At 34.7% G+C, this 144,179-nt stretch overlaps 9 protein-coding genes, 1 long non-coding RNA gene and 2 pseudogenes across 11 annotated transcripts; 8 read left to right on the top strand and 4 right to left on the bottom strand.

The window, feature by feature from the left end:
- The first annotated feature begins 4,103 nt into the window (after window positions 1-4,103).
- On the top strand, window positions 4,104-9,170 carry LOC145585223 (pentatricopeptide repeat-containing protein At3g09040, mitochondrial pseudogene; annotated as a pseudogene).
- Window positions 9,171-10,114: 944 nt separating this feature from the next.
- LOC145585224 (serine carboxypeptidase-like 42) lies at window positions 10,115-14,516 on the top strand. Its single transcript, XM_081641942.1, has 10 exons — window positions 10,115-10,633; window positions 10,959-11,066; window positions 11,170-11,262; window positions 11,340-11,432; window positions 11,645-11,730; window positions 11,861-12,142; window positions 12,239-12,372; window positions 12,500-12,592; window positions 12,684-12,801; window positions 13,722-14,516. Exons 1-10 carry the CDS (start codon window positions 10,390-10,392, stop codon window positions 13,887-13,889), a joined length of 1,419 nt encoding a protein of 472 aa, XP_081498068.1. The 5' UTR covers window positions 10,115-10,389; the 3' UTR covers window positions 13,890-14,516.
- Window positions 14,517-29,613: 15,097 nt separating this feature from the next.
- On the top strand, window positions 29,614-35,952 carry LOC145585225 (protein trichome berefringence-like 7). Its single transcript, XM_081641943.1, has 4 exons — window positions 29,614-30,826; window positions 32,773-32,931; window positions 33,929-34,240; window positions 35,506-35,952. Exons 1-3 carry the CDS (start codon window positions 29,928-29,930, stop codon window positions 34,236-34,238), a joined length of 1,368 nt encoding a protein of 455 aa, XP_081498069.1. The 5' UTR covers window positions 29,614-29,927; the 3' UTR covers window positions 34,239-34,240; window positions 35,506-35,952.
- A 9,980-nt stretch (window positions 35,953-45,932) lies between these two features.
- On the bottom strand, window positions 45,933-47,827 carry LOC145584212 (protein neprosin-like). The gene is made up of 2 exons (XM_081641108.1): window positions 47,810-47,827; window positions 45,933-46,319 (listed from the first exon to the last, which is right to left on the bottom strand). Exons 1-2 carry the CDS (start codon window positions 47,825-47,827, stop codon window positions 45,933-45,935), a joined length of 405 nt encoding a protein of 134 aa, XP_081497234.1.
- Window positions 47,828-49,995: 2,168 nt separating this feature from the next.
- Window positions 49,996-53,496, bottom strand: LOC145585226 (uncharacterized). 2 transcript variants are annotated; one of them, XR_014100608.1, is made up of 4 exons: window positions 53,344-53,496; window positions 53,175-53,228; window positions 50,295-50,438; window positions 49,996-50,150 (listed from the first exon to the last, which is right to left on the bottom strand). It is a non-coding gene; the product is annotated as an uncharacterized LOC145585226 (long non-coding RNA). The 2 variants fall into 2 exon arrangements; XR_014100607.1 differs by having other exon boundaries at window positions 49,996-50,438.
- A 5,447-nt stretch (window positions 53,497-58,943) lies between these two features.
- On the top strand, window positions 58,944-61,944 carry LOC145586447 (alcohol dehydrogenase 1-like). The gene is made up of 10 exons (XM_081643287.1): window positions 58,944-58,992; window positions 59,584-59,720; window positions 59,822-59,868; window positions 60,366-60,691; window positions 60,786-60,868; window positions 60,966-61,041; window positions 61,135-61,196; window positions 61,291-61,386; window positions 61,531-61,692; window positions 61,777-61,944. Exons 1-10 carry the CDS (start codon window positions 58,956-58,958, stop codon window positions 61,891-61,893), a joined length of 1,143 nt encoding a protein of 380 aa, XP_081499413.1. The 5' UTR covers window positions 58,944-58,955; the 3' UTR covers window positions 61,894-61,944.
- Window positions 61,945-62,897: 953 nt separating this feature from the next.
- LOC145586446 (putative transcription elongation factor SPT5 homolog 1) lies at window positions 62,898-73,947 on the bottom strand. The gene is made up of 22 exons (XM_081643286.1): window positions 73,492-73,947; window positions 70,562-70,797; window positions 70,288-70,434; window positions 70,046-70,204; window positions 69,888-69,971; window positions 69,613-69,683; window positions 69,156-69,510; window positions 68,910-69,065; window positions 68,678-68,775; window positions 68,502-68,550; window positions 68,274-68,426; window positions 67,985-68,131; window positions 67,054-67,138; window positions 66,726-66,887; window positions 66,582-66,630; window positions 66,408-66,502; window positions 66,225-66,303; window positions 65,506-65,560; window positions 65,308-65,422; window positions 65,070-65,210; window positions 63,507-63,607; window positions 62,898-63,247 (listed from the first exon to the last, which is right to left on the bottom strand). The coding sequence occupies exons 1-22, from the start codon at window positions 73,820-73,822 to the stop codon at window positions 63,002-63,004; spliced, it is 3,114 nt and encodes a 1,037-aa protein (XP_081499412.1). The 5' UTR covers window positions 73,823-73,947; the 3' UTR covers window positions 62,898-63,001.
- A 4,620-nt stretch (window positions 73,948-78,567) lies between these two features.
- Window positions 78,568-82,906, top strand: LOC145586448 (psbP domain-containing protein 4, chloroplastic-like). The gene is made up of 5 exons (XM_081643288.1): window positions 78,568-79,122; window positions 81,521-81,624; window positions 81,771-81,882; window positions 82,114-82,341; window positions 82,434-82,906. The coding sequence occupies exons 1-5, from the start codon at window positions 78,798-78,800 to the stop codon at window positions 82,496-82,498; spliced, it is 834 nt and encodes a 277-aa protein (XP_081499414.1). The 5' UTR covers window positions 78,568-78,797; the 3' UTR covers window positions 82,499-82,906.
- On the bottom strand, window positions 82,842-84,463 carry LOC145584213 (pentatricopeptide repeat-containing protein At3g21470 pseudogene; annotated as a pseudogene).
- A 28,674-nt stretch (window positions 84,464-113,137) lies between these two features.
- LOC145585227 (bidirectional sugar transporter SWEET1-like) lies at window positions 113,138-116,438 on the top strand. The gene is made up of 6 exons (XM_081641944.1): window positions 113,138-113,305; window positions 113,421-113,457; window positions 113,823-113,918; window positions 114,273-114,552; window positions 115,105-115,224; window positions 115,899-116,438. The coding sequence occupies exons 1-6, from the start codon at window positions 113,269-113,271 to the stop codon at window positions 116,109-116,111; spliced, it is 783 nt and encodes a 260-aa protein (XP_081498070.1). The 5' UTR covers window positions 113,138-113,268; the 3' UTR covers window positions 116,112-116,438.
- A 10,264-nt stretch (window positions 116,439-126,702) lies between these two features.
- LOC145584214 (uncharacterized) lies at window positions 126,703-127,833 on the top strand. The gene has a single exon (XM_081641110.1). It carries the CDS (start codon window positions 126,703-126,705, stop codon window positions 127,831-127,833), a length of 1,131 nt encoding a protein of 376 aa, XP_081497236.1.
- A 100-nt stretch (window positions 127,834-127,933) lies between these two features.
- LOC145584215 (uncharacterized) lies at window positions 127,934-128,956 on the top strand. The gene is made up of 3 exons (XM_081641111.1): window positions 127,934-128,176; window positions 128,430-128,663; window positions 128,888-128,956. The coding sequence occupies exons 1-3, from the start codon at window positions 127,934-127,936 to the stop codon at window positions 128,954-128,956; spliced, it is 546 nt and encodes a 181-aa protein (XP_081497237.1).
- Window positions 128,957-144,179: the final 15,223 nt, after the last annotated feature.

Genomic DNA, 144,179 nt, shown 5'->3' on the forward strand with positions numbered 1-144,179 from the left:
CTTCATATCCTTCCTCACTCCTTCCAACCAAGTCATCTTTGGTCTCCCTCTTCCTCGTTTAATCCCTCCATGGTCCCACTCTTCCACTCTTCGCACCGGTGCACCCTCGGGTCTCCGTCTTACATGTCCAAACCAACGCAGACGATTTTCCCTTAATTTATCTACAATGCCCGCCACACCTACTTTCTTGCGAATAACCTCATTTCTGATTCTATCTCTTAAAGTGTTTCCACACATCCACCTTAACATGCGCATTTCCGTAACCTCCATCTTTTTAATATGCTCTTTCTTAGAAGCCCAACATTCTGTACCATAGAGCAACACTGGTCTTATGGCAGTCCTGTAGAATTTTCCCTTCAACTTTAAGGGAATGCTGCGGTCGCATAACACTCCCGTGGCCGCTCTCCATTTAAGCCACCCTGACTTAATCCTGTGGGTCACGTCTTGATCAATGTCACCATTCTTCTGGATGATCGACCCTAGGTACTTAAAACATTCACTCATGGTCAAATCCTTTCCATCCAAACTCACCACTTCATTGCTTGTCCCCCTCTGAGTGCCAAAACGACAAACCAAATATTCAGTCTTACTCCGACTTAGCTTAAACCCTCTAGATTCCAACCTTTGCCTCCATTGCTCCAACTTGACATTAACCCCATCCTTAGTCTCATCCACCAAAACGATATCATCTGCGAACAACATACACCATGGAACCTCATCTTGAATTGGTCTAGTTACTTCATCTAGAACCGTTGCAAAAAGAAAAGGGCTTAATGCAGACCCTTGATGCAATCCGATTGTAATAGGGAAATCTTTTGTCAACCCTCCGCATGTCCTCACATTTGTTGACACATCCCGATACATATCCTTAACTAGGTCTACATACCTTCGTGGGATACCTTTCTTCAACATTGCCCACCAAAGTATCTCTCTTGGCACCTTGTCATATGCCTTCTCTAAATCAATAAAGACCATATGAAGATCTTTCTTCTTTACCCTATAAAACTCCATCATTTGTCTTATCAAATGGATTGCCTCCATAGTAGATCTCCCAGGCATAAAACCAAATTGGTTATCTGAAATGCTTGTGCATGCCCTCAACCTTTGTTCAATCACCCTTTCCCACAACTTCATAGTATGGCTCATAAGCTTAATTCCTCGATAGTTAGAACAATCTTGAGCGTCTCCTTTGTTTTTATAAACCGGGACCAAGGTGCTCTTCCTCCAATCTTGTGGGATCCTTGTAGCCGTCCATATCTTGTTGAAAAGGTTTGTTAACCAATCAATACCAATCTTACCCAAACACCTCCACACCTCTATCGGTACCCCATCAGGGCCAACCGCCTTCTTAGGTTTCATCTTCCTCAGTGCAATCTCCACCTCTACTCTCCTAATCCTTCGCACATACTCCATGTTGATTTCTTCATCACTCATAGAGGTATCTCCTATCCCAACTCCATTACTTCCATTAAATAATTCATCGAAGTACCCCTTCCACCTGTCCTTGATGCCCTCCTCTTGCACTAGGACCATTTGGTTCTTATCTTTGACACACTTCACCATGCCAATATCCTTCCTTGCCTCTTGTCTTCTCTTTGCCATCTTATAAATGATCCTTTCTCCCTCCTTGGAATCAAGCTTTTCATAAACCTCCTGATATGCCTTTTCTTTTGCTTGGCGAACAGCTGCCTTTGCCTTACTCTTAGCCTCCTTATACGCTGCAAAGGTTTCATCACTCCTACATTTTCCTAAGGCTTGATAGCATTCCCTTTTTTGCTTAATTACTGCTTTCACCTCTTCATTCCACCACGAAGTATCTCTCTGTACCGAAGTTCTTCCCCTTACTTCCCCTAAGACCTCTTTGGCCACTCTTAGGAAACAGTTCTTCATTCGTAACCAAGTCATGTCCGGATCCACCTCTCCATCCCAATCCGCTTCTTCAATTACCTTTTCTGTAAAAACCTTAGCTTTTGCATCCCTTAGGGTCCACCATCTTATCCTTGGTTCTTCTTGTCTAACTTTTTTCTTCGCCTTCTCTTTCAGACGAATAGTCATTACCAATAGCCGGTGTTGGGTGACCACACTCTCCCCTGGGATAACCTTACAGTTTATGCAACTTTGTCTATCTATGCTCCTTGTGAGCAGGAAGTCTATTTGAGTTGCATTTGCTCCATTCCGAAAAGTTATCAAGTGTGAATCCCTCTTCTTAAACCAAGTATTAGCCAAAATTAAATCATATGATTGGGCAAAATCCATAATAGCTTCACCACCGGCGTCCCTCTGCCCATACCCAAAGCCTCCATGGACACTCTCATAGCCATCTCGGCTCGCCCCAACGTGCCCATTTAGATCCCCTCCAATATATAACTTCTCTGAGTGGTGGACACCCTGCACCACCTCGTCTAGGTCCTCCCAAAATTGTCGTTTCTCTTCTGCATCTAAACCCACTTGGGGAGCATAAGCACTGATAACATTCACAATCTCCTTGCCACATAGCAACTTCAGCCTTATCAACCTATCGTTCTTCCGATAGACCTCGATCACCTCTTTTGCCAACCTCTCATCGAGAACCACACCAACTCCGTTCCTAGCTCCACCATTCCTTGTTCTGTGGCTCGTTTCTTGCCCAACATACCATACCTTATACCCCAAAACCAAGCCTCGAGCTCCTTCTCCTGTCCATCTTGTCTCTTGGAGGCACATGATGTTCACGCGTCGTCTTTTCATTACTTCTACCAATTCTGCTGATTTTCCCGTAAGAGACCCCACATTCCAAGAACCAATCCGCAAACTAAATTCTTTTCTCCCACGCTCCCTCCTGATCCCAACTCCAAGCCCTTGATTATTTGACACCACAATTGGGCAATATGGCGCGTCGCTTCTGGGCGACGACCTAGCAACCCTTACATACTTATCACTGCACCCGGGTCTGGGAAGTGCAGCGCGTCGCTCAGTAGGGAACGCCCCAATGGCACGCCCTTGCTCATTTGACACCACACTCGGGCAATGTGGCGCGTCGCTTCTGGGCGACGACCTAGCAACCCTTGCATACTTATCACTACACCCGGGTCTAGGAAGTGCAGCGCGTCGCTGAGTAGGGAACGCCCCCACGAAAATATCTGTTTGGCTCATGTCATGGGATGTGACGAAGTTTTATACTGGCTGTCACTGGCCTACCGTAACCCTCCTCCTTTATCCAGGCTTGGGACTGGCAGCGGGAAACCCACTGGCCTGCGATGACTAAACGATTTGTATAAATTGGTTCAAAACCTTGTAATAGAATCTCAGTGGTCGAGACATCTTTTTATTTTAAACGTTTTAAAATAATGGTTACACTTACACTTTTTACATTCACACTTTTTACACTCACATTAAAAAGTACAATAAAAGAACTTTTATTTAGTGACTTTTTTGTCTCACGAGAATTTCAACTAATCAAGGAAGTTTCACTCTCTCCCTAATGCTAATTAAATGATTTGTCATAACTCATAATAATACTATGAGTCCATAGATTACATTTTCACTTTCATGAATTCACAATCTTCCTTTCATTTGCTTTTACATACTAAACAAACACTTAATTTATTGTTTGACATAGTTTATTTGAAACGCATAATATCCGAATATCTTACATAATAAGGTATAAGGTTTGATTTAATTCAACGTTTTTGTTGTTTTTTTTTTTTTTTTTTTTTTTTTTTTTTTAATATAAACTAAGGAAGCGTGGGCCATTTTATAATAATCATACTTTTGCTTATTTGATCTGAATTTATATTTTATGATATGATATGATTTTATTTGATTGTCTGATTTGATCAAACTTTGACTTTACCTACTAAGTATTTTTTTTCTTCTAATCCAAATTTTTTTTTTCAACTTAAATTTGATCTAAAATATGATCAATTAATAAAGTGACTCAACAAGACTTAACACATCCTCAAAAATTGGAAAATATTGAGAGTTGAGACCATCCTTTTGGTATACAACTTTTTACAGAATTTTTTTCGTGATCAGAGGTCACGTGCGGCATGCGCTGCACCGGAAACTGAGAGCTGTACTCTGCTTGTCAATAAGTTCTTAAATCCCTTAAAACAAGCAATTATCAAAACTCTAATTTTGTTTCAGAAATGTTTTTACTATGATCAAAGCACTGAATTTTGGCTTCTTTTTCAACGAAAATGTACAAGAAAAACTCCCAATTTATTCGTTACTTCTGCAATTTCACACCAAATTTTCCAACCCCACATCAGATTACACATGAGGTTTATGACCATCTTCTGAAACTATGCTTGGAACAATGTGGGAAAATCAAGGCACGCCAAGTGTTCGACGAAATGCCTCAAAGAATATCCCAAGCTTTTAATGCTTGTAAAGTTATCCATGCTAGTACCTTGAAATTGGGTTTTGGGTTAAATGGGCAGTTGGGGAATGCAATTCTGGATTTGTATGCTAAATGTGGTAATGCAGGGTATGCCAACAGGGTTTTTGAGAGGTTGGAGATGAGAGATGTGCAGGGGTGGAATTCAATCATGTCACTGTATTTGAGAAGTGGGTTGTTAGATAGAGTTGTGGAGTTATTTGGGTCAATGAGGAATTCGGGTGTCGTGCCGAATCCGTTTACTTATGCTGTTGTGCTGTCTGGTTGTGCCAGGATGATGCTGATTGAATTTGGGAAGCAAGTACATTGTGATGTTATTAAGATGGGTTATATGTGTCATACCTTTTGTGAAGGTTCTTTGATTGATATGTATGTTAAATGCAATTCTTTAGGTGATGCTAGGCGAATGTTTGATCACTTGTGCAGTCCGAGTTTGGTTTCGTGGACTGCGATGATTACAGCGTATGTTCAGATGGGATTACTTGATGAGGCATTAAAAGTGTTTGAGTGTATGCAAAGTTTAGGTTGTGTTCCTGATCATGTGGTATTTGTGACTGTGATTAGTGCATTTGTTAATAATGGGAGGCTGGATAAGGCAAGGGATTTGCTTACCCAGATGCCTTTCCCAAACACTATAGCTTGGAATGTTATGATTTCTGGTTATGCAAAAAGTGGAAATGAGGCAGAAGCTATAAATCTCTTCCTGAACATGAGGAAAGCCGGTGTGCCATCTTCTCGTTCCACTTTAGGAAGTGTTCTAAGTGCCATTGCTAGCTTGAAGTGTCTTAATGTTGGCCTACCAGTTCATGCTCAGGCAATTAAGCAAGGGCTTGATCATAATGTTTTCGTGGGAAGCTCTCTGTTGAATATGTATGCCAAATGCCATAAGCCAGAGTCTGCAAGGCAAGTCTTTGATTACTTGGACCAGAGAAACATTGTGCTGTGGAATGCAATGCTTGGGGGCTACGTACAGAACGGGTTTGCTGATGAGGTGGTTGAATTGTTCCTGGATATGAAGGATGGTGGTTTGCAGGCTGATGCATTTACTTATACCGGCATTTTGAGTGCATGTGGTTACTTGAAGTGGCTGGATTTTGGAAGCCAATTGCATGCTGTGATAATTAAGACCAACTTTGAGTCAAACTTATTTGTAAGCAATGCATTGGTTGATATGTATGCTAAATCAGGCAGTTTAGTGGAAGCAAGGCAGCTTTTTGAGACTATAGAAGGCAGGGATAACGTTTCTTGGAATGCAATCATTGTTGGGTATGTCCAGGTGGAAGAGGAGAATGAGGCTTTTGGCCTGTTTCGAAGAATGATGTCTGATGGTATGGCTGATGAAGTTGCTATGGCCAGTCTACTCAGTGCTTGTGCTAATTTAAAAAATCTTGCCCGCGGAAAAGAGTTACATTCTTTATCAGTGAAACATGGCTTAGCTACTAGCCTTTATGCAGGAAGCTCACTTATTGATATGTATGTCAAGTGTGGGGTGACTGAGACTGCATGCGAGGTATTTTATAGGATGCATAATTGGAGTGTACTATGAATGCTTTGATTGCTGGATTTTCTCAGGACAATCTGGAGGAGGCAGTAAAAATCTATAAGCTTATGCTGGCTGAAGGACTATGTCCATCTGAAATCACTTTTGCTAATCTTTTAGATGCATGTCACGGTCCTTGCGGATCTAATCTAGGGAGGCAAATCCACTGCCTCTTGCTAAAGAAAGGGACCTTGTATGATGATGGGTTCTTGGGTATTTCTCTATTGGGCATGTACATGGATTCCCATAGCAATGCAGATGCCGGTAAACTATTCTTGGAATTTCCAGAGCGAAAGAGTGCAGTACTATGGACATCTATGATCTCTGGTTTAAGTCAAATTGATTGCCACAAGGAGGCTTTGGACCTTTATAGAGGAATGCGTAGCCAAAATGTTTTGCCTGATCAAGCAACATTTGCTAGCATTCTCAAAGTATGCTCCTTTTTAACTTCATATAAGGATGGTACTGAGATCCACTCCTTCGCTTTTCGCTCTGGCTTCAATTCAGACGTGTTAGTGGGCTGTGCTCTTATAGACATGTATGCCAAATGCGGAGATGTGGGAAGTTCTGTAAAGGTTTTTGAGGAGGTTGCCTGTAAACGGGATATTATTCTATGGAATTCAATCATTGTAGGATTAGCTAAAAATGGTTATGTAGAAGATGTACTAAAGATATTTGGTGAATTATTGCAGTCACATGTATATCCTGATGAGGTGACGTTCCTTGGTGTCCTTAGTGCTTGTAGTCATGGGGGCAAACTAAGTGAAGGTCGTCATATCTATAATCTGATGGTTAACCAGTGTGGTATTCAGCTAAGACACGATCACTGTGCCTGTATGATTGACCTATTTGGCCGATGGGGTTTTCTTGAGGAGGCAGAGAGCTTTATTGAAGAGCTGGAGTTTGAACCTGATGCTAAGATTTGGGCATCATTTTTAAATGCTTGCAAGTTACACGGAGATGATGCAAGGGGTAGGAAAGCAGCAGAAAAACTGATTAATCTGGACCCTCATAATTCTTCAGCATACATTTTGCTTTCAAGCATACATGCTTCCTCAGGTAATTGGAGTGAGGTTGACTCTTTGAGAAGGAAAATGAAAGAAATGGGTGTCTCAAAATTTCCTGGATCTAGCTGGATTGATAGTATGGAGGAGAAAGTTGTTCATAGCTCGCAATGACCATACTTCACTTGCAGTTGGGACAATTTAAAATTATTGGAAAACTTAGGTAGTTTGCCTCACCATCTTTCTTCTGTCATCCCAATGTAAAATCTCTTGCAGAGCATCCCATAATCTGCTGTACTTCAGATTCAAAGCAGACCAAGCAGTACTTTGACAATTAATGATGACAAAACCGATCGCAGAGGAAGCTAAAACCATTTTGAAAGCACTGTTGTACATATCCACCTTCAAATTTAGAGAAGGTAGTAGACTATTAAAGGTGAAGTACAACAACAATAGCAACCCTGTGCAGCTTCCTATTTTGGCAGGATGTGGGGAGATATACATGTGCACAACATTATCAGTCAAGATTAGATGATAGCTCCTCAATGCAAAATATCTATAGAAGGAGAAATTAAATAGACATGGTATATAAATAGTCGCAAGAATTATAAGACCTCTAGGAAAATATAATATTGTAGTTGTGACGATGGAATGTAATAGTTTTTTTTTTTTTGGCAGGGTCACGGGGTTAGAACTACGATGGTGTTAAGCTTTCAAAGTGAACAACTCAGTAGCAGGAGAGACTGTAAGTGAATCACTATCATATTATCTAGCTTAAGCATCAAAAGTCTTTATTTTCAAGGGGGAGTGGCCGAGTGGGGGACAATTGGAATTCTGCTACAATATTTGTAAATGTTGTGCTGTAATTCCTCCATATTTCCTGATGTAATGTTGCAGTGTTTTCCTTCCATTACGACTTACGAGGCTATGTTTTTCCATAATCCTTTTACAAATTAAGAATCTTCTGCAGTTGTGCATATAATTTACTGATGTGTAGGTCTAAGACGTGAAACCTGGTTTCTGAATCGTATATCACCTCAGACCTGCTGCTGCATATTAACTACCGGCTTATAGTAACTGTCTATCTGTCAGTTATTGCATCAACATTAGCTAAATAAAGTTTGGGTTTGTTCAGCCCTACTTGCTAGAAATAAACTAGATTGCCTTTTGCATCAACATAGAGCTGTCAAATTGGGTCTATGGTCAGTGTGAGAAACGTGAGAAGCTCAGACAGATTGGTAATACTTTTTGCAGATACATTGGCAATTTGGCAGTACACTATGAATACATCAAAAATACACTACAGATACCTGAAAATTCCAGTGTAGGTAGAAAGGCTTTTAAGGGTTAAGTCTTCTAACCCTCTTTTAGAAAGGACAAATTATCATCACCAGTACCAAAACTTATGCAAAAGAGAAAAACATAATTACATTAATTTTGATTCCTAATGAATTGTCATGACACACTACATACATTATACAATCAAATATATACTCTGTTTGTCTGGTTTATTAGTTGAGTAATGCGTTGTAATTTTCTCTCCTCAAGTCCTTGTTGAACCCACCAAGCCATCAAAACCACAAATGCTCTCTTTAAAGTTTCAGCTATCTCCCAAAAGATTGCATATTCTAAACAGCTCTGAAATTAGAGATACTCAGCCTCTGTTCTTTGGTTTACTATTTCTTGAAGTTCAATGTATGTGTGTGTGTGTGTGTGTTTTCCGTCACATTTCAATCTCCTTGTCTATTATTACATAGGTGTGTTGTCGTGTTGATGGTGAACATAAATTAATTTGCTTGCTGCAAATCTACTCAGGCCAGTTCTTGTCAAGCCTTACAGATGGTGAGATAAATTGATCAACTCGGGAGCAGGAGGTATATAGTCGCCTTATGTGAAGCTTGAGAAGAGACTGATAAAGCAAGCCAGATGTATGGGAAAGATAATTTTGTCGTGCAAATTCATAGAGATTGTGAGCATGTCTCTTGATCTAGCATCTCCTTGATGTTCCAGCAAGTAGCTACTGACTTGAGAGGGGGACGGGGGGAGTATGACAATACTGGGGACGTGCAATTAATTGCTTAAAGACATGAGATGATGATTATATCCTAAGTTTCAAACCTTCAGCTAACAAACATGCTATATTATGCATGCTCAGAAAGTAATGACAACTAGTCAGTTTATGCAAAATCACTGAGCACTATTCCTGCCAGGCTGCTTCCCTTTGTATTCATCTTGAATCTGGTTTCTGCATACTTCCATTCTATGTTGCTAGGAGGTATGTTTCCAATTGCCCAACTGGACTATTTTGTGGTATTGTTCCATTATTTGGTTAAAAAAAGAATTAAGTGTCTTAACTATTTTTTAATATCAAATATCCAACAAGTGTACTTGAGGTAAAATAAAGTGTTAATAGTAACAAAGCTTTCATTTGCAGTTAGAATCATTTTATGTGGTAGTCTAGATATGATTACTCTCCCGGTTTTTTAAGTGCATCACTTTGATTATCAAGGAGTTTTAGGAGAGGGAGTTGAATGGATTAAAAAATTGTGTAATTGGGATTTGTTGGAAATAAAAATTAATTAAAAAAAAAAAGAGATTGTGGGAGTAATAGCTTATTAAAAGTAAGGAATGTAAGATTAGATAATAATAATAGAAGTGGGGGACCATGTGAGGAGAGAGATACAATAAAAATAAGAAAATATGTCCAAAAAAAATGTGCTGAATTTAAATAAGGGCCGAAAATGGAAAGTGATGCATTTAAAAAAATTTGGAGGGAGTGTATTGTTAACTCAAATATGTGAGCTGAAGCTGAACATTCCAAATTGTCATTGTAAATGAGGGATAGTGTTTGGTGGTCTTGTACCTTCTGAAAAAACAAAATGTTCTCCTAATTATCCTAAATCCCAATCTTTTGGGGATTGTGCAGTCATATGTAATCCTATAAATTTGCAGAGCCAGAAGGTAATGCATGTGCGGGCTCTTTGTTCAAAAAAAATTGGATGATTTAATTGTGCAAGTGGAGCTCATATATTTACGTACTCCGTATGAAAATATGGTCTCTATTTGGCTGATAGTGATTCTGTCAGTGCTGATCTTATATTCTTTCCCATACCAGTTCTTTTTTAGTCTGAGGTTTAAGCTTATCTTTCAATTTGGTGATTGAATATTTTGGGCGGAAAATAGGGAGGACATGTCATTACAAATTATTTCCTTAATTTCCGGGCCCATGTCGATTTTTTATTCAAAGATATTTGTTGTTATGCAGTCTAAAAGTTATTCAATTGGACACTCTTTTCCCCACCTCCCTGAAAGCTAGTAGCTTTAATTTTTTTTTTTTAAAGGATAGCCAACTAAAAGGATACAAACACACCTTTAATATTGGTAATTAATAAACCCACCATTCACATGCTGCTATGCAAATAATATAAATTTAGTAAGGGAATATTTTGAAAAAGTATAGACTGGAAATGACTAGCAGGGCTTGCATCCATTGGTGGCTGATGCTGATAATTTTTGTAGGGATTGGTTGTTTGAATGGGTATCCTCTCAAGGATCTTGTGATAGGATTGCCTGGCCAACCAAAAGTTGGATTCAGACAGTTTGCTGGCTACATTGATTTGGATGTTAAGACTGGAAAGAGCTTGTTTTACTACTTTGTTGAAGCTGAGAAGGATCCTGACCATAAGCCTCTCACTCTTTGGCTCAATGGAGGTTAGCTTCTTGCTCTTCTGTCTGCTTCATATCCTGATGTTCCATTGTACATTTTTTTTTCTTTGTATTTGAATGTATTCTGCTAAGATGCCCTGATATTTCTATGTCGGCTGGAGTATCTACAAAGCTTTTGGAATTTCATACCTAAAACGAGAGACCAAATAAGCTGCTTGATTACAGCTTTTAATAGTAAATTCCTATGTGCTCCATAATAATAACAGTGTAGATAACTGCTGACTATTATTATTAAGAACTGGTTGTCATAGCCCTTCACCCCCCCCCCCATCGTGCTGTGTTTTGTTTTCACCTGCATTTTGGTTTGCAGGCCCTGGTTGCTCGTCACTTGGTGGTGGTGCATTTACGGAATTGGGACCGTTCTTTCCTACAGGTGATGGTAGGGGTCTTCGAAGAAATCCAAAATCTTGGAATAAAGGTTGTACCTGTTAACCATTCATTTAGAAGCTTTCTTATCTCCTGCCTACGTTTGTAACCCACTTTAATGGTACTTTTGTCACCCTATTCTGTGTCGATTACAGCGTCAAATCTCCTATTTGTGGAGTCTCCTGCTGGAGTAGGCTGGTCATATTCAAATACAACGTCTGATTACAATGCCGGGGATACCTCAACAGGTGTGGTACATTATTTTAGGCCAATCTTTGTTCTAGTTACTATCTCAATAAAAGCTTCATCCTAATTTTATCAACAGCGAAAGACATGCACATTTTTATGATGAAATGGTATGAGAAGTTTCCAGCTCTGAAATCGAGGGATTTCTTTCTTACTGGAGAAAGCTATGCAGGTAATGATCTCTTTTCGCATTGTATGATTATCAACATCTCAATGGTTGTTTCCTTTGGCCCTTCCTACTTTCTCTCTTGCTGTACCCATGTTTTTTAGCAAAATTATATATTTCTTTCTTTTTCAAGTACTTGTAGAAAAATTTGAGGTACTAATGATGGTGTTCTAATATATTTTTGTGTGCTGCTTGTTATTATGGAGGATAATTTACAGGGCATTACATACCACAGTTAGCCATTGCTTTACTGGATCATAATGCCCATTCTACTGCTTTCAAGTTCAACATAAAAGGAGTTGCTGTAAGTCATTTTGTGTAATTTCACCAATCTTATCTCTTTTCTTATCCCAACCAAAAAAGAAAGTAAAAGGGAAACCTTTCCATTAACAGTTGTAGTGACCCCTCTCTCTTTCTGTCTTTTTGTCGATTAGATTGGAAATCCATTGCTCAGACTTGATCGAGATACTCGGGCAACATATGAGTTCCTATGGTCACATGGGATGATCTCTGATGAAATAGGTCTTACCATAATAAAGGAATGTGATTTCAGTGATTATAGTTTTGGTAGTCCTGATCATAATGTTTCTGGTAAATGCTATGATGCAATAGCGGAAGCTCAGCTCAGCGTTAGTAGCTACATTGATAACTATAATGTCATTGTAGATGTTTGCTACCCATCGATAGTGGAGCAAGAATTCCGGTTGAGAAAAGCAGTATGCTTCATCTTCATTCCTTAGTGAAATAGTGATTGCTTGTTCCTAATTGAAATAGTTCTGATTCCTGAATTGTGTCTGTCTGCTGATGTGCAGGCCACTAAAATAAGCTTGGGTATTGATGTTTGCATTAATTACGAATCTGGATTCTATTTCAATCTTCCAGAGGTCCAAAGTGCTCTCCATGCAAATCGAACAAAATTGCCCTACAGCTGGTCCATGTGTAGCGAGTATGTCAACTTATAGGAAGTTTTTGTTGGCATTATTGATTCAGGAGATCCTTCTTATGTTTCCTGGGAGATCTCAATATTTGGCTATGGGCTGACATCACTGATAATTGCATCTTTTCTGTGACAGAGTTTTGAACTATACCAAGACTGACGTCAAGATGAATATGCTTCCTTTGCTTAAAGGAATTATCCAAAAAGGTGTTCCGGTTTGGGTTTACAGGTAGAAGCTTGATATAAGATAAATTGATTTTACTCAAGTAATGGAGATATACAATCCTGAATTCTTTTATGCTCAATTTTCCATTACTCAGTGGAGATCAAGATTCTGTAGTTCCACTTCTGGGATCCCGCCAGATGATTCGTGAACTTGCTCATGAACTAAACTTTACAGTCACTGCTCCTTATGGAGCTTGGTTTCACAAAGGGCAGGTAATTCTCTTCCAACTTCTTATGTGGTTATGTCAGATGAGGATAACCAGCCATTATATATGATATGTAGATTATGTACAGCATGCTTGTCTAAAGGATGCAAATTCTTTGTGGTATATGTAGATAATTAGTGAAGTTGGAATAACAATAGACCTGGCAAATAGGTCATTCAGGTCGGGTTCGGGTCAGGTCAATTCAGGCCGGGTCAGGTTTGGGTCAGCAAATGTTCGGGTTGGGTTCGGGTTGATTCGGGTTTCGGGTCAGCACTTCGGGTCAAGTTCGGGTCGTGTCAATTCGGGTCGGGTCAATTTTCAAGATCAACTTTCGGGTCGGGTCGATTTCGGATCGAGTCAATTCGGGTCGGGTCTTTTCGGGTCAAGTTTGTGTCGGGTCACCAAAATAAATTCACTTAAAAAAATAGTTGGAAAAATAAAGTAAATTCGTTAAAAAAAAAAAAAAAATCATGAGTACCTATTACGTAGGAAATAATGAAGCCCTAAACTAAGTAATTCACTACTTCACCCTATTCACTTAGGATTTGGGTCAATTCGGGTTGGGTCACTACGGGTCGGGTCGATTCGGGTCAATCAATTTGGGTTAAATCGGGTCAGGTAACTTCGGGTTTCGGGTCATTTCAGGTCAAGTCAAGTTTGGGTTTCGGGTCAATTTCGGGTCGGGTCATGTTCGGGTCAACTCTATTTCAGGTCGGATTCGGGTTAGTTCTGGTCATTTTCGGGTCAATGATTTTGGGTCAACTTTCGGGTTACGGGTCGGGTCATTCGGGTCGGGTCGGGTCAGAATTGCCAGGTCTAAACAACTCTGCAACAACCAAATAGTAGTATGTTTATTATTAGTATGTTTGGTACAGTTGAAGAAATGCGTTTGTATGATACATTTACATCTGATCTATCTGGTAACAGGTAGGAGGATGGTCAACTGAGTATGGAAATTTGTTGACCTTTGCCACAGTAAGGGGTGCTGCACATATGGTGCCCTATTCACAGCCAGCCAGGGGTTTACTCCTCTTTAGTTCTTTTGTTCGTGGACTAAGATTGCCTAATGCAACACGCCAGGCCATTGATGACTAGCAATATTTAGCAATGGCGTGAATTAGAATTGGTATGGCATCTCCAATTCTCCATTTGCTATGCTGCAGGAAACCATCAGTTATGAAAGGCAGATTCAAGTGCTATTTCTCAGGCAATAACTAATTATTTCTTAGGCAATTTTTTTTTTTTTGGTGCGAATTCTTAGGCAAATGTACACATAGTATAGCAAGACTGTGATGCACGGGGGATTCCAAAGGGAGGTTAGTTATGTATATGCTCATACATAACAAGTGGTTTTTTTTTTTTTTTAATTTTATTATTTAACTGAAACTTGTTATAGTACCACTGAAACTATTAATAATATGACCTACACGGTATATTTTACCATTGATGATATTAATGACTTTTAACGGTACTAATTATCACAACTCTACTACTTATATATCTAAATAAATTAACTTTTAGTTTAATAGCCCACCATGCTTCGCAATAATAATTATTTAAATAGAGGGTTTAGACCAATACCTGAACTTAGTCGACAATGGAACCTCCGGCGTTCTAAGTTTCCGGCTTTACCAAGGTAGCTAACCCCAACCTTGTCTTCCTTAGATCAGGCTCAGCACAGATCTATTTCGTTTCCTACCTTAGACCATAATTTATAATTAAATTAAACAATCCTTACTGTGTTTATGATGGAACTTTAAACAAAAAGATAACTCATTTGATATATAAGGTTTCAGGGGATAACGTTCCCTTCTTGAACGAAACTTTTATTTAATTTGAAAAGATTACAACACTCATATATTACAACACACACACAAACTGAAAGCTTAAGAGAGATGGAGAACCAATCTTTCTCTTAAGGTGAGTATTTTTCTTCTAGAGGACTCTCTAAACCTTTCAAAGTAATTCTCTAGCTAACTCTTCCAACTCTGCCTTCACTTCTTGGCCTAAGTCCCTTTATATAGGGAAGCAAACTTACATAGGATCCTTATCCTGACTCAGCAAGCAATTTTACACCATTGCTTTTTACAAAGATACAGAAACAATTAATAAAACGTGGCTACAGTAAAGATGCCTTGAATTATTGTTGGTGTGGGCTCATGCATTCATAATTTCATCCATCATCATTTCTTGTAGGCCTCCCTCACTATCTTTACTGTCTTCGTAAATAGGATTCTCTCTACAAAGGTCTGCGACACATTTGGCTGCATACTCTTCATCCCAACTCATGAATGCTTCAAACAGATACTCATAGCCTTCAAATGACAGAAACTTTCCTCTTTCGATGTCTTCTAAATATTTGTAGATCGACTCGGTGTTGTTTATGCCATCTACTAAATATTCTTTCATCTCGTTAGGCGCCACAATTGTTGTATTACCAACATGAAACATGACAAGAGGAATTTCTTTCCCTTTTATAAAATCGTTAAGATATTGTGAAATGTAGAAAAATCCCAATGCTCTTGCTTTAGTTGGATTTCTAACAGTCTTCTGACGAATTAGTATGGGATCTTTGCAATACCTCACTCTCCCAAATACTATTAAGTAATGTGGGGGACTAACTTTTCCTTCTTTAACTTCGATATTAGCACATTGTACCTTTACGCTTAACCGAAATTCGTCTTTTTTGTCATCACAATATTTTCGAACCTTGTTGAATGCGTACTGTTAGAACTTTGTAAGTTTTGGAAAGAAAGAGTCATTAGGAGTAGGGAATTCATAGAAATCATGTACCATTCCATAATCCCAAGCCGTGTAATGTATACTAATGAATGGAGCATTTTTATTAAGAGGATATGGGTAGATTCGCAATGATGCAACTTTAGAGTTTTTGGGAAACTCTACTCTTTCTCCCCATAGATCTCGAAGATCAAAGAATTTACTGGACCTTGTAGCCACCAACTCGTACCATGTCCTAAAATCGTTATCTCTTATTTTGTTTAATATTGTATTTCGTACATCAGGAATGAGCTGAAATAACATAATTGTTATTTCGAACATCAATAACCTTTGGACTGCCCGATGACAACCCTTAATTAAACCATCTCGCGAACGTTGTTTTGCTGATATGATCAAGCCTTGCATTAAGGCCCAACTGGAGGGTGAAACCCGCTCCATTTCCTTTTCGGTCTCATCAATGAGAGTTTTCCTCTCTACATCCATCTTTTGAAGTTGGTATGCAGGAGGTTTTTGTGTAGTCTTGAGCTTCTTGGACTACATTAGCTAATTCTCTGGTCAAGCTGTCTGCCAAAGAATTCTTTGTTCCCTGTATATGTTCAACAGTAAAAGAGAATTGGTTAAGCCATAATTGCCAACGCAGGAGTCTCCCTTGCGCTTGCATATTAGACAAATTCTTTTTAACAAAACCGAGTATGCCTTTGCAATCTGTTCTTATTAAGAACTGTTTAGAGGCTAAGAAGATTAAAAACTTCTCGATCCCTCTAATAACTGCAAGGATTTCCTTTTGCATTGTAGGATAGTTTAACTCAGCTTTGTTAAAACTTCCACTGCTATATCTGCAGAGTTTTTCTCCTTCTTTTATTTTTAACACAGCACTCCAGTGCTCATTACTAGCATCTGTTTCAAGGATTAAATCATCTTCACTAGTAGGTAGTGTTAGTACAGGAAGATCTTTACACATAGCTTTTAAATCTTGAACAATTTTGGAATCACTTTCTTTCCAGTTCCAAGTTATTTCTTTCTTGAGTTTTTGTTGTAATGGCTTTCTTAATAAAGCAAGATTTTCTAAAAAATCAGAAGCATAGGTTAAACATCCTAGAAACCTTTCTAGCTATTTTCTATCTTCAATTTTATCGGGAAATTTTTCAATCTTTTCTAGAATATGTTTTTGTAGTATTATTTGTCCTGCTTTAATTTCTAATCCTAGAAACTCAATTTCTTGTTTAGCATAAACACATTTATCTTTTCCAAGGATTATACCATGCTCTGCACATTTTTGAGTTACTGCTTTAAGATCATTTTTATGTTGTTCTAAATCTTTTGAAAATATTAGAATATCATCTATATAGACCAAACAACAATGATTAAGTTCTCTAAAAATGTTATCCATTCTTCTCTGAAATATCTGTGGAGCATTTTTTAATCCAAGAGGCATTACTAGCCATTCATAATGCCCTTGAGGGGCACTAAATGCAGTTAATGGAATGCTTTCTTCTTCCATTTTAATTTGCCAGTAGCCACTTTTACAATCCATTTTAGAAAACCATGTGGCTCCTTGTATTCTATTAAATAACACAGTTTTATTAGGAATATAATAGCCATCAAAAACAGTATTATCATTTAGTTGTTTATAATTAATAACCATTCTAGCTTTACCTCTTTTTTCTTCTGCATGATTTCTTACCATGAATGCTGGACTATTATGAGGACTTTTGCTATTCCTAATTAGCTTTTTATTAAGCAATTCTTTTATTTGTTCATCAAACTCCTGAATATCTTGGTAGGTATAAACCATTTGTCTCACTCTAATAATCTTATTGGGATTTGTTAGAGTTATCTTAGCAAATGCTTTATCCTTTTCCCAATGTTCTAAAGGATTTGTTGAATATAATTTTTCGCATAGTTTTTCTTGTTTCTTATTTATCTGACATATTAATGATGAATCACACTCAGAAATTCTAGTGCAACCTCTCGTTGTGTAGGAGTAACCCTATCACCACACTAGCTGCGCGTAAATTCCATTGTTTGATGAGTATATGCCTTTGTTATTTTCTGTATGGGAACAGAATGACCATTAATAGTAAAGATTATTTGATCATTAGTTTGAGTGCATGGAGAGTATAACCTTTGAAAATTATTTCCTATTATCATATCATGACTAGGCTGATCAGTTGCCCATAAAATAGGAATAACACATTGGACTCCTCCAATTTTTATTTTTAAATCTTCAATTATCTCCGTATGCATCATGACACTATTATTAGCAATTCTAACTTGCATATGATTTTTAGCCTTTTTCCATAAGAATTCTGGAAATAATGATCTTTTTCCAAAACATGTAGAACAACCACTATCAATGTATGCACATAATTTATATTTATTATAATCTTCAATGCATATATCAATTGGTATATAAATACTATTAGGATTAGTACTGGATATTTCATTATAAGCTTCCATTTAAATATTAACTTCATCCTCATATACTGGTTCACTCACAGTTTTGGTCTTATACCCAATTACCTTTCTTTTATCAATAGGATTATTTGGATCTTCATTTAACTCAAAATTAGAACATGATCCCATATCAATGCTATGTCTTGCTGGTTGTTTTAAAGCTTTTTTACTTTCATATTTTTCATTTAGTTTCTTTAGTAAAACTAATATTTCTTCTTCATCCTCTTATGGCTTTTCTTCACCTTGTTTTTTCATTCTTATTATTGTTGAATTTTGTCTACTTAGGCTTGGTGTTCTAAGACTCAGATTTCTCTGTATTTTAGGTTTTGTATTCATTCCAATATGAAGTAATCCTGATTCATCAATTAACATCTTACTTGATCAATTACTAACTGCAGGGTTCATAAAGAATTCCTCCCAAGTTTTTTCAATTTCAATTTCATTAGGATTTACCTTTATAGGTGTAATTTTCTTCTTAGGACCTCCTCCTTGCTCATATTTCTGAGCATCGACTATTTGTTTCTTAAAATATGAGTCTATAGTGTTTACCAACTTATAAACCACCTTCCATCTTAGTTGTATGGATCTTGTTCCTTTATGCATTTTCACTCCTTCTGTTAATAACTTAATAGCTAAAAACTTTGACGTAAAGGAATCCTCTAAGCTCACATAATATCTAGGTTCACATATATAGCTTACCGTTCCTTGACTTAAGTTACATGTGATACCACTAATTATTTGATCATAAAATTCTTTATGTCTAATATCACAAATAAAACTCAAGCATTTAACATCTTTGCCAAAATCTTGCAAAGGAGTTATATATACTTGTACTGCACCAATACAAATATAGCTATAATTTCCTTTTTCTTTATTTTTTTAATACTTTTCCAGTTTATGATATTAATTTCGGCTGCCTTTTGTTCACAATCTTCGATTACTATGCTTCCTTCCATTTCCTCACATACATATTTAGTTCTAGTTTTAAAGAAAGAAGTTTTAAATATTTTATCTTTAGTAATCTGGGGAAAATTCCAGCTTTCTTTGTTTACTTGATCTAGGTCATTATCTTCAAATGAATACTCAGCTCTTTTTAGTTGACCTATTTTCATTTTGCTTTTATCTTCCTCATTGTCATCTGATTCTGAATTTTCTAATTCTTCTCCTTCCATCATGTTATTCATTTCTTCTTAATTTTCATCTTCAAACTCATCACTAACTTCAGGTTCTTCGTTATATTCATTTTCTTCTTCTATGATTTCTACTATTCCTTTATTATTAATTAAAGCCAATTCTAAAGCCTCGTCTTCTGGTATTTCTATGTAATCCCAACTTCCTAAGGCTTCCATTAGTTTATGATTAGCTTTCTTGCATTCATTAGCATAATGTCCTAATTCTCCACAAGACCAACACTTGCACGTTTTCTTTTTCTCAGGACAATATGTTGCCTTTCTGAAAAACCTACTTGGCTTTCTATATTTATGTTTATAATACTTCTTCTTATAGGTTTCTCCTCTTGATCGGTCAAATTTATTTTTCTTATACCTCTTTCTTTTATTATAGTTTTTTCTCTCACATCCATAGTTATTTGGGAAATCCCAACAAGTGAGAAATTAAATTGTCTCTTCATTTGTTGAGCTCCTGCAACCTCTCTACACTTCTTTTCAATCCACTTTCTAAGGAAAGCAATTCTGTTTCCTACGGCATCCCTAGCTAAAAATCTCTATCTCCATTCTTGATATTTTTTACTAATTTCTTCATTAAGAGGACTGGGTAATTTGTCATAGAAGATTCCAAGATTTGTTTCATTTTCACCAATTTTATAATAATATGTTTCAAATTCCATAATATAATCATCAACATATCTCACATATCTCATATTACAGATGGACAAGTTACTTAACTTTCTTTGATATTCCATTCGTTTTTCATTAGGATCGGCTCTAGGACCAATGAACTCTAACTCAATATATTGACATAACTGCCTAAACATTCTAGTAGGTGATTCAATAGCTCTTAATGCAACCTTTACTTCTTCATCTATTCCATCGTACCAATCTTCTACACAGCCGTAGAGACTATGTTCAATATAATTTAAGAAATTTTCTGAAGTCCATTCAGTATTTAAATTAAGTACACTACTCATACTCTTTTTCCATTGATCTAAAACATCTTGTCTATCTCTTACACCATCTAATTTAAGTTTATAACCAGTTTGACTTATGGGTTCAAGAGTCACTTCTTCATGTTTAGGTATATGAGTAGGCATAACCTTGACACTAAACCGGGTAGTCTTCCCTAGTATGTATCTTGGACGTGTGCAACTTCCTTCTCCTTGATACCTAGGTCTTTGGATAACATTGTTTACATTAATATTTTCATTAATAATTTCTTCTCCAACATCATTATTATTTATTACTCTTTTTCTTAGTTTGTTTTCGATCTTTTGTTTAACAACTTCTATGGGTAGAAAGTCAAGATCATTTAACTTTATTAATCCCATTTGTTGATATAAATCTTCATCTAAAGTAGCATAATTATTTTCCTCTATTTCATTATCAGAAGCAATCCCTTTTTTTGAAATTAAATTCATGATTTCTTTAAGCTTATTAGGGTCTTCTTCTTTGTCGAATAGGACTTGTAATTCATTTAGCGTTTTCTCCCGAAGATGAGGGCTCATGTTTAGTTTCTTTATTCTTTTCTTGGTTACTAGTAGGCCTCTTAGGGAGTGTTACGGTAAACTTTTAGATTTTAAAAAGGATATTTATATTTATATGGGATGATTTTCTCTTTATTAGGTGATACTTCTTTTCCAAATTGATGCCTAACTTCGTTTGTTAAAGCAAGTTGAACTTGTTTAACCTGTTCGTTTAGGTCGCTTACTTTTTTATTAATATCAGTTGTGGTTATTGATATCTTATTTTCTATATTAATACAACGAGCATGTATGTTATCAACTTCCGATCTTAATTCGCCAATTTGATCTACTATGTAATTAAGGACTGGGCCAAAATTACTAGTATTTTCAGGAATATGATAATAATGCTTAAAATCAGGTTTCTTACACTCAGTAGAGGGTCTAGTATTCTCCAGTTTTACTTAATTATTAACAACTTAATTTAGCTTTTAACCGTATGGCTCTGATACCAGATCGTCGCTGGTACTAGATAATAAAGAGAATTTATAAAGATAAGAGAATTTATTGGCTTTAAAAACTATTTACTTAAAATCTACTACTGAGGCAGATCGTCGCTGCTACTAGATAATAAAGAGAATTTATAAAGAGAAGAGAATTTATTGGCTTTAAAAACTATTTGCTTAAAATCTACTACTGACTACTGAATTTATATCTCTGGATAGTAATTTTCTATTACTAGAATTATTAAGAATATCACTGAAGATTGAAGTTTTTAAATAGCTTAATATTACTGGATAACTAATTTGTGCAACTAAGGCTTAAATATATATCACTGTGGCCTGTAGTGATATTAGTTTGATTCGCAGTTGGACTCGTTATATATTTTCTTATACATAACAGTTATGCATTAGTACTTCCTCGTGATGCACGGATCTGTCAAATGGTTGCTGTCTTTTATTTTTGAAATGTCCTCAAGGCGTCTCCAAGACATGAACATCACTAATTAAATAATTAATGTCTTATATTATAAATTTATATGGAGTATAAATACATCAAACTAATATAATTCACAAAAATTAGCAAACTCTAACCCTAAATTGACAAAACCTGACCCTAAAATTGGAAATTTGTCCTAATGCACACAACAATATCATATGATAGATTTAAGGCACATTTTTTAAAAGTCGATCATGGTATACCATTTGCAATGATCAGAAGTTTTTTCTAAAAAATAAAAGGTAAGAAATTGCTTGAATTACACACTACAAACTACTACAAACTGATCACATAAATTGCTTGAATTGAACCATCAAATAAAGATGAGAGAGATAAGAGTTTAGAGATGAGAGACAATGAGAGAGAAAGAGACCTTCGAGTTTGCTCCCATGAAGCAGATGAGTTTGAATAATCAACAGCTCACTTGGTTCAAGAATAAAGCTGCTAAGGATCAAAGGCAGAAGAAGGCACGCCAAGAGTCCTTTAGCATTGTCTCTTAGAAGTGTTGGAAGTTCTTGAGTAAAACACAAAAAAAGGTAAAATGGAGGGTCTCACTTTGATAATTTACCAAAGCTTTGCGCCATTTATTCTTTGGAATAGCTTTGTACTACTTGTTTGAGAAGTGGTAAGCAGGTTATGGCCATATTTTCTTGACGGTTTATTGTTCTTGGAATATTGTCTCTATTACAATATTTAAGGGATATTCGTATGAGTTATTTTCGTTGTTTATTTGGGAGTTATGCTCATCAATAACTTGTTATTATGCCCTTTAATTATCACTTTAATAGGTCCTCTTAGTTGTTGGTCGTTTTCCCTTTGACATTTTTGTCATATTCTTCCATCTATTGCTATATATATTTTGTATTACCAACTTCAAATAAACACACACTCAAAAAAGCAGAAATATTCTATTCTTCTCTCTAAAAATACTCCGGTTTAGGGCAAGTATTCTGAATTTCAGTCGAATTTTGTGAGTTCACACAAATTCTGCCATTGTGCTTATACTGGAGAGCGACCACTTGATATCTATTGTACTAGGGTAGCGCGGAATCATCTTTTAGGTCAGTGGTTCACCACGACATGACAATTGTCAATTTGACACAACATTGAGATAAGTATTTATTGTATTATATTTACTTATTTACTAACTGTAGACACCCATTTGTGTCTCCCCAAAACCAAACCCAGTGATGAGTACCTTTCACGTAGAATCATTATCGAATGAAGCGAAAGTGTGGAAAGTCTAGTGTTGCGGAAAGTTTTAATTTCTTTTTTCTTCTCTCTGTTTTTGAAAACTTATTTTAAGAAAACAGCCAATATAGTTTGGTTGGTCCATGATATGGGTCCAATAGTAGTGTAGTTGGATGGGGCTTTGCAAGACCTTTCCAACGATATATTATAAGCCCAATTCCGATGAATATTGAGGAAGTTATGGCCAATTTACTAAACTGGGCCCGGTTTGAGCCTTATATGCGGCCCAATGATCTAGAGGAGGGCCTAATATGATTTATCATTCCTAATGCAATTAGGAATGGTTTTAGTCTTCTAGATTCTTCTAGAAGGTTCTTTTCATTCCTAATTCAATTAGCATTGATAAATTGATTTTTGTTGACTTTTCAGAGTTTTAATTAAAATCAAAAATCATTTTCAAGGAAAAGATACGATTTTATCCTCCAGTACGGCAAACTTATCTGATTTTCGAATACGCGTTAAAAACAGGCCTGGCGCCTGACTCCAGGCATTGGCGCCTGGAATCAGGCTTGGCGCCTGGTGCTAGCCATTGGCGCCTGGCGCCAATAAGCTGGTGCTGGCACCAGCTATGTTTTGCGTGCGCCAACCTCGTTTTGCGTGCGCCAAGTGCTCTGTTTTGATATTTTATCTTTTTGGCTGATTTCTCTATAAATAACGTATTAAAAACTCCGTTTTCATTCACCAATTCTCACGAATTCTCATCTACAATCAGTTTTCATTCGCAATCTTTCATCATCAATTCTCTCTTAATCTCTTTCTCTTTATCTAAACCTTGCTTTTCAAATACAAAATTCCGCATTTGCAAGATCTAGAAACACCTAGCCATATTCGAAGTCGCCTTCGCTCTAGATGTGAAAGGTTTAATTTCTGAGGGTTTGGTCCCAAATCTCTCTTTCAATTATTTAATTTAATTGTTTTGTTTATTATTTTCCTTGAAGTTACTAACGTGTGTATTTTGTTATTAGAAAGAGGTACGAGGCATCAAAGTAAGTATTTTAATTGATTAATTGATATTATGATGTAGAAATCATGTTTAAATTGTTATTATGATATTCCTAGTATCATGTCTAGGGTAAATTTAATATTAAATATGATTGTTATGATGCTTCCTATGTTCTTCCTAATATTTATGATTGTTAGTATCATGTTAGGGTTAAAGATTTGATTTTTATTGCTTAGTGACATACTAGGATTTGTTATTAATCTTGTTAGTATCATGCCTAGGATCTTGCTATTATTATGCTTTAATATTAACATGAACATGATTATGATTATTATTGTTATAATTTATGATGATTATGAATATTATTATTATTATTTTGATGATGATTATTTTATTTATGATGATATTATTATTTTTATGATTATAATTATTATTCATGATATTGATTATTTATTATGTTGCTTGATACATATTATATTTATTTTTATTGCTTGATCACGCCTTTATTGCATGCTTAAAGGGAATTTGGTACTTGTAATCACGCTTAATAAGATAATTAATAATCTTATTTAGGGTTAATATGATTATAATTCAAGTGATCGCCAATAATAGTTTATTTGTGCATTAAATTCAACCAACATAGATTAAACAGGTTTAGGGTTAAACCTAATGATTGCATGTTAATCAGAAAGCGCACATGAATACGATAAGAATAAAGTAGAGGCCTATTATTAGGGCAGGTTCAATCTCTTTTAGGCTGGATTTGTACCTTCATCCCCGAACCCTTATTTGGTTCTAGACCTTATGGAGTTGACGATCTGTTGGATCGTTAAGGGGTGTAACCTTCACCTCGTGAACGGTTTACAAGTTCCTAAAACTTGTTGGCGACTCTTTTGCTCTATCTTCTTCCCTTTTGGATGCACCGTACTTTAGTGTATGATCACAGTGGGGTTCAAGCTAGTGGGATTAAAGCTTGAAATTGTTCCCTACACTAACAATCTAAAAGACGATTAATTGACTTCCTTTTTTTTTAATATTGGTATGTCAAATTTAGATAATGTTGCAATTCGGTTTTAGTCCGACTATTTTCTTTTATTAATTATAGATTTATGGATTATGTTGTTCTTGTAGTTACATGATTTGTTAAGCAACTAGGTTAGAACCCGTGCGATACACAATTTATGTAAAACCTAACATTAATTTGTACATTTTAAAAATTAATCGCTATTATACATGACTATAAATAAGAACTAATTATATTTTTTAATTTTAAATTTTTTTATTATAATCAAAATTATGATATAGTATTCGTTCAACGTTGTCTAATTCATAGTTCAATGTGGGAGGTCATTTAATAGTGTGCTATTTAAAATTGTTTCAATTTCCTACAATAAATTGATAGATTTTAGTTATAATGTAGACGCTTTAGGCAGACTTTTTTTTATTGAGAAAGCGACACGTGGGCAATGTTGATGTCAGCAACTTATGTTTTAGTAATAGTTAATAGATAGATTATGGATTGTGATAGTATTGCTCATATGAGTTATTTTCATGGTATATATGATTATTTATATAATTTACAATGACTAATGCAAATATGTTTATAATTTTACAAATGCAAAATATATGACTATATTTTACTAATGCAAAATATATGATTTTTTTTTTATACAAATGTTTATAATTTTAGACAAGCTTTTGAATTTTTATTTTTTTTTGAAATAATTTTTCCTTAGTTGGAGAATATCCTTTGAATAGTACCGTATGTTCCAAATTATTTTCATTTTTTCCAATAGTACAATATGCTCCAAAATAATTTAGAACATTGGAAAAAATTTAGAACATAAGCTGAAATAATAATTTAGAACATAGGAACAAATTTAGAATATAATCTTAAAAAAAATTAGAACATAAAAAATAATTTAGAACATAAGTAGAAAAAATTTATAATATAGGAAAAGCTTTAGAACATAAGCAGAAAAAAATTTAGAACATAGGAAAAAGTTTAGAACATAAAATGTTCTTACATAAGAAAGGGTTCTTATATAAGGAGGAGTCCTACAGGATCCTTCCCATAGAGGAAGGCTCCTATAAGAACCCTTCTCTATATAAGAACTCAATCTTATATAAGAACCAATTTCATCCCTATATTAGTTTTGATCTAACCATCTAAAATAATCCTTTAGTAATGACATTTTTGTTATTTTGAGAAGTTTATATTTAGTACATAGAAAAAAATTTAGAACATAAGAAAAATTTTAGAACATAAGCAGAAAAAATTTAGAATATAGGGAAAAAAAATTTTAGAACATAAGCAAAGAAAAATTTAGAACATAAGAAAAATAATTTAAAACATTAGTTGAAAAAATAATTTATAACATAAGAAAAAATTTATAACACAAGTTGAAAAAATAATTTAGAACATTGGAAAAAATTTAGAACATAAGCTGAAATAGTAATTTAGAACATAGGAACAAATTTAGAACATAATAAGCTTAAAAAAAATTAGAGCATAGGAAATGATTTGGATCAAAGTAGTGTGGGGGACTATTAAAAGTGGATGTGGTATGGGACCGCTCATTGAGGGTTATGAAGGGAGAAACTTTGGTGGCTAGAGGTCAGTAGCTTTATGCTAACCGGATATCCATCTCCTACCACTGTCTCAACTTCTTTTGATAATCTTTCTTGAAGCCAATAGCATTTGGTCCTCAATTAGCCTTGAATACAATGGATGTAAGCTAAGATTCAACAATGGTTCGATCAAAATCAATGGTTAAGCACCTTAAACTGCCTTGATACAATATGTGAACGATGATATTCCTCAAAATTGTATCTGAATAAAGGCTCCAATGAATGTACACCACTAAATCTGATCATGCAGGTGGTCGGGCAACAATTCCGAAGTGTAGGGATGCCATTTTATATCCTATGTCCAATAAAAAAGAAATTAAAATAAAGAACATGATTATGAAAGAAGTAAAACCATCTACCAATAGAAATGTCAACCTATTGCCAAGCTAGTAGAGACATATGGCAACAAATAACTTGGAAATTAGAAAGAAAATAAGCGAGTAGGAAGGATGGTAATATAATTCAATCACAAAATAGCCAAAGGAGTAAGCAACCCAATACTCAAATGGACAGTATAGGGCCATAGGCACACAACAAAATAATTAAAAACGGAACCAAGAAATCAATGCACAAGGAACCCAACTTAGCAGTAAAAATTAAAGCAGTAGAATAAAGAATCGAAGCCAACTGGCAAACAAACCCAAAAGACATAGTGAACATCATATAACAATTAAAAGGAAGTGGCAAGTAATGAAGGGGATAATCCTACGGTACATTGAACATTGATCGAGGAAACAAGTAGATTCCAACATAACACATTCTGAAGAAAACTGAAAACTTATCATAAATTGTAAAGAACCCAAAGATAGGTGAGCCAGCAGGAGGGGGGATAGGCTAGGGAAGATTAGGGCTCTCAGGCTTTAAAAAAAGCTACATCCTTGGGTCATAAGCCATACTTGGGCCATAAGCCCCATAGGCAACACTGAGCAACTTGAAAGGCTATTCCTTCAACCAAACGCTGCCAAAACCCAACCCTAAGGAGAAAACTGGTATGGGAAGGAAGGTGCCTTGAACCTTGGAAAGGCTGGAAACAAGGGGGAAAAACACAAAATAAGCATCAGGGACAGAGTAGCAAATAAGCAAAGTAAAATCTCAGTAGAACACAAAATCCATGGCAATTGCATGGTTGATCGGATGGTAGGTGATGGAGCAAATAATCATAGAGTAAAATGGGTGTGAGTTGTGATGCAACAATTGTTGGATCAAGATCAATATTATTGTCAAGCACCTTAAACTGCATTTATACAAAATTTGAACAATTGATATTCAACAAAACATGCATTGGGCCTTTGTTTTCTACAGTTTTGTGGAATATCATTGTCCGCATATTGTATCAATGCAGTTCAAGGTGCTTGATAACATTGATCTTGATCCAACCATTGTTGCATCACAGCGTCACGCCCATTTTACTCTATGATTTGCTCCATTATCTCCCGTTCGATCAACCATGCAATTGCCAAGGATTATGTGTTCTACTGGGATTTTACTTTGCTTATTTGCTACTTTGTCTTTGATGATTTCTTTCTTCCCCATTGGTTCCTTTGTTGTAGACCTGATCAATGGGCGGGGCGGGGCGGGCCGAGGCATAAAAAATCAGCCCATTTCTCGGGCCGGGCCGGGTTAGGCCTAGCTTCGGGCCAAAATTTTCATGCCCAAACCCGCCCAAAATGGACGGGCCGTGCGGGCTTTTCGGGCCATTTTTCAGGGCGGGCCAAAAAATTGAACTAAAATAGCTTAAAAATGCATTCCCAAGCCCGTCCAAAAAAATAAAAAATTCGGGCCGGAAAATGCTGCCCAAAACCCTCCCAAAATCGGGTTGGGCTTGTTTTGATCAGCTCTACTTTGTTGTCTTTGTGTTTCTCCACCTTTTCCAACCTTTGCATTGTTCAAGCCTTCAAGGCACCTTCCTTCCCAGACCAGTTTCACCCTTAGGGTTGAGTTTTAGCAGCGTTTGGTTGAAGGAGTAGTCTTTTAAGTTGCTCGGTGTTGTCCATGGGGCTTATGACCCAAAGATGCAGATTTTTTAAAACCTGAGGCCTAATCTTCCCCATCACGCCTCCTTAGCTTGCTAGTTCACCTATCTTAGGGTTCCTTACAATTTATGATAAGTTTTCATTTTTCTTCAGTGTGTTGGAATCTACTTGTTTCTTCGATCAATGTTTAGTATTCTGTTGGGTCATCCCTTTCATTACTTGTTTCCTCGATCAATGTTTAGTATATTGCTCGACCAATGTTTAGTATAGTGTGTTGCCATGCACGAGTTATTCGTAGAAAAATTCCATTGAGGGATGAGTGAGGAAATTTCAATAAGTCATTATGGTTATTATGTGTAATCAAAAGTTTGATATAAAACATTAAATTTTTGGAACTTTAATTGGAAAAAGGCTTGAATAAAGAACGTGGAAGGACTAAAATTAAAAAGAGCAAAGGAAAAGGTTAAATTGAAGAGGGGAGATGAAGATGAAGTGTGTAACGGTGTATAGAAGATGAAGGGTAAGTTTAATGAAAGAATTAAAAAAAGAACAATAGTGTAATAAAAAATTAATAATACAAGAAGACATGTGACACTTGGGTTAGAGAAGTATAATAGGATGGGAACATGTGTATTTCCGGTTAGAGTTATTAAATACTAAGTATATATGTAAGAATTTGACATGACAATTTTAAGATTAAAATTTCAATTTATATACTTATGTCTTTAAAATCTTGAAATTGAGCCAAATTCAATTCCCAAATTCCAAGTACATCCAAATAGGGTAATTATGACAAATCCAATATTTCCAAATGAAATTCTAGTTTCAAAACAAGCCATTATTAGGTACGGAGTACAAAATAATATGTTACTCCGTAATAAATTATCTAACACTCTAAAACACTCATAAGCAAGATCCAAGTAAAAAAATTACAAAGTAGACATTAGTAACATCAATTAACGCTTAATTGGTTTTTTTTAATTTTTTTTCTTAGTAACATCAATTAACGCTTAATTGGTTTTTTTTATTTTTTTTTCTTCTCTACAAAATGCTTAATTGATTCCTAAACGACCAACCCATAATTGTTTACAGAAATACAATAATATCTTAGTGCTTCTAATTAACTACTCCTAATCAGACTTATCATATATAGTAATCATAATTTCACAACTGTTGTTGAAAATCACCGACAACAATTCCAATATCAAAATCTGAACCCACCAAACTATCAACACTAAAATAGTCAACAGTTACTCAACACCAACAACATTGGAGGTTGTCTACTGTCTTCTTACCACTTTAAACTCTATCTTTCCTTCTTCATTACACTAACTCTTTAATCCACTCAATACTACTACCAACAAAGTGGTTGCCATTTTAACAAGAAACATTGTAATTGTAAGATCTCTGCTTTTTTCTAATCTCACACTTACTCAATTCTTTCAATCAAATTCATTTTCTTCTGATTTATTTACCAATTTTATTACAAATTTCTGAACTTTTTAATGGATTATGAAGTTGTGTTTCTGGGTTCACTTACATTGATTTATTTACTTGCTTTATTGTACTGGGTATTCCTTAAAGATTTGATTAATGGTTTAAATTTGAGTTCATTTGGTCAATTTAAGAAATTTTACACTAGGGTTTCTAGTTTTGGGGATTTAAATTTAGTGGGTAATAATGGTAAAAACTCAGGTATAAGATCTGTTAATGGGGTTTTAGCAACTGGGTGTTTGTTGATTTTCTTTCTAATTTTAGGTTTTGCATATTGGTTACTTTCTAGTGATTTGCAGCCTAATTCATTGGATCAGGGTTTTAGTATTCCTGGTCCTAATGATGCAAAAGGGCAATGTAATTTGTTTGATGGGAAATGGGTTCCTGATGATAGTTATCCTTTGTACAATGCATCTGATTGCCCGTTTGCCGAGGCCGGCTTTAATTGCTTGGCAAATGGGAGAAGAGATAGTGATTATATGAAATGGAGGTGGAAGCCTAAGAATTGTGATCTTCCTAGGTTTGATGTGCAAGCTTTATTGAATTATCTTCGAGGGAAGCGGGTCGTGTTTGTGGGTGATTCATTGACTAGAACACAATGGGAGTCTTTTATTTGTATGCTTATGTCTGGGGTTGAAGATAAACGGTTTGTGTATGAAGTTAATCAGAATTCGATTTCGAAGAAGATTAGGTTTTTGAATGTGAGGTTTGATTCTTATGACTTCACGGTGGAGTTTTACCGGTCTGTTTTCCTGTCCTGGCTTACTACTCCACCGAAACATGCACCCAAGAGAGTTAAGTGGACTATTAGACTTGACAAGATGGATAATGCTAATGAAGAATGGATTGATTCTGATGTCCTGATATTCAATACTGGGCACTGGTGGACGAAGACTAAGCTTTTTGAAACGTAAGTTCCCGAGATCTTATTATATGCTTTGATATGATTTGAAGGAATTGTTGAACTTTGACTTGCTAAACTTTATAGATCTTATTCGTTTGGTTCTCTTTCTCACTAATTTTGTGTAGTATGATCCCGTTTTAATGTTGTTATCTTTCACTTTCACTTTCATAAAACTCATTAAGTCATCATCCCATTATACCTTAGTGAATGGTGAGAACATGGTGAAATTCTATAATTTTGAGTCAGAAAATTCTAAAGGGCACATCAGTTGTGATGAACCTGTCGCAGTGATGGGATACCAATGGCTTATAATATATATAGTCTATCAGAGGCTATACATATAGTCTTTCTTAAATGTATGATGACAGCACCATTGTGTATATGCTATAGGGAGATGCACAAATATTTAGTGGTATAATTTTCCATTAGGTTTTGGTTATAAGAATATAAGTGCACATCAACAGTCATTTACCAATTGTCATGAGCAAGGTTTTTCGACATTCAAAATCCATCTTAAACCTATATTTGGTGTCTCTTTTACTGTTTTGGGTTTATGGTTGCACAAGCCACATTGTTACTTCCACCTTAGGCCATGCTTGGATTGAAGGTAATGAATTAAGGGAGTAATAAAAGTCAAACTAGGAAAACATAAGTGATTAGAGGTGATATTATGCGAGACAAGGTGTTTACAAGTGAAATATGGTAGTTGTGACTTGTGACATGATGAAAAGAGAGAGATGGTGGAATCATTACGTTCATAATGAGAGTTTTAGTTACCCACCACCCTCCTAGGATAACTGTGAAACCCCCAAAATGAGGGTAATAATTCCCTTTACTTCACCTCTCACCACACCATCGCTATATAATTCCCTCTACAATGACACCGTCACTATCTCATCCTTTCTTATATCCAATTTCATATTCTTTAGTTTGACTTTTATTAACCTGGTAATACAATACTATCAATCCAAGCAAGCCCTTATTGGGAATAATCTTGTTTTTGCTTTTCAAGATTATTCCCAATAAGGGTTTTTTGACCCTGATGAGCAAGGCAAACAGAGTTAACTTTTTTCCCCTGTTTTCTAATCTCAATGGAATACAGTAACTGGTCTTATAAACTAACCTATTTCTGCTGTCAAAAAATCATCTCTCCCAGTTCTTACTGAATTTCACTACACTTGACAGGCCTTTACCAGAATTCAAGCTGAAATACACTATCACTTCTTTAACACCCTTTAACCTTATGTATTCATTATTTACCTGGTCACTCATTTAATCTTGATCTGATGTTGAATCCCCTCCCACCTTATGCTAGTCACCAGCCTCCCCCTCCCCCTCCCCCTCCCCCTCCTTTGACTTTGGTGGGGGCATCAGGGAAGTGGTGAATGTTGAAGGATATGATGATATAATTTTAAAATTTTGTGATGATGTCACATGGCATAAATTTCGTCCAACACAAAGAAGACCTTGTAAGACTAAACTTGAAGGATTAGGCCTGGTGGGGGAACTTATCAAGTATAATAGATTGTATACTTGAAATCATCAGTTTCTCAGAATTAATGAATACACAGAATGTACATGACACGACTATATCAATATTAATGATATAGGTTTGCTGCCTGTTTCAGTTATCAACTCACGAGCTCTTGTCATATCTCTTTCTCAATAATAAGATGTCTATGTGCTATCTGAGAGGATTTACTTTTCAGTATCTTGTTTTCCTAGTTATCATTTTATATTTCTAATGTTTGGTGGAAAGGGTAATCCCTTGAATTACAGCTATAATAAACTCCTTATATTACACATCATTGGAAAAACACCTTTGTCTTTATTTTAGTTACTCCAATTATTTTAGGAATCATTGATATTAGTTATTTCAAGGTTTCTCCATTTTGTGATTTGTTAATTGGTTGTTTTGTATGTAATTGCTTCTAACTTGTTTATTCAGACAGGGGTACCTATTTTCAGGTTGGTAAATCTCTGAAACTGGGAATGCCAGTTAGTAAAGCTCTGACAAAGGCTCTTGAAACCTGGGCATCATGGGTTGAGTCGAGGATCAATCATAATAGGACCCATGTATTCTTTCGTACTTTTGAAGCTTCTCACTGGAGGTGAGTTTTGTTTCAGGCTTCAGGATATACATATTATAAATTGCCTTTCAGTTTGATTATGGTGTAATTTAAAGTTAGGACTTGCTTTGAGAAGTTTAAAGTGTTCTTTCTCCTAGACATGATCATGATCCTATTAAACAGTAAAAGTTCATACATTCCTTACCGTCTTCCCCCTCCTTTTCCCCTTTTGGTTATTCTGGAGTCTGGATACAATCTGTGTTTCCAGCTCATTAATGCCAGTATGTGCTTCATTGTCGTTTTCCAACTGATCTAATGCTTTCTCAAAATGGACTAGAAACTCTTTCTCCAAGTAAGCAAGGGACCATATATCAAGCTTGGCTTAGTTCTAGCATGATAACTTAATATAGACATGTGAATATAATTTGCAGATAAAAGGAAATCCCCAATTAATTGAAATTGCAGAAGTATTTTATTAATTCCTCTATCTCCCTAAATAAAAGTCCCACTTCACTCAAAATCCTTGTCCAAATATAAAAATCTCACTTCACCTTATCCGTTTCTTTATTCACTCTTTACTAACCAAACCCCATTTTTTTTTTCTATTCACATTAACCAACCAAACCCCACAACCTTGTTTTTTATATTTACCTTTAATCAAACCAAATTCCACTATTTTATTTTTGTATTTACCTTCCAGGAACATTTGTAAATGACAAGTGAGACTTTTTATTGGGGATGAAGGGAGTAGCATATTCTTCGTACTTTGGTTATGCTTATAGCAACATAATTGTTGATTTGGAGAAGAAAAATGTTGATTGTGTAAGGCTGTATATTGGTGTTGTTAGGAGCACTCTTTACCTGTAGGCTGTAGCTGTAGCTCTGTAAGCAGAATAAATCAATAATTTTCTATACTTATTATTTAGTTTAAAGTTTTATGCTTCAGTCTATATGTTTTGATCTCTGTAGCCGCTCATCAATTATATATTCAAGTAAATATTTGTTGAGATTCTGGTATTAACGCTGCTGAACACTACAGTGGTCGGAATCGTAATGCATGCAAGGTGACTCGAAGACCGATGTTGACAACTAAGGGTAGGGACAAAAGCCCTATTTCAGATATGATATTGAGGGTTATCAAGAGTATGTCAGCACCTGTTACGCCTCTGCATGTCACTCCCATGGGAGCCTATCGCAGTGATGCACATGTGGGTAGATGGAGTGACAACCCATCAGTACCAGATTGTAGTCACTGGTGCCTGCCTGGGTTGCCAGATATGTGGAATGAAATCGTTTTTACATACCTTCTGCACAAAGATAAGACCACCCAACAACAAACTGCAAAGTGAAGGTAATTTATGACTTTTTATTTTCCATTGTTATTTCGTGTTCAGGGACTATTTTTTTAGGTTGAACATTGCAATCATCTGAAATATTCCATACTGAAATTCACTTTTCACTTTTGAATGGAATTCTACCAATAATCTGTTCCTTCTTTTCTGTGTAAACAACTAAATAACAAAGTGCCTCACATACTTCTTAGTTCATACTCCGTACTGTATAATGTTAGGAGATTATTTCCAACTTTAATGCACTCTATCCATCCAGAATTAATAGTTGTCTGAAACCTCCCTGATTACATGATGATATCTCAAACATGTTACTCCATGTAATTGTTTACTTACCATATACTCCCCACTAATTATGTGTATGCTTAAACTTCGGAAATCTGTGCGTGGACATAATTTAATTTTATTTTGAGAAATGTAACAACCTTTTCGGAACATTCTGATATACTGCTGTGGTCTCCTTAACTTTATCTTCTAAATGCTGTCAACTTAAAGGTCCTTGTTATCTGCCACTTTTATATTCCATATATCCATTTTAAATTATTAATTGATTTCCCGTTTTACTTTGTAATTAATTAATGACCGGGTCATACTCATTTAGTCTAGCATGGATTAAAGAGTGTTTAGGTTGTGGTTATTAGCTTCCAACGACATCTGACTTTATAAAAAATTAATGTTTACTAGGGAAGTAAAAAATCCGTCGAAACCAAAATATTGTATAAATCCTAGAACTGCTGATATTAGGGAGCAAAGGGAGTAATATGTCTATAAATTCCAGACAGATGCCATTTATCTATACTTCAAGATGCTATATCAGAGAAATTCACCTATATTGGCTATAGAAATTATGTTGATTAATCAAGAGTCTACGGCATGCAAGAAGATTAAGTAAAGGCTGTTCCATGACATTTCCCTTTATTCTGTTGTTTAACAATCAATTCATACATATCTTCCTTTCTTCGTGTTAGTAAAGGGTTCCAGTAATAACTACTAATCAACTATCCACGGTCTGAATTGTAGCTTCTGTTCCAAGTGACTCTAGGCAAGGATAATCATCATATGACAAACGATTGATGTCTTACCAAATAAGTGCATTTCCTGCCATGCTGGCATGCTACATCTTACATTGTAGTTGTTAGTCTCCAACATTGATTCTGTAGATTTTCCTGCTTGAGTTGAAAAACGGTTTCTGTATTCTGGAATTTATCATTTGCATTGCCCATATTACTGAACAATTTGTTGATTGTATAAATTCCTTGTCCTGCAGTATTGTATTACAAGTTATGAGACAGAGGTGCAACCACGCAATTGAAGATACTTATACATGTATCTACGTGTTTTAAACGTTGGAACTTTGACCTGTAAAGTTCTTTCAGTCATCAACAGTTGATGTCATTGGACATCAGGCATCTGAATTAGAATTGGATAGACAGAATCATAGACGCTAGAAGCCACTCATCCTCGGCAGATTGTTGTATGTATTCTTGCTGTATCTGCTGCATGTTTGTAAATTCTCAGTGGATATTCCTGAAAATTCGTTCATCTGTGCATTTTTTGAAGTCCTATGTCCATATCAACTTGGTTATATACCTAAGAATTCAAGTTTTTTTGTACACATTATCGAATTCTAGTTGATCATTTTTGCCCGAGAGAGGCTCTTTTTGCAAGAGCCATATATATACGGTTGCTGTGTTGTTAAAATTTTAGACTATAGATCTTGTTGCTGTATGTTCTGTTTTTCTCTGCTTGAAGCTGTCATAAAATCAAAGATATTTTTGGATGACAAATTGATTACTTTACTCATATTATTGGTTTGGTGGGAAGAAAAAAGGCAGAAATAGAGGAAAGAAAGCCTGTGTAGTGTTGTAAAATACAATCTTCATATCTTAACTGAAGTGTTAAGCTAAAAGATACTTAGAAGCATGCATATAAACATGAACCTATAAATACTCCCTTCAACCTTGTCATTTATCATCAAACTCAAAAACCCGATTCGATCTAATCAAATCAAATATCCCATCAAATCCCAGTTCAAACCATCGAAAATGGCTTCTACTTCGCCAACTGCTGTCAACAACCCCTTCCCACGCCCAACACCACCCTCTCCAGACTACCACCCAACAGTGATAGTCGTCGTTTTCATTTCATTCGGCTGTATCCTCTTATTTGGAGCCGTTCTGTTTTGCATTTGGTGGCTCATCAAGAAGCCACAAGTGTAAGCACTGTCATGAGAGGAAAAACATTCACGAGAGGAAAGACGTCGATGTGGATGAGCATTTGAGAGTTCAGGAAATGATCGTGCGTGGACCTCACGGCCCAAAGAAGGTGTTGGTGCAGGTGGATGACGATGTACGTGTGCACAAGGATACTCACAAGGAGGAGATTGATATGGTTGGTAAGGCCTTGTACGGAGAGCGCCGAGAGGGTAGCGCTGGTGCTAGTGGCTCTAGCCAAAACCTAACCCTTCCTGAGCGCCAAGTTTGATGTATGCCATTGATAGACTCTTATTCTTCTATACTACTGTTGTGATAAAATGTTGATATGAACCGCTATATACTATGTCAAGAACAAGAGTGGTAAAATGTAATATTAAGGTTTACTTGATTTAATTCACTGTATAATGTTAATTACATTATTAATTTTTATAACAATCTTTAACGAGTTTATAAAAGTGAAATTGAACACATAACAAGGATAATGAAAATATACTGGTAAATATAACAGTTGATAATACACACAATCAAATAGAAAATATACACAAAATATTCCCCTCGTAAATTTAGAACGTCTTCAATAATGCAAAGAACATGCTTATTAGCACAGCGTAAGAGGCCTTACGATGAAAGGATATTCCGCAAGATGAACCCATCTCACGGCAGTAGCAGCAACAGCAGATTGTTTAGATCCCATATAAACAAGAGCATGACCATTCTTGCTATACTTATTAACCCTAATCTTAACATCTTTCACCTCTCCAAACAACTGAAACAAATTCCTAATTTGAAACTCACTAAACTCCCCAAATTCAATCATGTTCCAACTAACCCTCAAGATCTTACCCTTAACCTTCCAAACCTCTTGAAAAACCCTAATATTTTCTTGATCATTAATCCTCTCCAACAACTTCTCATACACTAATCTTTCCTCCTCCTCCACCTTCTTCATCGCCTCATTCGATCTCACCCCTTTCGCGCTCAACCCTCTTCCTCAACTCTCTTTTATTCCTCTCATTCTCCTCCCATTCGCGCATCACCTTCATCTGCCTTGCCTTTTCCTTCCTCACATTCTTTATCCATTCGCGTGCCATCTCCATCCTCCGTTCCATTTCCCTCTTCACATTCATCTCCCTTTCGCGTGCCATCTTCTCCGTTTCTTCCTTTCCCTTCCTAAAATTCGTCTCCCATTCGCGCTTCATCCTCTCCTTCCATCCTTTCTCCTTCCCTGTCCTTACTTTTTCCTGCAGTCGTAACCATACCACATCAAACCTCTTCCTGGCTTCCCTATCAAGTAACACCTCATACGAAGACTGAAGCTGCTGAAAAGCCGCAGTCATAGAACTAACAGTGTCACTGTCATCTGCAATACCATCTCTTTTTCTCTTCTTAGAGATTTTATCAGGATGTAACTCAAGTGCCTTCTTTCGATAAGCCTTCTTGATCTCAGCTTCGGTTAGCTTCGTACAGTCGACTGATTCTACAGAAGACAGACCAATTATCTCATAATGATCCATCGATCTTTTTTTGTGACTCTAACTTCCTTCCTAGCTAAAATTAATGTTCAATTTTATTTTTTTTTTTTTTTTTGACAACAGATGTTCAATTTATTGATGTTCAATTATAATGAGTTTATATTTTAGGAAATATTTCTAGGATATTTTTTATTTATGTTAAGTTCTTATTTACATTTACAATTAGGAAGATATTCTTGTTTCCTAATATGTGACGAAGTAGATTGTGTAATTTGTATAACAAAAATAAATAGATAAATAATAAAAATAAATAAATATCATAGATTGCCTTGAGTTCCACGGAATTGTTTTCCTAATCTACATCAAATTGCATCAACAAATTTTATCTTAATAGAAGAAGATATTTAAAATTTTAATGATTTACAGAGTATTGCAATTTGCAAATTTATTTTTTAAAAAAGGATTTATTGTATGTTACCAATATTGTGGTAAGTCAAGCTAATATTCCTTAAAAAAAATAAATAAAAATAAATAAAAATAAATAAAAAAGAGTAAGTTAAACTAATAAAATTAAACAAAATGCTATTCATATTCCTTAGGACTGTGTATAAGCATTAAATTTACATTAAAAATTAGAAAATTATAAAAATATAAATAATAATTACACTAATTTATGCGTGTTTTTGTTATAAATTCCTAATTTTATATAATTTTCAAGGGTGTATTTAATGTTTATATATAGCCCTCAGGGCTACATATATCATTAACCTAAAATTAAAATAGTATGGGTCGGGTATGGTGGTTTTAATAATATCATCATATAACATGACACCTAGTGTGTACCCCGGGCGATCCACCAGGTTTTACTTTGAAATATCAACAAATATTATTTAACCTATAAAATATAAACGGTATAATTAGAATAAAAATAAACAATAATAACTATGAAACTAAATAAGTGCTCTCAAATTGATGTTTAATACAAAGAATTTAGTATATTTAATTGCATATGAAAAATAATTAAACGATAGTAAAGATGGTTAGAACATTAGATTAATTCTTATTAGCAGTGGCGGATCCAGGAATTGTACCTAGGGGGTTCGAACTTCATCAAACACCCGATGTCCGAATGCACAGATATAAATCGAGTATTTAAGTATAAAATAGAGTGTTCTAATAAATACCAATACACAAGTACACAACAAAATAAGTCCAAATATACGATAATTAAAATTTTCATGGTCACACATTACAATAATTAAAAAAAATTAATCAGTACCAAGGTTGCACGAAAACGGATATGGATATATAAACAGGTACGGACACGGGACGAAATACGATAAAATCAAAATTTCAAAAAACGGGTACGGCATGGATACACAAAAATAATTAATTTTTTAGAAAAACCTACCTACTACTATTGTAAGACTGTTGATAACTCAAATGCATCCCGCTGACATTCGAACCTAGGACCTTCTGTCCAAATATTTCTAGCCTAACCACTGAGCTGCAAGTTAGACATGGTATATTTACGCTTCGAATATTATTCATATAGTTTTTTTGTTTTTTTTTTTAATAATTCCATTTTTTCCCGGATCTAACGGGGTTCAGTTGAACCCCCGCTAGATCCGCCACTGCTTATTAGACTTGTGTTCAAACCTTGTAATAAGCAATTTTATTGATGCGGCATATATCTAATACATGTGAAGGGTGCCATGTGACACATATTACGTTGTAGGAACGGTTATTAATACGAAGTATATAAAATAATAAAGTATAGATATTAATATGATGTTTCAATATTATTTTCTTTTTAATAACTTTTATTAATTTTTATAAGTGTATAAGATAGTGAAACTTGTGCATCCATATACCTTTATTAGTGCATTTGTATGTTTGAATATATCAATTATTAGCTACTACCGATAGAAAACTAGGGCTGCATGTATAGCATTACCCAAAAATTAAATCAAGAATGTTACGAGTAATAAACAATTTGAAGTGAATTAGTAAGATATATATATATATATATATATTTTTTTTTTGACATCGTAAATTTCTCGTACAATAAGATTTTGTGGTATATAGAAGTACAAGAGCACATAATTGTAATTAAAGATTTGAAACAAGCGAGTATTATATTCAAGAGGAAGTTAAAGTTTTAGTGCAAATTAAAAAGCTAAAACATATACATTAACTAAATAACTAAGCTGTGAGAGAATAAGATTAACAGACTAATAAGAGACAGAAACAAGAGAACAACGAACTAATCTATGTTGAATTATTAGCAAAGACAATGTTAACATGATCACAAAGAGTTCGTAGCAATAACAACTTAACAAGCAGCATAGCATAACGCCATTGATAGACTCTATTCTTCTATACTAATGTTGTAATAAATTGTTGATATGAACCGCTATATACTGTCAAGAACAAGACCTGTAAAATGAAATATTAATGTTTATACTTGTATGATTTAATTCACTGTATAATGTTGATTATGTTAGTCTTTTTTATATCAATCTTTACTGAGTTTAAAAAATTGAAATTGAAATCATAACAAGGAGAATGAAAAAATACTTGTAAATATAACAGTTAACAAAATACATAATCAAATAGAAAATATACACAAAATATTCTCCTCGTAAGTTTAGAAGAACATCTTCAATTATGCAAACAACATGCTTAGCACAGCGTAAGGGGCCTAACGACGAAAGGAGACTCCGGATGATTAACCCATTTGGCGACAGTAGCAGCAACAGCAGATTGTTTAGATCCCATTAAAATAAGAGCATGTCCATTCTTACCATGATCCTTATTAATTCTAACTTCTTTCACCTCTCCAAAAACCTCAAACATATCCCTAATTTGAACCTTACTAAACTCCCCAAATTCAACCTTGTTCCAAGTAACCCTCAAAATCCTAGCCTTAACCCTCCAAACCTCTTCAAAAACCCTAACATTTTCTTCATCATTAATCCTTTTCAACAACTTCTCATACACTAATCTTTCCTCTTCTTGTACCTTCTTTATTGCCTCCTCTTCCTTCCTCTCATTCTCCTCCCTTTCGCGCTCAACCTTCATCCTCATCTCTTTCTTTACCCTCTCACTTTCCTCCCATTCGCGCTCCATCTTCCTCTGCCTTTCCTTTTCCTTCCTCACATTCATCTCCCACTCGCGTGCCTTCTTCCTTATCCGCTCCAATTCCTTCCTCATACTCATCATCCTTTCGTGTGCCATCCTCATTTGCTCCCTAAAACTCTTTCCCCTTTCGCGCTCCTTCCTTGCCATCCCTTCTTGCATCTTCCCTGTCCTTACTTTTTTCTGCCTTCGTCGTAACCACACCACATCAAACCTCTTCCTGGCTTCCTTATCCATTAAAACCTCCTACGAAGACTGAAGCTGCTGAAAAGCCGCAGTCATAGAACTAACAGTATCACTGTCATCTGTAATACCATCTCTTTTCCTCTTCTTAGAGATCTTATCAGGATGTAACTCAAGAGCTTTCTTTCGATAAGCCGCCTTGATCTCGGCTTCGGTTAGCTTCCTGCAGTCGACTGATGACAGACCAAGTACCTCATAATGATCCATCTTTTTCTGTGACTCTAACTTTCTTCCTAGCTGAAATTGATGGTCAATTTATAGGTATAATTATAATGAGTTTATATTTTAGGAAATATAGGATAACAATTTTATAGTGAAATTATAGATTGTATAATATGTACAACAAAAATAAATAATAATGAAATAAAATTATAGATTGCCTTGAGTTCCACGGATTCGTTTTCCTAATTTACATCAAATTACATCAACAAATTTTATCCTAATAGAAGAAGATATTTAAAATTTTAATGATTTACAGAATATTAGATTTATTTTTTAATAAAATTATTTATTGGATGTAACTAACATTTTAGTAAAGTTAAGCTTATATATATCCCGTAAAAAAAGGTAAGTTAAGCTAATAAAAATAGTATGGATATATACTACGTAAATAATATCATCATATAACATTATAACATGTTAATATTAATGTCATGCACAATATTATTATCTTTTCAATAACTTTTATCAATTATTAAAGTGTATAAAATAGTCAACTTATGCATCCATATACCTTTAATTGTGCATTTGTATGTTTGACTGTATCAATTATTAGCAACTCGTAGGAAATATTTAGGGGAGTATTTACTTATTTTCTTGATTTAAATTTTAATAATATAAAAACAAAAAATAAAATTCAATTTACGACATCCATTTCAACTCTTTATTACTCCATACCTAATTCTTCCTTTAATTTCTATCCTTAAACATCAATATACCATTTCTTTCAATTTTATGGATAATCTACAAGAATATTGATGATTAACGATTGACAGTTGGTGTAGTGGTGATTAGGACTACACTTGATAAGGGGAATTCGTATTCGATCCCCCGCAATAACAATTGAGAGAAGATTGAAACCTAACCACCTAGAATTGATCCTCGAATTCGAATTAGCCCAAAGGGTGTATCGGATGGAACAAAAAAAAAAAAAAAAAAAAAAACAAGAATATTGATGAGTCATTTTGACCATTTATAATATTGAGTAGAACGTATTTGTTAACCTGTTATGAAAATCATAGAGTAAAATCGTCTTGGCTATTGTAATTTTGGAAATCATGACTGCATCACACTGGAATATTTTATTATACACATCCGAGTGTACCGTGCATAGGCGGATCCAAGGAGCGCCTACTCGGGCTTTGGCCCTCCAATGCCAAGATTTTGATATTATATAAATAAAAAAAATCTTATACAAAAAAATATTAAGGTTTTATAGTAGGCTTAGTTGGTTAGTTACTTATTGCACGAATTTGGTAGGTTAAGGGATCAAATCCCCTTGTTTTCAATATTTTTTTTTTTCATATGGCTTCTTATACTCATATCGCTCTTGCCCGTTCAAAAAAAAAAAAAAAAAAAAAAAAAAAAAAAAAAAACCTCATATCCTTTTTTATAACTTCAGCTCGGTCTATAAAAAATTTTTGGATCCGCCCTTGGTACCGTGCACCCAACTAATTAGAATTGAGAAGAAAAAAATGGTTTATTTGTTTTACATACATAATTAAAATTACAAGGAGAAAGAGAAATAAGACTAGAAAATAAATTTTGTAAATTGTATTTAAAAAGTAAACCAAAAAAATAGATAAATAATTAATATTGAATTAGTCAGATTTTTTTTGACATCGTAATCATTAAGATTTGGTGGTATGTAGAGAAGCATGCACATAATTGTGGAATTAAAGATTTGAAACAATAAGTATTATTTTCAATAGGAAGCTAAAGTTTTAGTGCATATTAACAAGCTAAAAGATATACATTTACTAAGCTAATGATAGATGAAGATTAACAGGATATTAACTATAACAGATAGAAACAAAAGAACAACTAATCTATGTTGAATAATTAACAAAGACAATGATAATATGATCGTAAAGAGTTCGTAGCAATAACAACTTAACAAGCAGCATAGCATAATGCCATTACGTAACATATCTTTTTCTTGTAAAGTACGCATGAATTCACTAGCTAACTAAACAACAAATAAAGAATTCATTAATTGTGATGGAATAATTAACGAATAACCAATTGAGATTAACTAATGGAACTGTGGATTCCTGATTACAATTCAATTCTCACGATATAATTGTCTCGATTAAATCATGCTAGTATTAGGGGGGGGGGGGGGGGGGGAAGGTAAAAAGAGATCGGAAAATTACTTGCCATCATCCCATACGCATTGTAGAATTGTAGCTTTGACACAAATTAATGTGTTACTCGATGACCCATATCGCCCATTGTATTGTGTAACATTAACATCAAATCAAAAAGAAATTATATTAGAAGAGGTTATTAAGAAATTATCAAATTTGAAACTATATTAGAAAAAAATCAAAGAAACTTAGAACTACACCTGTTTCAATTCATCAAAACATGCCTCAACGTCTGCATCCAATCATCAAACATCCAATGAAAAACCACCTTCGAATTTCTTAAGAACTTACCAACAAACAAAACAAGTACACATGAAAAACCCAAAAGTTTAGAACAACACAAAATTTTCAAGAAAACAAGATTACCAATTGAATTAGGGTAACATTGCAAGAGGCCATACCATGAAAGCAGGAAGCTGATCATCCCAATCGGCCGCAGTAGCAGCAACTACTGATTCCATTGACACCATAACAACAAGTGCAATACCTATATTCTTCGGTGCACTTGAACTCAACGCGTTGTTCTTGTTAGTCATAACCTTTTCAATCCTCCCAAATCGTCGAAACAAATCAGTTATCTGCACTTCTGTATAATCCCCAAGAACATCTTTGTTCCAACTTACCTTGAGAATCTTGGACTTATCCAAATAAGCCAAAGATTTTATCACATCAGCATCTATGACAGCAGTTTTCTTCAGAATCAGTCTGAAATCTTCCTGCAGAAGTCGAGTCTTCTCTCGATTCCAATTCTTCGTTATTATCCTCTGATCACGGTCCCTAATTTCGCGCTGCCTCCTTTCTGAGTCCATCCAATTCAAATCCTGATCCCTCTTTAAGCGCTCCAACCATTCCCGAACCAAATCCAAATTCAAATCACAATCCCAATCCCAATCCCAATCCGGACTCTGTCTATCTCTGTCGGTCTCACTGCTCTTACTCTCAGTCCTCAGATTTCCTTCTCCTCGTGACTGTAACCAAAACAGATCATATATCTCCCTAGCTCGTTTGTCCATCAGTAACGCGTACGACGACTGCAGCTGCTGGAATGCTGCAGTCCTAGCAGCAATATCATCATTAGCTTCAACGTTATTATAGCTGCAATCAGAGTCTCTTTTTCTTTTCCTTATGATTGTATCAGGATGTAATTCAAGAGCTTTTTTTCGATAAGCTGTCTTGATCTCTGCTTGGGTTAATTTCGTGCAGTCGAATTTGACAGATGACAGACCAAGTACACTATAATGATCAATATTATGACCCATCTTCAGGTATAGAATTATTCAAACATTGGTGTTATGAATTTATGATTAACGCTTTGCTAATATCTAAATCTGTGATTAATAGATTGTAGGTATGTATACATATATAGAAGATAGCCAGATAGTAGAGATATCCAAGGTTTTTACCTTGCCTAGGACTTCTAAAGGCGGCAGATTTTTTAACATTTTTTTTAGAAAGTTTTTTTTTCCTTATTTAAATTCCGTTATTTATTTATTTAAAAAATAATAAAATATTCAGATAATTACAAATAAATAAAATATGTAGTTTGATCATTTATAAAGAATGATTTCGATCCTAAACACGGAATTATAGTTGAAATAAAGCTCTATCTTTCCTTAAAAAAAACACGGAATTAGTTTTTTATTTAATTTTATTTTATTTTTAAATGTCTCTGTTTGGGGCCTTGGGAATAAAATTTGATAGTTAACTCTCTATTAGGCATGCAAGACAATGGTGGTGTTAAAAATAGTGAAAGCAACACTTAATCATTTGGTAAATGATTTAGCATGGTGCATAGCATAAGACTATAAGCAATTGTCATATATATTATTTGTTCTTTATGGTTGAATTTTTATTCTAGTAATATTACATTTTGCAACGCACAAGTTTACCAGTTGATTAATATCCTATATGATTTCATAATTATAAATCACTAAAACAAGTTAAAATAAAGTTTATAAAAAGTCCGAAAGTCAAAATGGGTCAACTAAAAAAAGAACAAAGGTATACAATATATAATTGAATATCCAATAGCAATAATCCATTAATTATAGGTGATCTAAATGGGTCAACTAAAAAAGAATTGACTACTTGGGCATTTTCTAAATCAAACATACGCACCTGTCAAAAAAAAAAAAAAAAATATCAAACATACGCAATTACGCATCACAAACTCACAATTTAAAAAAAAAAAAAAAAACGAAAAAATAAATAAACTTTATTATTGTCAAATGTTCATTAATTATGAGGATAGTTTTATTTATCTTGTACACCTCCATAATATATAGTACGACCAAAATCAGGACTATAACCATCATCTAAAACAGTGTAGTTTGAATAACAGTTCATGACCTTTACAGGATTTCCAGGCAATGCCACATTAACATAGTTTTCATCAACATAGGTAGCTCGATAAATTGCTGCTGAAGACGATATCGATGTATATAGTCCTTTGACGCCACTGCCCATATCAGGTAACGTACTAGGACTAGGAGGATCAGTCGATCCAAAATCATAAACCTCGCCTCCCCATTCAACTTTATTCGCAACATCGGCTAATGTAGTAAATATTTCTTTAGGCCAATATCCAATTGCTTTGTTTACTTGAGCTACGTTTAACCACCAATTGCCATCATCTTTATGCTATACCCTCGCATAAAATTAATTAATGCAAATGAGTGTATTTGTACAAAACGAGTTTATAACACTTGAATAGTTGAATAAAGTATAACATACACAATCTGGTTAAGGATGTCGCTTTTAAACAATTTTAGGGAAGTTAACTACATAGTAGATTTATATAAAAGCTATGGTACTAATAATTAAACAATTGTCTCCTACTACCTCGTTGCTGAGTGTACTCAATTTATGTAACTACGCATATCAAGGAAAAGAAAAAATGGGGACCATATATGTGAATTCTTTTGTATTAAAGAGGGGAAAGATAGAAAGTAAGAGTTTTTTTAGAAAAAGTAAAAGTAAGTAGATCATAGAACTTAGAAAAATAGGTTGAAATGAAGAGTGAATACAAACGGAGGTAGTAATATTTAGGACTTTTTGTGAAAAACTACCTTATATAAGTCAACTTTTGTGAAAAAATTTCTTATTAAAAAAAATGCTATAAGAAATTAACTTTTTAAACAATAAATGTTGTAAGAAACTATATTATAAAACAACACAAATTTTTATTAAAGGCGGATTTACTCTAAATTAGTGTAAATCATGCTTTAAAAGGAAACAATTTTTTTTCCAGAAACTTCTTTCCCTCTTTTTCATTCATTTCAGAAACTTCAAAACTAATATTTTCTCTCTCTTCTTCATTCATTTCAGAAACTTCTTTCTCTCTCTTCTTTCTTCCTCAAGTGGCGATTTCGACCTGAGATCTTCGCTCTTTTCAACCTCTCTTCAACCGGCGATTATTTCTATTGTCTTTCAGTTGTGAAGTTGTTATTTAAGGTTCGTTTACTTAATTTTTTGAAATTTTTGTTACTTTAAGTTGTTTTGATTCTTCGATTTTTAGGTTTTTTTGATTTTTTTTTCTTTTTGATTTCGTTTTTTTGTAGTGTTTGATTTTGCAATGGTGAAGAAAAATATTACTAAGAAGTTGTCAAATGATGCTGAAGGTCGGCGACATTAATGCGTTTTTGTAAAAAAAGGGTCACTTTTGTGAAAAAACAGGGTTACTTTTGTGAAAAAAAGGGTCACTTTTATGAAAAAAAAAGGTCACTTTTGTGAAAATATGGGTCACTTTTGTATAAAAAAAAATGGTCACTTTTCGCAAAATGTTCAATTTAAACAATAAAATTATTGTAAACCGGGGGCATGCAAAAGTTTTGATAAAACAATTAATGTTGTAAAAAGCTACCTTTTGCTAAATTATTGCATTGAATATATAAGTAATGTTTAATAACACATTTTCAATCATTTTTTCTCCTTTTTCCATCCAATTTCTCCATAAGCCCCCTTATAACCCCTAATTCCCTTTTTTTTTCATTGTTAAATTAAGCACATGATAACAACTTACAACATTTAGTTTTTTTAAGGTAGTTTCTTACAACGATTTTTTTATAAGGTAATTTTTCACAAAATTTGATGAATATAATGTAGTTTTCACAAAAAGTCCTAATATTTACCTCTCCTTTATCTACCATTAAACCTTCTTTTTCCAATGAATTGGAATACAAATCATACAATGTTATTTCCTTATTAAAAGAATTTCCTTATTAAAATAATACATACGTACGTATGGGGACTTGGGGGGTTATCTAATAGGTGTCCCCCACCACCCCCACACACACTAATAATAATAATAATAATAATAATAATAATAATAATAATAATCTATTGATCTAACTGATAGTATACATAAATCAATATTAGGCTTTAACCAATAATTTGGTATCGATCACGAGCTAACGTGATCAAAGGTCAAAAGTTTAAATCTCATCCACTCCTTTAAATTGAAATATTAAGTGATGGATATGATGGGCCAAGAAAAGGGTCTTATATTAAAGAATTAAGAATATGCAAAGCATAATACGTGGAATACCTTTATTTTAAAGAGTCAACTAGTGTGTAGCCCGGGCGTTGCACCGGGTTGTTACATTAATTATTTCATGTGATTATATGTATTTGATATTTATTATGTATTTGATATTTATAATGTTTTTTCTTAATTAGACCTTGTGATTATCAATTATATACATTTATTTTCATGTTTATAACATAATAAATAGTTAGATTAGATGATAAAATAATCATTTTTGTTATAAGAGGTTGAGTGTTCGAATCCCCTTATCATCTCATCTTTTTATATGAAACAATATTGGGTGATGTGACATAATGATTCAGGTTGATTGAGTAGTGATGATGTGGCATAATGAGAGATAGAACAGGTGACATGACGTGGCGTGGTATACATGGCACAGAGATGTTCTTAGTAACACTTTCAAACAACAGACAACTAATAGCTTATTGACCGTATACTAATCTATAGCTAGTCAAACCGTAACTGTATTGCCTTCGATAAAAGTTATAAAACCCAAGAAATCTCAATTGACATGAGCCAGTTCCTCTTGCAATGCTTTGAAGAAACATGGAGGGCCTTGGGATCTGATGAATATGCTTTGAACTCCGATGAGGCTGCAAAAGGGCAACCTGGGAATGTAGGAGGTGGGGGTTTAATTCGTGATTGTTCTGGCATAATGAATTATGCTTATGCAATGAAACTTGGGGTGTGTAACTCCTTCATGGCAGAAATGAAGGCTGTGGAGTATGGTATAGAACTTGCAAAAAGGATGAGTACTACCATATTCTTCAGCATTACAAGAAATTGATTGGAGATGCAAGTTGGACAGTAGAAGTCAAGCATGTCTATACTTTATAGAGAAGAAAATAGGGCAGCTGATTGGTTGGCTAATTAAGGTGTTACTCAAGGCACTCGGATTGATCTTATTCAAGTCCCCTCATTGGCCCTAGGCCATACTCTTCATGATGATGTGGTAGGAGTAGTTTTTCCCCGTTTTGTACCCCCTTAGTTTTACTTGTTTTTGTTTTTTTGGGGCTTAGCCCCTCGTTTGCGCCAAAATAAAAAAAAATAATAAAAAAAAACATCTATCACCACAGCAATTATATTTTGTTGAACACGTGCTTAGCCTTGATTAAAACAAATAGCTCATATCCCTAAATTTCTTACAACAAATAGCTCATATCCCTAAATTTCTTACGTGAATTTATCACATAATTATCAAAGAGTAAAATTTTGATCAAGAGCCCAATAAATTTTGAAGTTGCTAGAAAGTTACAGTCCGAGCATCAATATCAGACGACTACAATGATCTCGACTTGGGTTCAAATTCGATTTCGAATGGAATAAATGAGTAATTTTATTCCCAAGTATAAGTCCTTGACATTACCAAAAAAAGGATGCCAAACAACCAAATCATGGTACTTTAATATGAGATCAACTTAAGTTAGACTTCACCCAAATTCATTCTAATTAAAATAATCATACACAATTATGCATTACTATTAACTCACAATTGAAACTTTATTATTGTCAAATACTCATTAATTTACTAATAGAACATGAAGATAGTTTTAATTTTCATCATGCGCCCCTCCAAAATGTATCACCCTACCAAAATCATCATTAATATATCCATTATCTAAAACAACGTAATCCGGATCACAATTTGCAAGTGTATTAGTACGATCAGGATTTGTCCTATTAACATAGTTATCGTCGAGATATGTAGCATGATAAATTGCTGCAGCAGATTTTTGATAGCTTCCTTTCACGCCACTGCCCATATCGGGTAGGGGACTAGGAGGGTTCTTCAATCCAAAATCACAAACCTCGCCTCCCCATTCAACTTGGTTTGCAAAATCGACTAATGAATCAAATATCTCGTTAGGCCAATATCCAATTGGTGCTGAAGCTATGTATACCCACCAATTTTTGTCAATTATATCCTATACCCTCGCAAAAAAAAAAAAAAAAAAAAAAAAAAAATGTACATGAGAATGTCTGAATATGTAAAAACGAAACACTTTTATTTTAATTTAGAGCGGCAATATTATATGATAAGCTATATAAAATAAATTGTGAACTTGTACCTGCTGAATCGATAAATCCCAAGACCATAGTTGTCCTCCAATAACCGAGTAATGTGTTGGAGGATAACCCAAAGCTACGTCTTTATCGACTTGAACAAATCCAAAGCATTGAAGATTTACGCATCCTAATTTAGACCCTCCAACCTATCAAAGTTGTTATGCACGTACAAATTAACAAACTTCTAACATAATTATCAAAAATATGATGTGCCTAATTAGATGACTCAAAGATAATGTTTTTAACATGAATGGAACATTTGTTGGAGTAAAGAGAGTAAAACACCTGTTACTTAGATAGGTTAGATTTTTCTAGAGTTTAATCAGTTTACTGCACGCAGGGACGAACCTTTGTTGAGGCGGGTCAAGGCCCACCCCCCTTAATTTTTTTAAGTTGTTGGCTTTAAGTAATATAAAATCTAATATCACACTTAAAAAAGCTATGACATAATGATTAAGTATTGTTATTGTTTAGCAAAAGGTTGGAGCATGCGCAGATTCACTCTTTGGCTTTTTACTCGTCTTAAATTCCTTGTTGATCTTTGGTTATTCTTATGTAACCCCCATTTAATTGGTTCTTAATTGTGATTAAATCATCTTCATTATTCTGATTTAATCACTCATTTGATGGTTACATTTGACTTTTCATACTCATTGTATTGTCTATATATGACTTGGAATCTTTTAAGAAAATATACTATATAAACACTTTACATAACAAAAGAGCTAATAAACACGTTTCTTTTTCTTTTGGGCATAAGTTTATATGGCTCCAACTCTCACCGGCCCAAAACTTCCTTTAGTGAAAGTGATGTGTAACCTTAGTAAACATACCGGCGATACAATGTGCATCCCTCGGTTACACTGGAATTCGTTTTCGAAGATAGTGACGAAATATCACGCCACACCATCCTTTCTTTTGATCAAACAAATACATTATTATTCATTCTATCATCTGTAGCCTTTGACCCACTTATTTTTACAACAACATACACAATATGATCATGTGGGTGGAAAGCATGAACATGCTTCTCACACATCGTTCATTATACCATCCCTATTATTTTTTGTTCGAGTCATAGTCACTTGCGAGGGAAGTCCTAATGTATATTTGCGAGAGTATTAATACTAATGGAACTTTTTTTTTTTTTGGATATATTTTGTGTTTGGTATCAATGGACTTCTTTACAGTGAAAAAAATGTGCGTAAAATTATCGTTACACCCTGCGCGAATCTATCTCGTACACATAGTGAAAAAGTCAAGGGATTGTAAGAAAAACTAAAAGTAAACGAGTAAAAAAGTGGGTGAGTGTACGCTGAGTAGGATATATCGAGTGTACAAAAAGGTGGACGAGTGTAAGATAAAAAAGAAGAAAGTGTATATTCCTTCCTATATTTGGTAGATTGTGTTTGTTAAAAGAACTTTTTGATAAAATGATTCTCCATGAAAAATTATTTTGGGAAAACACAATTGCAAAAATAGTTTTCTTTTGTTTGTTTTTTTACAAGTAAAATTACATAAGAGAGGGAAAGTAGGAGTGAAAAGGAGAATATGGATGAGAGGAGAGGTAAGGGATGAAAGGAGAATGGAGGAAAATGTGACACACCTAAACGCCTTCTTTTTAGAAAGAAAACATATTCTACTCTTGAAAGAACTATTTTCCACCTTTAAGAAAATTGTTTTCAAAAAAACAATGAAAAATGAGAAAATCATTTGCAAGGAAATCTTTTCCGTCAAAACAAAGAGAGTCTTTAGAGCATCAGCAATAGGGAGGATAAATATATCCTTTCCCATTTTCTTTCTTTTTTTCTCTAATTGATACATCATATTCTCTTTCTTCCACATAACGTCCCATTATCTCCATCATTTCCCTCATTCTCTTTCTTTAATTTTTCTAACATTAATGAGAATCCTTTTCCATTTTCTTTCCCTTATTTACATATACCCCACCATATATTCTCTCTCATATAAATATAATTATTTATTAATTTAGTGAACTTTTAAAAAAATCAAAAATTAAAAATAATACAACTTTTTGCACAAGAGCCAAAGAAGAGGATCCTTTCCATTAAAAGGAAATTACCATTTCCTTTTCTTAAGAGGATCCTCTCTCCCTCTTGCACATCAATGAGGATCCTTTTAGTCATAAAAAAGTGAGCTAAAAAGATACATATCCTCATTATTGCGGATGCTCTTACACACTTCTTTTTTTATTTGTTTTTGGAAAACCAAGAATTTGTTTGGTATATACAATTCTTTTCATTCATATTACTAGTAGTAGATTTGGTTTAAGATCCGTTTGTTTTGACGGAAAACTATTTTCCTATTTTCCATTGTAAAGTTAATTAATAGGAAAATATTTTTCTAAAAGGTGGAATATAGATCTCCCAAGAGTGAAAATATTTTCCTTTTGAAATGAAGGTTTGCCACATTTCCTCTCTACTCTTTACATCTCATACCTCTCCTCTCATCGATCCATCTTCTCCCTTCCACTTTTATTTCCCCTTCCTCTTCAATTTTTCTTGTAAGGATACAAATAAAGGGAAACTATTTATACAATTGTGTTTCCGCACTTAAAAATTATTTTTCATGATAAATCGTTTTCCCAAAATTATGTTTTCTGTTAAAACAAATAGAGCAAAGATTACAAATTTTCTAGTTTTCATTTTTCGATTAAATGTGAAACTTTCAATCTTCCATTTTGTTTATTCAGTATTTTTGTCATTTTCTTAAAATTTTGATCAAATGTTGATTATGCTTTATGCTTGATAAATGTTTCAATATTATTATGCTTTACATTAAACATATGTCCTAGACCATGAAAATAAACATAATTTAGAGATTATATGTTGTCAAATACAATATTTGATAAGAATACTTACCTCAAAACTCACATACAAATGTGCTTCAGAATCGTTGAATAATTTCGGACTTACCTGTAAATTGACCACATTTACAAAATTGACATCAAAGGTGAATGTTCTAATAATTGTCTTATAATCTACTCCGTAAGATTTAATTCGAAGACAATAATTTAAAATAGTTTCGTACCAAGTATCCAGCTTCTACGCTATCTTTCCCATTTATAAGTTTTATTCGCGCAGAAGAATATTGGCCATCATCATTTACAGTAGGTTTAAATACAAGGAGTGTACCACTAACTCCAAGGAAATTCCTACTTGAATCTTCACTCGTCTGAACTCCAGCAACCTACACAGATTTATAGCTATTAAAACCATTTACATGGCATGGTTATATCACGTTATTATCACTTTTATTTAACAGTTTTATTCCTAAACAATGCAATAATATGTCATTACATAATTAATTATGTATAAATACACATCGTGCAATTTTGCTTACCTATTAAGATATAATTAAATACTTCCTCCGTCCCTTAATTAATTAGATTCATATTTCTCTCTATTATGTGAGGAATAAATGCTAGAAATAAGAATCTAATAAAGGAACAGAGAACGTACGTAGTAATTTTTTTGATACGAAAATATAATTAATTATTGTTATTTAAAAAATGACTCCTTGTACCCAAAAAAAATTGAATAAAAACCCTCACGCAATGTACTAATTTGGCTTCGGGAGGTGGTGGATCCTCGCCCCAATGGGAATTTGGGCTGGTTCTTGAAATGGGAACAGTCCCTATATGGCAGCCATCTCTAAGTCCGAAGCCATTAACTTTTCGCTTTTGAAGTTCTAACTTTTTTGGCGTTATCTGTGCATATAAATAAAAGTTAAAGAAAAATAGGTCAGGTTTTATCTTATAAAAATAATTTAAGTTCATAAATATAAAGGGAATAAAAACATAGTCTAATTGGAATTTATTTTAATGTATGTCATCTAATCTGGAAAACATTGGAAGTTACTTGGGTATACTATGTATTTGATTTAGCTTATATAGCCCATGTTATTAAATTAGCCATGTATAGTTGGGCTTTAGTCTAGTGATTCATAACATGTCACTTTTTCTTAATGGTAAGGACTAAATTAACCTCCAACCCTTACGGTTTGATGATCTCCTATTTGCGGACCAAGCACTAAAGAGTTAAGGGAAGGGTAATGGAATCTCTACCCCCAAGTACCCTCATTTGGTAGGATTCAAACCCCAAACCTTTAGAATTTGAGGTAAGAACCTTACCAAATGAGTCAACACTTTGTTAGTACATAGACTTGTAACGGATTACAACAATGCAAAGCAGGAAAATCAATTTACCAAAATGTTATATGGTACCAAAGCTCTAGAAGACTTGTGTCTAGCATACCCTTCCTTTGAATCAGATAATTATTTTTAAAATCAATCTATCTTTCTTATGATAATTTGACAATTTAACCAAGGATTAAAGGAATAAGAAAATACAAATACAAAGCATAACATGTGTTAAATACATTAATAAAACAAAGGGACTTGCCTTGGATGTATGGTGTTTTAGCAATGGATGATTGAACGCCGGTTGTTTGTAAAAGTCTACACAATCATAAACACCATATTTTGTCTGTTGAAGAAAAAAAAAAAAAAAAAAAAGAAAAACTTTTAGCTACATAGTTACATAATCAATTATAAGCAAAGGAAGCGAGCTAAGGGGCATAATCTTCAAGTAACGTACCTCGATAATCTTCGATTCTTGTTTGCTAGGGAAGGATGTCCTACATAGCCCATTGAAAACTAATGAAAAACAAATCACTAAGAAAAATATAGAAGTCATTCTTATCTAATTAAAAAAAAAAAAAAAAAAAAAACTACTGCCTTTGATATGGTTGCCACAGCTAATTAAGTGTGTGTTATTAGTGCTTAAATAGAGATATGGGATCAAAATCATGAAATAAATCAAGACTCTATCCTTTGATTAGCTATGCATATTTATTTATACCATATAAAAAGGATTATTAGCCTAAAACCATATTGACCAAAATGGAAGCATATCAAGTTTTTGAAATTGATTCAATTCAATTCATCAATAAATAAAACAATAATAATAATTATAAAGATGATGACAAAAATAAAATAAAAATGATGGTGACGATAAAAACAAACAATTACTCGTATCACAATCTAGTATGTCCTTTTTTGGTGTTGCGGACTTGTGGTAACTCGATCCCTTGTTCGTTAAAGTCATTTTAATTTGATTCAATTGTCTTGGTTAAATTACACTGTATTTTATCCTGTTTACCACTAACATTTCTTTTCCTTAGTAATCTCTTTTAGCCTAAACTAGTTAGTTCAAAATATCTAATCCTCAATTTGAACTAGCTTATCACAACTAACATATTTTTGGTGATTCCCGTTAGTTCATGTCAAAGAATGACCCTTACTTAGCATAAGTTTAAGTTAGTGATTATTTAGGTAATTTTACTATAGGATGTTTATCCAACAACCAAATTTTCCTCCTCAATAAATAAGAAAAGAGAATGTAAAAAGGTGAGTGAGTAAAAGTGAAAGAAAGAATAAAAGTGATATAAAAAAAAATGTTAGAGAAAAGTATAAAAAAATGAGTGTGAAAATGTTTGCATAGAATAAGAATTAAGAATGTGTTGTATCTTGTATTCACCTGATTTTCAATTATTTGAACTTAATTGGACTAATATAAATTTATTAGACATTAATAAAACTTATTTTAGTTGTAATTTGAACTTGGATAACCTTTATCATAAATTATTTTTCTTGAGTTAAATTTATCTAAACTTAACAAACTAAACTTATCTAAAATTATCAAACCTAAAATAAGTGAAAATAAGATGAATTGAACAAGCGCTAAAATGAGTAAAGAACTTTTAGCACAAAATAAATTAAAAAGGGTAAAGAACTTTTAGAAATGAAAGTAATACAATGTATAATAATAAATGTATCTACAAGTATTTTAACTACTCTATTCACTCTAAAATAAATGTATATACCTTGTATAATAATATATCTATTAGTCCCCTACTTTTATATAAAATACAGATAAGGTTATTATTCATTTGAGAGTGTAACAAATTATCAAATTTGTGGATGTATACAATAATGTATAATATAGGTTCCTATAAAAACATAAGAAGCTCCGTCAATATAAACATCCAATCCTATCTAAAGTTTTACATATTTTTTTTTTTTTTTTTGACAAAAGAGCTATCAAAGAAAACAAACCGTACTCTATATATATATATATATATATATATATATATATATATATATATATATATATATATATATATATATATATATATATATATATATATATATATATATATATATATATATATATATATATACTAGAATTGATAAAAACAACAACTGCCACCGCTGAGCGCACCCAGCTAACCAGTTAGACAGAGAAATTCAGGACCGAGAAACCTTACGAATTTGACACACCAACAAAGACTCCACCGTTGCCCGCAACTCCAGAATGAACCACCAAATCAAAATGTCCGTTGAACTTGAAACATGAAGTAACGAAAGAAGGGCCGCACAATCAAAATGAATTCGAATCTTCAAGAAGCTTTTAGGAACTGCTGCCTGAAGCCCCCATAAACAAGCTTGTAGATCAGACTATAACGCCGACCCTGGCAAAAAAGTCCTACTTCCACCACCCAAAATCTCTAACGAACATAGGTCTCGGATAACCCAACTTGCCCCAGTCCTACAAGTGGAGCAATCCCAAGCTCTATACACAATCAAACAAACCGTGCCAGGTAATCCCCTCAAGCACAATCATGGATCACCAGACAACGCAAGCAAACTAGGCGAGCAGCATCCCACTACGGAGTTCTACCAATCTTGAGACTGGACACAACTGTTAAACCAATTCAATTGTCCTGACTACATGTCTGAACCGTAACTGGTTACGGGAAAGCCAAATACCGCGAAGGAGAGCAAATAAAGACATAATACCCTTCCAAAACTTGTGAGAATAGAAACGAGAAATAGAGTCAGCCAACCACTCCCCAACCTAAGGAAACTGGCCGAGATCCCAACTAACCCCCAGCACTCCAGACCGCCATAAAGATCAAACAGCAGGACAATCTCTGAAGGTGGGTGACACCTCCTCCAACTCCTGATGGAAAAAAGCACATACCGGGTCAGTTATACTTTTCAAATTAGTATACCTGACCATCACTTCCAGACCAAAACAACATTCACATAACAATTTACTCTCTGTTTTTTTTTTAATGTATCACTTAAGTTTTCACACTTGTCGGAGCACAACTTTGTTAATTAATATCTTTAATTAGATATTAGTAAAAATTATAACAAAATTATATTATTAAAATAGACATTGTAACAAATCCAACAATATATTACATGACCATATTTATAAATTATATAATAGTAAAAAAAAAAAAAAAAAAAAAAAACAATTACGTCAAAGTTTATTAATAGTGTAAAATCTCAAGTGATGCATTTTAAAGAAAAACATAGGGAGTAAATTAGGCTTGTACAAAACTACCTGAAAATCTGATAATCCGATCCGCAACCAATCCGAATTTTTTGATATTCGATCCGAGTTTTCATTTCAGATAGTGGATATCGGATACGGATTTGGATATTGATTTTCAAAATATTGGATATTTGATATCCGAAATATAAAGGGTGAAATAGTGATATATATATATATATATATATATATATATATATATATATATATATATATATATATATATATATATATATATATATATATATATATATATATATATGTATTATTAACTTATTACAATATGCTTAATATATTTCATGATAATTTTTATTGCAAAAAGACTACTATTTTATTAAAATATGTTGTACAGCTTAGCAATAAAAAAAAAAGCGGTAAAATTAGTAAAATTTAGAAAATAAGCATATCAATGTTAATTAATATTGGATAATGGATGTTCGAACCATCCGATCTTTCGAATCAGATTTGGATATTAGTTTCTAATTATTCGGATATCCGATCCAAAATCGCATTTCATTCGGATATCAGATCCGTAAACAGGCCTAGGAGTAATACACTAATACATTAATACTTCATAGTCCGTACCACACATTAAACATAAATCCATAGACAAGACATATATTTTTTATTTTTCCTTGCATGGGACTAATAGCACCAAGAAATTGACCTAAATAACCAATCACCTTTCTTTTCATATATACTATACATCATGCATCCAAGTTGATGATTAACAAAGCATCTATCTTATGTAATTATTGGCACTATTTGCCTTAGATTATTATTCCATAAACCTTTTTAACGTACCAATTAACACTGTAGCAAGTGGTAAAGCAAAACCAGGGGTTTAATAAAAAAACCCACAAAAATGGTTTTTAAATTCAGTTTGAGCCTATTGTTTTTACGTGTCACCTGTTAAAGAAACCAGCTCACAGTAATACACTCTCAATTAATTTTTATTTTTATTGCAGAAAAACGAAAATTAAGGACACCCACTTTTATTATAAATGCCCATGAAATTTGGGTACATTGACAAATATTCGGTGATCCTCAAAAACAATTACTGTTCATTTCTTGTAGAAAATTCTAAGAATTTCTAGCCAAAAAAAAAAAAAAATAAAATAAAATCCAAAAAAAAGTTGATTTCTTGGAGAAAAATTAAGTCCCCTGTTTTAATATAAATACAGAAAAGGTTGATTGTTTATTAAGAAGTGTAACAAATTATCAAATTTCAGAAAGATGTCGAACACTGCTGGTCAAGTTATTCGTTGCAAAGGTATGATCAGAATGATTTATTTACTGCATTTATTCATGGGTGTTAGTTTAAATTAAGTCCATTTTATGACTTCATTTTTTTTTTTTTTTTTTTTTTTTTTTTGTTAATATGATCAAAGTTTTATGTTTCATTCAATGTTGGAATTTTGTTTGGGAATTTTGCTTGTCAGTGGTTTTAATTTTAGGTGGATATTGTGATGTAATTACAATTGATTATTTGAAGAGATCATGGGTTACAAGGAATTACAATTGATAATTAAATAGTGAGAAATTACGAGCTTTGATTTACAACTAATATTAAATTCAATTCAACAAGATACAATCATACAAGTCAATTTATGTTTTGAATATATACTTTGCATGTTAGAATAATATCCTTAAAATATAAATGTGACCTTGATCAAAAGTACTAGGCTATATTTATCAATTTGTAGATCTAAAACTATTAAAGCTACTCTCTAAAGTTCTTCCTGACACTTATTTTGTAGTGACAGTCGTTATTTAAACTAACAGGAAAAACTTTTAGTGACAGAGAAGGTATATCGAAAGAATTTATGAAATTAATGTTATTAATTTTGTATGAAAAATGCAGCTGCTGTAGCATGGGAAGCAGGAAAGCCCTTGGTGATGGAGGAAGTGGAGGTTGCACCACCACAAAAAATGGAGGTTCGAGTGAAGATCCTCTTCACTTCACTTTGTCATACTGATGTCTACTTCTGGGAGGCCAAGGTATAACTTAGTTTGTTATGAAATGTTTTACTTATTGTTTTGAATGTGTGTAATTTAATGTAATCTTACTCATATGATCTGTTCTTTTATCGATTGTTTAGGGGCAAACACCTGTTTTTCCTCGAATTCTCGGTCATGAAGCAGGAGGGTATGCAAAATTCCTTTGAAGTTTTATTTGTTTACTTGCTTAATTTTGTGTTTTAGTGTTTAATTTCAAAATGTTATGGTTGGATCGTTGAAGTAATTAGCAGTTTAATTTTGTGTTCTAGTCTGTAATTTTGTGTTATAGTGATTCTAAATTGTTCATATTTTGCCTTATTTCTCTGCTAAATAGTACAGGAAATTAGGAAATAATGATTAGATTATTTGTAAGTAGTAATTCTAGAATGACCAATGGCATATTCTTAATCAATTATTTGTTAACTAAGTGTACATTCTATTCTTGTGAAATTAGTTGTCAAATTGTCACAACCTCTCGTAACTAAGGCTGGAATAAGATTATAACATGTTTTGTGAGAAGTTATTATTAAAAGAAATCTAATAATCATTTTTAAAGTATGGTAAATTAATTATCAGTATTTATGCAGCGTTAATATTACTCAATAGTCATTGATTATTGTGGTTTCTGTGCATTTGATTATGTAGAATTGTGGAAAGTGTTGGAGAGGGTGTGACAGAGCTTAAGCCAGGAGACCATGTTCTGCCTATCTTCACTGGTGAGTGCAAGGAATGTGCACACTGCAAATCAGAGGAGAGTAACATGTGTGATCTTCTGAGGATCAACACTGATAGGGGTGTGATGCTTAACGACGGGAAATCGAGGTTCTCAATCAAAGGACAACCCATTTTCCACTTCGTCGGAACATCCACATTTAGTGAATACACTGTGCTTCATGTTGGCTGTCTTGCCAAGATCAACCCTGAAGCACCCCTTGACAAAGTCTGTGTTCTCAGCTGTGGAATATCCACAGGTACTAAATTGAAATCCGATTTTATTACTCTTGACTTAATACAATGAAGGTTAATATGTGATCAACTGATTGTTTTACTGGGCTTTCTTTACAGGTTTTGGCGCGACTGTGAATGTTGCTAAACCAAAGAAGGGTCACACGGTTGCTGTTTTCGGCCTAGGAGCTGTTGGCCTTGCGGTTAGTACCTCGTCTTTAGTACATTATGTGCCTATTTCCATCTATACAATTTTGTCAATGAACTTAGTAAAGTTCATTTAATCCTTGATATGTTTAGGCTGCTGAGGGTGCCAGAGTTTCTGGTGCATCAAGGATCATAGGTGTGGATCTGGTATCTAGCAGGTTTGAAGCAGGTAAACCATGATTTAGCATCCTTGATAGTTTACATGACTAGAAGTCTAGAATATGTATGAGTATAATTTGATGATTTTACTGTGGTTTAACAGCGAAGAAGTTCGGTGTGACTGATTTTGTTAACCCTAAAGACCATGACAAACCAGTTCAAGAGGTTTTATTTTACTCCCTACTCCTACATGACTACATAACATGACCTTTTTGCTACTGTGATTTACTGATTCATGTTCTCATGCTTTTTTCATTAGGTAATTGCTGAGATGACTAACGGAGGTGTGGACAGAAGTGTCGAATGCACTGGAAATATTCAAGCCATGATTTCTGCTTTTGAATGCGTTCATGATGTATGTTCTCAACAATCAAATTTTCGACCCCTTGAATCCCTCCCCGCTCTATTTAATAAGCCTGAACTATCCCCGCTCTTTTTTCATGATGTATGATTTCTGCTTTTGTACTGATTTATTTCATACAAACTTGATCGACTTCAGGGCTGGGGCGTTGCCGTTCTTGTTGGCGTGCCCAACAAAGATGACGCCTTCAAGACTCATCCGATGAACTTCCTTAATGAGAGGACGCTCAAGGGAACTTTCTTCGGAAACTATAAGCCTCGTACTGATATTCCAGGAGTCGTGGAGAAGTACATGAACAAGGTAAGAATCCCGCTAATTCTTGCTATCTTTCCTACCAATACTCATTTACTAAATAGCTCATAAGCATCTTATGACATGATGCAGGAGCTTGAGCTGGAGAAATTTATAACCCATGAAGTCGCTTTCAAGGACATCAACAAGGCTTTCGACCTCATGCTGAAGGGTGAAAGTATCAGGTGCATTATTCGCATGGATGCTTGAACTGTTGGATAGAGCTGGCTTAGATTTGAAGAATGCAGGAATGAATAAAAGAATAAAATGTCGTGTTTTCTTCTTTACTCTCTTATGTATATGGATGGATTTTCCCTTTGAATTTCGAGTGCCTTTCGGGAATTAGTGTTTAAACTTTCGGTATACCAAAATGTTTAGAGCTAATGTTAATATAATTGCAGGTTTTGTGATTATTAGCTCTTTGATGAATTAGTTCTTACATTTCTGGCTTTTCTGAGTGAGTAATTGCAGAAACCTTATAAGTTAACTCTCCGACATGCTAAGGCCTAAGGGTCACTTTCTTAACCGATTAGACAAATGTTGATTGATTCCAAATTGTGTATTCGTGTTAGTTGCCTTAAACAATAGGCCATTGGCTGATTCCGATTTGACCAATTTGAGTCGAAAAGGCTAGGAAGTTCGGAAAAACAAACTGTCTGTGTTAACCCGATGTGATCCAAAGTGAGACATACTAAGAAATAGAGGGCCATCGCCAGTTTAGTTAAAACTGGCAAAATTCAATTACTGCAACTACCACGGGATGGCTAACCACAGTTTCAAACCAAGTCAGAGACTTCTTCGAACTACATAACACACCATACATATAATCCAACAAAGATGGGACTGAGAAGAAATAGTTTGAAGACATCTCACTTTACTCCGTGTGATATTTAATTGATAAAATGTTTTAAGATCATCTTTGTATTTAAAACTTCTTAAATAATAAATGATTGTGCGAAGTACAATACGAAACATTACTGTAAGCTTACACTTCGTGGTTGATTCAAGTTGTGCGATGAAAGCTAGAAAAAGAGACATCGTGGAAAAGGTTGGATTTAAAGATACTGGAATGCAAAGCAAGGTAATTTTTGGGTATGAAGGGATTGGCACAATTGGAATCACCAAGCCCCTTGTTTTATTCCAACACCCCCTTCGAAACTTAGTAATTTTAAATTATTGCAGCTAAGTCAAAAAAACAGATATGAACGTACAAGTAGGGGAAAAAGACCTATAAATTGTCTCTATTAATCTATCTAAAATATACATTGTGCTTCATGGAACAAAATTTACACCATCCCGGAAAATCAAATAATTTGCATCAGGACTGTGCCAACTTCGCCAGAATACCCATATCCAATATCTTAACATCGAGTGATTCATCTACTTTTACAATTCCATCGGAACCATCCACCCCAATCAATTTACCTGTAAACCCTCGTTGTGCACCTCCCATTATCTTGATTTTATCAGCTTTCCTTGGAGTAATCAAGTCAATCTCATTTGGCAGGGCAGTTATGACCTCGCCATTGCCACTTGTTCCAAGTGCAACTCGGCAAGAACCATCCTGTGAGAATAATAAAGATGAGACGGATTTAAGGACCCTAATATGAACACGAATATTCAAGTGCTTGCCATGTATACATTTGTGAACTCCTACAATTAGCAGACAAATGTGGACTTCCAAGAAGCATTGTTTGCATGATGAGACACTTAAGCAATTCTCGGGATAAATCAACATACAAGAGAAGCCAACTAAATAAACCACACCATTAGAAAAAATCTGAGATTGCAAAGCAATTATAGTTAAACAAAAAAGAACATACCGCTAGCACATCCTGCACAACTCCCACCATGCTATCATCACCTGACTTGACCACATTTACCAAAATATCAGGCATGAGCCATAATCCTTCATTCTCACCACCTGCACATCAACATTACAAACAAAGACAAAATTAATATATGTTGAAAGACTCTCTAGACATCTAAATTGAAAAAACATAAGGCTTACTGAATATAGCAGCAGATCACCTTCCTTATAAATATACTTATAAGCCAGATTAAAGTAGTTCCTACTTCCTACCAAGCACCACAATTTTTTAGGGGTGGCAATTCGGGTTAGCAGGTCGGGTTCAGGTCAGATTTCAGGTCAGTTTCGGGTTGTGTTTAAAAAGTATCAAAAATAGTGTAAAACTTAATATTATTACGAAATATGAATTTTGGGTCAAATCGTGTTGAATTTGGGTCGTTCGGTTTGGATCAAGTCGGGTTTGGAGTACTCTCAGCAACTTCGAGTCGGGTTAGGGATTGCCAGCCCTACAATTTTTCCAGCCAAACCACACGAGAACATCATGCTCATACTACATTTTCCATAAATATACTTGTACAACTTCACCTCATCGAAAACCAATACATACTATCCCGAAGCAACCAATTTATCATTTTATTCAAAGATGAGAAGCTTAAAAGCCAAGTGATTTGCTTTTATACAAAAAGCCAAGTTCATTTTCATTGCAAATTAGCAATAAATTCAAAAGCTTACATAATTTCAAGTCTCTGAACATATTATATAAGTAACAGATTACATAACTACTACTAGAAACCAATCCATACCACAAAATGACAATAATGTAAATAAAAAAATAAAATAAAATAAAATAAAAGGAGAGATTACCAGAAACCAACTTCTATTTCAATCAGACCACATTTTCAGAGTGAGCCTTTAAAAAAGACGTCCAATAAAAGAGCAGGCTTTCAAGCAAGAAACAGTGTAGGCGAATAGAAAAGTAACAAAAGCAACCTAGCAGTTTGGGCTTGCCTACTTAAAAGAACTAAGATTCTCATATGATTCATATCTGGACCTGACGAACACTGGAAAACCATGCTGAAAAAATCCAGAATTTGCAGCCAAAACATGAAAGACAGTCGTAGCATATAAACCTACTTATTTCTACCTTAGCAACTCAAGCAGAGGTGCTACAAGCCTATAAAATAATTATCACTGGAAAAAAACTGAAAATACTCGGGATTTGCAGCAAAAACTTGAAAGACAGTCATAGCTTATTTCAATCCTAACAATTCAAAGCAAAGGTGCTACAAGCCTACAACATGATTATCCAAACACCAGGCCAGAAGTTCTCTGAAACTATCAAAAATGATAAACCCTAATATGCAGCAATTACATTATAGCAATCCACTGTGATAAATGAGGGTAGCAGTAGATATTGACACCTCTACAGAGAGATAATCAAAATAAAATACTTAATCAGTGGAAGTAGCTAACCATATTTCATAGCTATCATCCAACAGGATGTGAATAAATGCAAAAGAGAGAAGAATGTTGTATTGGATAAAGCTCAAAAGGGGGCACAAGAAAGAAATCAAACCTATTGTAGGAGACATCATATCAAGGCCGCCACCACCAGGCGTCATCGGTTGCCCGCCAGGAGTACCAGGTAGATACGACACAGAACTTGGTGTCAAGGGCCCTCCAGGTGTTGACGGTAAATAAGGACTTGGAGCATTGGCTGGAATGAGGATACAAATCAGTTAAATATTAAAAGAAAGGATCAAGAGACAACAACAGTTCAAAAAAAAAAAAAGGTGAATTGATAGATAACTTACGATAAGCTGAAGCGCCATCTCTTGGGGTCGCAGGGTCAGTATAATTGCCACCAGGAGTTGGAGCCCAGCCTGAAGGAGTAAGGGCTTCATATGTTCTCGAGGGGGGACTTCCAGGCTGAAGAGCATCAAGCACGTCAAGCACATTTCAAGAGAAAAAAAAAATGCCTTGCTATAAAACATTTAGAAATTAACCCATACCCGATACTGTGGACTTGTTCCCCAAGAAGCAGGATTTGCTTCCTCCCAGTCATCCCTGACATCACAAGATCCAGGAATCAGTCAAAAGAACAGATATCAGGAGAACTAAAAATATTTTAAAAAATAAATAAATAAACTGGCAGGCTGGCATTCACAACCAAAACAATCAAAATTAACACTTTCGGCAATTTAATTAATAATCCATTTAATGTACTTTCATCATCCATTACTTTTCAGCAACTAATAATGTACATTCGCTTAATTAACCACAACAGCCTCATTGATAATTTTTAGCATGGAAAGGGTATTTCTATAGCTCAAGAAAAGCAACTTCCTCCATTTCTTTGATATTGCAACTTAACTATTTACAAAGTTTCACAAATATCACAACATAACCATTTTAGGAAAATAAGAATCTCCTTTCACACTGCAAATACCAACATACCCTTGTTGAAATTTGTTGCTTTAGTTAATACATGCAAATATGCAATCACATTGCAAGTCTGTAATTTTGCCTATATATTACTTATTCCCACTTCCAAAAATATCGTACACTTCCCCCATGTTGCAATATTAAAGAAATGGAGTAAGTATAAAAGATCAACATAGCCTTTTCAAAAAATTAATTTTTCGCATTCTAGTCTTATATCTACTAGAGGCCATAATGTTCGACTAAATTACCAAGAAGAACAAAATCAAAGACAAAAAGCATAACTGACCTCGCTGGACTCATTGGGGCATATGGGTTCCATGCACGACTCCGCATTGGTGTCCTCATACCATCATGAATGGGAGTAGCTAGAAAAAGACAATAACCGAAGCATGTTAAGGAAACATGACTCATATTTCAGTCGCATTGTTATAGCATGATATGCAAAGTTACAGACACATTAAAGACCAACCTCGCGCTTCTCTCATAGGAGTCATGTGTGAATGCATTGGTGTACGTGAAGGATGCATAGGAGTCTCACTGCCCATACCATATCGTGTTGGTTCCCTACGATGAAAAAAAGGGTAAGATACCCAGCATATCACAGAGCAACAAAGAATACAGCAGAAAAGAAAAAGGCTATTACCGGTATGGTGTAGTAACCGTCACATTATCAGATATAAAACTTCGCTCAACTGGGAAAAAAAAAAAGCTTAGCCATTAGCCTATTAGCTTCATGGTGTAATAAACTAAGATGCCTGTCAATAATCACACAGTAACAAATACTTGCCTGTGACCTCTTTCATCTGAGATTCCAACTCAACTCGTACAGTTGTACCCTTAATGTCCTTCACACGTCCTCGGTAACCCTTGTAAGGCCCAAGACGTATTTTAATTGTAGTCCCTATGAGAGAATCATGCCCTCTTCCACCTCCTCTACTCCTTCCTCCAACTGCAACATGATCACAAGTTACAATGTATATTATACCATTTAAATATTAAGGAAAAGTTGAAGGAACAAGCAAAAATACATGCCAAGTTGAAAGAAAATCAACATGGTCACTTCTGAGGTCCATAACACATGCCAAGTTGAAGGAATATCATGTAAAGGGACTCACAATCTGATTGAGGACCCCTTGGTGGTAGTCTTCCAGGAGATTGAGGCATTCGTTGTGGAGTTCTCAAAATTGACAACGGGCCACCCTGGAATTGAAGAATGATAAAAACACAAATGAATCAATGAGAATCCGAACATGACCTAGAGTCAGCAAATGAAGTAAAATGATATAGAAGATATAAGTTAAGAACATTATAAAAACAGACAAAAACAGAGGTAGTATTTGATTTAATATGATAGCCTAATGCTTCCTCTGTTACTAAACATAGTAACACTTCTCTTTTCATGGTCTTCAATACAATACTTTGACCATCAATATCATCAATTACATTATACTAAAGGCGAAACTTATAGGGACACTTGGCAACATAATATGAGAAGTTTCCCTCCAAAATTACTTATTTATAAAAATAAAAAAAAATAAAAAAAAAATTTAAACATAAAAATAAAAAAAAACTTATTGTCACCTAAAATTCTAAAAATAAGGTTTGTATCTATATTATGACTTTTACTTTGTACAAAATCAAAAATAAACTTCCTTAAATATCAATATGCCCATTATAATTATTACAAATTTAATTTTATTTTCACATATATTTTATAATTCTATTCATAATATTTATATCAATCTTTTTGGTAAATTTATTGTAATTATAATTATTTAACAACCGTGCATTGCACGAGGTTTAATCTAGTTAATTATATACTCATATTAGTAAAGATCGTGAAAGATTTTGTAACAGGAGAGAAAATTATAGAGTGCAGACTTGGACATCTGCAGTTGAGAGGGACTAAAATAACAAGGGATAGACAAAGATATTAGTGTACTCATACAGAAAACTAAAACCCAAAAAAAATAAACACAAGATACTCTTTCCCAAGAACAAGAATAGAACCCCTCGTCCTCAATTAGAAAGCATAAAGATCCTTACTATTTTATTATCTCTGTTTCCTCTTGAGCCACCAACAACTAGACATGACTGAGACTTGGCACATATAAATCCGGCATGCTCAAGGTGATGACGATCATATATGAACAAAACACCTCTAAATATGTGCTCAACAGGGCCTTGTTTTCCCTGCAAGTCAAAAAGATAATACAGATAATAAAATTATTTTTTTAAAAAAAAAAATACCAATACTATGGTATCATAGAGGATTTAGAGGAGTGCATAATTAAAGGCTAGAGTGCAAAGGATTATAGAGAAAGATATGTCACACCTTGCATGGCCCCTCAAGAACCCTGACAACATCCTTCACAGCTACAGGGTTCTTAGATCGATCTTGTGCAAACAACTTTTTATCAATTTTGGATCTTATCTCTCTCAACCTCACTAGCACAACCTCAGGGCGATCTGGAACCCCTTTGAGCACCTGAAATAAATATGACATATTCATACAAGAGATCAAAATATATTTACTTCAAACAGTTGAGTCACAGACAATCACCTGGAAAGCTTCACTTTCTACTCGTATGATTACACCAAAGCTCGTATTGCTGCACAAGATTACATAAAAGTTAATACACAAACAATTCACAAAAAATTATTAAAAAATAAAAAATAGCTACGAGAAAAAATGGATACAGCAAAAAGAGAGGACAAAGTTATAAGAGAGCTGCTTACTCTAACAGCACAAGATCATGCAGCTCATAGTCTCCAATTTTTGTGACACCTGTTGTCACTTCGGAGCTTTCAACAACATGATCAGCAAAAACTCGAAGCTGCACATAACCAAAAGTTACACAAAATAGCAAAAAAAAAAAAAAAAATTCAGGAATCACTCAAAGAAGAACAACAGACAATGTTGTCGGTTATGTTAAGTAATAAGAATAAAAACAAGGCAAGAGAACTGTACATGTTCTTTAGTTGTATCAGATATTATTATCAGCACATGGCCATCAACCTTCACAACCATACCAGTTGCACCTTCATGAGAGCCAGAAATAACCTTAACATGATTCCCTGGTTCAAAATATTTGCAAAGATCTTTTTCATTAATTGCAAGTGTTTTCTGCAAAAACAAGAGAGCATGTAAGATACATAGAAAAAGTAACCCTTAACAATAATGGAGTATTTTAGAATTTAGAAGCAATTTTGGTACCGGAAGGCCCTTCTCATTTGGTCTTATGTGTACATTTCCATCCTCAACTTTCTCAACCCATCCCTTCAAATTCTTAAGATCTCCCTTAACAATAATAACAGCATCACCCTTCATGAAATGCCCTTTCTTTCTATTCGCAAATAAAGTTGACAAACTGCCAATGTCACCATCACCTTCACCAGGATGTCGGAACTTCTCCAATTCATCAAAAGTGGGTTGTATGTTCTGAGTACTGATTGATTTTATGGATACTGATTTAATCAAGAATCCATCCTTAAACATCATTCCGTTTATATTTTCATAGTAATCCCCTGTCATAGAATCCCTCCTTCGCTCAACACGTATGTGCAGATCCCTAAGAGCAATAATAAGCCCAAAACCAAGAGTCAATGGCTAACAAGGAAGAAAATCCAGCTACAACAGGGGGAAAGAGATAGAAAGAGAGCCAAGTCAATACCTAGCTTCCTCTATATTCATAAATCGAGGCGGAGGAACAAATGCTTTTTTCTTGGCGACATCTCTACCCTCCTGAAAATGAAACAGTAAGCAACTAGCATAATTCCAATTCACAAGCAGATCAAAAATACAAAATGAACCCAAATAGACAACAGTTAATGCTAACATCTAACAACCATAATTTCTTCCAATATTGATGTCAAAAGAGAGGTAATAGCAAAATACAGCATATTCATACATTAACAATAAGAATTTCCAGCATAATAAATTACATACCAACTTGTTAGCAAGAACTTGCAAATCTATCCGTGGAATCAACTTCACTGTTACTCTTTGCCGTACATTGTCCACATCCAAAACCTACAGAAATCCAGGATAAAGATTTCAGACAAGGCAACATGATCATAAGGTCCAAACAAAAAAGTACACTATACCTTTGCTAGATCTCCTTTGTAGGTCCCAGTTTTCATCCTCACCCAGGTGTCCCTGGAGAGGTCAATTGCTTTTGTTTCAACAGACAGAACATCAGTCATTTCTTTGATCGGGACCAGTGTTATTTTGCTAGGAAATATGTTGCGCATTCCCTTGATGGCCTGAAATCAATAAAGAGTCTAAGAAACAGAAGTAACAAAATAAGTAAAGAAAATTAGTATACAAAAAATATATCTCTGCGCACCTCTCTAACATGGGCTTCTTTGTCAGCCTCAACATATATAAAATTCTTCAGGTGATCAAGAGCTACAACAGAACGAATTTGCAACTCAGATCCTTTATCAATAAACTTTTGCATGAGACATACAGCAACCTCCCTTTCACGGCCAATCTGACATATTTCAAACAGATAATAGCTCCGATGTCATACGAAAATGAAAGCAAAGAATGATCTAATCATACAGATTACAGACATGAAATCATGAATAGCCAATATAATTAGGATAAGTCAATCCTACCCCACATTTCACCATCCACAGCTTGGGATCCCGAACAGATGGCAAAAGGGCCTGCTGCTCCACATCTGTGGTCTCTTCATCATACTCTGCCTGACTTGACCGAGCATACCGTTCCTGTATTCTCCTCTCAAGATCTTCAACATCTTCTTCCTGCTCCTCTCTAGGCAGCAAAGGTCGCCGATGCATCCTTCTCTCATCTTCCTCGGCAATATCTGCTGTGTTGTCTACAATAAAATCTGCACACACAAGTTATATTGAATAAGAACCGTATATAATGATAGCCAAGGCCCTATTCAATTCAGTTGATTTTTACTAAACTAAAATTGCTTAACTGAATAACAGTGATTAAATGTGTATTTCAGGTAATTAGATCCTTGCTAATAAAGACAGATTTTTACTCCTGAATTATATATATATATATATATATATATATATATATATATATATATATATATATATATATATATATATATATATATATATAATCCCTCCATCCCCTCATTACCTTTTTAGGTAAACCAAAATACAATGCCTCTTACTATTTAAAGATTGTATTTTTTGACATTATTACCCTCTTTTTGATGAGTTGTCATCTTTTTTCCTTTACTTTTTTGTACTTTTAAGTTTTAACATCAAATTCCAACACTTTCTCTCTCTATCTCTTCAATCATTCCCATCTACTTTTTTTTCTCTCTATCTCTCTCTAACCCCACATGCATATATGTACTTTTAATCATTAATTTTAAAGAATTTACAACTTTCTTAATTCCCGCGCAAAAACCAAAAGAGACTTTGTATTAGGGGAAGGAGGGAGTAATGATTAAAATTGTTATAAAATCAGTCACTGTTGTTTCCCAAATTAAGTTCCCTTAAATATAAAGTTCTCCCTCCACATCAACTTTTTCCCCTCTTCGGAACAATCTGTTTCCAATTGTTCTCTCCGTTTGAACACACAACTATGACCAATCTGACCAGGCAAAAAACAAGTAACCGATCAGCATTTATTGATAATAAATAGCATAATTAGCCTCTAAATAACCATCAATCTCTTATGTCATACTACCTCTGAACACCTGAAAGAGCTAGACACTTTAGAATGTGTCCATAGTTAGAAATTTTGAACCATTAATTTTCACTATTACGTTTTTCAAAATAGTCATGTGCGATCTTGTTTGATTTGTCTCGGTACTTATTTTTCAAATATCAATTTTTTATAATTTTTTGTAATACAAAATTAGAGGTGTTAATGGTTAAAGATCGCATTGTAGTCCGTGCAAATAAAGTGTAAAGAACTTTCAAAAACGGAGGCAGTTCATATTTACCAATCCTATAAAGGTGCGAGACATAGGTTGAAAACTTAAACTAGAGTAAAAGAATAACATTGTGGCTAATTTTACAGATGATTAAAAAAAGTGAAAAACCATCATGGATGAAGTGTTCAAAGTGATAAGGGTTTGAGAACACTAGGTATTATGTTCAAAAGAGTACCACAGGGAGAAAACTGATATAAATTGTAGGATGCACACCAGCACAGAGACAAACATTCAGGTAAGACATGGATGATGCTCTGCGCCAAGTCTTAGCTATTGAGCACTAATAAGATGAGGCAGTAAAAAACAACTTAGGCAAAAGACAATAAAACTAAATCTTCACAGGAAATACGCAGAGGTCATTTGAGCCATTAAGCGTTTACAAGAGTCATTGTAGGCAGAAATTAATCTCTTGTTGCCTCTGACTACAAAGATTTGAGAACTGCAACCAATAATATTCTCAAAATACAATGCAATCCTGTAACCATTCCTTCAGGCTAGAGATACATGCTAACTTTTTTAGGTTGAGAATGATGCATTCTAAAACTGTCATTGAAAATTACTTCAATTAAAATCATTGCTGCAGTATATTATGCCATGCCGGACTCCATTTAGTAACCTAAGAACTAATTTTATTTCTATGCTATTTGCTCTTGAACAGATACAGCAAGAGACTGCTTTGAGGTATCTACACAAAGGAATCACAGTGTAGGTTATCAGCTGTCCTCCCAAATAAGTCATCAATGTTATTGAATGTCATCAAGCAAAAAGTTAAACCACTACATATCTTCCAAGCGAGCATAGGGATCCACCACATCAAAGTAAAACATCTAGTAACAAAATCCATACTCCATATATCATAAAATCATCCTTGTGATTATTTGCAAATTATATCTCCAAACAAGTGCTTTAAGGATACTACATACCATAACTTTAAATTCATGCTGGTGTAGTTACTTGCAAAGAAACGGAATAATGTAATTTGTTATGCCTTATTCGCACATCAAGAAAAGGTAAGACCAAACTGTTCTTATTAAACATAAGTACCCAAGATCACATAAACCTCATCTTGAACTTTTATACATTTAATTATCTTGAACTTTTATATATTTAATTAACATTTAGAAAATTACTGACAATGACCACCGGACTTGATTGAACCAAATTAAGGCTCCAAATTTATTATCTTTTAATCGAACTAAGCTAAGAACGATAAACCCAAAATACCAGATCAAAAAATGCAGGAATGCAAACTCAAATAGTCATTGCTCACACAAAAATCACTCCATATTTACTCACACCAAAATAGGCCTCTCAACCCAGCATCAATCAATTTAATCCTCAACTTTTCAGACCATAACTGACAACCAGACAACACTAAATGCCTCGCTTAATTCCCCTTAACTTCTCCATTGCAACCAAAATCAGCATTGCATCATCAGAACCCACTACTTAAGCAACCCAAATAAAAATCAAAGCTAGCAATCAGATAAAATTTCAAAAAAGAGCCAATTTCCACTAAACAAACTATTTCAGCTAAAATGAACAAAAAATCAATAATTAATTCACCAAAAAAAAAAATTAATTCATTAATCAAGAACAAAGTAGAGAAAAATGTACCATCTTCTCCATCCTCCTCTTCTTCATCCTCATCATCAACTTCCGCCGCAATATCATCAATAAACCCACCACCACGGCTCTTCTTATGGCGGCGCGCGCGAGCATAAGCATCGTCGTCTTCTTCTTCCTCATCATCGTCTTCCTCCGCAACATCATCGATAAAATCCGATCTCCGACGCTTCTTTGCGCTTGCTTTAGCGCCTCTTGCGCTGTCATAGTCGTCCTCATCGTCTTCATCCTCGGGTTCTTCTTCGTACAGATCTTCGCCATACTCGTCACCATCTTCTGGCTCCAAATCTTCGTCGTCTTCGTATTCGTCTCCTCGAGGCATGATTGAATTTGCAAGATCGGCGAGAAAATTGGGGTGATTTAGAGGTGAATTTGGGGATTTTTAGGTTTGAATTCTAGGGTTTTCAGAGAAATGATTCAAATGAAAGCCCTAAAAAAGGAGAGAGAAATATGAAAATTGATAAGAGAAGCGGGTAATTGTTTTGGATGAGTGATGAGTGTGGAAGACCCGTGGAAATTAAAACGGGTCGAAATTTGGGTTGTTGGGGTTTTGCGGGTCGGTTTGAATCTATCAACAATTCTCAACCCAATCAAACCGACTGATATTTAGGCCTTGTTTGGTTGAACAAAAAAAATGGGGCAATTGAAAAATCATGGGAATTTAGTCTTTGGGGGTTTGTTTGGTTAGCTATAAAAAGTGAAATATGTAGGAATTGCAAATTTATGGGAATTTCCAATTCCTACAAAATGTGATAAATAAATTACCAAGGCCCCTTGGTAACTCAAAATTCCCATGAATTGCAATTTCCTTTATAACAACCAAATAAATTTATGCAATTCCTAGGAAATTGAATGTGGGAATTTAATTCCAATGAAATGCAATTGCCTATGGAAAATAAAATCCCATATCAACCAAACAACACCTTAGACTCGATTTGAGCTAAACAATTTAGGCTATGTTCAATTCATATGATCTTTTTAGTACAATAATCTGTAAAATAAATACATATCAAATGAGATTTCATTATTCGTATTAAGGCCCTGTTCTCTTCACCTTAAAAAAATAATATTAAGTAAAAATAATTTCAGTTCAGTAAAAATAAGTTCAGTTCAGTAAAATTCAGTTTTCTTAAAGAAGAATTGTAATAGAAAATCAGTAAAAATAGTTTCAGTTCAGCAAAAATAATTTCAGTTCAGTAAAATTAATTTAAGTTCAGTAAAAATAATTTAAGTTCAGCAAATATAATTTTGTTTCAGTAAAAATAATTTCAGTTCAGCAAAAATAAGATGAAGAGAACGGGGCCTAAATTGTAATTTCTAATTGTAGACACCTAAAAATGTCTTCCCAAAACCAAACCCAATGATGAACAACCTTTCACCACCATTATTGGTCGGGTTGAGTATTTAACCTTTGGAGTGTTTAAATCCATATTCATTCCCAATACATTTCATAAACCAATCCATTCCTAGTTCATTTCCCTAAACCATAACTTACTTTCCACTTTTCGTGTCCAAATCACAAAACCGAGAGAAAACTGATTTTGTGGACCTATAATTTTGATCCAATTATTATTTGGTTGGATAGGTCTTTCAATAAGCTTTCCAATGATATATCATAAGTCCAATTCCTATTTAAAACGAAGAAGATATAAGCAAAATACTAAAATCGGCCCAAAACCGACACCCTTTCACTAAAACGGCCATATCTTAAAATCTACAAATGATTTTGACCTAATTCTAATTGGGTTGGAAAGTAGACTTGATAAGATTTCCAATGATATATTATATTCCTTATTCCGAGTTACGGATCAAAAGTTATTGTAGTTTTAAAAACGTGTAAAAAACTGGAATTACCGCGCAGCAGCTAAAATGCCACGACATGGCAAAAGCTGACGTGGCAAGGTGCTTTTTTCGTGTATTTTCCGCGTTTTTCTCACACGTTTATGAATTTTGACGCATTTTGGGAAAAGCAGTGCACCATGACACGGCGCCACGTGCCGCGCCACGGTGAAAGTTGCCGCGCCACAGCAGCTTCTGCCACGTCACGAGATTTTTCATATTTTCTTCGCGTAAAACCTGAACGCGTTTTATCTTTTTAGGGCAGCTACTTCCCCGCGTCACAGCATGTTTTGCCGTGTCGCAACAACCTCTGCTGTGTCACGGCGCCCCAAAACTAGGGTTTTATCTTTTTAGGGTTTCGTGTGTTCCCTCTACTCATTTTCTCAATAAATACCCCCCTCTTTTCTACAGTTCGGGGCACCAAATCATTCTCTCTTCCTCTTCTCTACACCAAAAATCATTCTCTTCTCTCTCTCTCATATTCTAAGCCTTAAACTTACATCACTTAAGCACTCCAAGGAGTCCGTACTTTACCCGAAGTTCCGTCCTTAAACCAAGGCGTGAAAGGTAGAACTGTTTGAGGGGTTGACCCCAAATCAACTCTATTTAATTTAATTTTAATTATTGTTTTATTGGTTTTCCTTGAAGTTACTAACGCGTTTATTATTTTGTAATTGCAAGCAAACAAATTCAATTTAAGGAATCATGTTCCTTTTATTATTTTTCTAATGATTTTTGTTATGTTTGTCATATATTAATTGTTGGATTATTGTTGAATTGCTTCCAATATTAATGTTTATTCTATTATTATTATTGATCACCATATTGCATGTTTAAAGGGAATATGTAATTGAAAATCACGCCTAATAAGATAATTTGGACGACCGGTTTAGGTTCCTTTTTAATCTTGTTGTTTAATCAAGAGATAACTAATATTTTAGAATTATGTGTTGCATTAATATTCAACCAATTTAGCTTAATAATAGTTTGGAGCAAATTGAATCTTTGTGTTGCATGCCTTTGAGATCGCAGGAATACTTTTCGCTATAAGAATCGAGTAGAGGCCAATACGGACGAATGTGACTCCATGACTCACTTCGTACCATCATCCCCGATCCTCCTTTCGTGGTTCTGAACCATATGGAGTTAGTAATCTCATAGATTATGAATAGGGTGCAACCTTCACGGGTCAATCGTTATTGCCTATCGTTGTCCCTTTATTCGTGGTTGCCTTTTATGATCCGTGAACGGTTTACAAATTCCTTAAAAACTTGTTGACGGCTCCCTACTTTCCTTGTCCCTAATCGTATTATGTCAATCCCACTTCCTATGAGTGCCAAGTATATTCACAACATGCTTAAGGTAAGCGCACTTCGAACGACGCCTACACTAATCATGGAATTTTCATAATTTTTTGAATAACCAACTTAGAAATAAAAAATATGGAGTATAGGAGAACCTAAAGGAGTGAGTAAAATAGTATGGCAATTTTACAAGCATGTGTATTAAAGGAAAACTTAAAAACAACGAGTTCCATCGAGATTAACGAACGAGAGGAAAAGGTTGTAGCGGTGATAATAGTTTGGAGGGTATTTTGTGTCTCTGTTAAGGATTTATGAAGAGAAAGATCTTTTGGTACAATGGTACATTAGGTCCCCTCACATCCTTAAGGTACAAGGTACAATTTTCATTAATGACAAATCCTCTCCCCTTACCCTTGGGCATTGCAAGTCAGGCAGGCAGCCAACTTTCTTGTGATAGTAGTATGAAGTTGAGGCTCAATTTATCTATCGTATAAAAAAATTAAGGATCTAAGAAAAGGAGAACGATAATAGGCAACACATGGTGTGCGAACTACGAAGAGGAAGAAAAGTTTGTGTGTGTGGAATGTGTTGATACTGTATTAATTTCAAGCAACCTCTTAATGAATGGGAGAGCGTGTAATATTCCCATTTTCTTTTCTTTTTTAAATTACTTGTGTTAGAACAATTGGTTGATAGTTGAAGTAATTAGCAAAGAACAATTAAAAAATTTGATAGTAAAAGAGACAGGAAAATTGGAAGGTGGGAAAATCCTTCAAGCAATTACTTGAAGACTACAAAACCCACTCAAAGCAAGGAGAGTAGTTGTATTGATTTCAATTAGTGTTTACAAGAGTAATCTCTCACTAATTTCCACTCTAACGCACAAGAGTTTCAAGAACAAGAACAAGAACCCTAGCTATTAATGTGTTTCTCTCAGTTTTGGGATAATAAAGAAAATAACCCAAATGGGTATTTATACCCTAGACAAATTTGAACAGAGTATCAGGCAGGCACAAACGTGCCAAATATGGCACATGCTAACCTAGATAAATCAAACCAGAAGCTATTGGTCGTCTGGAAGTCCAGCTGCACGGACATGCCATATTTGGCACGGACATATAGCCCCTGTTCAGGTTAGTATAGATAGCTCGTAGTAAAACAGTAATAACTTCCTCGTTTCTCATTAAAATTAAGCTTATGACCTATCATTGGAAAGCTTGAACAAACTTTCACCTCCTACTTGAATCACCTCAAAACTCCAAGTAGTTTGAGAGATATGTCCAGTTGAAGATGACCCATCCAATGCTTCCTTGCTTAACACAAGTAATTAATCCCCTTAGCTTATGCCAAGCCTCAATTGATTCTCGAGTCACATTCCAACAACTTGATTTTTTTTTTGGATGTGTGGGAACCTGAAATGTACCCCCATTAAAAAAAAAAAAAAAAGATAATTCCAAACAAACTACCTTTACTTTTTCCCGAGTTTATTGCCCTTATAAAAATAAGAAAAAAAAAAGAGAAAAAAAAAAAAACCTTTTTGGATTTTTTTTCAATTATTCATTAATGTTGATGTATTTTTTCCAAAAAAAAAATTGTCATCAATGTATTTTATAGATTTTTGCTTCTTACGCAAAAATTTTAATTAAGGGCTTATGTTCTTTTATACAATCCTAAATTCCTAATCCTTATTATTTAATTTAACACCTGTCAAAAAAAAAAAAATGAGAAATGAGAACTATTTTATTTTATGAGAAGGATGAAGTAGTAATACGGAGCAATGATTAGTGAAATTTTCTAGAAAGGAAGAGAAGAGATGATATGATGAACAACAAAAATCCTGATATTCCACGTGTCAGGTCAGCAACGTTGGAATATAAGACTTGGGTTTTGTTCACTCAGCTTTCTATCCCTATGTTCACAACAATCAGGTACACAGACTACACATAACCAATAAGAAATGAGAACACTTCAATTTTCAACTGAATTCTCCACTTAAAGCACAACAAATTATGTTACATCAGTAACACACAAATTTTCCAGATAACACTGGAGTTTTAACACCATATATCTGGCATTTCAAGCATAATTCACAAAACTATACATAATTCTTCTCAGTTCTTGCTACCTATTCCTGTAATATTACTAGAGGAAAAGATGGAATCAACTATGTGCAGTAGCTCTTCTTGTTTAGCCTGGGATATACATCTGCCAAAACATAATCGAAATCAGAATCGACGAATCCGGAATGAGTTTGTTCAGTCATCACTTACTCCAGCAGAAACATCTGACAATGACAGAGCTGATCAGGAGAGGCTTTCTTCTGGAGTATTGAAGAGAAGATCACTAGTTCTGCAATCTGGGGTTGCTCCTTTGGTTACTTCTCTCACAGCTCTTGGATTTCCAGCACCGGGTTTGGCTGTTGTTAAACAAGGGCCTCTTGCTGGCAGAGTACCTGGATTGTCTGAGCCAAATGAAGAAGGTTAAATTACTTATCTGGGTATTTTAGATTTCATTTCATATTATTTTTGCTTGTTTTTTTTTTTTTTTTTTTTTTTTTTTTTTTTTTTTTTTTTTTTTTTTTAATTTGAAAAAATATATACTCTACTGCCCATTATCTGACAGCTAAGTGGGGAATTTTTCTTATGGGAAAATGTGAACAGAAGAGGATAATCTTATTCTTTAAGTGTCTAAATAGCCAGTGAACAGATGCTGGTATCCTGATAATTAATGAGATGCATCTTTTTCAGATGAGAATTTAGTAGACTGATATAGAATAGAAAGACCTTAAATAAGATGCAATAACCTTATGATCAATTTCATTTCATAGCCTCATTAATGAGGAGATAAGTTTCAGGATAGGAAATAAGCATAGGGTATCTGCATACTGCCCTGTCTTCACTCACTTAGCATACCTGTGATCAGGTATTTAGGTCTTGCAAACATAATTTTATTGGGGATAAGCATACAATAAATATCAAGCATAATAGCAGTTGAGAGCTTATTACCTAATATGATATATCAGACAAGGGAGGCCCTGCTTCTGAGTTTGCTTCGATAACACAAAAGCATAAATTGATAGGTTGATAAAAGGAACCTTGAACAACAGAAGTTTGCACAAATGGAACCATCACCCAAGAGAAGCTTTAGTGAATATGATAAATAAGCTTATCGAAGCACTGCATCCCGGAACTGACAGTCCTGGAAATTGATAAAAAAAAAAATTAAGTTTTAGAGCTTCCACAAACTCACAAACTCACAAAGGATCAGAATATTAGTTATTAAGTTGAAAATCAGGGTTGAACTGAATAATTTCTCAGTTGAAAATCAGGGATGAACCGAATAATTTACAAATGTAGCAAGATTCTCCATACACCTTTTGAAATTTCCTCAATACCTTTGGACATTTCCCTATCTCAAAATGGTGTAAATTGGAGAAGCTACCAAGTATTTCAAGAAGTATTTTTGGACTGGGACAATACCAAATGACAAGCTCACAAAATTGGGTAGGTCAACCAATGCATTTTGGCAAGGATCTGAGGATCTCCAATTATAAAGGAAATAAATAGATAACTCTTGAAGCGCTGCAACTCTGTGAGACAGTCACGGCCCCTAGGAAGTATCTCCAATTTTGAGATGTCATACTGTTCCTGGGTAGAAATTGCTCTTCTCAGTTCCCAACATCAAATGTGCCCCAAAGTCAGCTCTTCAACATGCTCAATTTCTAAATTTTCAAAAACTGACAAGACTCTGCAATTAGCCACATTCACATATTAGAAGTCACTGGAGAGGGTCAGGCATTTTGCAACCAAAATGATCAATTCTTGGCATTTTTATTTATAGTTAACGACTCTAGGATGACCAGTCGAGTTCATTGAATGAAAGAAAATCAGGTCCATGAAGTGATCATGTAGGCACTTGAGAATATACTGGTCATGCACTACTTTTGGTAACTGCAAAAGTTTGTTAGTTTGAAGATCAAGTTTCGCATTGAAGTCTTAAGGGCCTTCTGAAGGATCCAAGGACTATGTTGTGGGGCATGTGTTTTGCAGATTTGTGACATTAAACCAGTGAACAATAAATACCCTGCATATGCAAAAAAGAATGTCTAGCTTAGTACTGCAGGTATAATAAAGCTATCTCTTCTCCTAGTCTAAGCTTCCTAAGGGGTGTACCCGGCTGCTGCAGCAAAACAAACTCTTTGCAGCAGAGAAGACAATATATATTCTGCTCCTTGAAGATAATATTTTTGAAAAGTCACAAAGTTGGTGTTCATATCACTTACATGATTCATGTGTCTACTGTCTAGTAAACTCTAAAGGGGCGTTTGGTTCAATTAATTTAGGTATGAGGTATGGTTTTATGATGGGTAAAAGTGTAAAACCCATACCTCGTGTTTGTTTAAGAAAATTACAATTTTCAAACCCATACCTCAAACCCACAAGATATGGGGCTTAAAAACCAAGGGGGTAGGTGGGCATGGCTCATACCATGTCTTCAGGTACCAGATAAAAGAATATTGTTCATTCTAAGCAAAACCAAACACATGATATTAAGTTCCAACCTCATATCACCTATATTTCATTCCTAATAAAAGCCCCATTAGTAACTCTACTATCATAATTCTAACCTTGTTTACGGTAATACTATAGACAATGGACATTAAGAAGAAAGGTAAACATCTTAAAGTTCTCAATTTAAGACACGGTGCTACCTTTCAAACTCTTAATTGTGACAGAATTGGTTTCATATTCACATTAACCAAAAAGCAAAATAATTTCTATAATTCCCAACTCCTAAGCTATTTCATTCCCCTCTGTCACCCCTTTGATTTATGGCTTGTTCATAAGATGCTAATAAGTCATATAATGCTCAGACAGGTTGGAGAACATACCAGAGACCAGATGAAAAGTCTGGAGGCCATGGTGTTGGATGGAGTCCAATAATACCTTACCTTTTCAAAGTCCCTGGAGATTGGGATGAGGTAAAGAAATTCAACCAGTTTCACGAGGACTTTGCTTGTTTTGACTGTAACTTAAGACATTTAACACAAACTGTATCTACACAAACTATTTTCAAAAAACATGAAGACTAGCTCTCCTGAAGTTGTTTCATGATCCCATATTGCAGGTTCCTGTCTCTATTGCAGATCTAGGTGGCACAGAAATTGATCTTAGATTTGCAAGCCCCAAGCAAGGTCGCTTGTTTGTCGTTGTTGCTCCAGTCCGTAGATTTGCAGATGGTGAGTACCTTGGCACAATGGCATTGTTCTTGTAAATTATCAGCATAACCAGAATGTAACTTTGGCTGAAGACTAAAAAAACCCAACTAATTTTCCTAATAAAAAATCAACTGATTTCTGGCTAAGTAGCTTTGCATCTATATGTTGGTATTAATGAGTATGTGTTGGTTTTAAGAATTCATACACTTTGTATGAGTAACATGATTCAATGTGGCTACTTTATGTGCATAGAACTTGGGGACAATACTACAATTGAAGAAATTGGAACACCTGAGAAGGTGATTAGTGCCTTTGGACCAGAAGTAATAGGAGAGAATGTAGAAGGGAGAGTGTTAAGCACGAATGTGGCGGAGCATTCTGGAAGAAGATATTACCAGTTTGAATTGGAGCCACCTCACATATTTATCACAGCTACTGCAGCTGGAAATCGGCTCTATCTATTCTGTGTTACTGGAAGTGGTAGGGAGCAGCTATACATTCTAATTCCATACTCCGTATTTTTTAGAGAGCAGCTATACATTCTAACTCCATATGTTTCTGCCAATTTACAGGACTCCAATGGAAGAGGCATTACCAGGATCTGAAACAAATCGCCGAATCTTTTCGTGTTGTTTGAATTGGCTAATGGCTAAACCAAGGAATCCAAGAATAGGAGAGCAATCTTCCCTTATTATTGTGCAAACCTGCAGTCAGCTAAACATATTGTAAAATAGACATACACAGTCAAGTCACAAGTTTAGACATTGTAAGGACCCTCTCAAGTGCAGAATGTTTGTCTGGATCATTGGCATCATCCGACAGGCAGTTCCTTGATTATATCTGGGTGAGCAATGATAAACTACTCAGTTGCAAAAGCCTGTATTTACCCTGCAAGAGATTCGATAGAAAGATCATTTTTGACCCTATAATCAATGTATTATAAACAGATGACAGGACTCGCAAGTTAAAAGTTGCTGTTTCTAGTTTCTACTGCCAAACATGCATGAACTAGTCGCAGAAGTCTTTTCTATTCCTTTGTCAATCATGGCTGTCCTTATTTCCTCGGACTTCTCCCATCGGTCTGAATCAGCATAAATATTTGATAGGAGAACATAATGTGAACCATTTATAGAATCCATGTGAACAATATCTTCAAGTGCCTCCTCAGCCAAAATGGCCTCTGAATGCACTCGACAAGCTCCTAGTAGAGTTCCCCAAATTGTATCATTTGGTCTCATCGGCATGCTCTTGACCAGATCAAATGCTTCTTTTAACCTCCCTCCTCTTCCCAACAGATCGATAATGCAACCATAGTGCTTAACACCTGCTTTTACTCCGTACTTTTCCATCTTCGAAAATATGTTTAACCCTTCTTGCACCAGTCCTCCATGAGCACAAGCTGAAAGAACAGAAAGAAAAGATATCTCATCTGGCTTCACACTTTCAGTTTCCATCTGATAAAAGAATTCAACAGCCTCCTGACATTTTCCATGAACAGCAAACCCGGTGATCATAGAATTCCAACAAGTCCCATTCCTTTGACGCATCCCTTCAAAAATCGACCTTGCAGTATTCAAATCTCCACATTTTGCATACATGTCCACCAAACCATTAAGAACAAACTGATTACACTTAATCCCCTTCTCACATATTCTTGAATGGACCTCCTTACCGACATCCAAACAACCTAACTGTGAACAAGCAGATAAAACACTTGTTACAGTCACTTCATCAGGCTCAAACCCATCCACTTGCATTTCACGGTATGCATCAATAGCATCTTCACAAAATCCATTTCGCGCCAACCCAGACACTAATGAATTCCAAATCACCAAATTCCTAACAGGGGTTCTATAAAACATGGCCTTAGCCTCCTCAACTTCACCTATCTTACAATACCTATTTATCATCACTGACCAAACAAAACAGTTTCTTTTCGGCATAACCTCAAAAACTTCTCTTGCAGCCTCCATCATCCCATTCCTAGCATACCCATCAACCATCACAGTCCAAGTAACAACAGTCCTCATCTCTACATTCACCTGATCAAACAACTCCCTAGCCATCGCCGTGTCCCCCATCACCGCGAACCCACGAATCATCTCATTCCATGTAACAACTGTCCTCTCCGGCATAGCTTCAAACAATGACAATGCAGCCATAGTATCCCCACCAATCAAGTACCCAGCTATCATTGCATTCCAAGTGATCACATTTCTCTGAGGCATATTATCAAACACCTTACGTGCATCAACAATTTCCCCACATTTTGAGTACATACCCAACAATGAAGTTCCAACCATAACATCAAAATCTACTCCATACTTCACTGATTCAGCATGTAAAGATTTCCCATGATTTTTCAATGATAAACAAGAACATGCCTTGAAAATTAAAGGGATTACATCTAAATTGCATACATTCTGGCGTTGAAATTGGTTATAGAGAAGAAGAGCATTTCTTGGTGATTTTTGTGCAAGGAGATCTCTTATTACATGAAGCAAATTTGTGGGGTTTGACATTACGTACACAAATGGTTCTAGTCTTCTAGACCTTCTAGTATGCTACTCGTATTAGACTACGACTGTGTTGCAGATTAATGAACAAGTAATTCTTATTGAAAGGGTGCGGATTGATGAATTCGTGCACACATGGTACGAGTAATTTATTAGAGTATAAGACTATAAGTGAATAACATAGCGTTGAGAAAGTCGAGATTAAGAGAGACCTATTTTATACTCCATGTGTTGCTAGACTTCTAGGAGCAGTTACACGATAAAGTCGTACGGAGTAAACATAATTTATGTCAAGTGTCACTATAATAAAAGAGAAAGTCTCAATCACGCTGTACTTTTACAATCCACACTTGATGTGAATAAATTATTATGGTCTTACAAGAGTGTGGAGTAATAAGGCTAGTATATGATAGAATAAATAAATCGATCATGTACTTCAATTATCAGCTTAAACTTGTTTAATTTGGTCCTTTCATTAATGTTTTTTTCAACATGGATCCATGTATTCTCTTGCAGTCACAATGGCTAGTGGTCTTCACCTATTATAGTAATTGAAGTTCGGATATAATAGAGATATAGACATAGAAGTGCTAGCTAAAAGTTGTAATCTACTGCAGGCACTCAAGCAGAATAGCTGAACAGAAGGAATGGGAAACATTTTTCATCCTTTTAAACAGCCAGGCAGCTCATGCTTTGCCAAATGCATCAACTTCTAAATAGAACTTCTGCCTTATTTTTTTTGGCCAATTTCGATCTAGGCTAGCCCAACCTAATAATATGATCATTATCAGGTTGGGCTAAGGTTGATCAATTTCAGTATCAACTCAAAACTTAACTCGATTCATACTAACTTTGATCTATAAATGGATCGTTAAGACCCCAATTTTATATGAAGTATATAATTTATATATCTATCTAGCAACACGGCCTACTCAATTGTATTGAATTTTTTTGACGGGTAATTGTATTGATAAATGATAATAACTTTATCAACAATTATTTGACTCATTGGCGTCATTGCAATTCTATGATGTAACATTTGCCTAAAGACAGTTTTCAACGACGGCAAAAAGAATTTTCATAGAGCGCTAGCTGCCTTGCCCAAAAAAGCCATTAATTAGCTCACAAATTATCAATTTAAATCACATAATTTTAACCCATTTTCTAAAATTGCAAAAATTCAATCGAATAATGTTCTTATTTTTAGTAGGTCGGTCGGAGTAGATAGCACCACATGTAATATGAGTATATGACCAGTGAATTGATAGATTTTTGGTTGATTTGGACATAGCAAAATGGAACACAACTTACTTACATTGGAATTTGCTTTATTTCAATTATTATTTTTCTTTGTTGGTTCTTGGTATGAGTCAATACATTTTTGCCACCACATTATTATAGAATTGAAAAATTCCTTATAAAATGCACTAATATTGTTATTATTGTACAATTGTATTCTTTTTTATAGCCAATTATTTCGGAAAGTATTATTAAAAATGTCAAAAAAATACTTAGATTAGCTTACATGTTTTTTTTTTCTTTGTTTTTCTCCACCACCTCACTTTTATAGTGACAATGGACAAAAAAATCTATCCAAGAAAAAGTTATAGGATAGCTACATACCAAATTATTTTGGAAAAGGAATCAGACCTGTTTAATTTCATTTTGTATTCTATTAGAGGTCGTGTAAAATAAATTGTGTTGTTAATCAAACAATGAATTTGATGGATAATAATAAGTGTCACATCTCCCCTTCTTTAGTGTATTCGCTTTCCTCTTGTGATTGGTTAAAAAAATTATATTGAGTGACTAACTTGTTGAAAATAACGAAAGGAAATTCAAAGGGTCAGATATGGGCGCCCGATCGGGCGCGAGAAGAGTCGCAAAATTCTAGAGTTCCGCCGCCCGATCGGGTGCCAGAATTGGCGCCCGTCCGAGCACGAGAAGACGTCTGGAAAAAGGGAGTGTCCGCCCGATCGAGCGCGTGTTTGTCCGTTGGACTCCAACGGTTCCCTTGGATTCCTCTTCTTGTTTGATTTCTTGTAACCCCCCATTTAAGAGGTTGATTATGGTGTTTTAATCACCATAATATTTCTTATTTCATTTCCTTGTTCATAGAAGATTCCTCCATGATCTTTCATCTTCTTCTATCATTCATTTCTATAAATTGGAGGATGTTTTCTGATTTTGATATACACAAGAAATACATATCAAACACAAGCTTGCTTAAACACATACTCCATATTGGGCATAAGTTATTGGGCTCCAACCTTCACTACAAGAAAAATGTCTTTTCGTAGCGATTATTTCGTAGCGATTTGTATATTCGCTACAATATGCAAGCATGTTTGTGAAATAATTAAGGAACTCGTATCATTTTACAATCGCCATGGTTTTCCCATAAAATCGATACGAAAAACATAATAATACATATCCACACTATTTTTACACATTTATATAATTTTGAGAAATCGTATCATTTACAATCGCCACTAAATCCCAAAATCAATACGAAAAGCCTTTTCAACACTAGATATATAAATATTGTTTGAAATAAAATACATAAAATATGTCATAGCTTATTGGTGAAACATTTACTATAAGAGTTTGAGGTTGCATGTTCGAATCTTATAAAGCTCATATGCATGCTTTTTTTTTTTGAAGAAAATGAGTTCAACATTTATAGCGATTGTAATCGCTACAATAATCACCACGATTGGACGTAGTTTTTCGTATCGATTATTGAGGCCAACCCCAGCGATATTGAAAACCACTACTAAAGGCTAAGGCAACGGGGGATATTGTATCGAATGACCATTCGTTGGGAAAGCTTTTTGTTGCAATTACAATCGATACTAAAGGTTAAAATAATCGCTACGAAAAGGTTATTTTCTTGTAGTGCTTCCACCCAAAAGTGCCTTTGTGTGGAAGTGGCGCGTTAACCTTAGGGAACGTGCCGGCGAATACAATTGTGCACCCCGGTTGCGCCGGAATTTCGTTTTCAAGTCAATGATTTGCATCACGACACACCGTACTCTTTCATTGTCATAAGATCATCTTTTCGATCTTCTTATTTTAATTTCGGTATAGCCTTGAAAATACTTCTTATATTACAACAATTTGAAAACGAAATTATATATTTTTATTGGCTACTAGTTGAGTATTGATCGAAAGAATAAATGTGCAAAGAAAATTATTTTTTGAAGAAAATTTTTTTTCACGTTTTTCTGGGAGTAGTCCCGGAAATGGTCCCCGATCGAAGGTCAATCATTCTCCGTTTGGACTGAAATTTTGGGAGCTTGTTTAGGACATATAAGGCTTCATTTTCAACGGTTGGATCGTTGATAGCTGCTCATGTTTGGGAGTTATGGTTTCAAAGTTGAGCTGCATTTTTGGAGGGGAAATTTGGGCGTACTACGGAGAATGCTCATCTTTGACACTTGAATTAATTCAAGGGAGGTTCTTTCTAAAATAATTTTAATTTGATTATGATTAGCATGTAATTTTAATTCTAATAATCATCTTGGCAAATACATGAGTTGTGATTTTTGGCATTATAATATTAGATGATTATTTTGTCCATTATGTATTATTTGTCATATGATTATTAGTTTATAGGCTAATGTATATAATCCATGTTATATGTGTGATATTACATGGTATGATTATTTCTTTTTCTTTGTTCTATACTTGTGGTTTGAACTTAGTACTTAGAAATATGTTAATTGGCTTTATCTACCAATGTGTTGGTTGTTTGAACATATGTCTTGTTTTGTTCATTGAGAAAGTAAATATTAGGCCATTCCTTTAGATTATTTTCTTTTAGCAGTATGTTGAGTACTTAATGTTTACATGTCTATGTTGATAGATAATTCATGGTTAATTTTTATGACTTGTTAACTTGTAGGATTTATAAATTTTACCATGAATCATGTGTTAAATATGTTGAGCATGTTATCAACGATTATTGTTTTTAGCAAATATATACAATGATGTGTATATGTCATGCTTTTGAAACTTTGTTCATGCTCATAATGCTTACTTTGCATACTTCTTTTCAAGAACTTGTGTTAATAATTCCATCAATTTATTAAGTATGAGAAGTTTTTGAATTAGAATCATGTGATTATTTTGTAAAGAGTCATATGTGTATTTTTCCTCCATAGGAGAATAGTATTATGGTTGTTGTTTTTGTGGCTCTTAATTGTGGCATATATCTATAGTTCTTGTTGAAGAATATATATATGATTGTACTACTTCTATTAATTTTGCTTTTGAAATTCTTTTGGTGGCTATCTTATATATTAGTGTGTTAACTAAGTTGTGTTAGCCTTGTGATGAATTTTTGAAGTATGATAATGTTTGAAATATTATTTAATTCAATGGTTAGATTATTTTACTGCTTTAACTGTCCACCTTAAGAGAGAGTTTTCAAGAGTTATTAATTCTTATTGCATGTTTTGTTCATTCTAATTCTTACTTGGTTCGATTTGGTTTATTATGGCATTTGTTTAAAGTATCATTATTGATCTCTTTATGTGTGAAACGTGATTCTTAAGAATTTTATTTATTTTGATGCTATGCCTAGTAAATCTCCACATAATGTCAATATGTTTCAAGTAAAGAACATGAATTCAAATGTGCTTCAAGAAGCTCAAAATACTTAGTGGATGCACAATCACTACAAGTGGTGGTCATTGGATTATTCGTCACTAATTGCTAAGGTAAATTACTAGAGGCACTATGGAGGTATGTTCACATATTCCTTTTCTCCATTATCAACTATGTTTTGATTTTAGACTTAACTTTGGCGTGTGAGGGTTATGGTTCTATGAGTTTATAGAATTTTCTTGTAGGAATTTAGTTCTTATGAACCCCATGTGAAATGTATAGAGTTTTTCATGTCTAATTTCAATACTTAGTGAAAGACCTTTGTCATCCAATGTGGGGGAAAGAGTAATATGATAAATTAGTGTTGGACTCAAAGTCTTGGGTAGTGAAATATCTTGTTTTTGCTTTTTAAGCAATTGATTTATGCTCCATGATTTTGTATGTGAATGTTGGTTTATCTCCATACACCACAATGTTGGATTATTGTATGTGATTGTTGGATTATTGGATTATTTCCATGTACCACAATATTTGGTAATCTCCATGCATCACAATTGAATTATCTCCTTTATTATAATAATTCGTTTTTAGCAATTTTGTGCTTATGCCATGTTTATACATATAACAAGTGATTGTCTATGCATATTGGAATTCTCATGTCTCTTGATTGCTATATTTTCTTCTATGTATTTATTTTGTTTATTGAGTGAACAAGTTGACTACATGAGGAATAAGAGGCATTAATATTAGACCTTTCTATTATTTGATGCAAAGCATGAAAGTGACTACTAGCTATGCTAAAGACTATTATTTGTTTGCCTTGATTTGTTGTTTTGATATCTCTGTGTTTGAAGAGTGTTTCCTTAACTTAATGAATTGATGACGTGAGTGATTGTTCATCTTGGAAGAAACTATTGAGGATAAGTTAGATTATTTCTAACATGATTAGAGTTCTCCTATCTTTTTATGGAGTATGCTTCTTAAAACTTCTTCTAAAGTTTTTCAATATCAATTCTCTAAGTGTTGTTGGAAGTGTTCAAGGCTAAACTTGTGAGTAAAGGTTACTTTGGTTTTCTTGTCTTAATGGAACAATGTAGGTCTTACTTAGATGACTTATTTATTTTGGATCCTTGTCCTTGATGATAAGCTTCCTTCTAGTGGTTGAAGTTTGTTAAGCCTTCTAAGTGGTGACCTATGTGAATATATTGGAGAGTTCCATTTTAAAGATAAGAAATGTGAGTTGAAAGTTCAAGTGTGAGTTGAGTTAAGTTTATTACTTAGAAAGTGTTACAAGGATTTGGTTAGTACCTTGTGAGGATCTAATACTTGTGATTAAGTTTGCTTCTCACTACTTGTTTCAAGGTAATATATCTGTTGTATGTCTACAATGTGAGTAATGTGGTAGTGTTGAGAATCACATGTGATTTGTAGTTAATAACTTTCTTGAACTTCTTATCTTTCCAATTTTGTTGAGCATTTTCACGATTTGGAATATGACAATATGTTTTATTATTTTGAGAAAAATAATATCATTATGAGGTTTTGGTTTTTCCCAAAGTGTCATACATGTTTCGTGATTGAAAAGATTTTTGCGATGATATAATATTTGTTATTCATGTCATCAATGAGTAGAATATGTTTTGCATTAGCATGATCTATGTGTACCTTAAAGAGGTCTTAAAGATTTTTGCGCTTAGCAATGTGATAAATAGTGACATGCATTGCAATTTATTTTAACATAGCATATGTTTGTGAAATAATGGTGTGCAATATTTTACAAATTTTATTAGTTGTAGACACCCATTTGTGTCTCCCCAAAACCAAACCCAGTGATGAATACCTTTTACGTCGAACCATAATCGAATGAGGTGAAAGTGTGAAAAGTCAAGTGTTGCGGTTAGTTTTTATTAAATTTCTTCTTTCTGTTTTCGAAAACCCACTCCATTTTATGAAAACGTCCAATCTAGTTTAGTTTGGTCCATGATAAGGGTCCAATAATGGTGTAGTTGGATGGGGCTTTAAAATACCTTTCCAACGATATATTATAAGCCCAATTCCGATGAATAATGAGGAAGTTATGGCCAAAGTACTAAACTGGGCCCAAACCGGATTTTACCTACGACCCAATGATCATGAGGAGGGTCCAAAGGTTTAATCCTATTCCTAAACTAATTAGGATTGATTAGAATCTTCTATAAGTTTCTAAAATATCTTAATTATCCTTTTTGAAAAGATAAGATTATGGAATTTGATTTGAATATAAACTTTCCTTTTTTAAAACTTTCCTAATTCTATTCGGATTTAAAGATGTTCAAAGATAGTCAGATATTATTTTCGTGCCTCATATTTTTTATCCAAATTTTATATGGTTGGATAGATATTGAAATTATCTTTCCAATGATATATTATAATATTAAAACCGAGCTATAACGAAAAAGATATTAAAGATATACGAAACTCTATCCAAAACTGACACCGTCCTACTATTTCGTCCATATCTTTTTATCTACAAAAGATTTTAATCTGATTCTAATTGCATTAGATAGTAGACTTAAAGAGCTTTCCAAATACATATTATATGACTTATTTGGACTTTTAGATCAAAAGATATGATAAAAACAAAATCCGCAAAAAATTGTCTTGTCGCGAAACGACAGGCTTGTCGCCTCGCGACAGACTCTGTTGCCTCGCGACAGACTCTGTCGCCTCGCGACAGGATAAATTTCTGGCGACAAGGTCGGTTTGTTAGCGACAGAGTGGAGTTTTATTCCTTATCAAATTCTATGATTTTCCGGACTATTTTTCTATAAATAGGGTCCGAACCTCTGTTTTTAATCATCAACAATCAACTTTCATCAACTCTCATCCTTAATTCTCTCTATTCTCCCTCTAAGCAATATATGCTTTCTTTCTCCCTCTCTTTCTAAACTACCTTTTTACATACAATATTCCGCGTTCACAAGACTTAGAGTCTCTTAGCCAAGTTCGAAGTTGCCTTCGCCCTAGACGTGAAAGGTTGATAATTTCTGAGGGTTTGGTCCAAAACTAGTCAAAACTTTATTTAATTTGATTTTAATTTAATTCTTTAATTCTTTAATAATTCTTTATTATTTTCATTGAAGTTTACTAACTTGTGTATTTTGTTATTAGAAAGAGGTACGAGGCTTCAAAGTATGTAATCTTATTACTCTCTTTCAATGTAGAAAGCATGTTTATTATTGTTTATGATTCCTAGTATCATGTTAGGATGTTATTTTATGCTTTCTAGTATCATGTTTAGGGTGTCTTTACTTATTTCCAATGTTATGTTATCATGTTAGTACCATGTTAGGTTTGACGCTTTGATCTTTATTGTTTAGTGACATGCTAGGATTTGTTATTAATCTTGTTAGTATCATGCCTAGGATCTTGCTATTATTATTGAGCTTTATTATGCCTTATCGTGCTATTATCATTATTGTTTCTTGATTATTATTTATGTTGCTTGATATTATTTATGTTTTATTGTTATTGCTTGATCACACCTTTTATGATTGTTAAAGGGAATTTGTCCTTGAAATCACGCTTAATAAGATAATTATTAATTTGGTTTAGGCTAATGTGATTTTAATTCAAGTGATCGCCAATAATAGTCTTATTTGTGCATTAATATTCAACCAACATAGATAAACAGGGTAGGTTTAATATAATGTTTGTATGTTATTCGAAAAGCGCACATGAATACGAGCAGAACAAAGTAGAGGCCTATTTTATAGGGCGGGTCCTTTCTTTTGTAGATTGGATTCGTACCCTCATCCCCGGACCCTGTTTGGTTCAAGACCTTATGGAGTAGTTGATGGTCCTTTTGGATTGTCTTTTGGGTTTACAAGTTCCTAAAACTTGTTGGCGACTCTTTTTGCTCTTTTTCTTTCCCTTTGGAACGTCACCGTACTTTAGTGTATGATCACAGTGGGGTTCAAGTTTGGGGTTATCATAATGCTTGAAATATTCCCTACATTAGTGAATGATTTTTAGCATTGTTTAATTTTTCTTCATCTTTTACTAAGTATCTTTTTAGGTACAAAGGTTGTGAAATACACTAGTTTCCGGGAAAAGTTGTTCATAAAATTTCCGGAAGGCAAGTGTTGGAGATTGGTGGTTGATGAAGTATGTTCACTAATGCGCTATGTTATTTTCAAGGATTGGACTTGATTAATTAAGGTGTTGGCAATTTAAGTTTTGGGTTATCTTGTTACTTTATTCACATAATGGTGAAAGTGCATATTTTCTAACCATTTGAGCAAATTAAGTTGATGTTGGTAACATGATAGTTTCCTAATTGGAAAAGTATTCTAGCAAAATAATTTTGCACTATGGTAAGGAAGTTTGGGACATGTAACAATCCTTGATAAACTTGTGGAAATGTCGAGGGGGATAGGCCTTAAGCCTGTGTGGAAAGATTAAAAGCATTACTTTCCTATCCCTATGGCATGTGTTGTAATGCTTGATTGAGGGCTCTTTTGAGTTTTCAATGGGTCAACAAACCATTTAGGTTGGTGCTATTTGAGACGCACTTGATTGATCCATCGCTTGAGGTTGAGTCCTTTGACTCTTAATGAATCCAAATGTTTAAGTGGACGCACTAAAACTTTGGAATCACCGTTGTTTATGATCATTGTGAGGTTGAGCATTAAGCTCCTAATGAATCCTTGGTCTTGTGGGGGTTAATGGCTACAATGTAGCATTTGTTGAGTTCTTAGGAACATGTTTTACCCCGTTGACTAAGTGCTTTTGAGAAGTGCTTGTGATTCACCTATGTGGTTGTGAAGACTAGCCATCTTCTGTGGAAAACTTGGGCGGATTTCCTAGAGTTTCCACTAGACCTAAGGTGAATATGCTTGGCTATAAAAGAGCATATCTCTTCGCAGAGTTCAAGTAAATTTTTGGAGTGATGTATGTGTTGTGGGGGTCTTGCACTAAATCTTGGAGTTTCAAGGTTCGTCCACTCCATGATCAAGAGTTTTGGAGTTTCAAGGTTCGTCCACTCCATGATCAAGAGTTTTGGAGTTTCAAGGTTCGTCCACTCCATGATCAAGAGTTTTAAGGGTTTCAAGGTTTGTCCACCCTTAGACTTGTAGTTCATTGCCTCATTTCACTAAGCACTAGATTTCAAATTACTTATGTAATATCTAAGTGTTATGTATTGATCTCCTCTTATGCCCTATATGTTGCTTATCCTCATCTTTTGTTGGTTTTTCTTCCCTTCCTTTAGTGGGGGATTGTTGGAAATAACGAAAGAAAATTCAAAGGGTCGGATATGGGCGCCCGACCGGGCGCGAGAAGAGTCGCAAAATTCTAGAGTTCCGCCGCCCGATCGGGCTCCCGCCCGACCGGGCGCGAGAAGACGTCTGGAAAAAGGGAGTGTCCGCCCGATCGGGCGCGTGTTTGTCCGTTGGACTCCAACGGTTTCCTTGGATTCCTCTTCTTGTTTGATTTTTCGTAACCCCATTTAAAAGGTTGATTATGGTGTTTTAATCACCATAATATTTCTGATTTCATTTCCTTGTTCATAGAAGATTCCTCCATGATCTTTCATCTTCGTCTATCATTCATTTCTATAAATTGGAGGATGTTTTCTGATTTTGATATACACAAGAAATACATATCAAACACAAGATTGTTTAAACACATACTCCATATTGGGCATAAGTTATTGGGCTCCAACCTTCCGCCCAAAAGTGCCTTTGTGTGGAAGTGGTGTGTTAACCTTAGGGAACGTGCCGGCGAATACAATTGTGCACCCCGATTGCGCCGGAATTTCGTTTTCAAGTCAGTGATTTGCATCACGACACACCGTACTCTTTTATTGTCATAAGATCATCATTTCGATCTTCTTATTTTAATTTCAATATAGCCTTGAAAATACTTCTTATATTACAGCATAACTGACTATAGAAAACTAGCTACAATATGTTATTGTATACCTTTCCTACCACTTATATATGAACTTTTGCTTTATCATATCATGTTGATGATTACGTTGATGGATGATCATGTATTAGTATTAACTTTCACTTGTATTATAATGATTTATACATGTAATAATTTAATTTGTATACATATTCTTAACTGTAACCACCAACAATTATACCCAAACCACGATTGTTACTAAAACTATAACTCTATTACCCATTATTCCTTTTGTTTTCAGCACATGAAGGCAAGTAGCTTACTTAAATAAGGTTTCACCAAGATAAGTTAAAATCAACATAATAAGTCTGATAAAAATAAGTTTTGCAAAAATAAATTGAATTGAATAAAAGAATAAGCTATATTAAGAAAAGTTCAACAAAAATAGGCTCAATTTTGTTCAGTTATTTTCACTTATTTCATAAATACTGGGAAAATTTGAAAAATACCACCATTTAAAGTAGTCAATTTTTACATTAGCACCTCAAGTTTTTTTTTTTTTTTTTTTTTTTATTGTATTATACCACCTAGTTTTTTTCTAAAATGCTAAAAACTACCACCACTTTTCTGAGTGACGTCATCATGGGTCTCACAAATGGCCTTCCTTTCATTTTCCCTGCCTCTTCTCTCGATTTCCCTTGTTCTTCCCTCTTTCTATCTCTTTATTTGCAAATGTGATTTCATTTATCGCTTTTTTCGCAAATTAGGGTATTAAATTATGCAATTAAACCTTTAACGAATCGAAATTTCAAAATCAAGGGGTTGAACAAGTGTAATTAGGGTTAGTGAAATCAATTCGGGGGTTTTATCAATTCAAAAAAATTCCGAATTGAGAAAACCCCCAAATTGATTTCACTAACCCTAATTACACTTGTTTAACCCTTTGATTTTGCAATTTCAATTCGTTGAAGGTTTAATTGCATAATTTAATACCCTAATTTGCGAAAAAGCGATAAATGAAATCAAATTTGCAAGATAAAGAGATAGAGGGAAGAACAAGGGAAATCGAGAGAAGAGACAGGGAAAATGAAAGAAAGGCCATTTGTGAGACCCATGATGATGTCACTCAGAAAAGTGGTGGTAGTTTTTAGCATTTTAGAAAAAACTAGGTGGTATAATACAATTTAAAAAAAAAAAAAACTTGAGGTGCTAATGTAAAAATTGGCTACTTTAGATGGTGGTACTTTTCAAATTTTCCTAAATACTATTGTGTAAGTTCTACACTTACACTTTTTGAGAATATAAGTTTTTTTTTACATAAGGACAGTTCAAACATAAGTTTTGGAAATTAGTTTGCCAAGAATATTATATAGCCATTAAAAAATTGGATTTTAACACTAGAAGAATAACCCGAAAATGGTTTTTAATACCTCCTGTTTCAGGTGTTTTTCTGGTCCCTCGGGAGAGTTACGTCACTAAGTCTGGAATTTGTTGTCTGTAATTGCAAAACAACGGAGACTCCGAGTGGCTGGAGTTCCGCCTCCGACGATCAAGTAAGTACGTGTACGGAGAATGTAAAAAGATGCGGAAAAGGTAAAAGTGAGATATTCTCGGATTCCGAGATTAGGTGTTTTCTCTGATGTGAGAGAATTCAGGTGTTGTAATAAATAAATGTGCCCTAAAAATGGGGGAAATCTCCCTATTATAGGATCATTGTTAAATGTGCCCTTCATTAGGTCATCCTGACCTAATGGGCTGCGCCGTTTTGCTGCGTTCTTGGGAATTGGGCCCTGAAGGCCGCAATTTCCTTTGCCATTTGAGGAAGCCACGTGTCAGCTGACGGGTGGTCCATGTCAGACCTGTCCAGGGATGACATGTATCCCTCTTTCATTGGGCCACGTAGCAAGAGTATTTTTTTACCCAAAACACCTCCATTAAAAAAAATCATTTTAACATCAGAATTTTTTTTAAAAAAATGGATTTTACATTTTTACCACCACCTTAACGGTCTCCATCCAAAAATTCCGTTAAGTGGGGTCCACAATGACACGTGTCACCATTTTATTTGTTTTTTTAAAAAATAAAAAATAAATTCCTAAATCTACCCAGACACCCCAGTGAAGGAATTATGTCTTCAATAAATGCAATTACTATATATATCAAAGGTCACTATTATGGAGATAATTAGTTCATTCTATTGGGTCGTCATTGTTTGGTGCTAGATATGACAAATGATCTTTGGGCTAGTCAAATAGTCCAAAGGCCAATAGAATGGATCATATGAGGTCACACACAAGGATATTGGGTTAAACAAGCAAGAGGCTCATTAATAGGCCTCATGAGATTATGACATACCATGAAGGGTGTTGGGGTAGATACTTTGATTAGGACAAGGTATTTGAGCCTGACATGGACTCTTATTTAGAGATATGATTTATAAATAAGATTCATGCCTAGGGTTGACTAGACACAATTAACATACAGTGAATTGTGAAACAAGGCAACCAAGTTCCCAAAACCCTAATCCATCTTTCTCTCCTCACGACTTTCCTCTCTCTTTCTCTCCCATTTGTCGGCCGGCCACCTCCCTTGGTGGCGCGTGGTGTTCGTGGTGGTGGATCGTGGTTAGTTCGTGTCTCCTTTCTCCGTAGAAGGTTGGTTGAAGCGTTCAATATAATCACAACTAACTAGCATTAGTGGAGGTTTAACCTATGCCCGTGGACCAAGTAGAGGAATCACACTTGGGGTTCTTTTTCTCCTTATTGTTCTTGCTCGATCGCAGTGGAATCACGCTTCAAAGGTATAATTACTTGTTCTTTATGTGTTATGCAATAATCTTGGTTATTAGATGCTTATGAATATGATTCATGCAATTCCGCTTAGAGTATCTAAAGTCCGACACCCAGCCCTACCACTGCCACCTTCACCTAAAGCAATCGTCGGCCAGACGCCAGTACATCCCCTCCCCCTCTCTCACCCGACCCACCTGAACCCTCCCCCTCTCTTTCTTGCATCCTTAATCCGCCCCAAAGCCACCTAACCATTAATGACTGAAACCCTAATCCGCAACCCTCCTTCCCCAAAACGGCCACGAATTCGGCCATTATTGGTTGAAATCGGCCAATTTTGGGGCCGAGTGGCCTTAAGCGGCCGATTTCGGCCATCAATGGCCGAATTCGTGGCCGTTTTTGGGGAACAACGGCTGTAGTTAGATGGTTTTGGGGTGGTTTAGGGCTGCGGGAAAAGGGAAGGGGTGGGTTGAGGTTGGTCACTGAAGGAGGGGGAGGTGATGCGCCGATGGCTGTGGGTGAAGGTGCCGATGGTGGGGTTGGGGTGGCTGCGTAGTTTAGGCTTTTTTTTTAATTTTTTATATTTTTGTTTATTTTTTCTTTTTTGGCCAATAATAAGCGACACGTGGCTTTATGGCCCCACTTAACGGAATCAGTTAAGTGGTGGTAAAATCAAATTTGTTAAAAAAGTTTTGGTGTTAAAATAATTTTTTTTATGGGGGTGTTAAAAACCATTTTTGGATTTTTTTTTTTTTTTTTTTTTTGGTGTTAAAATCTAAAATTTCCTTTTTTTTATACCAGCATATATTATACTAACTAAATTTACTAATGTACACGTAATAAATATATACACACCGCTAAATTAAAAAAGAGCAACAATTTTTTTGAGATTTGAACTAGAAATATTAAATTAATTGCAACCAAACTAACATTCCACATATCGACTCATACAAGTCATACAAACATTAGCCATTTTCCTCGTTCAGATTGATCGAGTACGTAGAACTGTTGTTATTAAAAATTTGAACCGAACAATTTATTTGAATGAAGACGAAATATTTATGATAATGAAGAAGTTACATAGTATATAGTTAGGGAGTTATCTATCTTATCTAGCAACTTATCATGAGGTCATAAGTCTTATAAAATGTCCAGCGATTCATAATAAGTGCACATGTTTGAATGAGGTTTTAAGATTTTATGGCATCACTAAATTGCCCCACGACAAACTTTGTAGTCAATTTAATTCATCTATTTCATTTAATTCGGGAAATAACAATGGATAAGGTCAAAATTCGACGGAATTGCAATTGACATTAGTTTGGTTGATTACATCTTTTTAGTGTATAGGGAGTTACAAAAGGAAGCGATGTACTATATTATAATCGGTTGATTTATTGCTGGTGGCGGTGGTGGGCACGGTCGTGTTTGTAAGCCTGAGGTAGTTTTTGGAGCAATGGGATGAGAATCTTCAATTCTTCATTCATCCTGCTAATCTTTCATTCTGTAGTCCTTTCTTTTTCAGTTTATTATGCAGTTTTGTCAATTGAGAATCAAATAATCGAAGCATGGGAGTATCAGCAATGGTTTTGCATTGCATGCATGGGTCCCTGACACGTTTGCTGAGTTTTGTGGAATCTACTTGTAACTCGTGCCACATTCTAGTACCACCTAAATGCCTAATCTTAAGTTCTATACTAGAATTTTCTATACAAAATACTACCTCCATTACAAGTTATGTGCAACAATTTGACATAAAGCAGAGAAGAAAAATGTCTAATCGTTGCACATAACCTGTAACGGAGGTAGTATTTAATTTCCTCCGTTTCGAATCACAAAATACAAATTCTTCTTTATGATAAATATAAAAACGTTTATCTAGTGACATTTTTGTAAATATGGAGATAAAGATGAAAACAGTAGACATAGTACATTAGTACAACATCAATAACATTGACAATGTATGTATGATTTTATATGTCATGCATTTTTGAATTAATATATACCATATCATTTAAAAATGTGTTAACAATTTCTTCATAAAACACAGCCCTAACAGTTATGTGTATCACTAGTTCACTACGAGTATCATTTATTTATAACATCTTTTGACATAAATTTCGATTTTACAAATAAGTTATTACAGTACATACGGCTTGTTCTGATTTACTGAACTTAACTGAAATAAACTAAACTGAACTAAATTGTTTATGAGAGAAGGAAATTAGGAATTGAACTAAACTAAACTGAACTGAAATTAGACTAAAGAGAACAGGTCAGTGTATTACTAGTTCATAATGTTTCTCTAATAGATATTTTTTTTGAGGAATAAATAAAATTATTAGTATTGCTATAATTAATATTATGACTTATTAATTAGCAATGAATTACTTTTCATTACATTTTTACGTATGTAGTAACTCACACATGGAATCGAATTTAGTTGCATGCACACTTGCATGAATGATTGACCGTAAACATTTGGCAGCAGTCAATATACATTTGGCACAAGTCAATAGTGAATGAGTCATCTTTCATTTCATTGCATTGCCTTCTTCAAATTAAAGTCACTCATTTATCTACCTTTATAAATATATGGAATTTTTTTTAGTTTTTAGAAAAGAGATCAAGTTTTCCAATATGTTCGAGAAACAAAGAGGATATACTAAAGCCCTAAAGGGAATACCGGAATACCGTAACTTTCCATTCAAGAGAGTTCTATCACTTATATGAATCACAATTTAAAAAAAAAATTAAAAAAAAAATTAAAAAAAAACACTAAAATAAATTTCTATGAATATGAATCTTTTAATCGTACCATAACATTATTTTTTAGTAAAATTCTATGGTAGTCTCCCGTAAAATTACTACCATTATTCACATTTATTATTGGTTGATTTTTTTTATTTAGGTTTTATGTCAAAATTAATTATAAATGTTAATTCATATTATTAAAATTTATTTTTTAATTTTTTTAAAATTAAGTTATTATTTTTTTTAATTTTACTTATAATAAAAACAAGATTTTGAAAATTAATTAGGAAAATTATAAAAACAATTTAAATAGATTTCAAAAATTAGATAAATGACTTATAATTAATTTTGACATTAAAAAATAAACCAAAATTAGCTAATAAAAAATTAATATAATGATAGTCATTGCTTTTTTTTTTTTAATAATGACTTTAGCCTATTAACATTTCTATTTCCTCCTTCCAATCCATCTGTAAGGCCCTGTTATGTTCACCTTATTTTCACTTATTTCAGGGTTAATAAGTTCAGATAAGATAAGTTCAGGAAAAATAAATTCAGATAAGTTGTGATAAAGGTTAATCAGGACTACTCAAGTTTAATTTATAACTAAAATAAGTTTAGATAAGTTAAGATAAGTTCAGATAAGTAAAAATCAGGTGAATAGAACGCACCTTAAGTGTTCGTGTTTTTTTTTTTTTTTGAACAATCACCGTCGAAGCAGGTTATTACATATTAAAAATAAGGGATCACATAATTACGAGATTAATTACGTGCATTATTGGATCAGTTGCTTGCATTACTCAGATTTGTATAATATTGTTGCTTTATATAAGAACATACCTTCTCTTTTTTTTTTTTTAAATTGCAACAATTCTCTATTCATGCTTAATCGATGATGTATTATTTCATTAGTTAATATTTTTAATTATCAATAGGTAAAAAAAATAAAAAAAAATTTAAAAAAAAGTTATAAAAATTGAGACGAATTTAACAACAAGATCCCACGTGATAATATTTTTACTTAGCAATAAATTAAATCATCAAAGCTAGTCAAAGTAGAGCATATGAGTTGTGTAAAAATCAAACTGCTATAAGTAAAAAAAAATAACGGAAGAAGTACAAAATATGTTGAGTAATTCTAGATCATCAGATCACAAGAAACTTGTATTCAAGATTTATATTGTAAAAGTTATGAATTGAAAAGTTCATACTTCATAGTATATTGTAACGACTTTATATGAATTTAATAAGATCACACATACTTTTCAAAATGTGCTCAAAAGTTTATTCATATAGTAAGTTTAGACGTGTAGTACTCTGTATAAGTTTTTCTTGTTCAACTTGAATCAATAGTCTAATTCACTCTTCTATCCTATTAATATTAGTCCACATTTAGGGTGTTACATTACCTTATCTTAACCTATCAAAATCCTACAACCCTACACTAGACCTAAAAAGTTAAAAATAGGGTGCACTTAACAAAACTTTATTATTACATACAAATTAATAAATACTTATAATTTGATCTGAACAGATGTGATATGCTCTAATCTTAACATGAAAAAGCAATAAAATAAGACGAAAAGAATAAATTTAGGGTTTGAGGTATACCAACATCGCGCACACAGTATATATACATACTAGAAAAGACTGATGAATAGTTTGGTAACGGCTGGATATTCCCTTATTATGGCCTTATCCTTAGACTACGGATGGATAAAATCAAATGGACCAACAAGGCAACGATCGTCATGGTGTAACAGAATTTGATAGCCGTAGATTGGTTGGCTCTCAATCTGGCCCTTGGAGTGTACGTGTTTGTGTTGACGTTAATTTGGTCGACATATACATATATATACTAGGACGGTACAATAGGACTTATTGATCGAGTATTGTATCGATCATATCATGTAACTAACCATGTATTAATGTGCACTTGTAAAACTATTAGATATTCTCTGTTATATAAATCTTTGTATAATGCATGCATGGCAGTATGCATGACACACACTGCATAATATACTTTTTACGTATTATTAATGAAGCTGGCAAACATCGTCTAATTTGCGGTTAATATATATATACATATATATATATATATATATATATATATATACATATATTATACAGAACTACATATATATATGGATGTTTTAATGACTATCATATTATTTTAATTAATGATAAATAATACAATCGGTTTATTTTTTCATATTATAAAATGGACATGTCAAAAACTTGTATTGTATGCTAAATTATCAAAGTTACAGACTTACAGCTATCTAAAAAAGTGTATTTAGGCGCATAGGGCCTATGTATTTGACATACATATAGGAGGGCAATCTATGGTTCGATAATACATTTTCTCTCTCTTAATGGTACAATGGTATATTTTTGTACTACTATGCATGTATAATGTATGTATAAATTGTCTGAATAGTACTTTTTTGTACTATTATACATGTGCTCGTACTTTTTGCCATCATATTTTCCACCATCAGGTTCCTGTTATTTACAAAAATGTCATCCTATTTGCATGCTAAATACATAAAGGCCTTGTTTGGCAAATGGCTGTTGGCGGTTGGCTGTTGGCTGGTTCACTTGGCTTGTTTGACCAGCTGGAATGTTTGGCTGTTTATAATGCTTTTGAAATTGGCTGTTTAAGCTAGCTGTTTATAAAAGTGTTTGGTAAATTAATTGTTAGTTGTTGGCTGTTTATTAGATAATTTATGGGTCAACAAGCCAAAAGCCAACAAAAAAGCTACTCAAAGCAGCTTTTTCATTTTGGCTTAAAAGCCAGCTTTTTCGCTGACTAAAAAGCCAATTACCAAACACATTTTTTGGATGTTTGACCACCTAAAAAAGCCAAAAGCCAAAAGCTAACCAAAAAGCCATTAAAAAGCCAATTACCAAACATGGCCAAAGCCTATGCGCCTAGAGGTGTCAAAAACACACCCGACTCGACCTGATCCGAAACCGATCCGAAAAATATCCGATTCAGATTTGGACTCGCGTGAACATAATAATTTAGTATGATTTAATTTTAAAAATTGACCTGACACGACCCGACCATATCAGACCCGATCCGATCATTCGAATTGACACCCCTATATGCGCCAATACTTCTCCCTAAAAGGAACATGTGATATGGATAAATGATGCCATGGTGGAAGTAGAAGTACCGAGTATAGCTTAGCTTGTCAAGAGCTAGCAGCCTAGCATGATATCCTTTTTATGAAAAAAAAAATATGTACTGCCTTATATCTGTTCGAAATTGATATTCACATGTATACGTAATACATATAGTACTTGATCTTAATAAATTTTTTAAGATCTCACCAAATGGATTAGATAAATGAGACAAATAAAACACATAATGTAATTATAATGGCTATATATGTTTTGTAGAATAATACGTGCACATTTCTTATGCGACCAATATGCGTATGTTCTTAAATATGTGGGTTAGGAATTAGAATACTTTACAATTAATTTTTTTTTTTTTTTTTTTTTTTTTTTTTTTTTTTTGAAAACACTTTACAATTAATTTTGAAACAAAAAAATTGTCCTTGTCCATTGAAGTTTTTATTTGCACTCTTCTAATTAATAATTATTTATTGTGTTTTGCAGCCTGGTACACAATTTGTTGAAAAAAAAATGTTAACTTGAATAATTTTGCTTTGCTTAACCTATTTTTTCTACCCTTTCAAAAAATTAAAAAAAAATAAAATAAAAATAAAAAATAAAAAATAAAAAACCTTATTTTTGTAGAGTAAACAAATTTTTGTTGAATTTTGGGGAAAAAATTAACAATTTAATTTTGTGAAAACTTACTTCTCAACTAAACCAAAAAATAAAAAATAAAAATAAAAATAAAAATAAAAAAATAAAAAATAAAAAATAAAAAGTTGAGGACTAGATCAGATATGCAGCTTAAATGCAATCCATTATAGTGAAGGCCCCGTTCTCTTTAATTTTCTTAAATTAATAATAGGAAAAATTGTCCGTAATAATCCCACCTTTGGGCCGTCCACTAAAAATAATCCCACCTTTGGGTTGGGTTATTTTTAAATAATCCCACCTTTGATATCAATCCACTTTAAATGGTCCCAACCAGTCATGTAACTTATTATGACAAGTTACTTGACACGTGTCGCTTTGTGATTTGTCAAAAAAAATAAAAAAAATAATTTTTTTAAAAAAAAAATAAATAAAATAAATTAAAATAAAATAAATTTTAAAATAGTTAAAAAAATTTAAAGAAAAAATTAATTAAATTAATAGTTATTTATAAAACCACCACCAGCCCATGCCTTCCCCGCCGCCGCTAACACCCTACCCCGTGGCTCCGGTCATCAGGACCCCAGTGACAACGCCGGCGTTGGCCTAAACCCCCTTGAAACTAGGCTCCGAAACCAGCCCAACCCGCCTCCTTCCCTCACGAAACCAAGCAACATCACCCTCGAAAACCCAGGCTCCAACCGTCGTACCGCTCCCCCTAAACGCGTCGACCACCGTATCCCTCCCCCTAAACCACCAAACACCTTCGAAACCATTCCCCGTTCCCGACCTCCCTCCCCCTTCCCCTTCCCCCACCACGTTTTCGGCCCTCTCCTCTTCCCTTGTTCTTTTTCCAGCCCATAAATTCAGCTCACCACCCTCGAAAACCCCATCTCCTTCCCGTTTCGGGCCTCCCTCCCCTTTCCCTGGCTCGAGTTCGGTCTCCCTGCCACAATTTCGGCCTCCGTCACTCTCCTTAGCCTCGAGCTCCGCTCTGATCTGCTGCAGTTCGGCGATCATGTGCGGTGGCTGGGGCTGATGGAGGTGGTGGCTGGGGTTGGTGGAGGTGGTGGCTGGCTGAATGACTCCCCCCTCCTTTTTTTTAATTTATTTTTTTTTAATTTAAAATTTTAACAAATTGTACGGTGACACATATACTTTAAACTAAAAATTAAAAAATAAAAAAAATATTTTTTTAACAGGTAACCGATCACCTGGGACCATTGGGAGCAGATTGGGGGTAAAGGTGGGATTATTTAAAAATAACCCAAAGGTGGGATTATTTTTAGCGGACGGTCCAAAGGTGGGATTATTCCAAGAAATTTTTCCTTAATAATATCTAGTTAAAGCCCCGTTCAATTCACCTTATTTTGGCTGATCTGAAATTATTTTTACTGAATTGAAATTATTTTTGCTGAAGTTAAACTATTTTTACTGAGCTGAAATTAAGTTTACTGAACTAAAAATATTTCTTCTTTAAAGTTACTGATTTTTACTGAACTGAAATTATTTTTACTGAATTGAAACTTATTTTTACATAACTGAAATTATTTTTGCTGGACTGAAATTATTTTTACTGAACTAAAATTATTTTTACTGAATATTATTTTTTTAAAGTGGAGTGAACAGGGCCTAAATTAAAATAAGTTGAATATTGTGGTTCAGTAAAATCAAGTCCAATTCAGCAAAAGTAATTAAATTTTTTATTTCAATAAAAATAATTTCATTTCAAAAAGACTAAAGTTAAATTTAGTGAAAATAAGCTTTAATCAATAAAAATTCAGTAACTTCTTAACAAAATATATGTATATATACTTCTTCCATCTCTATTTACTTGCCACATTATCTTGGCATGTACTTAATTTAAGGATGATCCATGATTATGTAAACCGGCCAACAAATTCATTGAAATTATGTAACCACTGATAAGTAGAAAGTGTTAAGTTAATTGATATAACTTTAATTTTATAACTTTCGTTCGGTATCATTTTCTAATCATTTCCTCAAATAGCATGTCAAAAAATTATGTTGTAACTTGTATGTATTAAAAACTCTAAGGAAGTATTTATAACTGTACAATAGAGAATCTATAAAATAATTAAGTTTCAATCAACAAAAATAATTATTTTGTGTAAAAATTATTCAAGTTAAATAAAATAAAAAAAAAAATCTAAGTTCAATGAATAACAAATGAAAGAGCACAAGACCGAAGTATTGTGAAACAGATTTGAGTATAGAATGATGAGTATGTGATCATAATATTCATAAGGAAACAAAACAAAGAGGAAAAAGGAGGCATACATAGTGTACAAGTAATTGAAGGATTAGTGTGATTCCTTCCACATTTGTTCAATTGTTAGGTGGTGCTTGGTGGCCCTATAATTAACTATACATTGATATTGTTTAAGCTTCCAATTATTGTTGTCTACTTTTTTCAGAAGCAATTTTTCCATGTTTAGCAAATCAATTATAAACTTGTCACGTTTAAAGGTTAATAATAATCATTATTTTTTTTTTCTGGTATTTAGAGAGCCACGAGGGCAGAGTGAGAATCGATCACATAATCTCCTGGAATCGGGAGGGAAGTTCTAACCACTTGAGCTATCCCTCACTCTCAATAATAATCATTATTGGGAACGAAGAATCCTATTGATAGTTTTAGGTTAATTAGTCCACACGCTAATTCACATCACATAATTTCTTGATGAAGTGAACTAAACAACTTTATTAGGTCTCCATGTACTATATTCTGCATGTCACTATATGATTAAATGATTAATTAGGTGACACTTCTAATTAATAATTTGTGAATTTTTTGTTTACAAAAATCTAATAATATATATATATAAGGGGAGTTTTTTCCCGAGTTTTTAGAGAGCCACGTAGGATTTAATTTTTTCAGCGCGCCATGTTGGATAATAAATTTTAGTGATGGCCAATTAAATACGAGATTATTATTTTATTTTAGAATTAAATAATTTAAATGACACGTGAGCAAAATTGGTGAATGAGATTTCCCAGTTTAAATTAATTAAATATAAAATATTATCTTTTGATATCAGGAATTTTATCTAAAAATATAACAATTTAGTACATATATATATAATTATTTAAAAAAAGGAAAATTCAAACAAATCGTGCATTGCACAGACTTCATCTAGTATCCACTAATTAAATATCTCTCAAATGAGATAATTATTTAATAAATAATCATACACTCGAGAACACCAGTCGGTCCATGTTTTTGAACCACTACAAAATAACACAAGGTTAATAAAACATAAGATGAACTTGCCCAAACAACATAACATATTACATAGTATATTATATTTCGTATACAATTTATTCAATAAAATGCAAATATATAGACACGAAACTCAAGAGGTTACCCATTTACAATTGCTCATATTGTCACTACTATAAAACTACTTGCATGCAAGGAGTTGCAAGTTGCAAGTAAATCTATTATATAATTGTAGAGTCAATTCACTACGGCCCTCCAAATCCCCAAAACTCAAATCTCATGAGTTTTTTTTTTTTTTTTTTTTTCCAAACCAATAACTACCCAAGTATCCATCCCACTATATTATTTATATATTTTTTTAACTTAAAAACAAAAAAAATCAATAAGGACAATAACTACCCATCTCACCTTTTTTTTTTCTTTTCGGTTTGTGTATTTTTTCAAGAGACTGCAATAATTAATAAAAATTTACTTTTTTTTTAATACTAATATTTCACTTCTTGTTATTTTCTTTCGCGTATAATATATGTCGTGCATTAGCACAGATATACACCTTTATCAACAACAATAATTCACCATAGCACTCTAAATCCCTAACCCTTCAATTATATGCATATTTTTTGGGAACTATCCTACAAACAATTTCCACCTCTAAAAAAAAAAAATTGTACAGCACGCTATTTGCGCGACTGGTTGTAAACGATTAAAAATAGACCTATGACACTAACTAAGTAATCCCTATAACACAGAACGGGTAACCTCTATAGATTTAACAAAGTAGCCCCATAATAGCTGGCCATATTATGTGGCCACCCACATATAAGAGTCGGCCCTGTTTTTTTGAGTTTTTGAGCAAAGCAGTGAATATCAAATTTCAGCAGAGCAGAACAGGTGTCGGCAGATTACTAATACTCAATAGAGCAGATTTAAACAGAGCATTGTAAAGCAAATTAGACCACAACAGCTCTAAAAAAACATGGCCTAAGTTGCTACATCAAATCAACTTCCCTATTTAAAATATATTTTTTTTCTTATATTATATATTCAAGAAACGCGAAACCAAAAAAAATAATAATAAATTTCATCATTTATTTTTACTATTGCTCATGTTTACTATAATTTTTCTCCTAAAACCAAGTTATTTAATAAAACTAGTACTCGTATAATTTTTTTTCTCTCTAAACAAAAATTAATAATTTTTTCAATAATCATTTATTCACCCCATTCTCTCTTCAACTTCCTATTTTCCACTTTTAAACCACAATTTAAAACAAACATTGATATTTAGATTTGTTGTAAATTAAAATTGTTGAAAAATGAAATTTGCTACTCCGTATATAGGGCTATTAAGGCCCCGTTCACTTCACCTTATTTTTGCAGAACTGAAATTATTTTTAGGCCCCATTCTCTTCACCTTATTTTTGCTGAACTGAAATTATTGTTACAGAACTTAAATTATTTTTGCTGAACTTAAATTATTTTTACTAAATTGAAATTAATTTTACTGAACTGAAATTATTTTTGCTGAACTGAAATTATTTTTACTGAAATTCTATTATATTTCTTCTTTAAAGTTACTGATTTTTACTAAACTGAAATTAATTTTACTGAATTGAAATTAATTTTACTGAACTGAAATTAATTTTACTGAATTGAACTTATTCACTACAAAATTAAGTAAATATAGCATCAACCAAAATTTGTTGCTATTCACCAAAAATTCATTGGCAACTCTATTTAATTAGCAACGGGTTGGAAACGAAAATTTGTTGTTGCTAAAAGGCTTGTTGCTATAGAATTTTGGCTACCAGTTGCAAAGCAATTTTGTTGCAATATTGCATCCATTTAAATATAGTTTTCATGATTGTTGCTGTTTTTGGTGCATTCGTTGCCAACTTTGGCAACAGATTACCATTGGTCGTTGCTAAAATTAGCAATAAATTATTAATGTTAGTTCCTAAAATAGCAACAAATTATTAATGTTGGTTCCTAAAAATAGCAACAAATTATTAAAGTTGGTTCATAAAAATAGCAACAAATCATAAGTAGTGGTTGCTATCAACACTACGAGACAAAACCCGCCTTTACCAATCTGAAATCTCACTCAGGTCAGGTCAACTCGACTCGACTTTGATGTAAGGCTCTTTGAATCCCAAGTCTCAAGAATCGCAGTTGGTAGGAGTTGAACTTGTAACCTCAAAGTCACATGGTGAATCTCTTACCAACTATTCGAATAAATACTTGTTTACTTCTATGCATATAATTTATAATAAGTGAACGAAATATTAGAGACGAAATTGAAAATTTTGTCTCTAAATTAGGGACAAAATAAAAAATCCGTCTCTAAGTTAGAGACGAAATTGAAATGCGTCTCTATTTGATGTCATTATAGCAACAAATAATAATAAGAGTGTCTTCAAATAATTTTATACATAATAGCAAAAAGAGGCCTACATATAAATTAACAACAAGATGTAACACAACTTGTTTTCAATGGCAACAAATAAAAAAATACGTTATCATCTAGCAACAATAGTTTGGACGACTTGTTTCTAATGGCAATAATTCAAAAATTCATTACCTTTGTTTGTTTCTAAATCAATACAAATACAATATTTGTTGCCATAGTTTGTTCCTATATGGCAACAAGAGAAAAATATGATGTCATCTAGTAACAACTAGTAAGACAATTTGTTTTAAACAGCAACAAATCAAAACACATGTAGCAATTAATTATTAAAAAACTAAAGCATAAAATGTCGCTTTTAATTAGGCAATAAAAAAATTATATTCGTTGCTATTTAGCAACATTTTAAAAATCTGTTGCCAAACTTAGTTGCTAAAAAGCTTTTATTTTTGTAGTGATTTTTACTGAACTGAAATTATTTTTACTGAATAATATTTTTTTTAAGGTGAAGTGAACAGGGCTTTACTGAAATAAAATTATATTTGCCGAACTTAAATTATTTTTACTGAACTTAAATTAATTTTACTGAACTGAAATTATTTTGCTGAATTGAAATTATTTTTACTGATTTTCTATTATAATTCTTCTTTAAGATAATTGAATTTTACTGAACTGGACTTATTTTTACTGAACTGTTTTGAAATTATTTTTACTTAATATTATTTTTTCAAGGTGAAGTGAACAGGGCCTAACAAATGCCAACAATCCACTTTTGTTTACAATTGTTCTTTTTATGAACACTAGGTATCCTTTCACAAATTAGATTTAAAAAAAAAAAAAAAAAAAAAAAAACAGCTCTATTAATGTGTGAAAATTGGGATGATAGCCACACTTATAACTAAATTAAAGAGAGTTTAATTTTTGGGGAATATATATGCATGCTTCCCACTAAAATTGATGCATACGAAAAACATATATTAATCTTGGTAACAAAATCATAGGACCGATTATATAGACTATAGAGGAATTACTGAATTAGAAGAAAAGAAAATGGCGAGGCTTACCTATAGAAAGTTTATGCAATTTCACATTTGAAGGGGGGGTTCACTCTAAAACTTGCACTACTACTTGTGCTATAGCCAACAAGCTTACTTATATCACGGGCGTTTTAAGAGAGTTGTATGTGCCCATATTTTTAACTTGTGCGTCGTTGCACAACTCAATGTACACTCGATGTCTCGATTATATATTTATATATATATAAGTACTACGTATATAATTGTTGATAATGTTATTCAGCTTGATAAAAAAGCTAAATATTGTACTGTCTCTAATTAACTTGTTCTGATATTTTTTTTACCAAAGATAGTATTTGAAGAATATTCTAATAGTTAGGGCCTGTTCTCTTCAGCTTATTTTCAGTTTAGTTCCTAATTTCCTTCTCTCATAAAATATTCAGTTCAATTCAATTCAATTCCTAATTTCCTTCTCTCATAAAATATTCAGTTCAGTTCAGCTCATCTCAACTCAGTAAATCAGAACAGACCCTTAATATTCAAATTTTAATCTTTGACATAATATTTTTTAATCTTATTCTTTCCATATGGGAGAATGTTTCCACTTTAAGGGTGTGTTCTATTCACCTGATTTTTACTTATTTGAACTTATCTGAACTTATTTGATCTTATTTGAACTTATCTGAACTTATTAACCCTTAGTAGAACTTATTTTAGTTATAAATTAAACTTGGTAATCCTGATTAACCCTTATCACAACTAATCTGAACTTATTTTTCCTGAACTTATATTATCTGAACTTATTAACCCTAAAATAAATGGAAATAAGGTGAACAGAAGAGGGCCTAAAACTCACATATTGAAGCCTATACATAACAAAATTAGCATTCAAAAAGTATTCCATAACTTATGTAAATCTCATATTCTTGTTTCATTGTATGTTCTTTCAATAAAAAAAAATATACAAAGGTTTTAGAATATATATATATATATATATATATATATATATATATATATATATATATATATTCTTGTGAAAGAAGATTGGGTATATTCATCTATTTTAAATGTATGGTATATTCTTTTACTTGAAAAGTATTTTAATTTCTTTCACTTTAACTTGTAAGTTAGTTAGTCACCTTGTTTTTCAACTTGATTTACATATGTTTTAGAATTTCATTTTTAGACTTTTGGACGTATGATACTAATAACAACATAATCATAAAATTCTCGCCCAGAACTTATAACAAAACAATATACCTTATCATCCTTAACCTTAGCAATTCTTTAGATTATCCTTCATCCAAGTTAAACTAATTTTCTCTCAGTTTCATTTTAAAAAAAAAAAAAAAAAAAAAAAAAATTACATTCTATTAATTTTGTCATTCACTCAATTCCGATTCTCAAAAAAACAATCAAACAAGGCCCTCCTCCCAAAAACACACAAAAATTCATATACATTGAAGCAGCCGAAGTATTTTGTCCAATGGAAATTAACAAATTGGCATTAATTTCCAACCTTATTATAAAATTCTTGCTCCCATATACGCTATAATGTTATATCCTCTATGTTATCCTATCATTTATTTCTATCTTATCCCTTTTTATTTTTATAATTTGGACTATCAAACCACCCATGATTCCATGAAGACTAAGGCACCGTGACATAATCACAATTCAGACTCTATACCACACGTCCACAATTACTATCTACGCAGCTAATCAGACTAACATATAATCAGCAAATGATAAGAACAAATTTTAATAGTCCCTTGTTTAAAGAAAAATACTTTCTTTGTTTCTTTTTATTATTCTTGTCTAAATTAAAAAAAAATCCTTAAGTTTAGTGAATAATCGAGTAGAATTAATGTGTTACTTAGTTAAGTAAGATGTAGGATCCAATAAAAGCAATATTTGAGGGGTAAATATTATATAACCATAGAATAGTGTTAAGACTTAGCAACCAGAAAAATTAAGGTAAAATATGGATAAAATGTAGGTTATATAAAGAAAGATTATCAACCGAACCAATGATTAAAAACCCGATTCAATAGAAAAACGAAATATTATAAAACATCGAAAAGAAACGGAGGAAGTAAAAAAAAAAATACTACGCAGTTACCTCCCAAACCCAATTAAAACCCTTCCCTTTTTTCTCTCTTTCCCTCCTCACTTCTCTCTCCTACTTCTCTATATAAACGGCATTAGCATTTCCCAACTCCCTCACTTTCTCTCTCTCTCTCTCTCTCTCTCTCTCTCTCTCTCTTCGACATTCACATAAAAAAAATCCAGTTTATATTTCGAGTTTTTTATACTTCAAAAGTTAGAATATTGCAAAAGAAAAACATCCTCTGTTTTTCCCCTGTTTTCGTCCACACTTCTAAGTACAAGAACAGATAATATGATGAATGTTGCTCATTTTATCTTCGGTGTTTTTGGTAGGCTTCTCGTTTTTTTAATAGTGTTGCTCAAATTTTTATTGCTTCATCTTTTTTGTCGTTGTAATTTGAAGCAATTTTAATTCTGTTTCTTGAATTTTGTGTTTTCTTGCAGGAAATGCGACTGCTCTGTTCCTCTTCTTAGCTCCAGTGTATGTTGTTCTTTTTTAAAAAAAATAAAAACCCATAAATTTTTTGGCAAGAACTTAAATGGGTTTCCATTTTTTCACAATCATATCCAGTAATTTTTTTTTTTAAAAAAAAAAAAAAATTCTTACTCTGTTTTTTCTTTGTTGTTTTCTGTGTAATTTTTGATAAAATGAAGCAAATTTCATTTTTCATTTCCCACATTTTCTTGGAATTATATAATCATTTTTGTCATTTTCTTGACAAATTTCAATAAATACTTATTTTTCTGAAATTAAATGATGTGGGTCTTATTCAATCAGTAAGATCTAGTAATGAAATTTAGTTGAGAAATTAATTAAATTTTTGGTACCAAATATATTAATTGCAGTGTGACATTTAAGAGGATCATTAAGAACAAATCAACCGAGCAATTCTCTGGAGTACCTTATGTTATGACTTTGCTCAACAACCTCCTTTCTGCTTGGTAAATCCCTTTTCTCTAATCTTCTAAAATTTCTTCAATTTAATTTTTAATAACTATTTTTTCCTATATTTTAGCTGTAATTTCTCTTTTTTAAATGGGTTTTTTTAGTGGTTATTAAATAATAAATCATGAATAATGTGTGCTATGATGTTACACTTTTAGCATGTCACTTTCCAAATATGGAATTTGGTCATAAAATTCAACATTTTAATTAACCAATAGTTTACTAAAAATAGAAGTTGTCATGACCAAGTATCTAACATGGATCTTAATTTCATCAAATTATTAATAATGTTTATAAAAAAATGTGTTGAAATATACTAATATACTATATGATCATGTTAAATATAACAGGTATGGACTACCCTTTGTGTCCCCTAACAACATCCTAGTGACAACAATCAATGGAACTGGTGCAGTAATTGAGAGTGTTTATGTGATTGTTTTTCTAATCTTGGCTCCAAGAAAACAAAAGCTTAAGATCGGAGGTCTACTACTAATCATCCTCTCGATTTTCGCCACCGTCGCGCTTGTTTCAGTCCTTGCTCTTCATGGCAACAATAGGAAGATTTTCTGTGGTGTTGCTGCTAGTGTGTTTTCCATCATCATGTATGGTTCTCCTCTTTCTATTATGGTAAGTTTTATTTGTTAAATTATATGTTACGTTTTTCTTATAATGTTATGTTATTGTTCTGTTAAGTTGGTTAAGTAGTTATACATTATAATACGAGTGAATAATGTGTGTAATTAATAAAATAAGGGTCTTGAAATGGAAAATTGTTGGACCACCCTAAATTCTGCCTATAATGGGATGACACTAGCAAGTTGCTAGTTGTTGACATTCATCTATAATTAGGATATAAGGTTGACATGAGGTTACATATCCCCAAAATGTTGATTAATTATTATTAATTTGTTTTTCGATACGTAATGGATCGTCTTATTAAAATGGAAAGGTGCGTAAACTCAAAACACCAAAGAAGATTTAAATCCAATACTCGAAAATTCAATATAATGATTAAACATTAGGACGTACTTAAAGATTTGCACCTAGTGTAGGTAGTTTGTGCAAATAGTTTTGTTATAAGGATCACTAGCTATTGTTTAGTTTTGTGCATTCGAGGTTATGATATAATCTGTAATTTATTAAAATTGGGGTTAATTAGTTTAATTCTTAATAATGCAGAGATTGGTGATCAAGACAAAGAGTGTGGAATACATGCCATTCTTGCTATCACTCTTCTGCTTCTTGTGTGGTACTTCCTGGTTCATTTTCGGATTGATCGGCCGCGATCCTTTTGTTGCTGTAAGTATTTCATAAACATATTATCATGAGAAAATGCAATGTATAGTTAAATAATTTGTAATTATAGATTAAAATTAATTCTGTACCCTTTTTTAGAAAAATAAAATAAAATTTATATAGTAGATCAAATTCATGTGAAATGCTAGACTAGAAATCTCTTGTATGTAACCAGTAACCACAACAATAATGTAGGTAGAAAATGACTAGTTTTTCTGTTGTTTTTGAGGGGTATGTGGGTCATTAATCATTATTAAGCTACATTAGAAGTTTGTTAGTGCTACAGTTTACTTAAAACAGATATTTGCTTATCATATACTCTGAAAATGGAATATTATTATTTATTTAATTTGGAGGGGTGTATGGTAGTTCCTTGTCACAGTCTTTGAGCCCACATTTTCCTAGAGCATGAAGTTGATTACTCATTCAATCAATTTGTGTACTACTTTGCTTTGTTGTTTTCTGATTGTAAAAAAGATCTATATAGGCAACAATACAAGTTGCTCGGTTTCTAGCTCGGTTTCTATATCGGATTAGGTCGGATTAGAGAACATTAAAATAATGTAAGGGACCATTTCAGAACTTCATAGTGGATTGCAAGGGTTTAAGACAATGTGACAACTTATACAACATGAAATCGTAATCTTACATTCTTATTTCCCTTATGTTTTGGGCAGGTACCCAATGGATTTGGAACAGCTCTAGGAGCAATGCAACTGATCCTCTACTTCATATACTATGACAAGAACAAGATTCCTGAGGAAAAAAGGAAGACAACAACTGAACATGCAGTTGAATTGGGCCTAAATGGAAATGGAAAGGCCCAGGCCCATAGTAATATCCAAGAAGTAAAGCCCAACACGCAACCTTCGTTAAATGGACACGCCTAATATTCTTCTACGTGTCACGTTGTGTTTAGCACAACACATTGATTAAAATTCTGATCCTCTGCAATTATTTTTCTTAGAATTTTTTTTTTTTCTTTTTTTTTTTTTTTTCTTGTAGTTATCTTTCGTTTTCTTTTTTTTCTTTTTTTTTTTTGGTTTGGGGTTGGTTAGGTGTTGAGGTTAGGTTAAATCCTCTCAAATGCAAGTGTAAACAAATTGTGTTGGGAAATGGCAAAAGCTAGCCATTTAAAGAGGACAATACCAATTGTAATAATATTGGCAAAATGAATATAAGAGTGGTTGCTGAATGGAGTAAATTGCTAATGTCCATGAACATAGAGGTAACTAATCGCTTGACAATTTTAAGTTTTTGTAACGGGTAGTTTAAGAGGTTTGCGTCCAGAACAAGTGAAAATATTTAGCATGATTGACAACTGACAAGTGATCTTGTTATAAATTATGATTTTCACACATTCATACATTCATACTAGGATTAGGCTATAAAAGAGGATACTATTACTTGTTGCCTTATTGAGATGTTCTTACGTTCATACTTAAACAAGTACAATAAAGTGCACGGAAAATGTTTTACTTGTATATACAACCTCTTACTATGTCGCAACTATATATGAACGTTGTACGCCTCTACTTGTATTTTGATTACGCAATTCATTCTAATTCAACAAAAGCTAACACAACTACTACTTCGTAAACAATTTACATAGAAATATTGAAGCGTTAGTCCTTATGCTAGCTTTATTGTATAAGCTTTATTGTATAAGCACACATGATAATGGACATGCTTAACCCATTGAATATGCTATTGCCCAACAGTACACTCCAATTGGTGATACTTTGAAATGTGAAATTGTGAATAAGTGATCAACTATTTAGAGTGCATATGGGCGCGTAACACCTATTTATTAAGCATGTATATAGGAGAGCATTTTGGGATTTTTTTTTTTTTTTTTTTTATTTCATTTGATGTTTTTTTTAGCGTGGTACATTTATGTGTACTATTATGCATGTATAATGTACCATTAAAGTATAAGTTGTCTTTATAGTATTTTGTGTGTACTTTTATGCACGTGATGGTACTTTTTGTCATCATATTTTTTCCCAAAATCCCTTCCACATGGTAATTTATTGGCCCACTTTCATATGACAAACTTTAACTTAATTTCAATAATGTCATTCAATATGTTAGCAAATATATAGCACCTATGCGCTTATAGTTATTCATCTATTTATAAGATACATCATTAAGATTTAGTCACACAATATTTGTAAGGGTGTAAAGATTTAGCGTTACATTTGTATGCATATACTTCGTATAAGTTACTTGTTGTGGGATAAAAAGTATACGATTTAATTTCCTTTTTTTTTTTTTGTGAAACCGTATATGATTCAATATTTTAAAATGCCATTAGATAAACTCGGAGTAAATGATGAATTCAATTTAACTTATTTGGATAATTGGATAAATCTAGTCTATAACTTTTATATGGGTTAAAGTGAGACGGAAGAAGAGGCAAAGAAGACATTAGACATATTTTGTATTTATCCTTGTAGAGATGGGCTCAAGACCAGACTCTACACAAGCTTATATGCTTGGCCATCGAGCCTCGCTCGTGCGTATTGTTTAGCACTTTAGCAAATTGTGATTGGAATATGCAAAGGAAAAGTTATGTCGAGCTCATGTCGATATGTCATAAACAACGCTTATGTATAATGTGCTTGTTCCATGTGTCATGCACTCATGCATAATCATATAGAATGATGTGCTAGAGGGGTGATTATTTGAGCTTTGATAGTTAAACATGACAATACGTGGGTCACTTTGTCATGCTCATGCAAAATATGCAAAATTTGAAATTGATGTCCATTAATATGACCCATGACATATTAGCATACTCTCGTGTCACGTTGGGATACTTTGTATCGAGTTTTAACCTACATTATCCTTGCTTATTAAATATAAATATAATCATTTATTTTTTTAAGTTAGATAGGTTTAAAGAGAAATGATAAAAGTCCATTTATTCTCACCCCATCCTCGCTCCCTATTTTTCCTCTTTACATTCATATCTATACACAACATAAGTAGTGAGAATAAATGAATTGATTTGATTTTTTAATGACGTAACTGTAAGATCTTGATATATTCGACTTATGTTTTTTTTTTTGTCAAGAGGCCCAACCAAACCTAATTTTAAATGATGATATGAAACTAATCACAAAAATTCTTTATGAAAGAAGGGAGTTCTAAAATATAAAGCATGTTATAATTAAATTATAGTTTCAATAAAAATCTATAAATAAACTAAAGGAATAACCGCTGATATCATTTTTTTTCTAAACTGTACACATGTCGAACTGTGGTGCAATATTTTCCCGCTTAAATTGATCGCTGACATTATTTTTTTTCATCTCTGATCTTATAGTTGATTGAATGAGGTAGACTATTTTGGTTTTAGTAACAATAACTCCGTATTGTACGACCTAAGCCAACACCTTCTCCAATATCAAACTATAGTACTCCGTAACAAACGAAGCATAATATACTCTCTCTATTATAAAAAAATAATCTCATCACCAAATACGGTCTACTATTTAATCCATGATTTCCGTGGCTCTTCTTCTCTCTCTATTATTGAAATCAATCTATTTGGTTCAACATCTTATGTCTTACCCCTTTTTCTTTCCTCTTCTCATCGCGAAAATGGAAACATGATTTATTTTTTATTTTCTATAAATTCATTCTTATTAGTTTTTAATCTTTTGATGATTTTCTTTTACGGAGTACAAAGTATATTACACATTTTGTAGGTTGTTCATTTAATTTATAACTTCAAGAAAATTAGTTTTGCCATTTTTATGGGTAAAACTGTCAACGTGATAGGACGACTTTAACGACGATGATTGTTGTTGAAGGTACGGTGGATCCATGAAGGCAATCAAAATGTTTTGTATAAGTTACAAGTAAATAAATTGTATATATTTTATAGATGATAATGATAATTGTAGATTATAGAGGAGATGAACCTTGGCCTGACCTTGAAGTTGATATCTTTCCCTTTCCTTTTCATTTTTTTCTTCTTTGCTTATTTTAATTTATCTATTTTTTTATGAATCAACATTTTGTGTTGAGATTCACAACTATTTCTCAACTGGGTTTATTGAAATTTTGGAAAGTAGTTATTTACGTTGCCTATTTTTTTATACTATCATTGTTTTGTTTTATAAGGAAAAAAAAAATAATGAATGAAATCATTTTAGACATCTTGAGATGGAAAAGGTGGCAAGTAATGAAATTTGAGATGGGGGACTAGGGGAGGGTAACCATTGGTGTATTGTGTATATGATGTTTTTAAAGCTCTAATATATTTTTAAAGCTCTATCTATTATAGAAATAAACAACATACATACATAATGAGTTGTTAAACGAGTTGATTTTACGGGTTTTTTTTTTTTTTAATAATAAAACATATAACCATTTTTATCTGTAGACATATCAATATATCATCAATTTTTTGGGGGGAATAATACGAAATATTTTAATACGATTAACATTTGATATGATGATTTACTTTGTAACGAAGATAAGTAATTTTTTTCGGAATAATTGATGGTTGGGTTTGGTTCCTCAAATTGGAATTTGTTTATTCCATTTTTTTTATAACGGTTTTATATATTGCATTAGTTGTCGGTTGTGTATAAAAATCTTAAAATTTTGGAGGATTGAAGTTTGCATCACATTTAAGCTTCTAAGGAGTCTACAATGAAGGATTACATCTTTACATGGATACTTTCACAATTTAAAGTCAACACTATTTTGAATTGGATTTAATACTTTACAATACTTTACAATACTATGATATTTAAATATGTATTTTTTTTTATATGAAATCTTTAAATATGTATTTAAAATCTTTTATTTTGGTCTATACTTAATCCAATGATATTGCAATCAAATCTATTCTTATTACCGTGCATCGCACGGGGGTAATCTAGTAAATAAATTATTAAAGTACGCGATGTTTAGTGACGTTTCAAAGTACACGTAACCATACAAGTGAATAGAAAATTTGAAAGCCCAAGAGCTGAATGCATTTCTTGGGGACTGAAACCTCATCACCAACAACATCATACGTGATTGATTGGGCTCTAATGGGCTGGACCATTTAGCCTAACTTTCATTTCTAAATTTTATATGTCATACCGCATATGTAAAACATTCTAGAAAATGTGAGCAATTTTTAACTTTACACCCAACCATTCGAGGAATTGAGGTTGCTACGTGCCATCCTTTGTTCGGGATTGATAGTTTCATATTCTATTTTCTTACTTTTTGTTCGGGATTAATAGTTACATATTATTGGCATGTATACTCTCCGTTTCAATAAAATTGTGTTATATATTTAATATGTCTTTTTGAGTTGATCTTTATGCTTTAATTTTTTACTCCATAGTTTTTATTTTTTTATTTTTTTTATAACAATTTATGTGCAATCTTAATGGAATGAAAAAAATTCATTACGAAGCATAAAATGTTTGGAAAAATGTCATAAAAACATACCTTGCTTTATAATTAGATTCTCAAATATGCTACTTTTTAAATTTAGTAATTACAGAGTAAAAAATATAACAATGAAACAACTTAAATAATGTCTTAATCCGTAGACAATGTGACAACTATTTCTAAATAAACAACATAATCTTTTAATCAATTAAAAGTAAGCATTAGAAACGAATTAAAAAAAACAATGTGACAAACTATTTCTAAATAAACAACATAATCTTTTAATCAATTAAAAGTAAGCATTAGAAACGAATTTAAAAAAAAAAAAAAAACTATCGAACCAATGGTGTTTGACACTCTTTCTAAATCTTAGTTTATATGAGAATACAATTATGGTTTATGCCACGCATGCTAGAGTTGAATTGAACTAGAAATGGTCCATTGACAATGCAAAAGTTCCTCAATTATAGTTATCTTGGAGCCCACTTTGGTATCTCCTATAACCACCTGGCCCACTCTACTTTTGATGGGATTTTGTAAAATACATGGTGATAAGCTTATGCTTTGTGCATGCCTTCTAAAATTGTTTGCCAAATTGTAGGGACTTCTCATCATCCCCATAATATACTTGTATATCTCTATTATCATCACCTTTTATATAAAACAACTCCCATAATTTGCAACTCAACCCATATGTAAGTCTTTGTCTCCTACCTCTTCAAACAATATGTTGGTGCTTCTCTAGGTGAGACGATCATGTTGGTGCTTTTGACAAATTTGACTTCATCTTGCATAAATGTATGTCTCTAAGCAATGGTTCGTCTCATGTGTAATGTGCTAATAACACGAATAATGTATAGTTGTCAAACTTACGACTGAAATCTAAGCATTTTTCAAGGCACTTCATCTTCCAAATTTATTTAGCAATGTTACATAATGCGGAAGATGTGTTGTCCTTCTCCAAAAATATCGCATAAAATTGTAATGAAAAGGTATTGGGTGCGGACGGACGCACGAACTGTTTGGTGTGGGAGGCTTGGCTGATATATTTTACTTGTTGGCTGATATGTTTAATATGTTGACTGATATGGTTTTTGTATTGGCTAATATATTGCTTTTGTTGGCTAATATGTTCCCCCCTCCCTTTTGTTGGCTGATATTCGACATCATTTGGCTTATATATTTCTTTAGTTGGATAGTATATTTATTTTGTTGGCTGATATGTATATTTTAATTGTTTTCTTATATGTTTCATTTTATTGGCTGATATGTTTATTTTGTTGGCTTACCTGTTGCTTTTGTTTGCTGATTTCATCCTTTTGTTGGTTGATAAGTTTCTTTTGTTGACTTATTTGTACCTTTTGTTTGTTGATTTCATCATTTTGTTGCCTGATATGCTTCTTTTGTTTAATGATATGTTCCATCTCTTGGCTGATAAGTACCTTTTGTTGGCTGATATTTTACTCTTGTTGGCTGATATATTACTTTTATTAGCTGATAGGTTTCTTGTGTTGACCGATACGTTTTTATTAATATCTCACATGTCCTTAATATTGACTGATATCATACATCAATTGGATGATATGTTATTTTGATGGTTGATATAAGTTATTTGATGGCTAATATGATACTACTTTGTACTATATTTATTTCTTTCTCTCTCCTCTTTCTCCCTCTTCCTCTCTCCTCTTTCTTCCTTTCTTTTTGTTTTTCACGCCACCTTCCACCCAAGAATCAACAACCTCACAACCCTAACCTCACGCCACACCCAACCAACCACCACCCTAACCTGTTGTTTCCCTGCTACAATCCACCACAACCCCTCCCCTGCTACTGCCCTGCTACAAGCTACCACCCCTCCCCTACTACGAGCACCTTGCCGAAGCCCTGCTGAAGCCACGACCAGACGCACAACCAGGCGGAGTGCCCAACCACGCAAACCAACAGGGAACTCCACCGACTAGCCGTTGCTTCAAATCTAGGGTTTAAATTGCCGTCATCGTCGTCATCCACCATTACTATCATCGTTGTCTTTGAATATCGGACGTACAAACACTTGGGTGCGGGTGCTCGCACCCAATAGTTTGTGAATTGTAATTTGCATACCTTTTTGGCTAAGGTGAACTTTAGAGATGAAGCTAAATCCTTATTGTATGGGGAGATACCGAATACATACCGATATCATAAACAGTGCCGACATCCAAATAATAACGAGTACGGATCCTCCACACCTGGTAAACATATCGGCAGTTATACATAAAGTAGACATATCGGCTTGTCGGCGGTCGGCACGTGGCAACAATAGCTCGACACTTGGCGTGAAAGAGTTTGCATGTCATGTAGCCACCTGTCATTTGGAATTGCTATAAATATTAGGTTTTATCCCTTAATTAAAGGGTAGCATTTCTCACTCTCTCTCTTTCTTACTTTCTCTTTCTTCATATCTTATTCTCAAACACTTACGGGCTTTGTCATAGGAGTGGTTTTCCTCAGATTCACTCCGAGGTTAGCTAATCTCTGTCTTCTGTGTAGGTGCTTATTTGGGCGATAGGAGCTTCACGGACTTCGGATTCAGGCTCTTGGATCTCGGATACGGGTTGTCGGATCTCAACTGAAATAATTTGGCGCAAGAAGGAGGGGGTAATGATTACTTCTATCGCCTAAGGACCTAACACAGAAAAACTATGGCAGGAAATCAAGAAATTCCCAGGAGAAATAATGTAATTAACAGGGTAGTTAATCCAAGGATGACAGTTGGAAATGGAATAGCACACCGGAGATTGAGGTGGAGGATGAAACTTATACCTTGGAGGGTAATCAATTCAACATGCCGTTAACACCAGAAGGACAAGTTGGTACATCAGGCCCAACGGGCTGAGTTCACACTGGAAGATTTGGAGATAGCGGCCAGGGTAATGAGTTCAATGAGTAAGAAAAGGAAAGAGGCTGGGACAGCCCAGGCTGGAAGAAGGGTGCCGATTGCAAATCTTGGTGATCAGTTCAACCAGACAGCAAACTCACCGCGGCATCACCGAGAGGAATTGCCACCAAGTACACACACGACTGCTCAAGAGACAGAAGCCCAGTCCTCAAGTCATGCCGTTAGCACAAGAAATCAGCGGCAAAGAAGTTCACAGATTGAAGGGCATGAAGTGGTGCGGACAGTGGTCCAGCTAAGGGCATCACCGTTCGCGCATAGTATCTTATATCAACCAATGGAGAAGATTAAAATGCCGACATGTAGATATGACGGAAGGGGGGATCCAAGCAGATACATAACATCGTATGAGGGGCACATGATCTTATACACCAACTCGGATGCCGTTTGGTGTAAGGTCTTTCCAACCACTTTAACTGGGGCTGCGACATATTGGTTTAATAATCTGGGAAACGGTACAATAGACGGCTTTGAGAAGCTAACTAAAATGTTTGTGGGACAATATATCAGTAATAGTGTGTGGCAAAGAACTTTAGGGGAATTGATGGCAGTGGAGCAGAGACCGGATGAGTCTCTAAAGGACTACATCAGAAAGTTTAACAATGAAGCTACACGATTCCAAAGTTGCAGCAAGAGATAGCTGTCATGGCGTTAATGAACGGCTTGAATAACTCTGAGTTCAAGCGATATCTGACAAGGAAGAATTTGCCAACGCTAGCATCAGCCTTCAATAAGGCGCATGATTACATAAAAAGTGAAGAGTTAATGAAGACAAGTAATAGGGCCGCCCCGGCAGACAAAGTGCAATACTCGTCCGAGGGAGCAACCTCAGGGGGTGAATGACCGAGAGCTCCGGCCCCAATGAGGGGAGGAGGAAGCCGGCAGGAGGTTAGGGGTGCAAAAGCACCAATGCGGTATAGTACATATACCCCATTGAATACACCAAGAGCTACCATATACTCAGTGAACCAGAATAAAGAAGGGTGGACGAGACCGATACTAATGAAAGCAAGGCCGAGAGATGTTAAGAAGTACTGTATGTTCCACCGAGATGCAGGGAATTATACTGAAGAGTGTACACAATTGAAAGATAACATTGAAGAATTGATAAGGAAGGGACACTTGACTCAATATCGGTTGCATACAGGAGGAAGCAAACCGCCATCATATCGGCAGATAGAATGTCAGCAGTTAGAGACAAGGCCTGAGAGGCCACAAACTAGAATAGTTCGGCAAGGGGACGGAGGCTTGCCACCGTTGTCGATTGGAAAGAAGATTGATGTGATAATTGGGGGACCAGTGCATGGAGGAACGATAAGTGGGGCTAGAAAGCATCTATCGGAGCACCGGCATATAGTCAATGCCCTAGATGCTGATAGTCGTCCACGACCTGCAAGTATTCCTGATGTGATGTTCACTAAGGAGGATGCGAGAGGAATGGTTTTCCCTCATGATGATCCTTTGGTATTGATAACGAAAGTAAACAGGGCTAACATCAAGTGAGTCTTAGTAGATGGTGGCAGCTCGACGAATGTTCTGTTCATGCAAGCTTTTAATGAAATGATGATTGGAAGACAATATCTAACGCAAGTATCTTACCCAGTGATTGGGTTTAATGGCTCGATGGTGAGACCAGAGGGTAGCATTGTCTTACCAGTGGTATTAGGTGATGGGCCGGCAGCAAGAGATGTGATGGCAGAGTTCCCGGTGGTTAATGTGCCATCAGCTTACAATGCTATTATCGGAAGGCCGATAATTCATGATGTGCAAGCAGTAGTGTCAACCTACCACCTGACTATTGTTTATGTATCAAATTTGGTAAATGTGGAGAAAGTGCACGGAGGGCAGGTGATGGCAAAATCGTGCTATGTGACAGCCTTGAAAAATCCGGTACAGGAAGGCCCAATAGCAAATAACCCTAAAAGGGACAGAGAGCCGATGGTACGGGATTTATCAATGGAGAACTTTGATACAAGGCCGATAACAGCCCCAAGGCCGTCGCCGGGAGGAGAAACGGTGCAAGTTGAGCTTCAGCCAGGTGATCCAAGCCGAACGGTAAAGGTTGGAGCAGATATGGATATTGATATGGGATGCCATCTGATTTGCTTGTTGCAGGAAAATGTAGATGTGTTTGCTTTCTCAGCAGACGAAATGCTTGGGATACATCCTGAAGTAATGGTGCATAAGTTAAACGTTGATAGAAAGTTCAGTCCGGTAAGGCAGAAGAAGCACAATTTCTCAACAGAGAAGATTGAAGCAATATAGGTTGAAATTAATAAGCTCTTAGCGGCAGGTTCATAGAACCATGTACATACCCGGAATGGTTGGCTAATGTTGTAATGGTGAGAGAGCCGAGAGGAAAATGGCGAATGTGTGTGGACTTCATAGATCTAAACAAGGCCTACCCTAAGGATTGTTATCCTCTGCCCCGGATAGATAGGCTGGTAGACTCCACGTCTAGCCATGCAGTGCTTAGCTTTTTAGATGAATTTTCGGGATATCATCAAGTGAGTCTTCATGAGTCAGACAGGGCCAAAACGGCATTCATAACGGATGCCGGGGTTTAGTGTTACAAAGCTATGCCGTTTGGGTTAAAGAATGCAGGAGCAACTTATCAGAAGCTAATTGATAAAATCTTTGAAAAGCAAAAGGGGCGAAACGTGGAGGTATATGTGAATGATACAATTGTGAAGAACAGGCTGAAAGAGGACCATATAGCTGACCTGAAAGAAATGTTTGATACCTTACGGCGGTACCAGATAAAATTAAACCCGGAAAAGTGCGTCTTTGGAGTCAGATTCGAGAAGTTCTTGGGGTTCATGGTAAGTGAACGGGGCATTGATGCAAACCCAGATAAAGTGAACGCAATCCTCGAAATGAAGCAGCTGAAAACCATTCGATATATACAGAGGCTTATATGCAGAATGGCAGGGCTGACTCTGTTTATCAGCAAATCGGCTAATAAGGCACTCCCATTTTTTGTGGTATTACGGCAAAATAAGACTTTCGAGTGAGGAAAGGACCAAGTTGAAGCTTTGGAAGTGGTAAGAAACCATTTGAGATCCCTTCCGACAGTTGCAAGGCCGGAACGAGGTGAAGAGCTACAATTATACATCTTGGCCTCACCGAAAACAATGGCTGCAGTGTTGTTGGTAGAAAGGAAAAAGCAGCAAATGCCGATATACTTTGTTAGTCATGTCTTAAATGCAGCTGAGCGCAGATATCCAGTGATAGAGAAAATGGCACTTGCCGTGGTGATTGCAGCTAAAACATTGCGACCTTATTTTGATGCTCATCCGATAGAAATACTCACAAATCACCCGCTTGAGAAATCATTACAAAAGATGGATACGTCAGGCCGATTGCTGAAATGGGCAGTTGAGTTATTAGAATATGAGCTACACTACGAACCCAGGGTATCTATTAAGGCACAGGCCTTATCGGATTTCATTGTGGAAACTTCTTATAATGATGAAGAAGATGAGTTGGGGACATGGCAGGTATTAGTGGACGGTTCAGCAACATCAACCAAATCTGGAGCCGGTATTGTGATCACAACACCAGATGGCGGGACTTTTGAGTATGCCTTGAAGTTCAAGTTCAAGGCTACTAATAATAAAGCGGAGTACGAGGCCGTTATAGTCGGAATCCAGTTATCCATAGCGACAGAAGCAAAGCGCCTTATCTTAAAAATTGATTCCCAGTTAGTGTCCAGCCAATTTAGTGGAGATTATGAAGCACGAGAGCCAGCGATGATAAAATACCTTGAAAAGATAAATCAATTAACGACACAACTACAACATTTTGAGGTACAGTTGGTTCCAAGAGCGCGGAATGCACAGGCTGATGCCTTAGCAAGATTAGCCAGTTCAAGCTTCAACGATCTGGAAAGAACAGTCATGATTGAGATATTGATGCAAATGAGTATAGATGAAGCTTCAGAGCAGGCTCTCAGTGTTGATAACGACAGTCAATGGTTTGATAAGATATTGGCATACCTCCTTTACGGAGCGTTGCCAGTTGATAAAGGAGAATCCCGAAAGCTGAGGAAAAATAGTGTGTGGTTCATTATGCACCAGGGACAATTGTATAAAAGAGGATTCTGGCTACCATTGCAGAGATGCATAATAGATTTTGAATCAGCAAGACTTATTGAGGAAATACATGAAGGAACTTCTGGGAACCATCTCGGTGCCCGAGCTCTATCCCGAGAAGCGATGAGAAGGGGGTATTATTGGCCGACAATGAATGAAGACGCCTCCTAATATGCGAAAAAATGCGAAAAATGCCAAAATTTTGCCCCAGCTATTAACCTGCCTCCAAATGATTTGATGCCGAAATCCAGTTCCCTTTGCACAATGGGGGATGGATATAGTAGGTCCATTTCCATCAACAACAGGTGGAAGGAAGTTCCTCCTAGTTGGCATAGATTACTTCATAAAGTGGATAGAGGCTGAGCCGGTATCAAAAATATCTGCATCTGAAGTGAAGAAGTTCATAAGATTTGGATTACCAATGGCGATGGTTTTTGATCATGGATCCCAATTTGATTGCAAGCCAGTAAAAGACCTTTTGGCCATGTATAAGGTAAAATTTGCATATGCTGCAGTATGTCATCCGCAGTCAAACGACCAGGCCGAGGCAGCAAATAAGCAAATCATAACGGCAATAAAAAAAGAAAATTGAAGATGCAAAGGGATTATGGGCTGATCTAATTCCCGAAATACTATGGGCGAATAGAACAACGGTTAGAGAGGCGACAGGCGAATCCCCCTTCAATTTGGTGTTCGGAACAGAAGCAGTGGTGCCGGCAGAGGTGGGATTACCGACATAAAGAATTCAGCATTACACTGAAGAGCAGAATAATTTGCTTCTAAGGCAACAACTAGATTTCCTACCAAAACTGCGAGAAAAGGCTGTAGTTAAATCGGCGGCTTATAAAGACAGAATGTCCAGGGCTTATAACAAAAGAGTCAACCACCGTCCTCTATGCACAGGAGATTTGGTCCTGCGTAGGACAACAACAACAGGAAAAGGAAATATAGATGGAAAGTTATCGGCAAATTGGGAAAGTCCATATCGAATTAGAGACACAGTAATGCAAGGGTCGTATTACCTGGAAATAATCGATGGAAAACCATTAAAGAATGTCTAGAATGCAGCAGTGCTTAAAAAGTATTATGTTTGAAGAAATGAAGTGTATTTTCTTTTGCTATGTATGTAACTGACATCGATGTAAAAATTAGTATCCGATATCAGTGATGAATAAAAGGACGATATCCTTTGTTACATGTATAAAAGCCATCCTCCATTTAACAGATCACCGTTAAGAGCGACGGACAGCTTAAAACCGCTTCCGTGAAGTTCATGCACTTGCAACCTGATTAGTTGTATTCATTAACTCACGAGGTTGCTGGTTCAAAATATAATACCGGCAAAATCAATTCGTGGTATACGCCGACTAGAGGCGTAGCCATAAAAATAATTGTCGAGAAAGGTACTTAACTGACCATGAAGAGTTGTGCAATAAGTGACCAGCGTTATACTCTGAAACAACAACTATAAGCAATTTAATATGAGGCACTTACGTCGTTTCATGGCCGGGATACCAGTGCACATATCTGAAATACAGATACATGCACTATGGGGGGCAAGAGATAAGATAGCTATTAATAGAATTTTTATGAGTCCGATATAATTGCTAAGATTATTTTTATGTTATTCATGTTTGTTAGCTATAGATAAAAGCATAGAAATCATTGGAGAATGCTTAATGAAAGCAAGGTAACCATAATAGCATATAGGAAGATCATGGATGGATTTTTATGAGATTTTTCTAACATTCATGATAAGAAGAGAAAATTTAAGTAAAAGATAAGTTTTTTTTTTTTGCGAAAAACAGAGAAGTTAAGAAAAGCAATCGACAGGCATCACCACAAAAAAGGGTATATGCCGCTGAAATAGCAAAGTCAAACATTACAGTTATACAAAAACAAAAGTTCTAAATTACAAATCATGGAAAATAAGGCCCAACCACGCAAGACCCGCAGGATGATGTCGGTGATGACTACCCGCCCCTTCAAGCTTGCAAATTTTCAGGCTCAGGAGAGTTTAGAATGTTGGGGTCGGAGAGACCGTCATCTCCGGAAGGCACAACATTGAGGAGATCCTCGTCGGCAAACTCTTGTTGCTCATAGCCGATAGGAATCTTGTGGGCTTCATCTTCAAAAGCTTTTTCAACCTTACCCCAGTCATCTTTCTTCCAACCAGCAACTTGGACAACACATCTTTGAGCAGTCGTCCATCCTCCGTCAAAGTGGTCCTGAAGCCTATTAGTGAATTCCTTAGAGGTTAAGTACCGACTTACAACTCTCTGCCGAATACCAGGCTTGTCGGCTTCCATTTTCTAAACCTTCTCCTCCAGACGGCTAATAGAGGCTTTAGCATCAGCAAGATCCTTCTCAAGAACAGGCAAGCGCTCTACATCCTTGTTCTTCTCAACTAACTGAGTTTTAAGAAGCTTGACCTCATTCTCAGCAGCTTCGAGCTTACCAACCTTTTCCTCGAGGGCTTTCAGTTCCAGATCATCTTTTTCCTTTGCCTCCCTGATCTCAGCAATGGCCTTGTCAGCGTTCTCCAGTGCCGTCTGTAAAGCTCCCTAAATTACAGAAGCTTGATGGTTTGCTCCTGGTAATATCAATACATCTCGACAAGCTCAGTACCAGACATTACGGCTTGCAATAGAATAAAATAATTAGGAAACCTTTCTTATTAAACGAATATATTAAATAATAACAGTAATAAAGTAAATAAATAGTAATAATAAAAAATGATGAAAATGAAAAATGAATGAATGAGAAGGCTGTATACGAACACACAATATAAGCAGAGATACCTTCATTAGATCATGCATGTGCTGGGCAGCAAGGGGACCGACAAGCCCAGCTGGCTTGTCCATAGGAGGGGCCAGGTTACGTAAGAGCCGGTACCCGAGATTTCCTCCTCGCATTGGGTCATCGGCAAACAATGACTCATTTCGGCATACATCTAACTCGGGTTGCCATCGGTCCCCAGAGTGGCCTTCAAGAACAGAAAACTTCTTGATGACCGCATCCGGAATCTTGCCGTCTAGACGCTCGATCCATTGATTAGACCGGTATATGAGTGTTACTTTAGAAGAATACTACAAGAGGGGGGTGAATTGTAGTTTGAGAGAATTGAGCTACTTTTTGCGGATTTGTAAACTTATTAAGCTAAAGGAACTTAAAGTGAACACAGAGAGATTTTACGTGGAAAACCTCTTGGCCCTAACAAGAGGAAAAACCACGACCACTTGGAATTTTAGGAAAGATTCTTCACTATAACAGGGCAAACAACCTATTACAAGCTAAAGAATCAATCTTCAAGTTCCTCTATGAACTTGAAGTTCCCAGCAACAAGTCCCACTACTTGTTACTCTTCTCTTCTCTATTCTCTTCTCTCTCTTTCTCAACAAACTTCTCTAAGAGTTCACTCAAACTCCCAATTCCCAAATTACAACTCAATGACAAACTCTAATGAAAGTAATTAAGAAAAACACTTAGTGGAATGCGACACTTGACTCTTTGAAAAGATGGATAAAAGTATTTGAGCAAGGGTAAAGTTATTCTGAAAATAACTTCGATATTTATAGAAGAATGTTGCTTGGAGAAAACGCCATAACCTCCACCACTTGCACCACCTTCGTTTCATATCCACTCCACTACGCAATACCACTTCCAGAGTTCTAAATCGTGTCCTACAAACCAGGGCACGTTTATTACTTAAGGAAGCAATATCTTTGTTAGTGGGGAGGACTTAATCAAACACCCAGTAGCGCAAGTTTAGGAAATCAGTTTTACAAAGATATTAGCGCAAGTTTAGGAAATCAGTTTTGCAAAGATATTCTTTTCAGAAAATAACTTAGCGTTTAAAAGATAAAACCAATGAAAGATTATCTCAAACAGATTCTCCTATTTTTTAGCAAGTCAATAATTATCTTTTTCAAAAGCATTCCACTAGGCATTAATCCTAATTAATTTTCACTTACATAAAATCTAAAATAGAAAAATACTTCAGACTTTTATGCTTCTCTTAGAAGTCTCTTCTCCGAGTCTTCTTTCCTTAGCTTCTACTCCGAAGCTCCAGTTCCTTTCCAGGAACTCTTCAGCTGACCTCTTGGACTTTTAGCTCTTTGTTTCCCTTGGCTTCAGTGAATCCTGTGACTTATATACAAACTGCAAGACTCACAACCTTTATCAATTTCCTTGTTTGACTTGTGTTATCATCAAAACATCAAGGGCAACAATATTCCCCCTTTTTGATGATGACAAACAAGGCAAACACATTAGAGCAAAAATAAACCAAGAGATAAGAGAAACTACTGTAAATTTCCTAAAAGAAAAAAACTTAAAAGAAGACAAGTTTTATACCTTACTGAGATCCAGAGAGACACAAAACTTTGAAGTAGAGATGGATGATAAGTGTGTAAGTAGTGTGCCTGTATACTTTCCCCCTTTTGGCATTATCAAAAACATAATGTATATAGCAAATTATCTCAACACAGCACCATAGCATGGTCTAATGATAAGGCAGAGATCATATAAGCAATTCAAAGCAGAGATTGTGCACAAAAATATATAGATAAGCCATCATCCAAGACCAATGAAAACATCGGCCAAAAGTGCATCAAATCCACAAGTTCAAAAAAAATATAATCCCTGTTTTAAGTTACAGACCCAAAATAAAAGGAAATTGTTCAGGCATAGCAAAAGAAACACAGTAGCATTATCATCATAAAAGATTGGGCAAAGAACAGGATCAGACTTCTTCAGCAGTCAGATCATCAAGCTTGAGAGCAATCTTCTCCACAACCTGCTTAATTGCTTCATCTCGGGCTTGAGCAACCTGGAGAAGAAGTGACTTGGCATCACCAGCACAGCTTGAAACAACTCTCTCTAGAGTCTCCACCTTCTCAGAATGTGTCTTTACTTCTGAGACAACATCCTTCAGCATCTTCTTAATCTCTTGAAGTTCAAGAGTGACAGCTTCATTCAGCATAGCTGGGGAACTCATCTCAGGAAATCCAGTTCCCTTAGGTTCTGATTTGGGTGACTCTGTAGGAGTAGGAACTGCTGGCTTTTTCACAAAGTCCTGTTCCCCTAGATCGAGGATAACAAGTTCTACTTCCTTAGGAGCCTGCTTCTTTGACAGCCTTAAACTCTTTCTCTTCCTTCCCCCTGTTTCCAAGCCCTCTTCTTCTTGCACACCAGATTTTTGTCCCTTCTTCCTCTCTCTCTTTTTCTTTTCTCCTCCCCTTTGTTTACTTTCCTCAACCTCCACTTCCCCCTCAACTTTAGCCTCTTCTTCTCCTTCAGAAACTGCAGGCAGAACTTCTAAACACCCATACACCACATGCATACCCCTATTGTAAAGAAATGTGCTTTGAATGTACTGGTTGTTCTGTAGGTGCAAGGGTTCACAGTCAATGAGGTCTATTTTGAAGCTTTCAAAAACAGTGGTGAGGAGGTTACCATACCCAATTTTCCAGTTTCTAGGTACGCAATGGGCTAGGTGCTGGATCATGATTGAAGGAAAGTTTATGGGGATTTTGTGTTCGAGACAGTACATGAAGATACAGTCAAGCTTGTTGGCTGAATCTCTTTTCTGGGTTCTGGGAACAATGTCATTGTGTACAATTTCAAACAACAATTTTTGGAGAAGGGAGAAATTATTGTGATTGACATAGGTGGTTTTAGGGTTTCCATGGAAATGCTCAACAATTGACTCAATTGATATGTTAGGAAGAGGTTTCTGCACAGATCCTTTAAAATACAGCTCATACCCAGCATTCGGAACTTCAAACAACTCCCCTAAATACTCAGAATCAAACGAAATAGACTTCCCTAACACAGTGCATGTTATTTTTCCTTTATCACACGAAAATGATCCATGAAAATCTTTCAAAGCATCAGCATACAAAGGCTTATTAAAGCATTCACTTAACAGAAAAGTCCAATTCTGAAATTCAATTAACTCAAGAAATTCATTGAAATTACTAGCTTTACACCAGGGTAGGTTCAAGCTCAGACCTGATATGAAGTGAGTTGCATTATCCTCAAGACGCTTGATCGCTGTTGTCTTGTTTTTGTAGGAAACCCCCAATTCTTCGATCACTTCCTCTTTGGTCTGCTCAATTTGTTCCTCTTCCATTTTTGTAGTTTCTGGTGACGGAGGATATTCAAGAAGAAGTTGGTGAAGGGTTTCTGAGGTTTTATCTGTGATAATTTCTTGGATTTTGACAGCAGAGGATTTTTCTGGGGTTAGGGTTTGGTCTTTTGGTGAGATGTCCATGGGTGAATATGAGTGAGGTTCTTTGAAAGGGAGTAGTATGACTGATTTAAGCGGTGTAAATTTTTCTGAGTCTTCCATCACCTTTATACTAGAGTAATTGTGAGGTGTCGTTTCAGGCTATAGGGTAGGTGAAGTGAATTATGATGATACGCCACTTGCATTTATAGCCTTGGGTAAATAAAAGATAACTCTAGAAGATGAAATGTATTTTGCATGTAAAGGGATTATTTCAACAGAGAGGATGAATATTAATTGAATTCATCAGATAAACCGTGTTTGATAAATAAAGATAAAGATTGAAGGAAATTATCAAAACGATAAAATTTGTTGAAAGGATAAACTTGTGAATATACAAATTAATGCACGGAACAAGTCAACATAGCTCATGCCATCAGTCAAGGATTTCAAGAAATATCATACTCTTATGCACAACTTTGAACATACATGCTTAATTCATCTGCCATATCTATGTAATAAAACATATCCAATTTGTGTGAGATAAAATGTACATCAGTTTGGAGATTTTTACCTGAGGGAACATCAAGGCTTTTTCCTTAACACAACTTGATCATTCCAAGCTCCATCCTCATCATCTCATGTCTTTCTCTGTTTAAAGGCTTAGTCAAAATATCAGCAATTTGATTGGTGGTATCACAAAATTCTAATTTAATTAAGCCTTTCTCAGCATTATCCTTTAAGAAGTGATGTCTAATATGAATATGCTTAACACGAGAGTGATGTACTGGATCTTTGGAGATACAGATTGCACTTGTGTTATCACAGAAAATGGGAATGCAATCGAATTTAATACCAAAATCTCTGAGTTGTTGTTTTATCCACAACACTTGAGAGCAGCAAGCAGCAGCAGCTACATATTCTGCTTCAGCAGTAGACAAAGCTACTGTGTTTTGTTTCTTAGAGCCCCATGAGACTAAGCATGGCCCTAGGAACTGGACCATTCCTGATGTACTTTTTCGATTGACTAAGTCTCCTGCATAATCTGCATCTGCAAAACCTTTTAGCTCAAAAGAATCACTTCTAGGATAAAAGATACATAACTCGTCAGTTCCTTTCAGATATCTCAGAATCCTTTTTACAGCAGTGAGGTGAGATTCCTTAGGATTCGATTGAAACCTGGCACATAATCCAACACTAAAAGCTATGTCAGGTCTACTGGCAGTTAAATATAACAAGGAACCTATCATACCTCTGTACATCTTTTGATCCACACTAGTTCCTGATGGATCATCATCCAATCTTGTGCCTGTTCCCATGGGTGTGTGATTTGTTTTTGCTTGATCAAGGTTGTACCTTTTCAGGAGTTCCTTGATATATTTTTGTTGATGAATTGAGATTCCTTTCTCTGTCTGCTTGATTTGTAGACCAAGGAAGAAGTTCAATTCTCCCATCATGCTCATTTCAAATTCACCACTCATAAGATCAGCGAAGTACTTGCACAAGACATTGTTAGTTGCACCAAAAATAATATCATCCACATATATTTGTAAAACTAAAAGATCAGTCCCTTTTGATTCCAAAAACAAAGTTTTATCAATTTTTCCTCGTTTAAAATCATTTTGTAGAAGGAACTTGGAGAGCCTCTCATACCAGGCTCTTGGAGCTTGCTTAAGACCATAAAGGGCTTTGTCAAGCTTAAACACATGATTTGGAAATTTTGGATTTTCAAAACCAGGAAGTTGTTCTACATATACTTCCTCCATCAGGTAACCATTAAGAAAAGCACATTTCACATCCATTTGGTAAAGTTTGAAACCCATGTAAGAAGCAAAAGCAATTAGAATTCTAATAGCTTCTAACCTAGCCACAGGAGCAAAGGTTTCTTCGAAATCAATACCTTCCTGTTGATTGTAGCCTTTTACACCAAACGAGCTTTGTTCCTCACGATAGTTCCATACTCATCTAGCTTGTTCCTGAATACCCATTTGAGACCAATTACTTTCTTCTCTTTGGGCTTGACTTCAAGATGCCAGACTTTGTTACTTTCAAACTCGTTTAGTTCCTCCTGCATTGCTACAATCCAATCAGCATCTTCTAGGGCTTCCTGATGATTTCGAGGTTCCAAAATGGAGAGAAATGCATTGAATGCACAGAAGTTCCTCATTTGAGATATGGTTTGAGTTCCTCTGCCTATATCACTGATTATCAAATCAGTGGGATGAGATCCTTGATATTTGAAGGGTTTAGGATGGAATTCTCTTGTTGGAACTCCGATTTGAGGAGTTTCTTGATTTGCATTTCCATCTTCTTCTTCTGCTTCATGTCCTTCAGGAATCTGTTCTTCATTGTTCTGCTCTCCAATAGCTTGAACTTCTTGATCTTCTTCCTGAGGATCTTCAGCATTTCCTTCATTTGGATCTCTTTGCTCTTCTCTGGTTTCCTTGTAGACTTCTTCATCTTCATCCCTGTTCCTGACCAATCCAATTTCAAAATCATCGTTTTCATGTTCCTGCACATTCATAAGAGAGTCAGTTTCATCAAATATGATATGAATGCTTTCTTCAACACACAAGGAGTTCTTGTTATAAACTCTGTAAGCTTTGCTGTTTGAGGCATATCCAAGGAATATAGCCTCTTCACTTCTCTCATCGAACTTTCCCAAGTTCCTTTTTCCATTGTTGTGTACGAAACACTTGCATCCAAAAGGCCTGAGATGAGAGATATTTGGCTTCCTCCCTTTGAATAATTCATAAGGAGTCTTGTTAGTTATGGCTCTGATGGTTACTCTGTTGATTATGTAGCATGCGGTGTTGACAGCTTCAGCCCAGAAGTTCCTTGGCAGGGAGCTTGCTATCAACATTGTTCTTGCCATATCTTCCAGCGTTCGATTCTTTCTTTCAACCACTCCATTCTGTTGAGGAGTCCTAGGGGCAGAGAAATTATGGTTCATCCCTTGTTCCCTGCAAAACTCATCAAACTTTGAATTTTCGAACTCTGTGCCATGGTCAGATCTTAGATGGATTATGGAGAATCCACTTGTTTTCTGCACATGTTTGGCAAATGCTATAAATTCATCAAAGGTCTCATCTTTACTTGTTAGAAAAATCACCCAAGTAAATCTAGAGTAATCATCAACTATAACTAACACATATTTCTTGCCACTTCTACTTTGGACTCTCATGGGACCACACAAATCCATATGAATTAATTCTAATGGTTTAGTGGTACTAACCATTCTTTTAGATCTAAAGGAACTTCGGACATGCTTTCCTTTTACACAGGCATCACAGATTTTATTATTCAGGAACTTGATAGAGGGTAATCCTACAACCAAGTCCTTTGACCTGAGTTTCTCAATTAAAGAATAGCTAGCATGTCCAAAGCGTTTGTGCCAAAGTAGAGAGTCATCTTCAATAACACTCAAGCATGTGAGGCTACTCTTTGAGATTGAGTCAAGGTCAACCACATAGGTGTTTCCTCTTCTCTTTCCTTTTAGAATAACCTTACCTGAATTGTTATTGAAGATATGGCATTCATCAGAAGTAAAGCTTACCGAATTTCCTTTATCACAAAATTGTGATATGCTGAGTAGATTGTGCATCAAGCCCTCGACCAGGAACACATTTTCAATTGCATGGGAGGATGACTTTCCTATCTTGCCTTTATCAATGATTTCTCCTTTCTTGTTATCTCCGAAAGTCACAGTTCCCCCTGGATAGGTCTCTAGTGAAAGAAATTTTGATTTGTCTCCAGTCATATGCTTTGAACAACCACTATCGAGGTACCATAGGTTGTTCCCTCTCACTAGGACCTGCAAGAAAACTTAGGTATTAGTTTCAGGAACCCCGGGATCCTTGGGTTCCTTTGACGTTGACGCAATATCAGTTTTCTTTACCCATACTTGCTTAACATTTCTTTTATCATGTTCCATTTTCTTTCTACAGTCAGGATGTAGGTGTCCTGTCGTTCCACAAAAAGTACACACTTTGCTACTTGGAAAGTCTACATAATTTTTGTGTTTTCCTTTCCGTTTGAACTCATACCCAAGTCCCTCAGTTCTTTTGACTTGAGCATCCTTAATCCATTTTGGAGTAGCATTTGGATCAATGCTTCTATTCTTTCTACCTTGTAGTTCTCTTTCCAGTTTATCTTTGTCAGTTTTTAAATTCTCAAGATCTAGCTTGAGTTTTTCAAAATCAGCATTGAATTTCATCATGGAATCATTAGAGGAACTACTGGAATTAATATCAGCATTAACAAGTTTGTACTGTGAAAGCTCGACATTTAACATGACATTTTCCTTCTTAACATTTTCAAGCATTTCAGACATTAAGAGGTATTTGTCATGTAATTCTCCAAATCTGGTTTGGATATCATTTCTTGCTGTTTCCAGCCAGGTACTATGATCTTTCCAGATTTGAAGAACCTTTTGACACTCCTTCCTTTGCATGCACTCATCATTTAGATTTATTTCCATTTCAACGATAAGGTCAATTAAAGCATCTTTGGACAAGGACCTAAGTTTTGCATTATCAAAGTTACTTTCACTTACCTCCTTTTCAAGTTCCTTGAGATATGCTCGCCTGTCATCCGAGTTTACCATCAAGCAGAGGTTGGCAGTTTCCTCTTCAGGTTGATCTTCATCTTCCTCACTTTCAGAGTCTCCCCAAGCAGCAATCATGGCTTTCTTGACATCGGTTTTTGAGAAAGGAGTCTTGTATTTCTCTTTTCCTTGTTCTTTGAATTTCCCTTTTCCTTTCTCAATATCCCATTGAGGACAATCTCTGATGAAGTGGTCAGTTGATCCACACTTGTGACATCCATAGTCTGGTTTGGAGTTAGACGATTTCTTTTGAAAATTCCTGGAGTTCCTTCCGTTCCTGTTGAACATTCTCTTGAATCTCCTGACTAACATAGCTGCTTCTTCTTCGTCTACTTCAGATTCCTCCTGATCAGCTTTCAGAGCCAGCCCTTTGTTCTTGATTCCTTCACTGTTACTGGTTCCTAGATGGAGCTAATGTGTCATGAGAGAACCAGCAAGTTGTTCAATGTTGAACGTTGTGAAGTCCTTTGTTTCCTGTAGGGCTGTCACCTTAGCTCTCCAGCGCTCGTCTTGGGGAAGACTTCTCACCACTTTCCTAACCTGCTCATCAATAGGAATTTTTCTACCAAGAGAAACTAGTTCATTAATAATGTTAGTGAATCTAGTAAGCATTTCTTGGATAGATTCTTTGGGTTGCATTTCAAAACGTTCATACTTAGACATGAGTAAATCAATTTCGGAACGTTTCACTTCATTAGTTCCTTCATGAGTTACTTGAAGAAGATCCCAAATTTCCTTTGCGTTCTTGCACCCCATAACACGATTGTGTTCATGTGGTCCAAGTCCACAGTGAAGCAGTTTTACAGCCATTGCATTGATTTCCATTTTATCAAAGTCTTCTTTCTCATACTCAGACATAGGTTTAGGAATTACCTCATTTTGAGCGTTGGTTTTAGTTACCTCGAAGTCTCCTACTTCGATAACTCTCCAGACTTGGTAGTTCTCTGCTTTGATGAAGATCTCCATTCTGTTTTTCCAATAGGTGTAGAATTTCCCATTGAACATAGGAGGTCGTTGCGTAGAGTACCCTTCTTCTAGCTTTTCATGAGTATTCATCTTGCCAAGATTCTCCTCTTCAGGGTGTCCTGATTTCGAGAGGATTTGGCTCTGATACCAATTGTTACTTTAGAAGAATACTACAAGAGGGGGGTGAATTGTAGTTTGAGAGAATTGAGCTACTTTTTGCGGATTTGTAAACTTATTAAGCTAAAGGAACTTAAAGTGAACACAGAGAGATTTTACGTGGAAAACCTCTTGGCCCTAACAAGAGGAAAAACCACGACCACTTGGAATTTTAGGAAAGATTCTTCACTATAACAGGGCAAACAACCTATTACAAGCTAAAGAATCAATCTTCAAGTTCCTCTATGAACTTGAAGTTCCCAGCAACAAGTCCCACTACTTGTTACTCTTCTCTTCTCTATTCTCTTCTCTCTCTTTCTCAACAAACTTCTCTAAGAGTTCACTCAAACTCCCAATTCCCAAATTACAACTCAATGACAAACTCTAATGAAAGTAATTAAGAAAAACACTTAGTGGAATGCGACACTTGACTCTTTGAAAAGATGGATAAAAGTATTTGAGCAAGGGTAAAGTTATTCTGAAAATAACTTCGATATTTATAGAAGAATGTTGCTTGGAGAAAACGCCATAACCTCCACCACTTGCACCACCTTCGTTTCATATCCACTCCACTACGCAATACCACTTCCAGAGTTCTAAATCGTGTCCTACAAACCAGGGCACGTTTATTACTTAAGGAAGCAATATCTTTGTTAGTGGGGAGGACTTAATCAAACACCCAGTAGCGCAAGTTTAGGAAATCAGTTTTACAAAGATATTAGCGCAAGTTTAGGAAATCAGTTTTGCAAAGATATTCTTTTCAGAAAATAACTTAGCGTTTAAAAGATAAAACCAATGAAAGATTATCTCAAACAGATTCTCCTATTTTTTAGCAAGTCAATAATTATCTTTTTCAAAAGCATTCCACTAGGCATTAATCCTAATTAATTTTCACTTACATAAAATCTAAAATAGAAAAATACTTCAGACTTTTATGCTTCTCTTAGAAGTCTCTTCTCCGAGTCTTCTTTCCTTAGCTTCTACTCCGAAGCTCCAGTTCCTTTCCAGGAACTCTTCAGCTGACCTCTTGGACTTTTAGCTCTTTGTTTCCCTTGGCTTCAGTGAATCCTGTGACTTATATACAAACTGCAAGACTCACAACCTTTATCAATTTCCTTGTTTGACTTGTGTTATCATCAAAACATCAAGGGCAACAATGAGGCTGGGAGCGCTAACGTCAGAACCGGTAGCAGCAGTCCTAATTTGAGTTTTGGGTTGAATGGTAGCGTCAAGGTGAGGTGGAGAGGGGGATTCCGTTATGTCTTCGACCGTAACACCTTCCGGCATTGTTTTCTTGGTTGGCACGGTAGAAGGGTTAGCTGCTTTATCCTAGGCATTAGACTTCTTTGGAGATGGAGGTTTTTCCTAATTCTCGGCTCCCCGGGACTTCTTTGGAGGCCTGTCATCGGCTTGCCTCAAGTTGCTGACCCCGGTAGCATCGTCGCACCGATTGGCTAGGGATACCAGTCTCTTTTTCCTGGCATTCTCGTCCGCCATTGCTTCAGCTTTTCTCTTAGGGTTGACAGGCGAAGCGTGACTGTAGTAGGTGACAAGGGTGTCGTAGCTAGGCTTAGGAGCTTTGGGGAAGCGTCTTATAACTCTCTTCCCATCAGCTGATAGCCCAAGTTACTTATTATCTAACTTGTCGACGCCTAAAATACAAAGAAGCAAGCAAACAAATATAAATCAATCAAGTTGAATTTTATACCTAAGTAAATGAAGGTAAACAAAAATACATGTATACAAAGGTATAATAAAAATGATGAGTTAATACCATAACTGTCAGTCTAGCACAGACCGACATGAGACAAGGGAGCGTTGCCGAGAATATAACCCACATTCGGCACCCACACCTTAGGAGTAAGATAGGTCCTACCGTTTCCGTCATCAGACTCCACTATGTCCAAATAATTGACAGCCCTAAGTTCGTGTTTGTCGAGATCTTTCTCGGCAATAGTACCACATCGGGGGTAAGGGTGAAAAAATGTTAACCTGATCAGGAAGTCATCAGGAACAGACATGAAGAAAAATTTGTCTTGCCAACCTTTGCAGCTAGACAGTTTAGGATGTACGGTATATTTACGGGGGGAGGTGTACAGAGACCACCACCCTTCAGATTGGCCGTCTCTCTTTAAAGATAGCAGCCTTTGAAAAGCGTCGAGTGTTAACGGAAAATTCCTGTACAGCATAACCCACACAAGAGTAATAATGGCACGAATAGTGGGGGGAAGTTAACTGTACTAAGCATACATTCCAAGCCTTTAAAATCTTTGCAACAAAAGGATGGAGAGGGAATCGCAAGCCAAAATCAAAATGCTTAGCATAGATAGCAACATGACCAGCATGGGAGTCTAACACTGAAGACCTAGAGAGGGGAAGAGTCAACTCATACCCATCGGGTAACTTAGAGAAGCGTTTATCACGGTGGCAGTAATCTTTTTCCAAAGCCGTTTTGCGATATTTGTCACATATTTTCGCCTTGGCAACCTTACTACTAGCTGGTAAAACAAGGGGCTGCCGATAGTCCGTATCATCGTTCTCGGAGTTGTACCCTTCATCTAGACTCTTTTCCTGAATGACCTCTGCCGTTAGGTCAATAATGGTACCCCCACTCTCGGCGTTAACGCTATCTTCTTAATCGGCATCATCATCACCAAGAACAGAATTGACGGTCGACTCATGAACAGGAGAAGCCTGTTGTTCCTTTTGGTTTAAAGTGGCATCCAAGTCGTCGGATTCAGAGGAACTAACCACTTGAGCTTGACCAGGTTTCTTACTAGATTCAACCTTCTCAAAAACGGCTTGAGCTGCGACTTCAGGTTGGTAATTGGTTTGCTTAGTTCTCGACATTGGAGTAGTGCTAACACCTATATTACCAACGTTAGAACCGTATAGATCAATATAATGCTTTTCTGCAAAGCTGCGTAAGTGATAACGGACACTTACAGGCTCAATATCAAGGATCTTAGTATTGTCTGGTATATCGGGATTATTAGGTCAAAAAGCCCATTCGCGGTCAGCAATAACTTTGTGGCGTATATAAGCACGCCTTTGTTCCTCAGTTGTCAGGGATTGAAAAGGGTCGTCAATATTATCAGATAGAGAGGACAAGTTTCCCTGAGGTTTTCCGATACCTTTACCCAGAGACTGTCCAATGAGACGACGCCTAACTGTACTTAGACTAGGCAATTCTTTCTCAATGCTATTTTCAGACATTTACAAAAACAAACAACCCAAAAATTGCAAAAACAGAAAACATGCAAAATTACAGTTAGGGTTCGTAAGTACCTTCAAGATAAATCAAGAAGTGAAATTAATGTTGGCGCTTTTCTTACAACACGATGCAACCAGAAGAACCGAAGTCTACTAAATCCCAAAAGAGCAATAGGGGACCATAAATTTTTAGAGAAGAAAGCAGACGAAAATTGATAAAATCGAAAGCAACAGTTCAAAGGAATTGAAAATGAATAGGAAAAAGGGGACACTGTGCTTAAATAGGCTAGTTGAAAAGACAGTTGATGTGATGGGCCGTTCAAAAATCCAACGGATAAAAATATGACATAATTTTGAGAACTTTTAATGGATGAACGACACGTGTCTTTAGCCTGATGAAATTCCCGCTCAAACCAAAAAAAAAACCTATACAACTTCCAGCTATCGGAACCAGTTTTGCAATTGGGGGGGGGGGGAATGGAGTATTTTCGCCCCCAATTAGATTTTTCAAGTAGACGTTGCATGCTAACGGCATACAAGGTCACTTGGGGGGGAAAACGGAGTTTTTTCGCCCCCAATTAGATTTTTCAAGTAGACCTTGCATGCTAACGGCATACAAGGTCACTTAGGGGGGGGGAACGGAGTTTTTTCGCTCCCAATTATATTTTTCAAGAAGACCTTGTACGTTAATGGCATACAAGGTCACTTGGGGGGGAAAGCGGAGTTTTTTCGCTCCCAATTATATTTTTCAAGAAGACCTTGTATGCTAACGGCATACAAGGTCACTTGGGGGGAAAACGGGGTTTTTTCGCTCCCAGTTATATTTTACAAGAAGACCTTGTATGCTAACGGCATACAAGGTCATTTGGGGGGAAAACGGAGTTTTTTCGCTCCCAGTTAGATTTTTCAAGAAGACCTTGTATGATAACGGCATACAAGGTCACTTGAGGGGGAAAACGGAGTTTTTTTACTGCTTGCCACCACACATCACACGTTAAAGGTTTGATAACATTTTACCCAATTTAGATTCTTAAATACGCTAGTTGAAAATCACGTCTCAAGAGGTAATCCTAATCCTTTACGATAAAACAACACAAGAAAAGCGCTAGACAAAGTGCAAGAAACACATAACATATTACACTAGAATATCGGTATAATATTGTACGAATCGCTAGAAAGTGAGAACATTAGAGTTTCTAACGTCCTCACTTGGGGGGCTAGTTGTATGGGGAGATACTGAATACATACCGATATCATAGACAGTGCCGACATCCAAATAAAAACGGGTACGGATCCTCCACACCTGGTAAATATATCGGCAATTATACATAAAGTAGACATATC

This window comes from Chenopodium album, chromosome 16, assembly GCF_948465745.1.
Source record: "Chenopodium album chromosome 16, dcCheAlbu1.1, whole genome shotgun sequence".
NCBI lineage: Eukaryota > Viridiplantae > Streptophyta > Magnoliopsida > Caryophyllales > Amaranthaceae > Chenopodium > Chenopodium album.

Excerpts from the sequence above, each read along its gene's own strand:
- LOC145585225 (XM_081641943.1), top strand. The coding sequence starts at position 29,928 with ATGGATTATGAAGTTGTGTTTCTGGGTTCACTTACATTGATTTATTTA. Across the intron at positions 30,827-32,772 it reads AAGACTAAGCTTTTTGAAAC|GGGTACCTATTTTCAGGTTG; the intron begins GTAAGTTCCCGA and ends TTATTCAGACAG. Across the intron at positions 32,932-33,928 it reads TTTGAAGCTTCTCACTGGAG|TGGTCGGAATCGTAATGCAT; the intron begins GTGAGTTTTGTT and ends TGAACACTACAG.
- LOC145585224 (XM_081641942.1), top strand. The coding sequence starts at position 10,390 with ATGACTAGCAGGGCTTGCATCCATTGGTGGCTGATGCTGATAATTTTT. Across the intron at positions 12,373-12,499 it reads AGCTGGTCCATGTGTAGCGA|AGTTTTGAACTATACCAAGA; the intron begins GTATGTCAACTT and ends TTTCTGTGACAG. Across the intron at positions 12,593-12,683 it reads GTTCCGGTTTGGGTTTACAG|TGGAGATCAAGATTCTGTAG; the intron begins GTAGAAGCTTGA and ends TCCATTACTCAG.
- LOC145586448 (XM_081643288.1), top strand. The coding sequence starts at position 78,798 with ATGGAATCAACTATGTGCAGTAGCTCTTCTTGTTTAGCCTGGGATATA. Across the intron at positions 79,123-81,520 it reads GTCTGAGCCAAATGAAGAAG|GTTGGAGAACATACCAGAGA; the intron begins GTTAAATTACTT and ends ATGCTCAGACAG. Across the intron at positions 82,342-82,433 it reads ATTCTGTGTTACTGGAAGTG|GACTCCAATGGAAGAGGCAT; the intron begins GTAGGGAGCAGC and ends GCCAATTTACAG.
- LOC145586447 (XM_081643287.1), top strand. The coding sequence starts at position 58,956 with ATGTCGAACACTGCTGGTCAAGTTATTCGTTGCAAAG. Across the intron at positions 59,869-60,365 it reads CTCGGTCATGAAGCAGGAGG|AATTGTGGAAAGTGTTGGAG; the intron begins GTATGCAAAATT and ends TTGATTATGTAG. Across the intron at positions 60,692-60,785 it reads CAGCTGTGGAATATCCACAG|GTTTTGGCGCGACTGTGAAT; the intron begins GTACTAAATTGA and ends CTTTCTTTACAG.
- LOC145586446 (XM_081643286.1), bottom strand. The coding sequence starts at position 73,822 with ATGCCTCGAGGAGACGAATACGAAGACGACGAAGATTTGGAGCCAGAA. Across the intron at positions 65,561-66,224 it reads GCCCCAATGAGTCCAGCGAG|GGATGACTGGGAGGAAGCAA; the intron begins GTCAGTTATGCT and ends TTGTGATGTCAG. Across the intron at positions 65,423-65,505 it reads GAACAAGTCCACAGTATCGG|CCTGGAAGTCCCCCCTCGAG; the intron begins GTATGGGTTAAT and ends GATGCTCTTCAG.
- LOC145585227 (XM_081641944.1), top strand. The coding sequence starts at position 113,269 with ATGATGAATGTTGCTCATTTTATCTTCGGTGTTTTTG. Across the intron at positions 113,458-113,822 it reads TTCCTCTTCTTAGCTCCAGT|TGTGACATTTAAGAGGATCA; the intron begins GTATGTTGTTCT and ends TATTAATTGCAG. Across the intron at positions 115,225-115,898 it reads GCCGCGATCCTTTTGTTGCT|GTACCCAATGGATTTGGAAC; the intron begins GTAAGTATTTCA and ends TGTTTTGGGCAG.
- LOC145584215 (XM_081641111.1), top strand. The coding sequence starts at position 127,934 with ATGGATATAGTAGGTCCATTTCCATCAACAACAGGTGGAAGGAAGTTC. Across the intron at positions 128,177-128,429 it reads TAAAATTTGCATATGCTGCA|AATAATTTGCTTCTAAGGCA; the intron begins GTATGTCATCCG and ends ACTGAAGAGCAG. Across the intron at positions 128,664-128,887 it reads CATATCGAATTAGAGACACA|ATCACCGTTAAGAGCGACGG; the intron begins GTAATGCAAGGG and ends TCCATTTAACAG.
- LOC145584214 (XM_081641110.1), top strand. The coding sequence starts at position 126,703 with ATGGCTGCAGTGTTGTTGGTAGAAAGGAAAAAGCAGCAAATGCCGATA.